This window comes from Nyctibius grandis, chromosome 10 (genome assembly GCF_013368605.1).
Source record: "Nyctibius grandis isolate bNycGra1 chromosome 10, bNycGra1.pri, whole genome shotgun sequence".
Lineage (NCBI taxonomy): Eukaryota > Metazoa > Chordata > Aves > Nyctibiiformes > Nyctibiidae > Nyctibius > Nyctibius grandis.
The window spans coordinates 15,387,288-15,528,328 of NC_090667.1; the positions used below are offsets into that span (position 1 = coordinate 15,387,288).

Genomic DNA, 141,041 nt, shown 5'->3' on the forward strand with positions numbered 1-141,041 from the left:
TCATGTATCTCTTCAATGGCCTGACACCATCTGAAATTCATATGCTCTCCTTTTTATTCTTCTGTCCGCAGATGGCTCTGTGTTCTGTGCTCTCCTGCTACCCGCTTCATTCTCTGCCCATCGCCTTTATACCCCAGGCCTCTCTCGGTTTCGTTTTTCTTCACAGGGACCCAGCTGTTCTCCTCCTCTTTGTTATTCCCAGTCTTTGGTTTTCCCTTGTTCCGCATCATGTCAAACCCATCTGTCAGCTTCTCTTTCGCAGTCACCGGTGTTTCCTCCCTGTCCCTCTTGGGATCTGACCTTTCATGGCCACACCGCTCCCAAAAGGTCCTCTTGTTCAGCAGGTCTGTGCAAACTTCAGCTTGTCTTTCTCATTCACACTCCATCTCTCTCCGGCTGTATGTGAAGATCCCCCATCTGAACTCTTCTCAGCTCTTTCCAGCTCGTTTCGAGAGCTCAGCTCTGCTCCCCGAGTTACCACGGTTGAGGCAAATAGTCACCTGCAGGCACATCCCCTTTGTTCTTGCATTGTCACCTTCATTGTCTTCTCCAGCCTTTGAATCGTATTCACTGGAAACATCCCTTCTGCGCTTCCCTCCCCTTTATGCACACACATCCTGAAAAATAATAATAGAAGATTAAAAATCCTACAGCTTTCCCACCTATAAACTCTCTTTTTCTGCCTCCGTTTGCTTGGCTTCCTGCTTGCCCATTGCTGGCCTTCTCAGCGTGGTGCCCAAGCGAGCCCTGGTCTCTTCTTGAAGGTTGGCCATTGAGCATCTGTCAGAAGTAAGGCAAGGCAGAAGCCTCCCTCACGTACCTGCTTGCAAACTGCAGTCAAACCTCCGACTCCACACCTCTGGATGTGTTTAAGAAAAGACTGGACATGGCACTTGGTGCCATGGTCTAGTTGCCATGGTGGTGTCAGGGCAGTGGTTGGACTCGATGATCCCAGAGGGCTCTTCCAACGTGACTGATTCTGTGATTCTGTGAATTGAAAGAGCCAGAAGTGAGCAGGCAGAGAGGCACGCAACCCACGCGTAACACCGTGCTCCTTCCTCCTCCGGTGGAGATCCCAGCGGTAATAGGATGATGCCTTCTGTAAAATGCTTGGGATCTTCCTTGGTGAGCTCGCTAGTGGTTTATGTCCGCGTTGTTATTTTCTCTCTGGAGTTGTTTTGTGCGCTGGAAGTGACAAATTTACATTATTGGAGAATTATTGTTTCTGCTTTTGTTTTATTCATTGCAGGCCGTTACTTTAATATGGCTGTGATTATGTTACTGGTTGAAAACAGGCCACCTGTGGCATTTTACACCCAATCGCAATAAAAGAGTACACCCAGGCACAAATCAGGTCAGCAAAACCATGCAGAGACAATGCTCGTGCTTCTGAGCTTAAAACTGTGGGTCTCAACTGGTGAAGGGTCTAGAGCACAAGTCTTATGAGGAGCAGCTGAGGGAACTGGGGTTGTTTAGTTTGGAGAAAAGGAGGCTCAGGGGAGACCTTATCACTGTCTACAAGTACCTGAAAGGAGGTTGTAGCAAGGAGGGTGTTAGTCTCTTCTACCAAGTAACAAGCGATAGGATGAGAGGAAACGGCCTCAAGTTGCACCATGGGAGGTTTTGATTGGATATCAGGAGAAATTTCTTCACTGAAAGGGTTGTCAAACATTGGAACAGGCTGCCCAGGGCAGTGTTGGAGTCACCATCCCTGGAGGTATTTAAAAGATGAGTAGATGTGGTGCTTAGGGATATTGTTTATTGGTGGACTTGGTAGTGTAAGGTTAATGGTTGGACTTGATGATCTTAAAGGTCCTTTCCAACCAAAACGATTCTATGATTCTATGAGTACCGATAAAGCAGAGACTTCACTTGCAGGATGAAGCTTTCTGCAGCTTCTCTGGACCAGCTCTTACCCCTCAACCAGGTTTCTGTGGGTTAAACAGTGAACAGTGAGGAAAAGTTGAGTAGTATCCTGATTTAGCTGACGTACTTGATAACTTGAAATGTTGCCGTCATTCTCCTGTGAATATAAAGATTATTAAATATTTAAATGGTGGTCATACTCCAAGTCCTTTCCAGGACTGAGGTTGTATTTCTGTGAGAAAACGTGGCCCATCCTGTGGAGGACAGCAGGTTCAAACTGAACAAAAGCAGGTCCATTTCACGCAGTGTGGAGGCTGCCGTGTGCGTTACTGCAAGGGGCCGTGGAGGCCAGCAGCATTCAACAAGGTTGAAAATAATTAGAGAAATTAATAGAATAAAGTGTGGATGTAGTCTCTGAATGCAGAAGCCCCTTGTCGTAAACGAGGTGCGATGGCAGGGCCTCTCCACTTCTACTTTGCATCTGTTGGTGACTGTCAGCAAGAGCCAAACCTACGGAGGGAACGGGTGTTGGTGTGCCCCAACGCAGCCACGTCCATGCTGTGCCTGGGCCGGCGTGGGGGAGCTGGGGAGGGACTTGGCTGTGGTGCAGAGCTGATTTCTGCTGGGCTTTACGTCCTGCTCCTCCAAGGAAAGAAGGAGGTGCCCCTGCTAGATCCTGCATGGATAAGCCTCTATCAGAGCACTTCAGAAGGATGGTGGAGAGCAGAGTATGCAGGAACGTTGATTATAACCTTCTGTATGTTGAAGGTGATGGTCCCATCAGCCACACGGAGTGCGGTGAAGCGAACAGCACGTTCAGATCTGCAAATGTGAATAGCCAAATGCACCGTCCTCCAAGCCCACCTGCCTGCAGCTAATTAACATGGAGGATCTTTGCACATTTCTCTCCCAGCTGGCAAACCATGAGGGCGTGCAAAACACATCTACCCGGTCACAGTCTGTTGAAGCTCCTCACTCAACTCGGCTTTTCCTTCTCCCAGAGCTTCCTCAGGCAGCAAACAGCCCCCTCCCCAGAAGTCACGCTGGCCCACGTGTGGGGCCAGTGGTGGTTCTCTGGTCTCCTGAGAAGCCTCTGGTTTTCCTGAGGCTTAAGATATTTTATTAATATTTTCATTAATAGATTTTTTTAAAACTTAATTTATTAATATTTATATTAATTAAGATATATTTAATAAGCAGAAGATATTATCAAGGAGGCATGAACTTGTAGACCATTACTGGAAAACGCAGAGCAGATTCCACACTTAGAAGTTAATCTTCTTCAAGTTGCCTGGAAATAACTCCCAGCGACGCCTGATCTGTGCTTTGGCGTTCTGAGTCGCTCCTGTTCCAGCCCATCCTTCGGCTGGAGCTTTTCTCAACCGCCATAGGAGCCCGGGGTGGTGGGGAGGGTGCGGGTGCTGGTGGGAGAGAGGGGTCTTACTGCAGCAAACCGACCTGCATTTTGAGAGCTTTGAAATACGGATTTGCATCAAAGTAAAACTCTCTGGGTTAGTTAAATATTCCTCTAAATATGCAAAGGAATTGAGTTACTGATGCTTGTTATTCTTATCTTACTCTCGGTGTCACAACATCTTTAAGTTCAGTGAAGGTTTCACTTACTAAGCTGGTTGTAAAGATTTCACGTTAATTAAGAGGACTCCACTGCAAATCTGAATATGGATGAAGTTTGGCTGCTGAACCCAGGGCAGTGAATCCTGTGGGAAGATCAGACATTGACAAATGTTGATTTAAAAAAAAAACCTCAAAAAAACACCAAACAAAACCCCACCTAAAACACCTAAGAAAATGCTTCAATCTAGTACCTGTTCTATGGGAGAGAAAAAGTTGAGTTCAAGTTGCCAGAAGGAAAAAAATAGATTCTGAGTTGAATTTGTAGTCAAAGAGGTGAAGTTCTGTCCCTCAGGAGCACAGACAAGGGTTCTCCTGTGCCGCCCGTGCCCAGGGACTCAGACGCATCTCTCCTTAGGCAGGTGATCGTTTTAATGTGGGGGGATCTTCAACAGAGGAAGGGACAAAATCTGGGCCTGGTTCTGGTCTCGGTTTTATTGCTTCAGTCCAGTCAGCCTCGACTTGTGTTCATACAACTGAGATGAACGGGGACCATGAGGGTGGTGGAAGATGGCTGGGGAATGAGGTTTCCAAGGAAGGAGCTCTCGTGATGAAGAAGTGCTTTGAGTGAAGAATCAGACTAGAGATGGTTTTTTTCCCCAAAAACTGCTTGTTTGGGGAGTTTTTCATACCTGCCAGCACTCGGAAGATGAGTGGCTGGTAGCTAGGGCGAGCAGTTGTCACTCAGGATATCTGCATTTCTCTTCCAACTCCAGTGCAGAGTTGCTGTTGTCTGACCTGGGGTGAGTCCCCTCTTTGTGTCCCCTTTGCTTTTGCAAAGCAATTTCGGGCGATGCAGGGTGCTGCAGAGGTGCGGAGCACCACGCCACCTTCTAAAGAAGGACTTTGGGGAAGGAAATGGTGATATATAGCGTTTTAACCTCGCTGAAGTACATTGGACTTGGCTTTTGGAGTGGAAAAGTGAAAATACAATAGCCTAAATAAATAGTATTTGTCGTCTTAAGCAGGGTAAGGGCAGCATGGGAGCGGGGGGGGGCGGGTTTATTGTTGTTATTTTTTATCCACGGTTCCTTGAGCTGATTCTGGGAATTGTACTGACTGTGGTTATGTTTCTGGAAATGTGCAGGTTGGCCAGATGCAGTGGGGCATGGAGTGAACAGAAAGAGGTTAAATTGATGGATGACCAACCAGAGCAGGATTGTGCCTCAGAAGACCAAGAAACTATCCTGATTAATGGGGTGAAAGAAAATGGTAAGGAACTTAATTACGGTACATGAGGGAGCAGCAACAACTTGCAAGCCAACTTATTTCCCTAATTCCTTTCGAGTATTTAATTTTAGCGGTTTGCAGGTATCTCTGCAGCGTGGAGCAGTAGGGTAAATGTGTATTTTTAGTTTGTTTTTTTTTAGGAAGAAAAGTCATACAAGAATATGTAGCCTCTATGTTTTTTGGGAATCTTTCCCTCTCTTTGCCATTACTTCTGACCCCACTAGCCAATCTCAGCAAAATTTGACTGAAGGATACTTAGTCCCTACAAACTGGGGAAAAATTAGCGGTTGGGTAGAAGAAACAGGGCCGGATTAGCATCCATGGAAAGGGAAGGTTGGACTTGTGAGCTCATTATTGCCTTTTCTGCGTGGCCCATCAGCCAACATGTGGGATCCCCTGGCCTGTAACACCGCTCCTGGGAGCCACCAAGTCATTCCAGCTTCCATCGACATCGGGGGGAAGGATCAGCCCCTTCCAGCATCCTGCCCAATGTACCTGACTTTGTATCTATTTAATCGATTCCATACTTGCTTTCAAAATAACGAATTAGGAGTAGCCGCGCTCTGCTGCCTGAAAACCTGATTGAAATAAATACTCCTCTGAGCATTGGCTCAAGTCGTTTGGACTTCAGCTACTAGCTACGGTAAATGCAGTGGCAGTCCAGCATTGAGGCAGAGCTTGACACTTCCATTCTTCGCCACGTTTTTATGTTTCATTTCATGGCTTTTTACATTTTGTATTGGCCTATAAATCTTGATATATATATTTATATAAATTGGACCCTGTTAGATATCAAGGACTTGGTCCTCTGATGTCTTGTATGTTCAAATCACACGGAATCACACAGGATCAATCAGGTTGGAAGAGCCCTCTGGGATCATCGAGTCCAACCATTGCCCTGACACCACCATGGCAACTAGACCAGGGCACTAAGTGCCATGTCCAGGCTTTTCTTAAACCCCTCCAGAGATGGTGACTCCACCACCTCCCTGGGCAGCCCCTTCCAATGGCTCATGACCCTTGCTGAGAAGAAATGCTTCCTAATGTCCAACCTGAACCTCCCCTGGCAAAGCTTGAGGCTGTGTCCTCTTGTCCTATCACTAGTTGCCCGGGAGAAGAGGCCGACTCCCACTGCGCTACAACCTCCCTTCAGGTAGTTGTAGACTGCACTAAGGTCACCTCTGAGCCTCCTCTTCTCCAGGCTAAACACCCCCAGCTCCCTCAGCCGTTCCTCATAAGTCAGACCCTCCAGACCCTTCACCAGCTTGGTTGCCCTCAAAACAAGGTTTACTCCAGCAAGAGAGTGTGGAGTCAAATGTTGTTCTTGTTCAATACCGAAAACCTGGAGTGACTCCAGACGTGCGAGTGCCCGTGAGGTCACTGCAACATGTGCTGGTGGCCTGCGCCTGCGATGTCGTTTAGTGTCACTTAGTGCCATGGTCTAGTTGACATGGTGGTGTCAGGGCAATGGTTGGACTCGGTGATCCCAGAGGGCTCTTCCAACCTGATTGATTGATTGATTTTGGAGGTATCTTTGTCAGCCCATCTCCTTCATGGCTACGCGTGGTAAAGCCGCAGCTGATGACAGCTGCTGGAGCTGCAAGGGGATTTTCCAGCCATGGTCACCTTGTCTCATCCAATAGGCAGTAAAATCAGCACTTGCCTGCTCAGTAAAGGGGTGATTTCTAGAACCTAACACCACTTCCTTGCAATTCAATTAAACAGGGCTTAATTAAACATTGTTGTGTAGGAGTTGCTGCTGAATCCAAAGCAGCGAGCCAGCAAGTAGCTGTGATGCCACCACCTCCCCGTTGATGGCATCAGGGATGGGGCTGGTGCTTTTTGCTGTAGTATTGATTTCTAGTATTGTATTGTTCACTTTAGAGCGTGAATTGAGCGTGTGCCTGATCTTAGGGTGACACAAGCCCTGGCAAACCGAGTTTTGGCATTTGTATTTCACAAATTAAGTTCACTTATACAAGTATAAACCTAAAGAAGCACCCAGAGAGAGTTTATTTTATATAATAGCACCTCTGTGTATTGAATGCAGCATTGGAGATTGAATTTCAGCTTTCTGCCTCCCCCTTTTTTGAGTCTTACAGCATTCACAGACGTTCTTTTATCCTCAAATTTTCCATGCTTCCTGGCAGCTCCCAGCTGATTTTTATTTTATTTTACTTCTGAAGTGGAACTGCACTGGTTAATTTGTTTTGGTGCTTAAGGAAAAAGATACCACCTCTGCGTTTCTGATCTAAAAACTGGTGGGAGGGACTCAAAAATCAGCTTTTTTAATTTAAATTTTTAACTCTTTTTGAGGGAAGGGAAGCAGCACGGATTTCGAGCACGTCCGTCTGGTCTTTTCCAAGCCATGCGCATTGAAGATGTTTACAGGCACGGCATTGCACTGCTGGGTTGATTTGTGTGGCGTTTGGGATGAGATCAGAGGGATTTTCACCTCTTCTGAGTTTTATGGTGGGCACGGGCAGCGCCGGCGTGGTGGCACGGTGGGTATTTCATTGTGCCGGTGGTACGTGTGCCTACGTGAGCCTTCCCTCACCAGCTGGCCTTGGCTGGCAGAGGTGCAGGAGGAGACTTGCTTTTCTATCAGGTTTTGAATAAAAACACGTGTCATGGAGGATCCCAGCAAAGATGTAGGTGCCAAATCCCTTTGGATGCCCCATTTCTTGCGACAGCCTGGTGCTCCAGCTGCATTTTAAAGCGCTTGTGCCTCCTCGGACAGCCTGCACTGCTGCCGCTCTCATTGAATCACAGAATCACAGAAGGGTTTGGGTTGGAAGTGACCTTAAAGGTCATCCAGTTCCAACCCCCCTGCCACGGGCAGGGACACCTTCCACCAGACCAGGTTGCTCCAAGCCCCATCCAACCTGGCCTTGAACACTGCCAGGGAGGGGGCAGCCACAGCTTCTCTGGGCAGCCTGGGCCAGGGTCTCACTACCCTCACAGTATAGACGTTCTTCCTAATATCTCATCTAAATCTCCCGTCTTTCAGTTTAAAACCATTCCCCCTTGTCCTGTCACTACTTGCCCTTGTAAAAAGCCCCTCTCCAGCTTTCCTGTAGCCCCTTCAGGTACTGGAAGGTGCTAGAAGCTCTCCCCGGAGCCTTCTCTTCTCCAGGCTGATCAGCCCCAACTCTCTCAGCCTGTCTCCACAGCAGAGGGGCTCCAGCCCTCTGAGCATCTTCGTGGCCTCCTCTGGACTCGCTCCAACAGCTCTGTGTCCTTCTTCTGTTGGGGCCCCAGAGCTGGACGCAGCACTGCAGGGGGGGGTCTCACGAGAGCGGAGCAGAGGGGCAGAATAAGGTCCCCCAGCCTTGAGCGGAGCCCCCAGACAGGTAAGATGGGAGCCGCTGCAAAGGCACTGGGCTCAGCTCCAAGTCGCAGAGGTCTCCGGTTGGTGTGGCTGCACACGTTGGTACCTGTTTTTTTTTAATACAGAGATATCAGAGTGCATTCGTAGGTGAGAAGACATCGTATTTAAATTTCAAGGGTCATATCATCCGTTGAGCCAGAAGTCAGATAAAAGTATATTCATAACTTTATTCTGCCGTGAAAGGGTGCGACGAGGTAAAAATAAAAAATCCTTAGGTTAAAAAACAATCCTTACGTTATTAAAAAAACATTTTTAAAGATGGGAGAAGAATGGCAAAACTCACAATAATTCTAACAATAATTGCATTAAACTCTGTGTTACCTTCTACTTTCCCTTGGCGTGGACAGTGACAAAAAGATTACTTGGTCTTTAAAAATAGCCAGAACTTTCCGACTCTCGAGCAGTAATGCGGTTCAGGTATGTTTAAGCCACGGACGCCGCAGGGGGGATGCTTTGTTTCTTTAAGAATCTTATTTTTCCATTATTTTTTTCAACGTTAATGGGAACATTTTTATTAGGCTTGTTTTGTTTTTTAATAACCTTGTCAGATTTGAAAGGCAGTATCCAGGTAACAGTATGTATATGAGGAGGAAAGAACGGATGGGTTTGGTTTTTTTAAACATACTCTTGTACCTCTTCCAGCTGGCTGCAGGGGGGGAGAGCAGTTCCCTCTCCCTTCCTCGCGCATCACCACGTTAACTCGATCCAGAGGGGAAGGATCATGCTGCCGCTTCCCGAAGGAGCGGGTGGGAAAAGTCAAAGAATCACAGAGTGTTAGGGATTGGAAGGGACCTCGAAAGATCATCTAGTCCAATCCCCCGCCGCAGCAGGACTACCTAGACCATATCACACAGGAACGCGTCCAGGCGGGCCTTGAACGGCTCCAGAGAAGGAGACTCCACAACCTCTCTGGGCAGCCTGTTCCAGTGTTCGGTCACCCTCACCGTAAAGAAGTTTTTCCTCATATTTATGTGGACCCTCCTGTGTTCCAGCTTGCACCCATTGCCCCTTGTCCTGTCAATGGATGTCACTGAGAAGAGCCTGGCTCCATCCTCATGACACTTGCCCTTTACATATTTATAAACATTAATGAGGTCACCCCTCAGTCTCCTCTTCTCCAAGCTAAAGAGACCCAGCTCCCTCAGCCTCTCCTCATAAGGGAGATGTTCCACCCCCTTAATCATCTTCGTGGCTCTGCGCTGGACTCTCTCTAGCAGTTCCCTGTCCTTCTTGAACTGAGGGGCCCAGAACTGGACACAATACTCCAGATGCGGCCTCACCAGGGCAGAGTAGAGGGGGAGGAGAACCTCTCTTGACCTGCTAACCACACCCCTTCTAATACACCCCAGGATGCCACTGGCCTTCTTGGCCACGAGGGCACACTGCTGGCTCATGGCCATCCTGCTGTCCACTAGGACCCCCAGGTCCCTTTCCCCTACGCTGCTCTCCAACAGCTATGTCCCCAACTTGTACTGGTACATGGGATTGTTCTTGCCCAGATGCAGGACTCTACACTTGCCCTTGTTCTATTTCATTACATTTCTCCCCACCCAGCTCTCCGGCCTCTCCAGGTCTCTCTGAATGGCTGCGCAGCCTGCTGGGGTGTCAGCCAGTCGCCCCCGAACCTGAGGGAGCAGGGCAGCGGGGTGGTGAGCCCGCACAGCACCGCAAGGCTCGTAAACCCACTCTGTTTTTCTTTCTTTTCTCCCTCCCTTTTCCTTACCCCCTCCCCAGAATCGCACGCCCTGGACGGTGACGAGCGGCCTTGCACCGCCGCTGAGGCCACGGTCACGTTCTCAGCCCTGACGACGGCGCAGAAGGAAAACCACACGTGTCCCCGTGCCCTGGCCGCCAAGAAGCTCTGCTTGCTGAGCCCGCCGTCACCCCTGAGGCTCACCGATGCGCCCGAGCACGCCTCGGATGACTCCTCGGCCCACGCCATCTCCCTCACGTCCTGCGTGACGAAGGGCATGAGCTCCTGGTCGCTGCCGGGCGACTGCGAGAAGGCTCCTTTCACCATGATGGAGCCCGGGGGCATGTCGGCGCTGACGGGCGACTGCTTGATGCAGCCGAGCCGGACCTGTCTGGGCTGCTTTATTGAATCGAAGGACGGCATTGACGCGGAGCCGGGAATAAGCTTGAAAGTGGGGGATATAAATAGGGATTATGACACCTGTTCGGTCTCTGATATAGGGATTCACTGCATGAGCACAGGAGAAACCATGAGATATGGGGATCAACTGCTTTCAGACCAGCTTTTAAGCTTCCCTGTGCATAAATCGAGGGCAGCGGACAAAAGAGATGCAGAAAAATCTGACAGTGATTCAGAGGACCCCACTCAGAAAAATTATTACGAGGGATTACTATTAGACAAATGCAATGGTGAGGAACCTTTACTAACAAATCCCAACCAGGAATGGGGCTATTTTGAATCTTTCATTAGTGAAAGTAAAATTGAGCTGCTTGACCTCTGCTCCAAAAATGAGCTTTCTGTAAATCTGTTTTCTGAGGAAGACGTGGATAATTACATGTTCGACGATGACGATTCCACCTTGGGAAGCGATGTCTGCTCCCTAAAGATTAGATATGAATCTTTCCAGGACAACGTGCGGGAGAAGACCACCACCCTACAAGAGGACGCCCAGTTCAACTTCTTCCCCAGCGTGTTCAGCAACTGCACCAAAAGGGACAGCAGGAGTACCCTGAAAAGGGGGCCCGGCGGTGCCACCGACCCTTCTCAATTCAAATCTGAGGAAGGCATCATCTGGGGGGAGGAGGAGGAGGATGGCGAGGAAGAGGACGGCGAGGAGGAGGAGAAAGCTGCCTTAAATAAATCTTGCAACAGCACAGAGATGGTGCAGTACGTGGGCTCCAAGAGGAGCCACTTCTTGGACTCGGTGAATTCCACAGAGGACTCCGGGGAGTTCAGTGATGACAGCACTTGCACAGAGTCCTCCTACGACGTGCTGCGGGATATCAAGGACTGCAGCCGGTACCTGTCCCGGGACCACTCCAGCTCCTTCATTCAGCAGAACTACGGGTTGCGGGCGAAGAGGAAAGTGCGATACAGCGACGACTACCTGTACGATGTGGACTCCATCGAGAACGAGAAGATCCTGGACAAGAAGGAGTGGCTCCCGGACGGGCCCAAGGAAGAGGACGACGATGAGTGGTGCCCCAAGAAACGGCGAAAAGTCTCTCGCAAGGAGCCCCCCGTTATCATCAAGTACATAATCATTAACAGGTTTAAAGGGGAGAAGCATATGCTGGTGAAGCTCAGCAAAGTGGATGCCAACGAGACAACTGTTACCCTAAACGAGGAGCTGCTCAGCAAATATGAAAAGCTGGCCCCGCTGAAGGGCTTCTGGCAAGAGAGGCAGCAGAGCCGGCTGGATTTGCTCAGATCGTCTCTCTACCACAAGCAGAATTTCTATCTTAACGGCTCAGATGCTTCGTTCCTCCCTCACCCACGGAAGCGAAAATGCAAGCTAGCAAACAGGCACCGGATTCAAAGAATTAAAGCCATCGAGCAATCAGTGAACAAGCTGGGCTCTTGCTCCTCTGATCACAAGCAGCCTTGCAGCAGCAAAGAGGACGCGGGCCTGAAGGGGCTGCCGGCGTTGGCCATCGCCACCCCCAGCTGCACCAACGGGCTGCACGTCAGCGACATCGCGGGCATCGCCGCCGTGAAGTGCAAACCGCAGGAGCGGGAGCACAAGGGGACGGAGAGGAAAGTGCTCCGCAGAATCAAATTCAAAAGCGAAGCCAGGTTGAAGTGCAAGAAGATCAAAGCTGCTGCCAGCACGGCGGAGGGCTCCCCGGCGCTGGAAAACCAGGAGGCTGCAGCGCGTCTGAAGGACGAAAACGTTCCTTGTGCTTCAGACAGCTCCCATCTCCCGGAGTGCCATGAGGATAAGCTTGCTAAAAATTCTCCTTTCCTACCATCCACCTCCTCTTCAGACAAGCCTCTGCCATCTGCTAGTATCACCACCAATGTACCCCTGATCCCCGGAGGGTATCTGCAGACGTTGTTAGATGCTTCGGATTTGTCGAGCAACACCGGTATCTCATACTTCGCCCAGCATCCCTCCGAGCAGCAGCAACACCCGCTCCCCAGCGTCGTCCCGACCGAAAAGTCCTTCCCGGCTCTGCAGCCGGCGCAGAGCTGCGTGCTCTCCCCGCCCTCCGAGTCGGAGCTGCAGCAGTCGCCCGGCCACTTGGAGATGGAGCAGAGCAGCTTCGGTAGCATGTGGCCGGCCACGAAGGCTGCCGGCAGCGACCGCCAGGACTTCCCCGGCGACATGCGGGAGGCGGCCGGGCTGCCGAGCGAGTTCGGCGGCAGCGGTGGCGGCAGTGCCGTGGGGGCAGAGGGCCTCCCCGCCTCTGGATACACTCAAGTCAACCTGAATAGCAGCAAATTGCTCTACCAAAAAAATTACATGCCGGATAGCCAACAAGTGCAGTCTGATGATTCTTATCAGTCATGTCATTTTAATAATGGAGAGGGGCGCTTTCATTTCCAGCGAGGTACACTGAGTACGGATGATGGCAGGCTCATTAGTTTTGATTCAGTGGGTTCATTGTCAGTTAGTTCTAGCAATTACAGTTCTTTAAGTTTAAAATCTTGCGAAAAGGACGGCGAGGATGATATTAATGACGATTTCTTGGCCCACTGCAGTCCCAAGCTAGTGATCCAGCAAAGCATAGATGAAATCAGCCCTTTGAAGGAGTCCACGGACCTTTTAGACATTTCCAACTTCACGCCTGATAAGTTCCGCCAGTCGTCGCTTTCGGAGATGTCCCCTCCAGACACTCCCAGCCTGTCCCCGCAGATAGCTGGCTCCGACACCAAGCCTCTGGGCACCTTGAAGGGCTTTCAGGAGAGCCCCCAGGCTGCCCTCAACAGCTCTGAGAAGGTCAAGTGGAACTGCGGGGTCCTGCAGACCGAGGATCAGGCAGATAATGGGTTTGCTTTAAATAATCACCAGTTCCAGTTCCATATGTTCAACGATGAAGATTCTGTCAGCCTTCTCGAAAAGAGTCCATGCTTGTCAACATTTAATGAGCCATCTGGTCAAATTAGCACCAATAGCAAAGTGTCAAAATCAAAGAGGAAAAGTTCATCCAGCAAGAACGCGGGTACAAACCAAAGCTCTTCCCAGAAAGCCACCCGGAAAAAATCGCCCAAAACTAACAAAGGAACCGAGAAGCCGCAAGGGAAAAACTCCAGGCAGGCACCTAAATCCACCAGGAAAGGGAAAAATGCGGCGGGAGTCAACGGCGAGAAGGCTCCGGCGGTTGGCAGCAGGGCGGTCAACCAGCTGAGCAACGTGGCCACCACCACCAAGGGCCTGGCCGAGAGCGCTCAGCATTGCAGCCCGGCCGGGGTGAAGCTGGGCAAGCACAACGGGCTCTCCGGAGAGTGGGCGCTGGGCAAAGACGGGGGCACGGGCTGGTCGGAGGCCAGCCTGGGCAATGCCACCAGTCTCCTGGATGACGATCAGAGGGAGTTTGAGGAACCTTCCAACATCCTGTCCAACATCGCGTCGGGAATGGCGGACGTCCAGAGGTTTATGATGGCCTCCATCGAGCCCTTGTGGGGGCCCGTTGGCCACAACAGCGTTCCAGACATATTCCGATCGCCGGAGTCCAACAGCCTGAAACTGAAAACTCTTAAAATTTTGGCAGGGACGTCCCAAGAGTCGAAGAAGAAGGCGAACGGCAGCTCGCCGGCGGCGGTGAAGAACCACAAGGCGAACAACAAGGGCTCAAGCAAAAACGGCAAAGCCGCAACCTGCGATCCCGGTCGTCCCAACTGCTCGACCGGTTATACCCCGGACATTCACGCTCCCTTTTTTGATAAAAACTATAGTAACCTGAGCACTTTAGGCAATAACGGACCTACCCATAAAAAACTCTACCGTCATAAATCCAGTTCGAAATCGCTGAGGGACGAGAACTGTAAAATAAAGCGGACGGACCGCGAGCAGCCCCACAAGGACCCCCCCGTGACAGCTGCTTTTGAGAAACTGAGGTAATGCTGCACCAAACTGGCTGGAATGCCCCTTAACCTCCCTCCCACCTGCTAAGCCCGCTGTTCCTCAGTTTTTTCCTTCCTGAAAGCAAAAGTTGCATGAAAAAAAAAACAAAAAACAAAAAACCAGACGTTCTCCCCTTTTACAGGTTTGGTTGGTTTTGGTTTTGGGGTTGGTTTTTTGGTTTGGGTTTTGTTTTGGGTTTGTTTTTTTTTTTTAAATGCATGAAAATACTTACTACTTGCAAGCTACCTAAAAGAATGACCAATTTTCTGGCTTGGCTGGGGTTAAAAAAAAACTAACAAGGCTACTCTTTTCTGCTGTTTGGCTTCTTCAGTTTTTAATTACTTATTTATTGAGGGGAAAAAAAACCCCACGATTACACGCTCTTTTTAATGATTTTGACGAGGAAAGACTTTTTTTTGGGGAACATTTTGTAAAAAATAAATGGGGAAAAAAAAAAAAAAAAAGGTTATGCATCCAAAAGCCAAGATCTCGAAACTTAAAGGCTCTTTACTTTGCAAACGAGAACTCGTTCCTAATTGAGCTTCACGTGGCAATTTTGAGTGCTTTCTGGCCCCCTCTGCTGTGTATCTCCTAACCTGCATCATCTAAAGCTGCATCTTCTCTACCCGCCCGCCTTTAGCGCGTACGCTCCGTCGTGGTGACTCCAGACGAGCTAACTGAGATGGCATCAACTGTTTTGATTTTTTTTCCTGCAGGGAATCAGACTCCATTCTTCTTAAAGCAGAAACGACATTTTTGGGTTTTCCTGTATTTGAAGAAGAGACTCCCTTTTCTAGAAAGACGGTTGATGTTGGTTTCTTTTCTTTTTTTTTTTTTTGTTCCAGTTGGGTTTTTGTTTTTCTTTTTCTCCCCATCTCCTTTTCGAAATCTGCCTTGTGCTCTGTTGAAATGTAAGTGCTGAAATGAAGAGTTTGAAATAGTGGGAATTTTAATGATTTGAAAGCAAACCTAATCTGGTATTCTCTGTGAAAGACTGGTTGAAAAGTCATACTGTTGTACAGTAGTTTATGCACTATTACCCACAACAACAAAAAAAAATTGTGCCAAACTATGAACAAGTGACTGTATTGTATATATTTTTACTTCTCTATCAACATTGGGTTGTGAGTGTTTTCTGCAGCTATGCCTTTTGGTTTTACTAGAAACATTCCAGTTGTTAAGTACTAACCACCCCCCTCCTTTGAAAGCACCCGTAACTCACGACGAAAACGATCTTGTTCACTTATACAACTTACCAAAAGTTTTATGGACATGACTAAAAGTGTGCCAAATTTACTTACCTCATTTCATGGATTCACCCTGTGGTTTAAAGCTCATAAGGGGAAAAAAAAAAAAAAAAAAGAAAAAAAGGAAAAAAAAGGGGAAAAAGAAAAAAGGAACTTTGAAAGCAATGCTGGGAAATGGTAACGTCCTCTCTTTGAAACCATGAGGAGAAAAACTTAACGGTGAAATGTTGAGTTTCATTATAGGAGGGAGCTGAAATGGTGGAGGAGTTGAGAACCCCCCGGCCGGTAAGTTTGCCAGGAACTCGAGTGTCTGCACCCAGAGACGACAGAACAGCTGCTTTGCGAGTGTATTGTTTTCTTGAAGCAAAACCTGTAGCTGAAGATCATTGGAAATGCAAAGTCACGTTGGTAATTCTTTGTATCTCAGTTTTATATATTTTATAAGAACCTGGGATAAATTCTAAAATAGTTATAAAAACAGGACTAACACGTTTCATACATTTATTGCTGTTTTACTTTTCCTTTGAGTAGTTTCTTCACCGTTTCTGATGCGGAGCCTGCCAAAAGCGCTCTCCTGTCATAGCTTTGGTGTTTCCTACGTGTCTAACCTTGCGATGCCAATATAGTTTGAACTTTCAAAAGCAAAAAGTCATTAGTTTTAAATACCGCTCGGAAGCTTTTCTTTGATTCAGTTCATAAGATAAGGAAAAAAAAACCCCACAACCCACAAAATGGAGCTATTTGGGATCTCACCGATCAGGGCCGGATCGTACATGACTGGACTTTTATTAAGTATTGAATGCTAAATGTATTCTTAAAAGGCCTTATTTGTAACCCTGCTCACCCCACCCTCCGAGAGAATAACAAACCCAACAAACATCTCTTTTCCTTGGGCAACTGAGAGCGTTTTGCTGCTGATTCCTTACGAAACCTTGATATGCAAGAGCCCGGCTAACTGGGAGCTCCTGGGAGCAGAGGGACGCGAGGCTCGGACATGTTTATGCAATAGAAACCCATAAGGAAGAGGAGCCTTAACAGCAGTCGGACAGATCACGTTCTCGACCCGGTCGTGAGCGTAGAGGCGGTGTTTCGCAGAGCACGGGACTAGACTCGGGTTTCCTTACAAGCAGGTTTTTTTTCAGCCCACGCGCCAGGCAAAACAGCAGAATCGGTTTAAGTTAATTTAGCAAAAAAAAAAGCAGAGTGAACGCTTAAAATTGAAGGGGAGTGGCAGAGTGTCGATTTAGAATCAAAATGTTCTTGGCCTTTGCGGATCTTGAGGTATAGCTTAGGCTCAGCTCTGCGGTCCCACAGAGAACAGCACGGTCATTGCATTTTATTTAACAGATGAAAGGAGGAGGTCTGAAAAAATAGTAATTCTGAAAACCATCCTATAAGTTCATTTATTCCACGAAAAACAAAATGCTGGCATTGCCTGGAGTGAGTTGCTCTGGATGAGACCGGTCCCTGGGTACCCCACGGGTGGGAGCGGGGTGCACATCCCACCCCGGCTCTTGCTCAAGGAGGGAGATCCAGAAGATGCTCAGGATTTATTTAGGAGACGAGAGCTGTGCTAGGGCTCCATCCCTGGGCGCTTGGCCTGCCTGCACCCCCCGTGCTCTCCCCGGCGTCCCCAGCAGCTGTCTCTTCTATTCATAGGGTCATCAGACACGCCGGCCACTGCCGTGGGGTTGGCGTGTCCCGTTTCTCCAGCGTTCCTCCCGCGTGCTGCAGGACGAGGGGCTGCCGGCTCCCTCCTTTCGGACGTTCAGGCTGCTGCTCCTACGGAGACAGGTCAGGTCCAGGGCTGGGATGCGGCACAGCCCTTCTTGTTGACCCAGAACCGTTGTTTGAAAGCACATTTCGACTGGCCTGCACTGTGCTCGTTATGCGTAATATTATGAATATGGGACTCGTAATAAAATACCTTGTACTGAACCAGATAGCAATATTTATTGCATTCGAGAAATGTGCAATAGGGCATGAATATAAGGCATAAAACGTATTGACTATTTTATTATGTGTTGGAAATCCATGAATACCCAGCTAGGTGTTTCAGGACAGTGTTAATCACAAATACCAGCTGCCTTGTTGCTCTCTCCTTCAGTCCTTCTGTGGCTCTGATTTTGCTGCCGTCTTCGGTTGTCATCCCGTGTCCTCCCCACAAATCTTGCCTGGGAGATGTTAAAGAGCCCACGGTGTGGCACTGGCCCTTCTCTGCCTCTGAAAACGTGATCTCTCTGCTGATTGACCCCAAAACTTGGAAATTGCCTTGAGCCAGCCATTTGCCCTCCTCCCTTTTGATCTTCATAGAATCATGGGATCGCAGAATGGTTTGGGTTGGGTTGGAAGGGACCTTTCAAGGTCATCTAGTCCAACCCCCCTGCAGAGTGCAGGGACATCTTCAACTACATCAGGTTGCTCAGAGCCCCGTCCAACCTGACCTGGAATGTTTCCAGGGATTGGGCATCTACAGCCTCCCTGGGCAACCTGTGCCAGTGTTTCACCACCCTCATTGTAAAAATTTCTTCCTCAAGTCCTTCTCTGCAGGGCTGCTCTCCATCCCTTCATCCCTGAGCCTGTATTGATACCAGGGGTTGCCCCAACCCAGGACCTTGCATTTGGCCTTGTTGAACCTCATGCTGTTCACACAGGCCCACTTCTCAAGCTTGTCCAGGTCCCTCTGAGCGGCATCCTGTCCCTCCAGCCTGTCAGCTGCACAATCAGCATGGTGTCATCTGCAAACTTGCTGAGGCTGCACTTGATCCCACTGTCTATGTCACTGATGAAGATATTAAACAGTACTGGTCCCAGTACGGACCCCTGAGGGACACCACTCATCACTGATCTCCATCTAGACATTGAGCCGTTGACCACTACCCTCTGGATGCGACCATCCAACCAATTCCTCATGCACTGAACAGTCCATCCATCAAATCCATATCTTTCCAATTTAGAAAGAAGGATGTTGTAGGGGACCATGTCAAAGGCCTTACAGAAGTCCAGATAGATGACATCCGTAGCTCTTCCCTTGTCCACTGATGTGGTCACTCCATCATAGGCGGCCACTAGGTTGGTCAGGCAGGACTTGCCCTTGGTGAAGCCATGCTGGCTGTCTTGAATCATATCTCTGTCCTCCATGTGCCTTAGCGTAGTTTCTAGAAGGATCTGTTCCACGATCTTCCCAGGCACAGGGGTGAGGCTGACAGGTTGGTAGTTCCCAAGGTCCTCCTTGCTACCCTTTTTAAAAATAGGCGCAATGTTTCCCTTTTTCCAGTCTCTGGGCACTTCACCCAACTGCCATGACTTTTCAAATATCATGGAGAGTGGCTTGGCAACTACATCAGCCAATTCCCGCAGGACTCTGGGATGCATCTCGTCAGGTCCCATAGACTTATGTACGCTCAGGTTCTTCAGGTGGTCTCGAACCTGATCTTCTCTTACAGTGGGAGGGACTTTGCTCCCCCCCAGTCCCTGCCTTGAGGTCCATCCACTTGAGAGTGTGGGAAGAGAGGTTGCCGGTGAAGACTGAGGCAAAAAACTTGTTGAGTACCTCAGCCTTCTCCTCGTCTGTTGTCAGCAGTTTGCCAGTCCTGTTCATCGAGGAGGGGGGGTTACGCTTTCTTTGACCTTCCTTTTCTGTCTGACATACCCATAGAAGCCTTTCTTATTATTCTTTGTGTCCCTTGCCAAGTTCAGCTCCAGTGGCACATTGGCCTTCCTGACCCCATCCCCACACAACTGGGCAGTGTCCCTGTACTCTTCCCAGGCCACCTGTCCCTGCTTCCACTGCCTGTGCATTCCCTTCTTGCCCTTTAGTTTGACCAGCAGGTCTCGACTCAGCCATGCCGCTCTCTTGGCTTCCTTGCCTGATTTCTTACACCTGGGGATCGAGAGCTCTTGTGCTCTATGGAAAGCATCCTTCAAGATGCGCCAGCTCTGTTCTGCTCCCTTGTCCCTGAGGGTGGTTTCCCAGGGGGTCCTATCGACTAACTCCTTGAACAGCTGGAAGTTTGCTTTCCTAAAATTCACCTCCACCTGCCTATCACTACCTCAAGGTTTTCATCCCTTCCCACCTTTGCCTCATAGAATCATAGAATGGTTTGGGTTGGAAGGGACCTTAAAGTTATTTAGTTCCAACCCCCAGTGTGGCCTCATTCCTTGCCACACGAGCTCACCTTTGCCACTTGCCCTTCTGGTCAGTATTGTTGAATTTTTGTTTTTCACGGTGCTGCTCCCAGCTGTGGGAGGACTGGGCCGTCGGTCCCATCCATCCCTGCCCACCGCCCCGGGGCTCCCCACGCCTCCCCACATTGGCTCCCATCTCAGCTCATCCTCTTGCCCAGTCCCAGCGCACCTCCAGCCTCCTCTCGCATCTTCTATTTGGCTCCTGGCTGTCCGGGGTGACTAATCCAAGCCACGCAAAAGACGTTTATTCTGCAGCATCGCTTAAAATGTCTTTTCTACTTCATCTTGTTTCACTCCTCCTCTGGAGAGGACCGGTGTCAGCAATGCTGCCTCCTCAGCCGCGCTGTGCTGGCACACTGCGGTTTGGGTCACTTATAATCAGCAGTGAATTTGAAAGCAGAAACCAGCCTCTTGCAAAGGAAGGTCATAAAAAACCATCCGAGAGGAGAACAACCCGGGGCAGCTCCGCTTGAGCCCCTGGCCCTCGCTCCACCTCCGAGCTGGAGGCAGGAGCTGGTGCAAGCAGGGGACGGTGGCACTCGCCGCGCTCCCGCACGAGCGCGGGTCCCTCCGGTACGGGGGAAGCATCCCATTCCCTGTGGCGACAGAAAGAAACCCTACAGCCAGCCCACCCCCGATGGCCACAGTTGTGCTGGCGGTACTTGCATATAGAGGTTTTGTAAATAGAAAAATATCAGTGATGGGGATTTGAGTAATTGTTTTTTTAAAAATAATCTTGCCAGGTTTACACCTTGCTTTTCTTAAGCATAAGAGGGTGGTTTTTTTTTTTTTAAACAGCTTGAGAATAATGACGTATGGCCCAGATTTAGGCGGGCGTTTCGGGAGGAGGTCGGCGGCGGCACACAGGGCTGTCCTGGGCTGGCTTCAGCCCAGCCGCGGCTGCTCCGCGACACCATCGCTGCACCAGTCGCTTTTGTAAACTGTCAGGATTGTGGTTCTTTTTTTTTTGGCATTACGGCTCAAATGAGCCACGAACCAAAATAAAGCTGTTTGAAGCATTTTTCATCCTTTACCTGCTGGACCATATTCCTCTTTCCCCACGGCCCCGATCCAGCGAAGCGCTGAGGTGGGAGCTCGCTCCCAGCAGCTCCGGCTCGCCGGGTGCTTTCCTGGACGGCCGTTGGCGTTAAGTCACGAGAAAAACTCCCTCGAGGTCAGTGGAAGTGGGAAGAGGATCGGGTGCGTGGACGTGAGTCGGTGCAGGATCAGGCCCTCGGTCTTACTTTCTCAACTCGGTGCGTTGGCCTTTGCCCGTGCAGCTCCCAGGGGGTCCAGTGGAAGTTGCACGGTTCAAGCCGCCGACATCTATTTGAGAATGTGCCTCTTTTAGCTCTTCAGCGTGTGAAATAATGCAAAAAATTAAAAAAAAAAAAGAAAAAATATAAAATAGACAAAGTACAATGTCTGTGGTAGAAGCAAGGCTTTTCAACTCTGTTTCTCAGGTAAACAAGTGACACTAATGACAGTGGAGTAACAGCCATGTAAGGGAACTGGGATGTGAGGCAGGAGGAGGCCCTCGGGCTCGCGGGACGCTTGGGTTGCCAGGTGCTTACTGAGCCTTTGAACACTTGGTGCAAAAGGAACCACCAACTAAAATCGGGATTCACCACCACCCTTCGCTTAGACAGACAAAATCCATTCCAGAAGCACAAAGGGAAGACTTAAACATTAACTAAAACACCCCCCACCACCCCACCCCAAAAGAAAGGTACCGGTTAAACTCCTCCGGGCTCTTCCTCCCCGCGGGAAGCAGGTAGGACGCCGAGGAGCTGCTGTTGCGACCGCTGCCTCCCGAGACGTGAATGTACTGCTCCTCGAGTCCCCCCATAGAACCAGAGCCGCCTCGTAGGAAGGTGCTCCTGGTTTATGGTGCTAAAGAAAACTTTTATTCCCCCCCCACCCCGCCCTTGAGCATTGAACTATGAAATGGCCCCTTTTTATGAATGTAACATCCCCATTTCTGTTCGGCATTTTACACTGCGATTTTAACATGTTTGGAAATGATTTGCCTTTTTTCTTTTAGAATAAGCTTTATAAATATTCTGTAGAGTCAATTGAAGTATAATTCTTAAGGATCACTCTAAGACGCCTACAAAATCTTGTATATTTTTAAGTGTGCCAATTTGTAAAATATTTTGTAAGTGTATATTTTTCTTAGAAAAGTGCTGTGAAGTGTTTGTATGTGTGAGGTTTCCCTTTTTTTGCACCTTCGGGTGTTAATAAAAGGATGTATACTTAAAAGTTTCTGGTTTTAAAAACCAAAATACAAAGAAAAAAATTAAACTTTTGTTGGGAATTTTGTAATAAAAAGAAATGTTGTGAAAGAGTGTAGTGATATTGTGTAAAGGAAACTGGAAAATTTGTGAGCGCTTTGCTGTTTTATAGATCCTCTTGTAAATTATTCTTGTAATATTTTGGGTTTTGTTGTTCTTGTTGCAAAGGTTTTAAATATTTGTGACTGACTCTGTATGGTGAAAACGTCATATTGTTAACTTGCTGAGTTTTGTTATATTGTTTATGGAATAAATAAAAAAATTTAAAATCTCATTTTAAGATCATGTATGAAGAAGAAATTAAAACTGCCATTTATTGAATATTAGGAATCGTTTCTTTAAACAAATCGCTACCATCAGGAATAAACGAGGATCAGCCTGGCTGCCCCCTCCACACGTGCTCCTGATCCCAGCCCGTCGGCTTAATTGGGCTGGTGCTCGTTACTGTGGAGCTCATTAGAGACAGAGGCACGGCTGCGGGTGGGAAGAAGTGGGGGAAAGTGCTTGCATTGCCTCGGCTTTAAAGAGATGTGGCTGGTTTTAATTGAGAAAGGGGAAATTCATCAAATGGACAGAGTTACTGCTCCCCTGTGCTCAGGGCAAGCGAGGTCCTGACAGCGCCTGGAGGACACCCCCGGCCCGGCCTTTCCTGGGGAGGAGCAGGTGGGTGCAGTGCGATGCCCCGTGGTTCTGAGTGCTGCCATCTTCCTCTTCATTTTCTTGTGGAAAAATCCCTTAAAAAATATTTTTTTAACAAATTACCATTCCTTTCCTTAGTGCTTAATGTTGGTAGGAACAACAGGAGGGGAGTTAATTCAGTGCCGTGTTCAGCAGCCACGGTGGTTCCCAGACCCCTTGGTGAGGGAGTGGGGAACAGTCACCTGAAAGCAGAGCTGGTAGCCCCAAAAGCAGAGCTGGTAGCCCCAAAAGCAGAGCTGGTAGCCCCCCACGCTGCCTCCATTCAGGGACTGGCCTTGCCCACGCGCTGCCTCCCCAGAATTGTGCCAGGCATCTTTGTCACCATCTCTGGAGGGGTTTAAGAAAAGCCTGGACATGGCACTTAGTGCCATGGTCTAGTTGCCATGGTGGTGTCAGGGCAATGGTTGGACTCGATGATCCCAGAGGGCTCTTCCAACCTGATTGATTGACCATTGATTGATTGATTGAACTTCAGGAACTGGAGCCGGCAGTCCCCGGCGTGGTGTGGTGGAAGGGAGCGTCCCAGGGATGCACAGGGAAGTGGGGGCTTCCCGGGTCAGTGGGTTAGTGCAGCGCTGAGCATGTAGATGTCCGCGTACCTCCATGAGGTGAGGTGCTCGGCAGCCGGAGGGGAAACCCTTCGCCTTGGTTTTCCAGACAAGCCCCAGCTCGGGGAGCTCGCGCACTGCCGTTCTGTAGGACAGCATCGCGTGAATCCTCCTAATTTCCAATAAACCCCCATTTTTCCGATGTTTATATAAAAACTGGGGCTCTCAAAAAGGCATTGCAAAGAGGGGACTCGCGTCATTTTGATTACAGCTGTACGTTTGTGGGAAAGCCCATCGCTACAGATGTTTAATGATTTGCTCCTCAAATCCCACGGAGCTATTTCTGATGTGCGGATCCCTCTGAAGTTCGAGCAGGGATAAATGCAGCAGCCCCTGCCACGGCGTTTGAGTGGACCAAGCTAACCAGAGCTGGGGGTTCTGCAGCCGAAATGTCCCTGACTGCCTTGGCAAAGCAAAGTGCTCAAAGAAGGCAAAGGGTCCAGCTGGAAGGGTAAATTAGGGTTAAAATTACCTCTGCTTGAATTGCACGATCTTATCTTTGTAGCGTTTTAAAGGCAGAGGTTTCATCATGTATGCTCTGTTAAAGGGATGAATTCCCACATTTAAAAAATGTAAAATAAAGTGAAAACTCCCCTATAAAATAAGGCAGCTGTTAACTGTAGAAAGTCTCCATCTTCCACCCAAATAAACACATCTAATTAGCAGTGGAGCATTCGTATACCTGAGTATGCTACAGAAAGGGCCCTGTTAAAGTGGGTTTGTGTTTATTCTATTATTATATGCACCGATAATTAAAACGCTTGTAACTTCTGGATGAACTGTCACCCATCAGATTTTAATTAGGATGTAATTAATATCACCGGCTCCTCCATCTTGCCGGAGGGAGCTGCTGTCCCTGGATGGCGAAGGCAGGTGGGGCCAGACCTGCCATGGCTTGAACCAGCCCATCTTCATGGTCCTTGGGTTGGTCTGACTGCCTCACCAGGTCCTGAAGCAGCAGGGAGGGAGAGGATGCGGACAGCCCAGCGGTGAATTTGGTGAGGTGTTTTTTTCCCTTTTCATATTGCCAAAGCCTAGAAGCTCTTTTATTTCGAAGGGTAGGGGCTGGATGGTTTAATGTAATATTACCCAGGGCATATGCTGAGAGGGGTCAGAGATTCTCTGGGTGCTGTTTGCATGGGGTTGGGACTAGAAGGGTGCGTTAGATGTGCTTACACACATTTGGGAACCACAGCTGTGCGTTTTCCAGCTGCTGGAGTACCTGCCTTGGCTAAGGGCGTATGAGCCCTTATGCCCGAGGGACTCATTTGGGTCTCCATTCCTGGGTGGCCACAGCAGAAAGGGTGGGATGTCAGCAGTGGGTATGTGTTGATTGTTCCAACCAACTCGGCCCTGATGAGGCCGCACCTTGAACACTGTGTCCGGTTCTGGGCCCTGCACTTAAAGAAAGATGTTGAGGTGTTGGAGCGACTCCAGAGGAGGGCGACCAAGCTGGTGAAGGGTCTGGAGGGTCTGACCTATGAGGAATGGCTGAGGGAGCTGGGGTTGTTTAACCTGGAGAAGAGGAGGCTCAGAGGTGACCTTAGTGCAGTCTACAACTACTGAAGGGAGGGTGTAGTGGAGTGGGAGTCGGCCTCTTCTCCCAGGCAAGTAGTGACAGGACAAGAGGACACAGCCTCAAGCTTTCGCCAGGGGAGGTTGAGGTTGGAACATTAGGAAGCATTTCTTCTCAGCAAGGGTCATTAGCCATTGGAAGGGGCTGCCCCAGGGAGTGGTGGAGGTGACTCCACCCTGGAGGTCTTTAAGAAAGACTGGACATGGCCCTTAATGCCATGGTCTAGTTGCCATGGTGGTGTCAGGGCAATGGCTGGACTCGATGATCCCAGAGGGCTCTTCCAACCTGATTGACTGATTGACTAACTCGGGGTGAACCCTGATGGAGTCAGGCTCAGGGTGGACCCTGTGAGCTGCAGTTCAGTACAGGCTGAGCCCTCCAAGGGATTCATTTGGGGAAACACCCAACCTGGGAACCTCCGCGATAATGAGATCTGAGATACTGCTGAACTGGTCAGCACCAGATCGCCTCGGGCAGGTCTAGAAATGTGGTGCCCCCAGGATTAGGCATGAATTTCCTGACAATGACACATTGGGATGGAGGCAGGTAAATTCTACTGTGGCTCAGCCAAAGTCCTTGGACGCTTCAGGACATCTTTGTCTTACCTTGAATTGGATGGTAAACATGTGATGGGAGGGAGATTCACTCCTCCATCTCCTCCATCCCTGACCAGTAACTAACTACTGGGTTATCTCTCTATAAACATGCAAACTGCGTTGAAGCCTGTCGATACCATTTGAGGCATCTCTCATGAAGAGCAACGAGTAACGGTGAAGCTGAGACCGCTGTCACCCCATCCTGTGAAGCCGCACGACAGGGAATGTGCTGGATCGTTACGTGTGGATTTTCACGCACTGGGGAACGGCGTGGATTGAATTACATGTGGAAGCTGAGCTTTCGCTCTGCGTTTTCTTCCTTGGTTTTTGCTTTAATGTAATCCATCCTTTGCTGGAGAGCACACCAGGGGAAGGTTTGAAATATGCTAAAACCGAAGGAGCTGGAGTGCAAGAAAAATAATCCAACAGCACCTAAACGTTGTGTAAATGCCTGGTGAGCTTAGCAAAACCCACTCAAAAAGGGGCAGAAGTGGCAGCCAGGGGCTCACTTTACATAGCGTTTAGGGATGTAGATCCAGTCTGAAGGGTCTTGTGCGGAGGGACGGGCACACAAACATCAGCAAGAGGTGCTGCAGCCCGAGCTTTGCAACGCGTGTGCTGTGCCGGCACCTTGGCTGGATTTCTTACCTGCCGTTTCCAGAAGCAAAAAGGCCGGGGGGGCCGTGGCACCGTTTGTTCTCTCTGCTGAGCCTTCCCCCGACTTGGTAACGTCGCATCTCAAGGACTCGAAACTTGTTTATGGGCTGGTGTCTGTCTCGCTAATGAAACCTTCCCTGCTGTGCCGCCAGCCCCGGCACAGCCCGGCCACCAGCCCGGGGCACGCGTGCCGCTGGCCCTCCTGGGCTCATTAGCTGAAACGAGCTGGGAATATTAGCATGAGGTGGGAATATTCTCATAAAATCAGCTCGCGCTGAAGCCTTTGCGGGCTGGAGGCCTCTAGAGGGTGTCAGGTAATGAGTGTAAATAGCGAGTGTATTTTTCTCTCTTGGTGCAATAAAAAAAAAAGTCAATACCAAAAAAAAAACTGCGGATCACTTTGTGTCGGCTGTTGCTAAGTGCTTCTCTTAAAGAAATTTCTAACTTAGCAATGACTGTGTTTCTGGGAACAACAAATTCGGGGGCCTGCAGCAGTGCTGCGAGTGCCTGCGGGCTTTGCAGCGCTCCGCTCAGCAGAGCTGTAAACCAAAATTTCACAGATTTATTCTGTGTTAAATGTTAAAAAGCTCTGCCCACTGGAGTGGTCGTTTCTCGTAAGGATTTGGGGTGCTAACACCCATATGCTACAGTCAGGCTTTTCTCATTCCACCGTGGTTTGCTGTTCTATAGTATCGTATGTTTGCTGCAAATGAAATAAAAGCAAAGTCTTGGCCATGGCAAATCAGGGATCCAAAATCACAGAATCACTGAATCAGTCAGGTTGGAAGAGCCCTCTGGGATCATCGAGTCCAACCATTGCCCTGACACCACCATGTCAACTAGACCAGGGCACTGAGTGCCATGTCCAGTCTTTTCTTAAACCCCTCCAGAGATGGTGACTCCACCACCTCCCTGGGCAGCCCCTTCCAATGGCTAATGACCCTTGCTGAGAAGAAATGCTTCCTAATGTCCAACCTGACCCTCCCCTGGCGAAGCTTGAGGCTGTGTCCTCTTGTCCTATCGCTAGTTGCCCGGGAGAAGAGGCCGAATCCCACCCCGCTACAACCTCCCTTCAGGTAGTTGTAGACTGCACTAAGGTCACCTCTGAGCCTCCTCTTCTCCAGGCTAAACACCCCCAGCTCCCTCAGCCGCTCCTTGTAGGTCAGACCCTCCAGACCCTTCACCAGCTTGGTCACCCTCCTCTGGACTCGCTCCAACACCTCAACATCTTTCTTCAAGTGCGGGGCCCAGAACTGGACACAGGATTCAAGGTGCGGCCTCACCAGTGCCGAGTACAGAGGGACGATCACTCCCCCAGACCGGCTGGCTATGCTATTCCTAATAGAGGCCAGGATGCCATTGGCCTTCTTGGCCACCTGGGCACACTGCTGGCTCATTTCAAATGACCACAGCTAAGCTCCAACTTTGAAACATGGAAATAATCCTTCCCACACCCTCCCACAACACTAAATTCGTTAATACGTGTGTGGCTCCTGGGAAAATGAATAACCTTGTCTCTGGAGTGGGGTTTGGACAGCAGGCAGTAAATAAAGCCCGAAGTCACACACCTTTGTTAAAATTAAAACAAAATACCAAATAGCTGCTCGTAAGTGGGCAGCATCTATTCTGGGTGCTAAATGATGCTGGGACCTGAAGAAGGAATAGTGCATGCTGTGGGAACTGCAACTCGGAATATTCTTATAGTACAATTTCTGGCAGGAATGAGGGATGTTCGCAGAGTCTCGCTGGCGTGTTTGACCGCGGGCCAGGTCTAGCGAAGCCCCATCTGCAGGGAAAGGACTCGACTGTGCCCTGACGATGTGTCTGTCTCTGTTTTGGCCCAGGACTGAGCTTACCCGGGCTGCTCCTGTCCCACTGGATGCTGCCAACCTGACGCTGGGTAAGTGCCAGACCTGTCTATGGACTGAAGACAGTCAGGGTGAGGAGATCTGAGGGATCCAGCCCATTTTTCCTTATTCTCTGAAAAACAAAACTGCTTTTCCTCTTTTGCTTTCCCTTTCTGCTTTTAGCCGCTGCGGTGCCAGGAGAAGGGCCAGACCTCCCCGGCAAACGTCCTGCCGTAGCTCTGACCGTCCCCCCGGCCACGTGTCGGATCTCCTCGGACTCCTCTTGGAGCAGGTCCAAGGTACTAGCGCTGGGCATGGGCAGTGGGGAAGAGGAGGCTCAGGTGTGCTCAGGGCATCAGCTCTCATCCTGGTCCCAGACACCAACCCAAGATACTCAACCCTGAGCTTATTAAAGCTCAGCTTTAAACCCAACCTAACTTAGCTTTAATAGCAGCCAGCTGGCAGATCCCTGCCCTGAAACAAGAGCCACTTCATACAAAATCAGCCATCACCTTCACTCCGTGAGCCTTTGCAGATGAAGAGTTAAACTCTTCACCTCATCCCATTCCGAAACCCTGGCAGAAAGCCCAACCCTCCCTCTTGGACCCAGCCCTAGCCCTGAAGCCATCTCCAAAGCCCGACTCTTCTCCTGCCCCATAAACAGGCCTTTCCACGGCAGTGTGTCAGCTCCGGTGCTTGGCAGAGCGGAGGAGGTCTTCTGTCTGTCTGCCACCCTCACGCTCCCCAAAAGTCATCTCAGATGTAAGTGCCACCTCCCCAGCCCAGCAAGCCATGCAAAACCCAGCCCAGCGTCCATGCTGGGACTGTCCTTTCTCCAACCCGCAGCCAAGCCGTGAACGCTGCTGCTCACGCTGCCACGGTCCCGGCACAGCTCATTGTGTTCCACTGGCCTCACAACATCACATCCAAATATTTTTTACACCTCATAAAATTCCAGGTATGAACTGTCAGAATGGGCGATGGGAGAAGCCTGGGTGCATTTATCAACATAAACCACCCATCAAATTGCTGGTTTTTTGTGGGATTACACCCATAGCAGCTTTCGCTTCGCAAATACACTTTGTGTTGCAGCGAAAGCGCTGGTTCAATAAAGCACTTAAACACACACTTTATCTTAAGCATGTTGGAGATTATATCCCTCTTTAGCGAAGCATTTAAGTATGTGCTTAATTTACGGCTTTAATTAAGGATTTTAATTGTAGACTTCAGTATGTGCTTACCTGCCTGGCTGAATATGGGTGAGATTACTACGTGCCGAAGATTCCTACATGAAGTAAATGACTAATTCTGTCTGAATGAAGATGCTACATCATTCTCGTACGACGCAGTTAAAATATAAGTAGGAAAAAGGCAAGAGGCAGTTAACTCAATTCCTCTAGCTGAAAGTAGCATCCATGACTAGATCTGAGTTGATTAAAATCTAATATTATTAGTTATAACCTCTAAAGTGGCATTACAGATCAATAGAAAGGGGCACCTTAAAAATGAGTCTCCAGCTCATAAGCTTTAATTATGAGAACGGAAGGATTCAGACATCCTCTCTCTCATTGGAGACAGGGACCTTGAAATGTAAACGGCCACCAAACAATGGGCTGTGGGGCCATTTCTCCAGTCGTTAGGGTTTTTAAGCTGATTTCCTAAGGAAAGTGAGCTGCTGTGGTTGTGTCACCAGCCTGGCTTTTGGGCCATTCCCATAACTTTTGAACTCTGAGATAAATTTCATCTAATTGAGGGGAAAAAAAAAAGATTCCAAAGATACCAAGCTCCAACAAGTTTAATGCAAACAAGTGACTGGTTTTCTGTTTCTCCAGTAGCATTTGCTGTCACTGGAGAGCTTTCTCCATCCCAGTACTGGGACAGAGGTAGGAGTGCTGCTGCCGTTTGAAGATGGACGGTGCCCACCTTGCTGCGGGACTGACACTTTGCTTCTGCTCCTCCTGCTCCGCTGATGTCTCACGATGCTCTGAAGCTCACACACACTCAGAAGACATACGGGTCTGCAACTTTATCTGAATTATTTGTTAGGATGTTTATTTTATTGCATGCCTGGAAAGTGTGTATGATTTAAATAGGCAATAGTGATACCGCTGAGAAGTACAGGACTCACCGTGCTTTACTGCTAAAGGCAGCAAAACGCCCTTGGCATTTCTTTGCCTTTTTGTTTGCTCATGGTTTTTTGTCATTTTACTGCCCCTAGTTAAAGTTACATCGTCAGCGATGCGAGGGAAGACGTGGTAGCTGTCTACAACTGTTTGGAAGAGATAAACACATGCAAATGCCAGAAGAGGAGCCTGAGACTCAGAAGGGTTGGGGGAAATGAAGAAAAAGGAATGAGCCTAAATCCTGGCAATGTGAGAAAGGTCATTTATCAATTATGGAAACCTTTATTTGGAGTGCAGGGCTGTGATCAACACATGCCTGTTTTAATGCACTTGGTAACAGATAGAAGCAAATCTCTGTCAGTTCTGAGCAGTGTAAGGTACATCACCTACAGATGAGTCACAGAATCACAGAATCAATCGGGTTGGAAGAGCCCTCTGGGATCATCGAGTCCAACCATTGCCCTGACACCACCATGTCAACTGGACCACGGCACTAAGTGCCATGTTCCAGGCTTTTCTTAAACCCCTCCAGAGATGGTGACTCCACCACCTCCCTGGGCAGCCCCTTCCAATGGCTAATGACCCCTTGCTGAGAAGAAATTGCTTCCTAATGTCCAACCTGACCCTCCCCCTGGCGAAGCTTGAGGCTGTGTCCTCTTGTCCTATCGCTGGTTTGCCTGGGAGAAGAGGCCGACTCCCACTCCGCTACAACCTCCCATCAGGCAGTTGTATTAGTCTTCGTAGCCTTTCGTACATCATGTTAGTTATTCTTTCATCTAATGTATTTGAAGCAACTTGCTAGCAAGATGCAGCCCTATTTACCCTTCTAAGGTGACAACAAATAGCAGGAATAAATGTTAAACTACAGAAAGGAATAAAAAAAAAAAATAGCAGCTCTATTTGTGCTATGCCGAGATGCTTTTCTTGGCAGCCCCAGAGATTCAACAGTCTGGTGGTTTATCACGACAAAACGCAGAAATGTCTGATGATTACATGAAGGAAAATAAAGAGACTGAGCACAAACTGCAGACTGAGAGATAAGGGCACTGTTTTTATAGGGCAGGCAGCTGCTAAAGTGGTGGTATGTCAAGTCTGCCCCACGCTGCAGCAGAGGAGGGTGCACGGGGCAGGGAGAGGGCAGAGCTGAAACCAGTGATGAACAGGACAGTTTAATACCAAGGAGGAGAATTAGGCAGCCTGCTTAATCACATTATTTAACACCACGAGGATTATTTTTAAGGAATTTATCCCTCCTTCATCTCCCATCAGACAATGCTGCAAAATGCTGGCGTTGGCTATGGAGACTATTTAAGATCTTTCTTGTTGAAAAGAGCCCCTGGCATGGTGTTCAGCGAGAGGAGTCTGTCCGGCAGCGCCTGGAGCTGCGTCAGGGATGTAGCATCGGCCCGAGTCCCTCGAGGACGTCATCTGCCCCTGGCTACAAGGTGGGTCCTGCCCTCGAGGCACACGCTGGATTTGGCCCTGGTCTGTTTGCCGGTGGGTGCTTGGCACGTGTCCTGATGCAAGGGGGATGGGTTGCACTATTACAGAACCTCTCTATGAACAGGCCTAACACCCTCGGGGGTTTTGGGGGGAAGAGTGGAGGAGAGTTTCTCTCTTGGAGGATGGGAAGCTTCCAGTCTCTGATGGGGTTATGATACCATGATTATTGAAACCAAGAGCTGAAGAATAAGTTTTATTATCGAATTTGAGAGGCCCAAGGAGCTCAGGGAGCTCCTGGTGAAAGTGAGACAGTCACTGTATGGCTTTTGTCAAGGTTACTTGAAGTTAGGGTTAGGATTTGAGAACAGGAAGGTACAAATCATCTCTCAATTATTGCCAGTCTGCAAAGTCTGCAAACCTACAGGAAACGTGCTTGAGAGGGAGGCTCATGCTGGTACAGAGAACAACTGCTGTGCTGTCGAGCAAGGAGTGATCACCAGTTAACTTCAGGGCTATGGTTACAAACTGGGTTAAGACTTCAGTTTAAACTAAGGAAATGTGCCATGCCTGGACTGTTCCAGACATCACACTGGCCAGATTCACTGCTTGAAGGATAAAGGATGGGCAATGAAATTCATTACTATGCACAGAGAGAGGAAGCTCCTCGTTTTCAGCAGTTGCATCCTAGTAGCAGAAGCCCTCCATTTCCCTGACACAAGCACAGAGCTGAAGTAACACGTGTTCCTTCTGGTTTGGCTCCATTTCACCCTTTTACATTACGGCATATTTGATGCAAGATTCAAGGGAATGATGAATTGCACTCTAGAGCTGGCATCTCCTAAGGGCAATTCAATAAAAACACATAGACATGCTGCATATGATACAGATCTTACATTCTTGGTAGGGTTAACATAGGTATCAGCATGAGTCTGTGCCTGGCAAATTCTTCTGACAGATGCTTTCCTCAACCTGTCTGCCCCAAAGAAAACCACCAGCCTTTTAGGATCGATAATCTCCTCTCATGCAGGTGAGGACATTGCTGAGTTACCCCGGTAGCCTCCTCAGCTGGAGTGCAGACCCTGTCACTCCACAGTGCCAAGGGCATCAGAAGCAATTAAAGAAAAATGAGAATTGATTTGAAGAATGTAATAATCATTCATCTAGCTGGGGGGGAAAAAGGGTTTTATCATCAATATATTAGAAAGAGTAACATTTACTCTCTGATAAGCATTATGGCACACACAGAAGTAAGACTGAAACCTCGAGGACTTGCACTGTAAATGATTTAATTCTGAAGAACAAGAAAACAATAATGTTGCAAATCAATCCAAGAGGCTATGAAGTCTAGAAGTGGGCAGGGCAAGGGTTTCTGACTCCAGTCTTGGCCCAAAGAAGCCAAGTATCTCCCTGGACCCCATGCCTGCCATTCCACAGCAGTTTTGCTTCCCAGCATAGCATGCCCAGCTTGTTTTTTGCAATCACCCTCACAGCTACTCTTGGAAATACACGGATGTTCACCCGTCGCAGCTCTCACGTGTCCTGTCCTAGTGAGGCAGATGTGCTCATTAGAGGGTGAACTTAAATGTGAATGGTGATCATCTACAGAGGACAGAAAACCAAAGATGAGTAACAAAGCAAGGTGGTGTTGAGGGAGAAACCGAAAACTGCCACAGCCTGTAAGTATCTCTGCTTGTGCTTTGGTGGCTGCCCTTGGACAGGCAGTTTTGTCACTCGGTGCTCAGCTTCTCATTGCTCTAACAAGGGACAAGGAGCTTCATTGATCTTTGTAAAGCAGCCAGTAAGCGCCACATTTTTCTTTCATGTTCTGGATGTCCCTGCTATAGAACACATACATCAAACCCTGCCCGTAATGGAGTAATTAAATGGCACTGCTAAAGGGATGTCATAGGATGGGACTGATTACAGCTCACCCAGAAATGTCTTCCCAAGTCCCAGGCCCTTTGACGTGATTCTCCCCCTTTTCTCTGAATTTCTTCCCGCATTAATTTCAGCCAGTCCTGGGATTATTTGAAAAAAGGGCCTTGGGGGACTTGTTCAAAGGCACTGCCACCACGGATGACTCTTTGCTTTCTGAACTGAAGCATTTCACTCCTATCTGTCTGGACACATGAGCTGCTCAGCACTGCTTCATTAGGCAAGTTATTTTTAAATTCCCAGAAAGAGCAAAACATTGAGAGAGGAATTAGCATTTGCTGTTGAAACAGCTGCAAAACAGAAGAGGCAGAAACCAGCTCCGGGTCCCCGCTGCTAGCCCTGTGATTCACCAGACGGCAGTACCCAAAGTCACTGACACACGCTCAAGCTGCACGGGAGATGTTAGAAATGATGCCCAAAGACAAGGATTGGTGAGTAACCATCAAAACTGTGGTTTGGATGTAAATAGGAGGGTGACCATCAACACTGAATAAGAAAATGTCTTTGAAAGATCTCGCTTCCCTCCAACCCCCTCCTGCGTTTCCCACTGTCTCTTTCCCCCATTTTTCTCTTAAGGACTTTGACACTTAGAAAACCTCCATTCTGGTTTCTCAACAGGAATTAATGAAAAAATAAAGCCTGCCCAGGGTCTTTGCTACCCCTAAACGATAACTAAAACCCAGCGGGTGCCCAACACCTTTAAAATGCCAAGGGGCATTATTTGGTAGTACTCTCACCTGGTAACATGTTTAAGTTTCCCGGTGGCTAATACTGCTCTTACAGCACAGAATTAAAGCAAAAGGCCTGGCGATAAAACCGTTAGAGGCACGCTTTGGTAGCTGCCTTTTTGCAAATGCTGATTGCCCTGTGGCTTGTGCTGCTCAGGGCAGCTACAGCTCACGCTGATAATGTTACGTGGGAGAAAAAAGGCATTGGAAAGCTGTAGCCCATTCTGGACATGGCCTAAACCTGAAAAGGGAGGAGAAATGACTCAAAATGGCCTTTTCCCCTAACTGGGAGCACACATGTATTGCAGCCAAGGCTGCCTGCGCCTGCCTGCTGCACCTCTTCCCTTTGCCCCTGCCTGCAGTCATAGCGTTCCTGTATTTATTCGGAAGAAATCTAGCAGGAGCTGTTCTAATAACCTGCTCCCAATTCCAGCCTAATGAGGGCTGCCAGATTCCTCTGGGTTAATTCTTGTTCAAACTAGAGTGTTTCCTTTCGGGAAAAAAAAAAAAATCTCTTTAAGTATTTCCAGCGATTCTTCAGTGATGGGCACTCTGCCACAGTCAGCAAATCGTGGGTGGACTGTTTCGGTGGACAACTTTCCCCACTGCTAAAGGTACAGAGCAACCTATTTTGATGTCCAGCTACCAAACACCACTTTGCCAGATAAAGACCCCTTTAGTGTTATATCTGCCATGTGCCTCCCTAGATACTGCGTTTAAAATGTCTCTTAACTTAATAAACCGTGTTCCTTGGGTGGTTTCTCATGAAGGTGTGTTTTCCAGCCCTCGGCAAAGTCTTCCTGGAGCCCACAACAGAGGTAATAAAACCTCCCTTGTCCTCCTCGGTGTCTCCCTTTTTGGCTCCACGGAAGCATTAGCTCCTCTTGGCAGAGCATCTCATTAGGAGCTCACGTTCAGCTGATTACTCCTCTTCTGAACCACTGTTTTCTATGACTTTGTCACCCTCCCTGTAGTCCAGCTGCCGCTCTATTCTTAGGCTAATGACTTTACATCTGGTGGCACTGAAAAACATGTTGTTTACTTAAGCTCAGCTCATTAAGTGATCCAGATTAGGTTTGGTATCAGTGACCTGCTCCTAACTTCTGTGCACCTGCAGATCACCAGTAATGATTTTATATCTTCTGGTAGGTCACTGATCACACATTAAGCGGTGTGGGGTCAAGAACTGCCAGGACGGGAGCTGTGCCGTGTTCAGGGATGCTTCTGCTTATAATTACACTTGGAGACCTATCGGTTAGATTTTTAGTCCAACTAACGTTTGTCATATTGACTTACATCGTTCCTCTTTCTCAATCAAAACATTGTGAAAGACAAGATCGGGTGTGTTACTAACTGAAGGTTTATTCTATCAGCACTCGTACTTTAAAGCGTGACATTAAGGAAAGTGTCTGATTAACTTGACAAAGCCTTCTTGAAATCATTTATTAGCGAGGCCTCTTACCTACATTACTCTGCATTATTTTGCTTGGCATTGCTGTCAGCATGACAGAGAGGCACCACGTTTGCTCCAGCAAAGGCCACACTTTCCCCCGTCCCCAGATGGGCTCAGCCTTTAACGGAGTCTTTTGCAGGGCTCTGCTTTATGGCACAACACGATATCCCTACAACCTCTTTTGCGGGCAGGCTTGTGCTTGTTCACAACCACTCCAACAGGACACAAGCATGAAGGAGTGAGATTTGAAAAGGGAAACAGCGGAGTCAGCATAATGAGGAGCGGTAGGCAGTTCCTGGGTGTTAAATGAGCACAAATTAAACGTTTTGGAAACCTCTAAGCAACTTCCTTTCAAAAATGTGCAACAACAGTTCTCTACAGCGAAGTTTTACCCAAACCTGCCAGTTGTTATTCTTTCTTAGGTATCCTTGGTCACAGAATGTCAAATAATATATTTTATTAACTTTTTAGGAGACAAATAGCTGCAACGGATTTCCTCTGGCCTCCTCTCTAGCAGCTGTTAACTGTGAAGGCCAGGCCAACTCTCCTTCCTTGTTTGCCACTAACTACTCCTGCCCAGAGCCAGGTCTCCAAACACACCGTGCTCCATGGTGGTGGAGTCTCTGTTGTTCTGCCCAATGCTGAGGAAACCTTTGCCTCTGTGATGTACAGTTCAGTGGCTCCACAGCTGCCTGCAAGACACGTTGCACCGTGGTGTCTCTGGGCAGAGCTCAAAGATGGTCTCCAAACCCCCTGCGTTTGGTTTGACGTTTGCAGCTCTCGCCTTTGAGGGCTTAGCACTGGGGTGTGGGAACGCTAATACCCAGCAGCTAAGTAACACCAAGGAGATGTGTTGCTCTGTCTAAGCAGAGAAAAAAGGAAAAATAGCCTCAAGTGGTTTTAACACTTGGAACCGAGAAAAAAAAAAAATCTCCTTTTTAGAGCTCTTCACCAGGACAGTACCGGGACTGTCTGTTGAATTGTAGCATCTTGCAATTGTGCCGTTTCTTAGTGTGTAACAATTTGCTGTTGTTTTTTTCCTGCACATTTTGAGGAGAGGCCATGGAACAAGGTCTACGAGACTGCTGCAGATCCATCCGCATAGGAAAAATCCTGATCCAGAGCGACGAGGAGACTCAGCGAGCCAAGGTGTACTATGCTAAGTTTCCGCCAGACATTTACAGGAGAAAAGTTCTTCTCATGTACCCAATACTAAGTAAGTCTCTTTCATCACTATGTACAGTTAGACTCAGCTGAACAGTGAGTGCGCTGAATCTAAAGGGAAATTTCTGAATTTCAGGGGCTTTGATTAGGTTTTTTGCTTGATTTAGGTGACACAGTAGGGGATTTCTCAGGCTGTGCCAGAATACACATTAGTCAGCCTGCACGAGCCTGAATGCAGAGCAAATCATTTGGGCATGTCTGTGTTTGTGAGAAAGGTGGAAACATTAACACTTGATATAAATTTAATTGTTTAAATTTTGCCATGAGAAAATACTCAAACAGTATTTTTCTTATGCTATTAAAAGACATTTTTTATTAGTATTATAATCCTAGAAGTAAACGACTTTAAAATTAAATACAGTTAATATTACCAATAAAAGATAATCTGTTAAGGTTGGTAAGGAGTTTGTCAGGATGAAGTAACTTTTCCAGTCTAAGATTTAATTCTGGTTGCACACATGGAGCTCTTAATTGCCATTTTACTATTTCAGATGAGCTTTCTTGCCTCAGGGCTTTAATAAAATCCACAGACTTCAGTGCTTAAAACCCGGCAGAGTCGGCTGTTTCAGGGTAGAGATGAAGTTTCTTCATCAGGAGACCAAAGATTTCTGCAATTAATACATGCAGAGGTGACAGTTTTCCAGTGGGAAAATACACACCAATGTTAACACGGATATTTTCGGATGGCCCAGGACAAGTTCTTCAACTGGGGGAGGGGGGAAAATCTCACTTTTTCCCCTTTTAGGTACTGGTAATACTGTCATTGAGGCTGTCAAAGTTCTTGTAGAACATGGAGTACAACCAAGTGTCATTATCCTGCTAAGCCTGTTCTCCACACCTCATGGTAAGTTGAGGCCTTTGCCCTCTCTTTGCCAAATTGATCATCCAGGAATTCCCAGAGATCATCATTTTACCTACAGAAGTTCATCCTGTTGCACCAACACACTTTGGACAGAAGTATTTTGGAACGGACTGACACCTGGAACAGAAAGACATGCCTATATGATGGTACAAGAAGGTTTTTTTCTACATTTTATTACTGTCAAGTTGGTTGAGGGCATGTTCAAAAATCTTTTTGGCCAACGGGGGAATTTAAAAGCATGGCGCGATGGTACCCAAGTATGTAAGTTCTCTCTGGCACAGCACTGCCAGACAAACAAGACCTAGATCAGAATTTACCAAATTACTGAACATTATTAAAAATGCCTCTTGAAGGTGCAAAATTCTTCTCCAGATCTTTAAAACTCCAGCATGCCAGACCTGCTGATTTAAAAATAATCATCTGGAATAACCTCCTGAGATATTGTTTGAATGGAAAATACTCTGTTGTAGAAGACAGAAATATGGGCTTCTCCTCCCACCAGGACAGAAGGGACCCTCCACCCACCTGCCTACCGAAGGAGGGCCTGTTGCCAGCACGGTACAGCAATGTAGGCAGAGTACTGAGAGAGAAAGAGAGCAAAGTTAGACTGTTATGGATCGTTATATCCTTAGGTTTCCTCTCAAGTTTGTTCTGGGCTGGTACATTAGTGTAAATTGACTTCATTTGCCTGCTCAGTACCTGGCTCTGCTCATGCTTTATAAGCATTTGAGCTTGTTGGGGGTTTTTTATTATTTTTTTGCTTCAGGTTTAGAAGCTCCCAAGAGATTCAGATTTTTCTCACTTCACTGCCTTTGGATTATTACTTATCTATATTGTGAATAAAGTATTTTAATATCTTTTTAGGAAAAAAAACACCAACATTTTTCTCATCTATCACTGACTACCAAATAACCAGGTTTTTAGACCCTGGAGGATTTAAAGCAAATTTATTTACCCTCATTGAAGGGAACGACATTAAACTTACCATGGAGAAGTGTTGTAATTCTCCTTCACTATACATACATTAGCAAATTGGAAACACCTAAGTATGAATTACACCGTGCTTTTGCTATAGATTTTGGATTTTTTCCCTATGCTGCAAAGTTCTCTATGCAAATATATTTTCCCCTACAAGCTTTTTGAAATGCACTGCTACACTGATCCTAATTTTGTCAAAGCTGTTAGAGAGTATGTGTGCACAAGCCATTAATTGTTATTAATGTCAACTGGATAGTGAAATCCACTAAGTGGTTTTGAAAAATCAGAGCTTATTCTGCACCTGATCAACCCTGTGAGGGCATTTGCAAATAAACTCCACCAAATCACACCCAGGGAGGTACTTTTCCTTAGCCGTCTGCCCCGGACCTCAACTACAAGTTTTTACCACTGAAGTAAGGCATAAATCAGCAGAACCCAGCTGCCATCTCGGCGCATCGTTGGGCGCTCATCTCCCAGCAAACTGGCAAATATCCACCTGAAGGGTCTGAACTCACCCACAGAGGTAAAGAATAACATGTTTTACTCCTCTGTTGCTTGACATTTGATGATCTTCAAGACTTTTGGTAAAATGAATCAATTAAAAGTATTTTATTGAGGGGAAAGGAAAGAGACAAACAAACAACATTACTTGTCAGATGTCATAAAATACCGAGAGGCTGTTCCAGGAGCATAAACCATCATCTTATCCCTCTGTTAAAATAGTAGAATATGCTCCACCTCCCGTTTGCTCAATAATCCCTAACATTTTGCTGCTTAGGTTACTGGTGTGTAACAAAGCCACTTTTATCCTGCTCTGACCTTGCCTGGTATTCAGAAATGGTAGGGAGAAAAGATAGGATTCACTTTGATGCATAAATGACTGTCGCAGTCACATCACCTCCTATTTCTTCAGTTTTTGAGGTCTGCCATTGGACCACTCTGATGGACGTCCTACTCATTGACTAATTGCCAATACTCACACTCGGTGGCTGCCTTATCAATTGTCAGCACAAGGCTTTCCACGATAATGTGGATCAATTGTGCGCCGATCATCTCCCTCTGAATTATCGATGCTTGACAGCGGAATTCGGTTTTTGCTTGCTTCAAAGATGTCTGCCAAAAATTAAAGTGCACATACATGCTCAGCCACAGGGTCTCTCTCTTTGCGGGTTACAGTTTCTCCAACCACTGGAATCTGTCAGAGGTAGGAGCACTGCCTACATAAAAAGATCTGTTTGTCATGGGTCAGGAGCAAGGTAAATTTTCCCAACAACAAATATTTTGGTTCATTAAAACTGCAAAAGTGCTTTGTGACATTACATTTACCCTTCCCAATTTTTCTTTTTTTTAAATTTTACTCACATTGAGCAGTCAAACCAGAGCTGTTAGGTCATGGTTTGACCCTACAGTAAATCCAACTGTAATGCAGGATCTGTATCACAACAACTATGCAAAGGACTGATCTAATTTAAACTCACTCTCCCAACTCCAGTTTGCTTTTAAAAATGTAACAGGTTAACCTTCTGCAAGCCAGTTTTATGCTGGATTAGGTATCAGCTCTCCATCGCTCCAACTATACGCTGTATCATCTGTCCTTCCGCAGCTGGAATAAACTTCTGTGCTTTATGTTCTGGCTAATTTAACAAAAATATAGTTGGGAACCTACATCTGCTCCAGATGAAACTGAGACTGCTTCAGCTCTCCATTACTAATGATTTTGATATCACGGCCTTCCTGGTCCCATGCTGTAGCAAGTAAAACTGATGAGAACTATGCCCTCTACCCGACCCCTCCATTCTCTCTAGCAGAACACTGCAGCTGCCTTTAAGTCCTCAAGTCTGAAGAGGGAAATTTAAACTGTGAATATTTAAAAACACTTCATTTACATTAAAAGTTGGGCTTGTATTTCTCTACCCATTCAACAAACTTTAAATGCAACCCATCCCTGAACTCGACAGTAATCTCACTACTATCACAATAAACTGCCAAAAGGAGAAACAAAGGTGTCTTGTGTGCTTCCTGAAACCACAGAGATCCTCAGAAATATGTTTTTTCTCTAGGTACGAGATCTTGCTTGAAAATGAATGTAACTTCCTTGGAAGTCATCTCTGTTTTCCTTTTCCTTAAAGTCCTTTTCAAGAGAGACTGTTCAGGCAGTACAGAGGGATCTTTCCAAACTCTGAGGGAATCCCTCCTCTACGGGAGACAAGTCCACAGAGCCTTAACCTTTCCCTCTCCTTAAACTAGCACTGAGAGTACGGCACGAGCTCCCTTGGGTTCAAAACTGAGACAAGTTTTTTCTCTCCTGTTTCTCTCCTAACTATTTCTTTTCAGCCACAGTTTTCTTCCCACTCTGTCTTATCGATTCCTGATTTCGCTTCTTTGCCAGAATGCCACGAGGGAGATGGGCTGACCCTGGAGGTAACGCAGCTGCAATTTATAATTTGAATGTGTGGGGGGGAAACTGCAGAAAAATTTAACCTAAGAACAGGACTTAGAGAACATGGGAAGCCTGGTGTTCAATTAATTAAGGCTCAAATTGGAAAATAAAGAGTATCTTAGATTTTATACAGTGTGACAGTTGTCTTTAATACGGAACGCCAGGTTAGGCAGCAGAGAAAAACAGCGTGAGGAGAGGGGAAATGCTGCCACAGTTAAAAGGCTGAGGAGAGTGAATAGCCGCTCTGACAGACACCACTCCTCGCTGACAATTCTTCCTCGGCCTTTGGAACTGTTGGCCACCGCCAGCCTCCAGCGCTGGCACCTCTGCCCGGCGCGCACCGTGAGGTGACACGAAATGGCCCCCGCACTGACAGGCCTGGCGCCTGTGGGGACACGGGCCCTACGGCTGCTGCGCCCTAACGGCTGCGCAGGCAGGCACCGCTGCGCCCCGGGACCCCCCCGCACCCCCGCGGGGCAGCAGGACGCTGCGGGCTGAGGGGCGGCCGCGCAGGCACCCCGCACCCCCCCGCCACCATGCCGCCCCCCCACGGCCTTCGCCCTTTGCCCCTCTTCAAAATGGCGGCGCCCCCGCGCCAGGGCCGCTCTAGCCGCGCGGTCCTCCGCGCTCCTCTCGTCGGGCCGCGCTCCCCCTCCCACCGCCCCGCGGGGGCGGCGGCGCCTGCGCAGAGGCGCGTGCGCCTTCACTTCCGCTTGTCGGCGGCCGCTTCCGGGCCCCCCGTTCCTTGGTAACAATGGAGCAGAAAATGGCCGCCTGAGAGGGGAGGGAGGGCGACGCTGCGGCTGTGCGGGGACGGGCGGAGCGGGGCGAGCCAGCACCGAGCCCGCTGAGGACCGGGGAGAGCAGCGGACCGAGAGCTGGGGAGGCGGCGGCGGGCGGCAACGGCGGGCGGTGAGTATCGAGGCCGGAGGCGGGCTCTCAAAATGGCCCGGAGAAGGGAGAGGCCCAGGCCCAGGGGAGGCGGCGGCGGCGGCTGCGGCCCCAGCCCGGAGCCAGGGGCGGCTGGGGGGCTGCGGGGCCCCTCAGCCCCTGCTCTGGGCCCCCGTCGTGCGGACTGCGGGGTCCCGGGCAGGGCAGGGCGGCTCCTGGCTTCGCGGCGCTCGGGAGGCCGAAACCGCCCCGCGGCAGAGGCGGAGCGGGGTGCCGTGATGGAGCTGGGGGCGGTGATGGCGGTCTGCGCGCGGGTGTGCCCGGGGCACTGCGGGGATCCTCGGCCCCCGTCTCCCCCGGATGGGCCGGGCTCTGTCACCCTGGGGACTTTTCCCCTTTCTCCCGGGGCTTGCGGCAGGGCCTCTCGCCGGAGCGGGGCGAACCTGTTCCTCCATTTGGAGCTGGAGGAAGGTTTGCGCTCCCCCCTCGGGAGGGCCGCTCGGCCCCTCACGCTCTAGGCATCCAGTTGGGCTGGAGAAAGAATTGAAACTAGCCCCTTTTTGGAGGGATGGAGTGTGGGGGAGAATTATAGCCACTATCTGGGGCCTTGCCATACTGTTCAGGGCCTCCTTAAGGAATTGCAGCTCTTCAGGACCGTGTTTTTGTCTGTTCTTCCCGTGAGTTGACACAAGAAGCCCTGTTGTGGGACACAGGCGAGAGGAACTCCTAATATCTCGCTGTGTCTGTTGTAAGGGTCTTGATCGGCTTGTGACTTCTTTGCTCTTCCTGTCCTATTAGTTTCCTTCCAGTTAATCACATCATCTTTGCTCTGTCATCTTAGTTTCCTGTGCAAGTTTTTCCCTCCCGTTTTAATATTGTTTGCTGACATTTAAGGTTTCTGTTTACTGTGTTTCAAAACCATTGTCAGGTCCAGCTAGATGTACATATTATTTTATCTTCAGCCATCTGCTTTAATAAAGGAGCAATATCAGGTTGTATAAAATAGTATATATATAATGTAGTTAATAAGGTTTGTTATGTGCCTTGATTTTAGTGTGTAGTAGCAGGAGCCTGATAAAAGGTTTCATAGCCAAAAATATAGATTTATTTGTTTTTAATAATAGTTGTTTGTTTCACCTTTTTTCAGGAAGATAGAGTCTTTATACAAGAGAAGCTTGTAAACAAGAATTCAAACTTGACTGGACCCAGTAGTACCGTCACACATCTGATTTATTTTCCCTGTCCATATCAGCAGTACTGGATAATTTCAAGTTGAAAATAGTCAAAATGCTAAAGAAGCTCTGGCACCAGTTTGTGCCTGAATTTTAATTGCAGTGACTTGTCAAGTCTTTTTAAAAAAGTAAACAGTCGAGTGCTTCTTGTGCAGTTAATTATGTTAATTGAGAGTCAGATGCTTAGTTTTGTTGCAGTGGTCAACTCGCAGTTAAACTGACTGTATTTCCTCTACAGGTTTACCATTTTGGAATTAAAAGAATTACAACTTGGAATTATGTCTTGCCTGCTCCTGACAAGGGAAAACGCACCATAATTAAAATTATAAAATTAAGGGCTTCTTGTTATGTTAGAACACTAAAGCACAACAACTCCAGTGTTCTCTTCATCAGCAATTCTGACTACGTAAATATTTGTCACTGAAATAACCACAGCAGCATTTTTCAAGCACCTAATGGTTGTCATCTGTATCATATTTATTTTCCATAGTACTGAATTCATAGACATGCCAAGATGTACTGGAAAACAGTGTTACAAGTGTCTGGTTTCCATTCCATGTCTTTTTTTTTTTTCCCCCATACTGGTATTTTAAGGGAATGGATAGTGTGATCCCTAAATGGAAATGTTTTTAAAACACCTATATATTAATATACCTGCCTGCCTTGTTCCTTTATTCCTCTTCCTTACAGGAACGATCGAAATAAATCCCTTGATCTTGGTAGAATGCTTCTAGTTGCAGTGGAAGTGGTGTACTGTTGTTTTTTTTTACAGCCATAACATAATGTTATGACTTCATATACTCGAGTCTAGAGATTGCATTTAAGTCCAGTTTAATATAGCTTAACACGTTCCTAGGCTGTTCTAAATTTATTTTGTAGAGAACTCAATTTCTACATATTAAAATATTTGGATCCAAACAAGATTATTGGGTATTTATCCCAAGTTTTTGTGACTTAATCTCAGTCTTGATGAAAGCTTATCAACTCTTGAGCTTGCAAAAATTAATCTTGAAGTGATAAAACCAAACGTGAACAGCTCTGTCCTCAAGATATTTTTATGACGCATCTCAAAAACAATATTTCTAAACAGTGTAGCAGTGTAATAACTTAGAGTCAGGGTCTGTGTATGGTGAGTAGGAACAGCCAGAAGCATCACAGAGACTCCGTTCTGCTTTTGCACAGGTTCCTGGCTGCAGTTAAGATCTCAAGAAACACACAAGCTTGTGTGTTCTTCAAACTGTTCAGGTTTATATTAACGAGGTACTTGTTAGTAACTTTTTGCTGATGTGCAGTATTGAAGCTCAGCTTTTTACTCAAGGAGGTCTGCAGAGTTGTATGGTCTTATAAAAACCATCTAATGATAATTGAATATGTAGGAAAAGTCAGTGAACATTTTCTCTTAATTTAGTAAGTTTAAAACATTTTGCTTAGAGCACTCTTAATTTCAATATGCAAGATGTATATGCACGTAGTCTTGTTAAAATGGTTGAGCTTGCCTGCCTTGGTGTATCATCAGAAATAGAATTCTACTCTTACAGATATCTATTTAAATTCAAATAAATTTTACTTAATTTTATTTTCCACTTCTGTATTTGTTAGGCACTAGACATCAACAACAATCCACGTATGGGAATTCCTGTGTGGTTTGCGATTGTCATTGTTCATCCGCCTTTTCTTTTCAGTGGTAGCTGTATTAGCAGTGGTTTTGTGGAGACAGTGAGATTCAGTAGTAGATTTAAAGATGAGTTTTTCTTTTTTTAAATCCAGTGAGTTATGATTGGCTTAGTGCTTTCACTAACCAGAAGTTCTGTACCTTCAGAAATCAAAACACTACACGATGGTCATCATGTAGTTTTGTGGGTACAGCTTCCTTGGGTGTCAGTCCTGTTTATACTGCTGTCTTTCAGCGTCAACACTGGTTATTTGCGTGCAACATTACTTCTTTGAGCTTCAGAGTGGGGCTTCTGCTTGCTGACCTAGTGGGAAGCTCACTTCTCGGGGGGAAAAGAGCATCATTTCATCAGACTCCAGTGCTGGAAACTTCTCACACCTTGTATACGCTAAGCTTTCTCTTCTGTGATATCATCTGAATTGGAGGGCAAAAGGCAGGCAGTACTGTCTTGGTTTTATTTTCAAGTTGTATGTGAAAAGTGTTGTTTTACTAAGTGCAGATGATAAAATGTGAAGCCCTGGATTTTGGCAGTTCTTACAGTATTTTATTTTCAGAACTTCGTCTTCATTCCACGTGCTTTCAGTACTCTGGAATCGCTAAGCTCTACCCTTTTGTACAAAAGATAACACTGGAAAATGGTAATGAGTTTTGTTTTTTAACTAGAGCTCTTTGAGTGGGGAATTTACAGAGTAAGAAGGCTACTCTGCCTTAGATACTGTAGGACTGTTGGAGACTGCTGGGATTCTGCACCCTGATTTCTTCCCTTCTTTATGACTCTCAGGAGTTGATAATACATCTAAGAGTGTTTCTTTTCTTCATCTCGTTGGTTCTGTTGAAATGTTTTCCTCTTTTTTTGTTCTGTGGAATTTCTGCAACTGTTCTGCAAAAGTATTCATCTGCTTTCTCTTGTTCAAACTGTATGTTCAGAATGACATCTTGGTTTAGGACCTTTGCTTTGAAACATACTGGGGTAATGAAATAGCTGAATTGATGCTTATCACTCCTTGTTAAGCTGGCATTTAAATTTTACAGCAGTTTACATGGACCACTTCATAGAAGACAAAATTTTCTTCCAGCTTTCCAAGAGTGGTACATGTTCTGTGATATTTTTTGAGGTAAAGAGGACATCGGGAGTTCTTGAGTGTTTAAAATTCGTGCTAAGTTTAGTAGAACTCTAGTAAGAGCGTAGATCTGTTGTTCATCAGTGTCAACAGAAAGCAAGAATAGCAGGGGAAAAAAAGAGAGTATATCCAAAATTCATGGTGGAACTTTGAAAACTAGAAAAGTTTGTTACTTGTTGCTATTTCTAAGATGTAGATGAGTGAATTGTACCTACGCTACCAAAGCCTTCAGAGAGATCACAAAAGGAAACTTGTGCACCTGCACAAAAAGAAACAAACCACACAAACTTGACATAATGAAGCTTCATGTATAATGCAAATAGATAGCTGTTTCATTTCACTGTCTTATGGTATCTTTTTCCTGTAATGATAGGATTCACTGACAGTTTTTGCTTCTGCTTTTGAGCTTGCAGACTTGAATGATGAAATATTTAAGATGAAAACATAGTTTCTGTTATGTCTTACCTTCTGCTGGTTTTGAATATTGAGAAATTGGATACTGACTGGCATGGAAACTATTTTTCAACTTTTAATGCTTCTAGGAAAATCTGGGAGGTGGGGTGGGTCAGATGAATACTGCACATGAAGTTGGTTCTGTTTGTGCTTGAAGAACCCGGGGTAACAGAACTGTCTGTTCTAGCTGCTGTTCCTGTGTCATTTGAGAAATGGAGTTGGAGAGACTGCTGGCTGGGGCTGGTCCTGCCGCACGGGACGGTATGTTAGAGCTGCTGAAGTCAGAGTTCGTGGAAAGCGCTTTGAACAGACAGCTGTGTTGTACTTCTGTAGAGCTAAAATGTCTTTGAGGTATGTTCAGTGAAAGAGAGGAGGAAAAAATAGTTAATCTGCAACAACCCAAAACAGAAAATGGGTATTTCTGGCTTCCACTACTGAGTCACTCTTTTAGACAAAGGGTTCGATAATTTCTGCAGACTGGAAGTAAGCAAGGTGCTCTACTGGTTGAAGTGCCTAATTAAGATGAGGTTATGAATCATAAATGAGAAATTAGCCTTCTGCTGAGCACATCTATGAAACACTTATTCATATTGCCATCATCTTTTTGTTTATACAAAGGTATTAATTATGTTGCTGGGACATGAGGTAATTCAGGAAACGCTCCTAACATACAGGGCACTACAGATTGAAACTGCACCTTGAAATACCAGTTACACCTAGGTGGGGGGAATTTTAGAGGGAATTGTTGTTGTACAGCTAGCTTGTGAGCATCTGAGTTGTTTCTGCAGTTTAGTTCAGTGCTGTTCTCCTGTTAAATTTGAGACTTGCCCCATAAATCTAACAAAGATTATAACTTTAAGGTATTGCTTTTTCTTTTAACCCTGCAAATGAGTGATTTCTGAGTTTGTCAGATCTTCTAAGTTTTACCTAGTTTAATGAGAGTTCTAATGTTTTATGTATTTTTTTTTTTAATTTAAAAAATTAGGAATGCAGGCTAAGGTAATGTCTTGGTATTCAATACAGATAACAAATGTCAGGAGATACTACACATTGTTGAAGGAGGAAGAGCTAGTGATTTATCACTGTGCCTTCCATTAGTACTTTTTCTGGGAAGAATTCTGTAGTCCCTAAGTGCTGAGCAGCATGGAGATACACAGTGTTATTGTTGAAGGTAAATGCACAATGCCAGTATTTTATCGCTGCTTGCTGTCGCACTAGGTTGTTTTTAAGCAGTAATAAATTCCTGACGGATTGGATTTAGTTTACGCACCATTTGACATAAGGGAGAACGTAAAGTATTTCTTGTACTGTAAGAATGATAACTTTGCATTATGGAAGGAATATCTAGTACTCTTAAATTGTTCCTATCCGAAAGAGCGTAATATTACTTCCTCTTGAATAAAAGAATGTAACAAACGGTACCTTTTGTGGGCTTACTGGTTTTGCTCCTGCAGTCTCTAGCAGCAGTGGAGAAGAAACAGCTAGTCATTTGTGCTCTGATATCTCTGAGATTGCTGAAGCATAACTGCAGGGAAGATACTTTGCTGGCTTGTGGAAGGATGGGAACACCAATTAAGAATTCTCTGTAGTTAGTGTGTCTGGATATTGAGCTGCTGAAGAATATTTCCCTTCATTTCCTTTTTTTTTTTTTTTGAAAGGAGAAAATTGTTTATTCTAGCTGTGATTCTGTTATTTCATGCAACCTTTAGGTGATTCCCCCCCTGTTTTCCCATAAAGAGGTTTTTATTGCTGGACATCTCAGCTGAAGTTGGCAATAATGAACAGATCTGAACTTCCTGCTCGTAGATGTGACCTTCCCCACCCTTTGTCAACTCAGTGCTGACAAGGGAGGACACTAAAGAAGGAAATTCTGAATCTTTTAACTTGGATAAGAACAAAGTCTTACTTTGAATTGAACTAAACCACTGGAAGAAAGAGAAACAGAGTTGAAGCATACCTGCTTATTAGATAATCAAGTGTTGGTTATTTTGTTGTAACTTAATAGTATACCTGTTGGTTTTCCCTCATCAGGTTTCCCTGTGTTACTGTAGTCAGCTTCCTTAAGCCAGTCTTAATTTTCTGCAGTGTATGAGCTGAGAGCAGAATCCTGAATGAGGGACGGATTCTCAAGTTATTTCTGCAACACTACCATGCTGAAATAGGAGCAAGGTGACGTAGTAACTGCCACTGTGGAAATCCTGTTGTACAGCCAGTTGGGACCTATGGCGTCATGCTGAGGCAGTAGTAGTCTACATATTCTAGTAAGTTCAGTCCGGTAATGTAGCGCTCTGCAGTGGTGTGGGAGGGGAAGCTTAAAATGGATAATGTGGACAATGAGCTGAGTGGACAGTGAACAGACAGAAAATAGCAGAGGCCTTGGGGTAGAAATCCTATTTTCCATTTACTGGCTACAATATTAGAGCTCTAGTTTGAAGAGTATCATCCTGTTTGCTGTCAACAGTAAGGTGGGGAGAATGTGTTGGTGTACATTTACGTGCTTCTGTGCCATCTGTATTTCTGTCAACGTAAACATCCCTTTCGGATTCATTTCTAGGACATTGAAGCTAAACAGCATGAAATCGGGGGACAGTGGGCTAGTGTAATCTGTTACAGTAGCTCACAGTAGGAAAACACAGTGAGTTTGTCAGTAGTAGAAATAGTCCTAACGTAAATTAAATTCTTAATTCAAGATCCCACCTCTGAGGCTTTTTTCTTAGCAATAGCATCTCTTCAGTCTTGCCCAATAGCTGATTTTATGGTTTAGGAGGGAAGATATGGGATGATGGAGGAGAAAAGAGGAGCAAACCTGGAAATAAGTAAGAAAAAGTCGCTTTGACTTACTCTGAGCGTTTCCTAAAGGATCACCTATTGAAGTGTACATCAGTCTGTTGGTAAAGAAGAGGTGATTTATTTTTTTCCCCCCACTTCACTTGTTTTGACTCTCCCTTTTTCCCTGACCAAGAACAGGGAAAAACAGAACAGAATTCCGAAATGGAATGGGCAAATGTCTTTGAATCAAATAGGCACTATGTAGCTAAGGTGCCTGCAAGCACTGGAATTTACAGTTAAAAGGAAAATTTCAAAGCATAAGCAGTAAACAAATGCTGTGCTTTGTATGCATAGTGCGGTTTTCTTTTTTAAAAGCTGTTGTAGAATTAGTCTAATGCTTACAAATATGTTAATGTTACCATCTTTATGAAGACATTCTGTGTGTTTTAAAGTCAGTAAATACCAAGGTGGCAGTCATTTTGGGGAAAATATTTTACACCACTTTATGCTGCTCCTGTCCCTTAGCATCTTGTTACATTCCCTTCTTTTCTTAATCTTATTGTCAACTTTGTTTCATTGTTGTAATAAAAAAGGGAGTGCCAGTTAGAGTTTTGATGAGTATCCCCAGAGAACTGATGCATCTCTCAAGGTTTTATTTTGGATGCAAGTGTCTTGTTCTACTTGAGGCTTTATTCAAATGTTTCTTTTAAAAGCAGCTGTCTCTGTATTTCTGGAATCTTCTCTAGAATGAATATGTCTTTAAGTGAAGTTATGACTTGGGAGTCATAATTCTGCTACAGAAAGCTTGTAAAAAGTTGTTTTGAGTTTCAAGCAAGCTATGTTCTCATTAGAAATATGTCTGAGAGTTGAAGGGCATACAGATTTCATAACTGAGCCCAGTCCGAGTTGAACATACCTGCTGGAACCATTGCGCAACTTGCACCGTGAATGGGTTCATTTATCGGTGTATTTGGCAGCATGTCACGTGCAAGTCCTCAGACAGGCCCTGCAGTCCTTGGATTGCACCAGAGATGGAGCAATGCACAGAGAGCTGATAGGCTTCCATTTGAAACAGCAGTAACCCCAGTGATTGCTGCTGCTTACTGATAAAAAGGTGAAAATTAAGCCTAATTTCTTTGTTAAATGGCAGAAATTCACAGAACCAAATAATACCAGTAGCCTTGCATACTGTGTTACTGAGCGGCAACAAGTCGTTTGTGCCTTAATATGACTAACTTGAAAACAAGTTCTACTGCGTCAGAATCCAAGACAAAGAGGGTTGGTGTAGCTATTTTAAATCTGCAAGTTTGCAATCATGGGGTGTCCTATCCTGTGGAATTTTCTACTGTTAAACACTGAGGTTGTCGGTGCACTTTAATTTTCACAATAGCAGCTGAAATAAACTACCCTTGGAGATGGTGCAGTGCTGCTCTTCTGTGGAGGAGCACTAATGTAAACTGTGGGCAGTCTTGACTTGACAGCTGTGCTGACAAACCAAAAAAAGATGCTTTTTGCACTAGACAGATGTCTAAGTGTTGGAAATTTTCCAGTGAGAAGCAGAAAAGCTTTATTCTTCCAGTGTTTTCATGTCACATGAAGTATGGTTTAGATGAAAGGAATGTTTTCTGATGGGGAATGTTATTGCAGAGCTTTTTAGCATGCAGAGGATTAGCTTGCTAATCACCTCTCTGAGTAACTAGATTCTACCAGTTGTACAGGAAAATTCTTGATGTTGTGAACAGTGAGGCATAGTGATTAAGGAAACTAGTTGTTATTTTAACTTCATTTGATATATTTGCATGGCGCAACTAGTGCCAAAATGTCTCCTGCATTTGCATGTATTTTGTTATAGTATTTATCAAATATAGACGTGACATTCATTGATGGTTTTTTTTTGAGAGAGAGGCATTGTCAAGGATCTCATCCAAATGAAAAACAATGAGGAGAAGATTATATTAAAAAATACGCAATATAGAAGACAGCTCTTTATAGCAGAAGTTATACCTGCTATACACTGTGAAGTTTTGTCCTGGAAATTTTAGTCATCAGCATCAGTAATTCAGTAAATGCTGAAACTTGCAAGCAGATTCTTCTCTTGACATAAAACTATAAAGTTGATTTACAAACCCTTTTCTTTTTTTGAGGAAATGAATAGCCTTTTTTTTTTTTTTTTGCACACATAGTGTTCCTTAGCATCTTCCCTCTTCTGTATTTGAATTCTTCATAACCCCTTCGTTCTGTTAAAAGTCACTTGGATGTTGAAGAGGGTGTTTCTTGTAGCAGGCAGGAAGAAGCGATGGACATATAATCCCATGCTCTTTTAGTGTTAGAGAGCGTGATCAAGGATGGCTTATCCCTTGTACTGCACTGTTGTGTGGCACTGTAAGGCTTTGTGAGGCAGTTGCAGTATTAGAAATATTTTATGCTAAAAAGCAGATAATTGTAGACACCTAATCAACTACGTGGATGTAAAGGTGGACTAAGGGTTATGGCTGGTGATATTCCACGTGTTCATACTTGCTGCTTTGTTGAGTATTTGGTAATGATTGGCGTAGCTTTTATTTGTACTTCTTGAAGAGGTTCATGCTTTAGAATTATTTCATTTGTCGTCCCTGTGGTTATGCAGCTTATCCCAACTGAAGCTGCATTAGCAAACTACTCCCTCCCTCGCCAAATTTAAGGATAGCAACGAAGAATGTAGTACAGGTTAAACATACCTAAATTTCATGCTATATTTCACTATGCTGGATGAAGGATTTATTTTCTCCTTTTTAGGTACTCTTCCACTCATCAAGATGGAAAGCTCAGATTCTAGTGATAAAGGAAATATTGATCAGTCAGAAGCACAACGTCAGAGTCAGCTAGATCGGTTAGATCGAGAAGAAGCTTTCTATCAGTTTGTAAACAACCTGAGTGAAGAGGACTACAGGCTTATGAGAGATAACAATTTGCTAGGAACACCAGGTAGGTAATGCTTGTGTATCTACACCTTACTAGAATTGCTTCTAGGCGATTTGTGCCATTTTCTGTTCTCCTGAAATTGTTTCACTCATTTAGTTTGTGTGCTGCAGTTGTGTTCCACGGTAGAAAGTAGCTGCTTGCTAACTTGTGCATACTCAAATTTGAGCGGTCCCCTGACTAGTGGAGAGGTAGTTAGGATGATGTGGATTAATCAGATACAAAAATCCAGTGTTTACACAACTTGGCGGGAACACCCAGAGTTGACCCAGTTCCACTTATGGACCCTTAGACATTTTTGATCAAAAAGTAATCTCCCTTAAGCATCTGTGTGAAAATTTTGTGCTGGTGAGGTTAAGAGCTTGTAACTAGGAACTAGGATAAGTAGTCTGGTGTGAGATTCTGCATGGGCATTTTTATGTCAGTTTTCAATTGACTTATTACTTTAAATTCACTCTTTGTAGGTTGATACCTAAGTTCTAATTTAAAACATGACTTCAACTAATTTAAACCTTTTTTCATGCCTGTGAAGATGTTATCTTAAAAATAATGTTAAATATTAATTATGTTAAATATTTTACTCTGGACAGGCATTTAATTGGTATAGGATAACAAAAGTTGCTGATAAGTTGTAGAGGTTAGAGAACCAGAAAGCACAACTGTCTTGAACAGGTTGAAACTGTTAGATCTTCCAGCTTCAGCAAAACTTACTTGGGACAATAGTGCTGAAGCATCTGAGCTTCCCCTTAGCTATCCATTTGGCAGTCTCATTATGGTAGGATTTAACTAGAAAAAAAGACAAGCAATGGCTTGTACCTTCTTTAGAAGCTTTTGATAATGCTTGCCGTACATGTGATTTGGAAATATTTTTGGAAAATTTTGTTTGTTTTCTAAGGTGAAATTACTGAAGAAGAGTTGCTGAGAAGGCTACACCAAGTTAAAGAAGGTCCACCACAGCAAAACAGTGATGAGAATAGAGGTATATACAGTATTTGTGAAAACTCTTAACTTTAGCGACCCGTACGGACCTTAACTTGAGTGCAGGAGTGGAACAAGTTAAGCCTAGGCAGGTACAAGGTGAGCTTTGTTTCAAAACTAAGTGAACGTTATGTCTGATATCTGCTGCAGAGGTCAGTTTGGGACAGATTTCACTCATAACGCATCTGTTATTTGCATCAAGATAAAGTTTCATTTAGTTTTCTTTCTTTTTTTTTTTTTAATTTAAGATTGCCTTCCTGTCTGCTCCCTTCTGGGATGCTTTTTGGCAATCCCTCTTTTTTAACGCACCATTCTTCCCTTCCAAAGGTGCTGTTTTGCTTTTTTTATCACCCTTCTGTAGAGATTGGTGGAGGATGCTTGGAGCTTACCACTGGGCTTCATTCTTTAGTGAGATAGATTTCTATAAAGCCATTCTTCAAGTGAAGGGTCAGGACAAACTTAGTTCTCTAATTAGCAGTCAATAGACACTTAATTGTTTGGAAGGGAAGACACAATATTGATGTGTTAAGACACCCGAAATGTGACTTTCCGTTTACTTATGATTAACAATATGTGTTAATTTGATGACTTGTTTGCTATGTGATGGCTGCAGCCTATCTGAACATATTAGAAAAACGTCCACTCCTGCTCCCTTAAAAGAGCTCTGGTAGATGAGAATTGTGATGCTACGTGTGAAACCACAATAGCACTTGGTAGGATTAAGCACTTCTAAATTGTCACTTGTTAAACTAAGCAATTAAGTTCTTGGAAAAGATCACGCCAAAATTAGCTCAGTACTCTAATGTTGGTAGTTCCCTGTCTTTTTCGCAGGTGCAGAGTCCGCAGAAGATGTTTCAAATGGAGATTCTATAATAGACTGGCTTAATTCAGTCCGACAGACTGGAAATACGACACGAAGTGGGCAACGAGGAAACCAGTCTTGGAGAGCGGTGAGCCGGACTAACCCAAATAGTGGTGACTTCAGATTCAGTTTGGAAATAAATGTCAATCGTAATAATGGGAACACAAATCCAGAAACTGAGAATGAGCCATCTGTAGAGCCTTCCAGTGGGGAGGATTTGGAAAACAGCCAAAGTGACTCTGAAATTCCAAGTTCTGAATCACCAGCTGTAAGGCAGCCTGGATCAGAAAGGAGCACTTCGGAGGAGCTAACAACTGAGGAAGCTTCCCCTCCTAGAGGGCAGAGGAGAGCGAGAAGTAGGAGTCCAGAACAGCGGAGAACGCGGGCTAGGACTGATAGAAGTAGGTCACCTATTAATCCAGTGAGTGAGCCTCCTCGCAGGTCTCATCACAATACATCATCTCAAACACTTGACCACTCCTCAGCCAATGAAGCTGAGGGAAGCTCTAGAACTAGGCAGCACGTGACATTAAGGCAGCATACAGTGGGGACTGAGATGCCAAATGAAAATGCGGTTCTGTTTTCAACCCCTGAAGCAAGACCTGTTCCTCAAGCAGCAGGTTCTTCAGAAACTAACGGCACCAGTGAGTCCGCAACTCCTGGGCAGAGGCCTCCTACCATAGTACTTGATCTTCAGGTGAGAAGAGTTCGTCCAGGAGAATATCGGCAAAGAGACAGCATAGCCAACAGAACGCGGTCCAGGTCCCAGACACCTAACAACACAGTCACTTACGAAAGCGAGCGGGGAGGGTTTAGGCGCACATTTTCACGTTCAGAACGGGCTGGAGTGAGAACTTACGTCAGTACCATTAGGATTCCTATCCGTAGGATCTTAAACACAGGCTTGAGTGAGACTACATCAGTTGCTATTCAGACTATGCTGAGGCAGATAATGACAGGCTTCGGAGAGCTCAGTTACTTCATGTATAGTGATAGCGATGCAGATCCTAGTGGCCCAACTCCAAATCAGAACGTGGATGCTTCTGAGCCACAGAACGGAGGTGGTGGTACTTCAAGCAATGAAAACACAGATGTTAGCTCAGGGGAGGTGTATGAAGGTGGTAACGAAGGTGGTTCAACATCTGGTGCCAGACGGGAAGGTCGGAACACGAGGGGCTCGGTCACGTTTGAAGAAAGTGGCTCTCTACCATTCCTTAGCCTAGCACAATTTTTCCTACTAAACGAAGACGACGACGACCAACCAAGAGGACTCACCAAAGAACAAATTGACAACCTAGCGATGAGGAATTTTGGTGAGAGCGATGCTCTGAAAACCTGTAGTGTGTGTATTACAGAGTACACGGAAGGCAACAAGCTCCGTAAATTGCCTTGTTCGCATGAGTATCACGTCCACTGCATCGATCGCTGGTTATCAGAAAATTCCACTTGTCCCATTTGCCGCCGAGCAGTCTTAGCTTCTGGTAACAGAGAGAGTGTCGTCTAAATGAGAGCTGAATTTATGGCCAAGCAGCTAGTGTGATAGTGATGGGCAAAGAAGTCACTTCCTTTATGGCCACTTTTTGAGTGGTACCTCAGTGTACAGTAATGACTTGGAATGAATCTTCCCTCATAAAAGCTTTTTCTCTGAATTCAAGCTTTTACAATTGGAAAATCCTTTAATTAGTGTTTTCAAGATCTAGTCAGGTTGGGTGTTAAATTTCACTTGTCCAAAGACATCTACCCACTTAAAAATTTTTTTTTTTTTCTTTGTGAAGAGTATTAAGTTCTTTCCCCCACCCAGCCCCTGCCATCCCAGTCCAATAAACGTTTTGTCCTCAGGACTGTGCTTATGAGGAGCTCTTTGAGAAGTCATCCCAGCGAAACGTACGTGAGTCATAGAGGAATTTTTGCAAGAAATCCAACTATCTGAAAAAATAATATGAACTTAATTGTACACTTGAACATACTTTTAATTTTCATACCGGGTTAATATTGGACATGTCTGTGTAAATAACACTAATGTTAGCCCTTTCCCCATCACTATGGCACGCTGTGGGATGAGCTGTTAGCTTAATTGGGATATTTATCTTGTTGTGGAAATATAAGAATTGCCTATGCTTGTTTAAATAAAAAAAACAAAATCTGTTTTAAAATTGTAAAGCTTTTTTGTAGAAGCTCAGTACTTTTCCAATGCACTGTTGTACTAACGCATTAAGAATTAAAATTGTACCATGCTTAGAAATCAAGAACGCTTTTCATACAAAACCCACCACACAGAGAGCAAACTAAATCCGAGAGCTGCTTTTGTAACTGTGTACCTGTCAAGAGCAGTGCATATCTGTACTATTTATGTGAACAGCTACTGTAATATAAAAACAGTCGAATTAGACATCTTAATTGCATTAAAAAATGAAATTAAATGTTATAATTGCAGTGTTTTGGCTCAGAAATGCCACCAAAAAAGATGATAAAAATTAGAAACTGTTCTAATGGCTGGTTATTTCTTGGTATGGTTGCTAATACGTAGTAATACAAACGGTGTGTACAGTTCATTCAGGGAGGTTGATGCCCAATTTTTGTATCAACTTTTACTTTCGATTTGTGAGGCAGCTGTGTGTAACTACTCAGCAGATAAGTACTGACAGGTTATTTTTTTTCCCCACCAGCTGCAACTATATTCGTAACCTCTGGATCTGTTGAGCGAACGCGCTGCTATATCCAGTGTTGGGAGCCTGTGACTCAGGTGCCACAGAAATATAATTTAAGTATTAACTGGAAGACAGATTATTAGTGTTAGGTTAAATTTGAAAATTATAATTGATTATGGGAGTACACTTATGTGTAGCAAATTCTAAGAATAACAAAAAACCCCCCAACAAACTCTTTATGCTCCTATTTGACAGATTAAAATGAGTTGAATTTACTTTTAAAATTATGTGCGTGGTGTATTGAAAATTGGGGAATGTACCTCACCTCTCATCAGTGTCAGGGGAAAACATCCTTCACCCTCAATGACCCGTTCTTTTTTTTTTATGCTCTAATGATTTTTTTTTTTTTTGACGTGCAACAGGGAATCCAGGGCCATAGTGATGAAGGGATGTGAACTGCTCTTGCTGACCATAGGGTAAACGTTGCTTGTTCCTCAGATGACAAAACCAAAGCTGGCCTATCTCTTTTTCCTAAGGAAAACACATTTTTGGTGTTTTATAGTGGTGGTTGCATAAACTATAGTCGCTCCTCTAAGCCGTTTTAACGTCTCATCGGCTAATTAAGGATTCCAGTGTCTCACAATTCCAAATTTCTCTACGTGTGCGTTTTGTGGTGTTTGGCTCAGCAGGAAACCCTGACTGGGTGTTGAGCTCCCTTTCCTCTTGGTGGGACACACGGTCTAGCTGTTAATTTCAGGTGCTGGACTCTCTATGCCAAAATTTCCTCAACAAAAATAACACTTCTGAATTTCTTCCAGCGGCATTCACGTAGCAAAGCCAGGCTCTCAGTTGTGGTTTCCAGTAGCTTTACTGACTGATGGGGGTGTAGAATTAGAAGGAAAAGAAAACCCCTCTCTGCGTGAATCCCATGTTAGATTGTGAAAGTCTGATGGACTCTGAGGACTAACGCTGGTGAGCAGAAAGGAGCCCACTAGTGTGAAGCACGGCTGTGACAGGTGGCATTCACCACAGCTTGCTTTTGACCGCTCCGAGTTCCCAGTAACTGTTCACGTTGGTAGAATCAACTTTATGGTTTTGTTACAGCTTAATAGTGGCATGCCTTAACATTTTATCTTTCTGTAACAATAGCAACTAATAAAATGTTGGAGGTTTTCCAAATGGTACCAAGAACAAATAGTTTAGCCTCGGTTCAGGAGACCTTGGATGTTCTCAGTGTTTTATATGCCTTTATCAGTGCTGAGCGTGCTGCGGGCGCTGGGGGTCCGTTGCCTGATGTCTGGAGGAGTTGGCAGAAATTAAATTGCTGATACAGCAAAGAGCTCTTTATGTGACTGAGTCATTTGTCAGCCTCTGTGGTAATTCAATTTCTATTCTTTTAAAGCTAGACCGGAGTTAGGAAAAGCCGATGTTAACACTTCAGTTGCTAACAAAGTACGAATGACACACTAACAAGGTTCACAATTAGCCTCATTTACAGTTTATGAATCATTTTGGTATTGAGCATTTCATCGGCTTCCCTCAGTTTACGCTTCCTTGGTATTACAGGAGGGGTACAGCCACCTAACTCGTGCTGGTAGCCACGTGAAGGGTTAAAAGGGCTACTTTTGTCATTGTCCGAGGCGGGATCCTACAGAAATGAGTCCGAAGCGGTGGGCTGCCTGGTTCGCAGTGCCACCGTGTGGGAGCCGCTCTGGGCCTGCCACAGAGGCTGGGAGCAGCAGGGTTGCTTTGGCGTTGAAGACTGTTGCTTTATTTTATTTTGGAAGGAGGTTCCCCGTCAATGCCTGCCTCAGTGGTTACTGGGGTGGTTTTTTCAAACTGCAAACCACCCAAGCTCCTGCTGTGAGTATCTGTCTGGTGTGTGAGCTTAACTCCTGACAGGACAGACCTCTGTCCCCAGGACCTCCATACACAGTCACAAGGCCAAAACTAGAAGACACGCAGTATTTTTTATTTAAGAGTGCGTTTGATTGATAGTTTCACTCAGATTGTGAACCGGTACAGGGTTGTGGGTGCTTTTTTTTTTTTTTTAATTGGGGCTTTATCCGTTAAAAGACTGTGAAGTTATTCCTGGGGGTTGTTAGATTTCCCTTTCACGTGCACTTTTTTATTTCTTCAAACAAGTTGGGTTTTTTGCAAAGGACTCGTAGGCAGTTAATTGTTTTAAAAATGATTTGATTAGCGTAAGTACTGCATGCGTAGACATTACTCATTAAAAGTTTGTAGGAAGTACTGATGTGCAGGCGCAGCCGTTGCACTGACATGATACGTACCAGTTTTGAAGGAGCCATAATTGTCCATTGTGTCAACTGGCAAACGAAGGGATTTCCCACCAGCGTTGGCACAAAGGACAATGGTGACTGTCATTCCAGTTTCCCGACACTTGTCTGGGTTGTGCAGATACAGAGAGGCCAAAGAACTGTTCCCTGGTACGGCTGCGGTCGATGTTTATCTTGAAATGTTGCCTACACCAAGAGGAGGTTCCCAGTGGTCTCATAATCATGAGGGTCTGATGTGAAGATGAGGAAGGAAGCACGGTTCAGGCTGACCGTCGGGCTCTGACCTTTCGCAGTGCGATGAGGGGTTTTCTGACTCCCAGCGTGATCTTCACCGTCACGCTGCAATACAAAGCTTCATCCTGTCGGCTTCGCCGCAGCCTTATCTTTGGTTTGGGATCCCTTTCATTAACGAGTACGTTCGTGTCACTGGCATCGGTCTTCTCACCGGTCATCCTTGCTCCTACCGCTTGAGCAAGGGTCCGTCAGCGAGCGTGGCTGAGGTACGCAGCCCTTACGGAGACGGCTGCCTGCTCCTCTGCCTTCCCCGGGGAGGAGGCGCTTTGGGTGAGGGTTGACTTGGAGCCATGCTGAGGGAATTCAGAACACATGCAGAAATGTTTCCAACCCTTACGTACCCTGGGCTTTTTGTTTATTTGTCCTTGACTAGGGAGGGAAGGAGGAGGGTGAAGAGAGAATCAGTGATAACTTATCCAAAGTACATATAAGTTGTGTTAAAACAGAAAAGGAGTTTGCAGCTGTTATACCAGGGCTTCCCAACCCTTTTTGATATGAGCTATCTCTTTTTTTTTTCCTTCTTACAGGGAAAAATACCATTGAATTTGTTTTGTTTTATCTGGTTTTGTTCCCTTAAGCTAAAATACCCGAGACCCCTTCCTGAGTTTCACTATCTGCTGGTAAGGCTGTTGGTTGGGAAGCCCTGAATTCAACTGAGAATGTAACAACAGGTTGGGTTTTTTTTTGGTACAGTGCTTTACATGTGTTTATACTGGACTTGTTTAATACAAAATGGTACCCTGAGGTCATCGGACAACAGCTCGACCAGATTTGCTAGCTAACATTTAGGAGGAGTTTGTTCCCTATGTAAGATGTCATAATGCAAATTGAAATAGACTCAATAAAATGCATGAAGTGTTCATTTTGTGCTTGATCATCACTCCTTGGGTTTATTCTCCTTAGGGTGGGACTGCGCTGGAGTAAACGCTGGTGGATGTGATAGGAATTTATTTCCTCCGTAGGCCTTTTCCCTTGAGGCTGGGCAGAAAGGAAAGAGCCGGAACGGTACAGAGTTAACTTCTCGGAAGAATTTATTGCTCCTTAGTACATAAAACTGAAGCAATAAACCTCGCTGCGTCCCAGACTTCTGTAAATCTGTCAGCGGATAACGTGTCGGACCAAAGCAGCGTCTGCGGGTTGTCTTTCGAGTAGGAGCTGTGCCTTCTATGGGTGCCCGGTGGTCGGGGCTCTTAGGGCTGAGTCTCCCTAGAAATACACTTTGCAGTGGCTTTCATGAGCAGCTCTCACATATGGCTAAAAGCTCTGGCCTAAAATTAGTAGCTGATGTACGTGCAAACGCTGACTTGCGTGGGAAGGAAATTTTTTAGGGCGTGGGAAGCTATTATCAGCGCTTCCCTCACCTCAACTCCGTTCCTTGAGTAGGAAGCGGGAGCCGCTCCCCGAGAGGGCTGTGCTGACGTGGGAACAAAAGGCGGGGTGGGAAGGTGGTGTACGGCTTGAAAACACGCGGCGGCCGGTGTCTGGGGTGCGTGGCAGTGCTGGGAGTGACGGCGAGGAGGAAAGTCGTGGGCTTCTCCAGGGATGTGCCGAGTCGGGGTTCTGCTCCGTGGGGAGAGCTCTTGGAGAAGGGCGGGGTTTTTCCCCGTTCCCACACCTTTGTCTTGAGCTCCATGGTCTATCGTGCTCTGCGATGTGCAGTTCAGTCTGAATCGAGTCTTTAACGCAGGCATCAAGTTTTTTTTCAGTGACTTCATTCATGAAGCGGTTCCCACACTGTACCAGATCTTCACCAGGTCTCCTAACTCCAGCCTCGCATCTCCCTGGAGGGTGCCCTTCAGTTTGGGTAGCCCTGTATCTATTTCTTAAAAACTATCATTCAACCCCCAAATTGCTTAAAGAATCCACGCCAACCTTGGAGCACGTGTGTGGCTGACTTCATCCCTGTGGTTGTTTTCTTTAATATATTCGAGGTCTTTGTTCTGGCCTGTAAAACTTTATATAACCTTGTTCATCCCCCTCGGTGCTTAAACCCTGTAACCTTTTGCATTGTCCTGCTCTTCCCTTCAGGGTATGTTGCTGTGGCGGATCCAGACCTTCACAGGGTTGTGTTTGGTGAGCCTGTCCATCCCAGAGTGGTGGGGGTGCAGGAATAACCGTGCATTTGGGGGCTTCTCTCCTCCAAAAGGGCTCTTCTGACCGCTTCTCGGTGGGATCGAGTGTTTGGGACTGGAGAGGCAGGGAGGCAGGCAAAGGCCGGCTGCTGCTTGCTTGCCCGTTCCAGCTGCTTCAAGTGGGATTGAACCCATTTCAGGGCTCTTAATATAACAAATCTAAACTCAGCTCTGTTGTGGCTCTCTAAACCCTGACAATAAAGTTATACAGGGAAAACTAAACCCACTTTTTAGTCTTAAACTGGAGGGGCATTGTGTCTGACGCTAATGAGATGCTGGTGCTGCATGCTCCAGCTGTTCCCCTGAATAAATCCCCTGTTAAGCCGAGCATGTGAAAATCCAGGCGTCAGGTCCCTTCAACAACGATTACTTCAGAAAACAGGAGTCAGCCCATATTTGCTGAGGGTTTCTTGAGTTTTGGCACCCTAAGCCAGCAGGTTTTCGAGGAAAAAGCTCCCGAGGTGATGGCGTTGTGGGGTTTGGGCTGTGGGAGCGGTGGGTTCCCGAGGGCTCCGGCAGCCGCTGAGCGATGCCTTGTGCGACACCAGGAGCGGAGCTGGCCGGGCTCCTGGTCGCCAGCAGAGATGATGATTGCTTTGTACTGGTTTGATTTCTCAGGATGGATTTGCAGGATGGGATTTCTCTCCAGGCTGAAAGTTTGAGGCCGGTGGGTTTTTTTGCTCTGGAGTGGAGGCTTCGCCATTGTGATGGGTCCTGTACGAAATGCCATGAAGCAAGAAGTGCCTGGCTTGGTTCCTTGGCTTTAATACCCGCTCTAGGCTTTCCTTGCCCGGCAGTGAAACGGCTCTGGCGACACTGCCCCAGACCCAAACCCCATGTTTCACCCTGCGTCTGCAAAGCCAGACCTTGCCCGCAGGCTGGCTGGTGGTTTTGCCAGTACTGGAGGGCATTTTGTGTGTGAAAGCTCTTGAAATGAAGCTATTTCAGCCTGGAGAAGAGAGGGCTCTGGGGAGACCTTCTAGCACCTTCCAGTCCCTGAAGGGGCTACAGGAAAGCGGGAGAGGGGCTTTTTACAAGGGCATGGAGTGACAGGATGAGGGGGGACGGTTTTAAACTGAAAGAGGGGAGATTGAGATGAGATATTAGGAAGAAATTCTTTGCTGTGAGGGTGGTGAGACCCTGGCCCAGGTTGCCCAGAGAAGCTGTGGCTGCCCCCTCCCTGGCAGTGTTCAAGGCCACGTTGGATGGGGCTTGGAGCAACCTGGTCTGGTGGAAGGTGGCCCTGCCTGTGGCAGGGGGGTTGGGACTAGATGGTCTTTAAGGTCCCTTCCAATCCAAACCAGTCTGTGATTCTATGATTCTATTTCAGGAGCCCACAGAGTTCATCTGACCCCAGAGCAGGGATCTATGCCAAGGTATGAACGGAGGTGGGACCACTGCGTGGCTGCCGTGAGCATTGCTTGCTGCCAGCCGAGGGGAAGGCAGCGCCAGGCAGGTGAAAGGCAGGAAAATATGCAGTGGAGGAACTAGTTTAATCTCTGTAGGTACTACTGACTTCCTAAATAAATCCTAAATAAACTTGGAAATGACCCGGCCTTTGCTGCTGGCACCTTTGGGATGATCTTGCTTTAATTGGTAAAGATGGATCTAAATAAACTTAAATACTTGTTGGCAGAGGGAGGCTGGGAAATGCCCTGAAAGCTGATGGCTGTCGGTGGTGTCCGGGCAGTGCTGCTCAGCTGTCCTCCCTGCACGCGTGGGGTGGCCAGGAGGGAAAGGGAGAGGGTGGGAAATGATGGAGAAGGACGAAGGACAGAGGAGAGGAAGGGAGAGAGGAGGGGAATTAAACTGAAGGAAAACTCCCAGAATCACAGAATGTTAGGGATTGGAAGGGACCTCGAAAGATCATCTAGTCCAATCCCCCTGCCCTGCTTCCACCCCACCCCGCAGCCACGGGAGAGGCTGTTTACACAACCCTGCTGAAAAGCCCCCGAACGCTGCTTGTGTTTCCAGTGTGGGATCGAGCGGGGCTGCAGGTGATTGGGAGAAACTTGTTTAGTGCAGCTCCTGTGCCAAACAATTAAAACAAAAGGATAAAGCAAGCACACCCCGCAGCCCCAGCCAGGGGAAAGCACACGCAATCCGCGCTTCTTGCAGCCCAGCGTGTTTGTTCCCACGCTCGGGGTGACCTCCTGCACGGTCAGCATCAGCCTCAGTGTCCGTGGACCACGGGGAGACCGCTCCCTCCCCTCCCTCCCAGCCACACGCCCCTTCTTGATCTCTTTTCCCCCTCTCCTCCTTCTTTTCCCCCTCCCCTCTGCTGTGTTTGCCTTACATCTAAGCATACAGATGTATTTTTTTCCTCCCTTGCTTTGCCCTGCTGCCAGGATTAAGCGGTTTCCCACATTGCATTTAAAAAAGCCCCTAAAACCCAACCTGAAGGCAAGCGAGCGCATCCCCAGCTCACCCCACGTGTTCTCCGTACCCCTTCGGTGCCGCATCCCGGTACCCAGGCACAGGGTCCCACCATATCCCGGCTCGACGCCCTCCCGCAGCGGGGATCCATCCGACGCCCCGCAGAGCGTGGGTGCGGCTGAAAGGGAGCTTGTCCAAAGTATTGCTTTGAATAACGGCAGCAAAGCCACAGCTTTAGGAAAGATTTGCATTTAGAGACAGAGATTTAACGAAAAAAAAGCTCCTGCCACTCGTCAGAGCATCCTTCAAGTCCTTCAAAGGCACTTGCAGATGGGGTATTTTTTTTTTTTCCTTTCCTTTGGTGCTTTTTTTTTTTTTTTGAAGGATTATATTATTGAAATCCTACAAAAAGAAAACAGATGGAGAAGAAAACAATGAAAGAAAACAAGCCCAGCCCAGAGCCTGCGGGGAGAGGAGCGGCTGGGCACAGTGTGTGCCTGCAGCCTCAGCCACTTGCAGGCAATCAGCCTCAATGGCAGCATGTACACACCCCACATTTTTTATATATATATATATATATATATATATAAAAAATATATATACATATATGTACATATATATGTATACATTAAAAAAACAACTAAATGTAACTATAGATATTATACATGCCATTTGCCTATATATAAAAACCCCATATATATAATTTATAACTACTAAACTAATATAAACTGTTGACATGTGCTTCATATTTAATATATAAAACATACATGTAAATTTTGCATATTATAAGTACAAATGTAAACTATTACGTATAATCAGCTTGTTTTAATCCATGATATTTCAATTTCAATGTGTGAATAGATATATAAATACTTAACTATTGTGTTATAGTAATGAAAAATGTTCCTTTTTTTGTTGTTTGGTGCCTTTACCTTGAAAAAAAGAAAAAACCAGGGTTTTGCTCTGAGCCAAAATACTTTTTTTTTCCCCACTTTTTTTCAACTTTCAGTGTATTGGGGCCAGATCCAGAAGCCAGATCCAGAGGCTGCTGCTGCCCCGTGCCCTGGGCTCAGCTGTCAGCGGGGCTGAGCAGGGATTGCCTATGGGCATGTGCACAAACACACCTATGAGATATAGATTATATATAGATATATATGTATGTGTGTATATATTTATTTATATGGAGCCTGTGGAGATGAGCTGATGCTCCCAGGGGAGCCGGGAGCAGCCAGGCAGGGGGGGCCCCCCCCATTGCCTCTCTGGGTGTCCCCGTGCAGCCTCCTTTCATCACGCACCCCAGCACCCTCCCAAACCTGCAGCATCCCAAGCAGAGCGGTGTGATATTAGGCTGGCATCACTTTTTTTGCCAGCTGTACACGACACACCGTGCAGCTCCACGTGTTCGCACGTGTCCTCCGGAGGAGCTCGCTGTCTCATTCCCCTTGACTATTTACCATCTTTTACCTCCTGGTAGGTTTGGGTTTTTTTTAAATACTATTTGCAGTAAATATCCTCAACTTGAAAAAGGGTTGAGATGTACATTAAGAAAAAGCCTGCGCTCTATAAAACTAATTCATATGTCAGCTTTCATCTAATGTCAATTAAAGCACCTAGCATAAACAAATCGTTAATATAAAGCCCTTGGTAAGAGCCTTGTTTGCAGTGTCTCACAGCCACGGTAACCTCACTTATGAATAATCATCCTTGGTCTTTCCCACCTTCAGCCCTCCCATAATTGCTCTTATTGACACAAAAGATTAGCCATCCCATGACCAGTGCTAACACCCTCACCATGCCCCCAAAAAGTAAGAAATAATACTACTACTAATAATAAATTAAAAAAAAAAAAGCCCTGGGCATCAACACCGGTTTGGGCACAGAGATGCTCTCAGGGATTTATTTTATTATTTGTAGTTTTCGATGCCTCGGGTGGGACAAGGACCATCCTCCACCCACCGATGCCACCTCCAGCTCTCCCCCCTCTGCGGCGCATCAGGAACCTCTTCTCCCCCATTAGGCCTCGGCACAGCCTTGCCTCAAAGTATGTGAAAGATAAAAATAAGCCCCGTGTTAAGCTGCCACCTCTCCAGCCCCTTTTCTTTTGGCATCCTGGGCCAGCAGCTGGGAAAGGTGCTGGGTGACCAGCCCCCTTGATGGGCCATGGGGAGAGGAAACTTGTCAAGACACAGGCACAAACCCCCTTTTCTTTTTAAACTGGTTTTATTCTACACAATTTTTTTTAAACAACATTCATAAAACATTAATTACAAAAAAATGTGCTAACATGGGGTAGGGTTGTTTGTTTGTTTGTTTTTTTTTAATACACCAACAATCAGGAATTCACATTTTGAAAGGACAGTCATACTTTTAAGACACACATTCAAATACTTTACTTGGAGATACAAAATTTTAAGGGAATATAAATCACTTACAAGGAGCAAATGTCAAAAAAAAAGAAAAAAAAATAAGGAATAATTTTTAGACTTCAGGGGCTTTCTAGTGGGTACGGCCATGGTGAGGGTGGGCATCCCCGGCACATCAGCCGGGCAAAGCAAGGCATCCCGGGGCAGGATTCCCATGGGGATGGAGCGACCGCCGAACACCCCAGCCCCGGCGAGCAGGAGGGCTGGAGCAAGGCACAGCAGCCGCTAACGGGGGGGTGGCAGCAGGCTCGGAGGTCCCACTTCAAAAACGAGCCATCTCGTGAATTACCCGAAACAGCCAAAATTCAAGCCTCGCCCCGGTGCTTGTATGTGGAGTCGGCTCCAAAACCCACCCATCCCAAAGCAAGTATTTGGCTTCATCCTGCTGGGCAGGGGAGGGAAAGAGAGGCAATTTCCTAATTGCCCTCAGCCTCCTCAAAAAAATCCTGTTGGGGATGTCCCAGTTGAGGCCTGAAGAAGTCGTGTCCTTTCCCGAAATGATGTGACTGAACGCCCTCGGCAGCCAAACCCCAGATCCAGGCCATCCTGGTCACCGACCAGAAGCGGACCATCAACGCTACGCAGAAACCTGCTCCAGTAAACAGCTCGTCCTACATGCCACGATTAAAAATGTACAAAAAAAAAAAAGAACAAGAAGCACTTCATTCCTTAGTAAAACAGACAGTGAATCTTGCCTCTAAGGCTGCGGTTAAGAGCTACGCTGGCCGTGCCGGTCAGAGGTGATGGAGGTGAGTGCTGGGGAGTATGTTACAAAAAAGAGGAGAAACTTCAGAGGTACGAAACCTCCTTCCAAAGCCACGTTTGGCAGAAAACAGGAGGGATTGTGTGTCTTTCCTCTCCTCCGCCAGGAGCAGGGACCCAAGCCCCGTGCTGGCGTTTTGCCACCACGGTGGTGGGGACACGCGGGGGCACTCGCAGCGCCCGTCCTTGGTGGGAGCACTAAGGGCATCGCAAGGTTTGCACAAATCAAACAACAAACCACCCCCCCGGAAAGGGGCTGTGCAGGGTGAGCCTGCCAAAGCCCGGCCCTAACCTCGCTGTTGCCAGGACTAAAGTCCGCGGAGCCGCTGTGCCAAGCTGGCAGCCGTGCTCACCCCCTGGCCACGGGGACAGTCACCCCTGTAGCCACCCCCGGGGCTCAGCTGCACGGGGACGGCAGCTCCATCCATCCCCACAGCCACTTCCCTTCCTCGGGCTCCCAAAAAGAAGAGAAACAGCTTTATTTCGGTTCGTCGCTTGCTGGTGCAGCCCCTCTACGGTGCCAGCTCCATCCCCGCTCGGCCTTACGCAGAGGACACTGGAGGGGTGTTTAGGGAGCACTCGTTAATCACATCATTCTCCCCAAAGGTTACAAGGGGGATTTAACCAAAAGTGCCCAAAATTGCTGCTCGAGTGTGGGTTTTTGTGGCAGAAAAGTAGCTCTGGCAGTGGGAAGGGGCTGCCCCGCTTGCCTTGGCAAAGGAGCTGGGGCTCTCCAAGTCATGCCAGCTTTCTGCTTCCAGCTGGATAAGGAGAGGGAAACTCGGCCAGGAGGATGATTACTGAAGCTGAAATAACCAAGGTAACCCCCAAACGAAACTTGGTTGGGCACAGAGGGATGTGAAAGCCGGGCAGTGGTTTGCAGTGAAGGATGGAGGGGTGGCAAGGGCTGGATCTGCATCCAGAGGGTTTGGTCCAAGTTCACCTTTATGCAGGGTGTTACTCTAAGGGCTGTATGGCCACGTATAGACACAGCTGTCAGCCAGGGTTAAAATCCACCCCAAGCCTCCTGAGATGCTGAACCGGAGTGATGTGAGCACGCGTAGATGAGATCCTCAGCACCAAACCAGACAGCCCAGAGCAAATCGCCCTTAGCACTGACGTACCAATGCCAAAAGAGGTCCTCCATCGCCGTGCAAAACGCTCCTGTGCCACCATCATGCACGGAAGGGCAGGAATGTCCCTGCCCAGCTGCAGGCCCAGCAGGCCCGCAGGCCCAGCGCAGCTCCCTCTCCCAGCTCCTCCAGACCAGGGTGCTCGCCTGGAGGGTTACGATGCTCCTCGCCTGCCAAACTGGCCGCCCCAAACCACCACGAGGGTGGGAGGCAGAGCCAAAATGTCTTGAAACTGGGGGTCCCCAAACCCCACGGTACCGCAGCAGCCCTGCAAAAGCCCTCAAGCTCTGGTGGCAATTAGGACGTGGCCTCCCCACAGCTCCCACAGCAGGGCAACGTTAGGAAACCTCAACCCCAGCCAACGAGCAGCCAGAATTTGTTAAATTGAAGCTATGTGACTTAGAAACGTGTTTTTCCCTGGCCGCAGGACCGCAGGACAGGGCATGCTGCAATGAAGCAGCTCCCGCAGATGGCTCCAGCTTTGTTTCACAACTCGAAAAAGCCCAAAGCCGTGAATCACGGCAGCTCCTGGGCAGCTCCTGCAGCCGCTGACCTGCCAGCCTCCCCATCGCTGGGGCAGCCCCGAAAGCCTGAAAACACAACGACCCCCTGAGCCCTTCCAGGCCGGCTGGCCCACAGCCCAAAGCAGAGGAGTTAAACCCGGCGCCTTGCTCCACAGCAGCAAAGGGGAGCGGGGGGGGGAAGAAGAAAAAAAAAGAAAAAAAAGACACAAGAAAAAAAAAGAAGAAAAGCCAACAACTCTGTTTTGAACACCCTCAAGCTAAAGATTTAGCAAGGCGGCCGCAGCCAAGCCCCAAGCCGGGCGCTGCCGGGACACGTCCCGCACTCATTGTGCGCTTCCATCAGGCTCCGCGCGCCTGCGGCTCCCCAGACACCCCAGGCATGGAGTGAAGCTGCTCCCTCCCTGCTCCCTTCCACCCCCTTCCCATCCCTGGGGACTTGACCCGCTCCCGTGCCCTCGCTGGCTCCCGAGAACAGCCGAGCCTGGAGCGCTGGGCACTACCTTCACCCCCTGGAGCGGGGCAGGAATCACAGCCCGGCACTCGCAAGGGAGGGAAAAGTTTGAGGTTTTTAATTAAAAGACTTGAGTCAAAGGTAGTTTTTGCAGCGAATGTTCAGCCCTCGCCCACCCAGAGGAGGACACGGGTGTGCTGGGCCAGGACGAGCGGTTCCCCATGGGAAGAAACAGGAGGGGTTTTAGGATGAAGCTTTTTGCAACGGTTAGGGACCTATTTGGTGTCACAGCACCAAACTACAACAGGCTGAAAGGATGTTTCGGAGACCAGTGCAATTTCTCCCTGTTTATAGATGCTCAGATCGCTACAAACCCACCTCTCACGTGCCCCGAGTCTGCAAAAATCCTTGCATGCTGCATGATACTCAGGGGACAAACTAGACGCACAACAGCAGCATTTTGCTGACAAACCAACCCAAAAATACTGCCCTGTTGACAGACGACAACCTTTGCCCTTCCCGGTCCCATCTGTGTTTGCAGATGAGGCAAACCTTCCACTGCTGTTGCTCAAACATGCCTTCCCCAGCTGCAGAATTCATTCTCGTCTCAACCAAGGGCAGGATATCGATCAGGCAAAGATGCCAAGAGTGGGTTTGGAAGGCTGGTACCAGACATTGGTCTAGGGTAGGATGAGGGGTGGATTCCTTCACCCAAACTCGGGTGGCCCATGAATGCACCTTGTCATTCAAAAATCTCCTAGAGGGTCGAAAATAAGAGCCATGGGCAAAGACCAAGGTTTAGAGGGGACAAACGTGGGTACCACCACCCCTCCTGGGAAGAGCGCTGGCTCCCAGTTCACACAGAGCTGCTCTGATGCTGTCACAGAATCACAGAATCAATCAGGTTGGAAGAGCCCTCTGGCATCATCGAGTCCAACCACTGCCCTCACACCACCATGTCAACTAGACCATGGCACTAAGTGCCATGTCACAGAATGTCAGGGATTGGAAGGGACCTCGAAAGATCATCTAGTCCAATCCCCCTGCCGGGGCAGGATTGCCTAGACCATATCACACAGGAACGCGTCCAGGCGGGTTTTGAATGTCTCCAGAGAAGGAGACTCCACAACCTCTCTGGGCAGCCTGTTCCAGTGTTCAGTCACCCTTACAGTAAAGAAGTTTTTCCTCAAATTTAAGTGGAACCTCCTGTGCTCCAGCTTGCACCCATTGCCCCTTGTCCTGTCAAGGGATGTCACTGAGAAGAGCCTGGCTCCGTCCTCTTGACACTTGCCCTTTACATATTTATAAACATTAATGAGGTCACCCCTCAGTCTCCTCTTCTCTAAGCTAAAGAGACCCAGCTCCCTCAGCCTCTCCTCATAAGGGAGAGTCCAGTCTTTTCTTAAACCCCTCCAGAGATGGGGACTCCACCACCTCCCTGGGCAGCCCGTTCCCATGGCTAATGACCCTTGCTGAGAAGAAATGCTTCCTAATGTCCAACCTGAACCTCCCCTGTCACAGCATTAAGCATCCACTGCACCAACTGCAGGCTCCTCCTGGGGCAAAGACCTTTGCGGGCAGGCGGAGCATTGGAGGCGAGTGGAAATCTGTAGGAATTTGGGGTTTGAACCATAAATTGCCTTATGAGCCAGCGAGGTGTTGCTGCCCCGAAGCCTCGTGCAGAGCTGGGTGCAGTCATCAGCGTGCTCTGCCCTGCAGCCGCTTGTTCGGGCTGCACGTGGGTTTGAGGCAACTCTGCTTGTCCTCTTCTTGGTCTGAAGAAGCTACTTCTTGAATTTAAATCCCTCACAAGCTCTCCTTCGGGGGGCATTAGGGTCAAAAATATGATTTAAAGAACTTCATCAAACTCTGTTGTGAATGAAAGCTCCAAGACTCACCAAAGGAGCTAAGATGTGACGCTTTTCTTTCCTTCAGATGGCTTCGGAGATGCCCCACTGCCAACACTCCTGCCTGAAAAGCGTCACTTTAATGCCCTGCCCGGGGCTAAGCCTGGCAGATCCCACCAGAGCTGGAGCATGGGCACCGTGGTTGGGCTCCCACCAATGCACCACCTTCCAATCCCGCCCTTGCTGCCTCCTGCGGCTTCCTAAACCAAGTGACGGCTCAGCAGAGCCGTAACAGATGATGCAATATGGGCAACGAAGGGTAATAACAGCCAGGGAAAAGCTTATCGAAGAAAGAGACAAACCAACATCTCGTTTTACAGCCATGAACAGACACGTCACAACACACCAGTTAATTTTCCAGCTCGGACGGGGACAGAAGGGCCACAAGACCACAAGACCTTACAATGCATTAGCCAACGAGGATTAAAAACAGGGCCAGAGGGGCATGCAGGACCCTGAGCCTGTACACAAAGCTCCTCCACTGACACCATATTTCCACAGCAAAGATTTGTCTCAGTGTTACAAACCCCCGCACTCGCCTGGGGACCAAGGGGTGATTCCCACGGCACACGTCCCTCTTGAGGCTTCTCATTTTTTAATGGCATGTGAATAAAATGCAAATCCAACAAAGGATGGTTTTGCAGCCAGGATAAATGCGAGCTTTGTTGCTCTCTCCTGGGTTATTTTTCCCAGGAAAAGGTACCCCGGTCCTAGCTGGCACCTCGTTCGCATGGGGACCCACCGGGGCAGGAGGACATCCCTTGCTCTGTGCCACACTCGTTAGTGACGCCTGGAGATGACAAATTTCAATGCAAGGCTGAGCTCTGCCCTCGCCCCGTGTGGTGGGGACCCACAGGCTGGGCTATTTTCTTGAGCTCTCTCCCTCTCGGGACGGCACCCACCCTGCGCAGCAAGTTAAACACTGCCGGGGCTTTGAAACCCTTTGGAAACGCTGGGCTTCCCCTGCCAATACTGACTTGTGGTTATTGCTACATAATACACAACTGGCCACAAAAAAGAGTGGAGGCACCTGAGGTGGCTGCATCCCCCATCCGCGGGTACCCCTGCGCCCCGAGCCAGCTGCATCCCCCATCCGTGGGTACCCCTGCGCCCCGAGCCGGCATCCCTGGGTGCAGGGAATCCGCCTCCTGGCACGGAGCACACCCAGGACACGTGGGGCTCTGTCCCGACCCTGCACACCCTGACACCTCCCAAGTGCCCGTCTCGGCGGCTGGCCCATGGTTTTCACCTTGCAGAGCCAGCGGCCACAGGCTGTGCCAGAAGCTGCTCCTCTCTTTTGCATCTCGAAAGCCCAGTCATTAGTTGCTGGGTGAGAAAATGAAGATGGAAAGTGGCCGAGGGACCTGCTGGTCTTGTCCACACATTTTTAAGGCATATTTTGCAGGAAGGGGGTGCTCCTGTGTGGCTCCGTTCGATGAGGGCAGAAGGACCGGAGGCGGCCGTCCTCCCTGTCGTCCCAGCTGCAGCTCCCTGGTGTGTGGGAGAGCAGCGGAAAAGGAGAAGAAGATCAAAGCGTGACACGCCGAGCAGTTATTTGGTTTGTGCGTTGGACTAAAGCAGCGTTTCTGCCTTCAGAACTGCTGGCTCCGAGACAGCCTCGGGCGCTGGACGGGGAGGGGGCTGTCGTGCTCGGACGTGGCACCCAAGGGACAACGGAGGAGGAGGATGGACAGCTGCAAGGTTCAACAAGCTCCATCGGTGGCCTGCTTTAAAAAGGCGTTTATTAGCTGTAAACCTCTGTCGTGACATATAGAAAACTGGGGAGAGGAGCGGGAGATCGATCGAGTTTGAATTCTGGTGAGAGTTCTCCTTAGAAAAATGGTTAGAGGAAAAAAAAAAATAAAGGCGGCTTTGAAATCAAAACTGTCCCGAAAAAAGAGCGTTTCTGCTAGTTAAAAGCCTTTAACTAGAAGAACTTCTTGTGTTTTGTTTCCTTTACAAACATAGTGCACCTGCGATCACGGAGAATTACGGTCCGTCTGTGCTTGGGCTGTGGAGAGGCTGGTGGTGGCGACGGCGCGTGGGCGAGCGGAGGTCAGATGTGTGCTTCGGAGGCAGGGCAGCCTGGCAGCAGCTCCCCGTTCACCGCCGCCTCCGACACCAGCATCTTGTCTTGCCTGAATCCAGGCGCTGCTTCTTCAGCATCTTCTGATGGACCAGCGGGACGACGGAGAGCACCAAGGCGCGATGATGGGGGGGACTCCGGCAAAATAAAAGGCCCGCGTCGTAATTCCCGAAAATAATCATTGAGGTATCCTGCAAGAGGAGAGCAACGGCCGTTATAACCAACGGTCGGTCTAATGACCAACTGTCTCAGAAACACAGAATCACAGAATCAATCAGGTTGGAAGAGCCCTCTGGGATCATCGAGTCCAACCGTTGCCCTGACACCACCATGGCAACTAGACCAGGGCACTAAGTGCCATGTCTTGGCTTTTCTTAAACACCTCCAGAGATGGGGACTCCACCACCTCCCTGGGCAGCCCCTTCCAATGGCTAATGACCCTTGCTGAGAAGAAATGCTTCCTAATGTCCAACCTGAACCTCCTCTGGCGAAGCTTGAGGCTGTGTCCTCTTGTCCTATCACTAGTTGCCTGGGAGAAGAGGCCGACTCCCACTGCGCTCCAACATCCCTTCAGGTAGCTGTAGACTGCACTAAGGACATCTCTGAGCCTCCTCCTCTCCAGGCTAAACAACCCCAGCTCCCTCAGCCATTCCTCGTAGGTCTCCTCCCCTGAGGGAGAGCTGCAGCTTGCTCCAGTCACCAGATTTGAGGAGATTTGGGTTTTTAAAACAACCTTTTCTTCCACTGCATTCCTTGGAGTTTGTACACCCTGGATTAAAGGGTTTGTGCAGCCAACACTGTGGAGCAAGGAAGCCAAGAAGGAAAGCCTCAGCCATCCTTCCTATTTAACCAGAGCAGGGCACAATCAGACACATCCCAAATGATCCCAAATGCAAGCTGAGACAGTGTCAAACAAGCAAACACTTCAGGTGGCCCTTCCTAGCGCCTTGTCGGCCAGGAGGTAATAGGAGAAGCGGGCAGGGGCTGCTCCTCTACAGACTGCCTCCATCCAGAAGCCCTGCTTTGCTCACTGATATTTTATCTCCATGGGGATGTCAGCTGAAAAACACATGCTGCCAGTCACAAACAATAACCGATCCCTTAAAAACCAAGGAGGTTCTGCACTTGTTAGTTCAGCAAGCCCTGACACAGCCAGGCACCCCTGGAGAATAACACGTTGCCATTTATCAGCACTGGAAAATCCCTCCGAGTTTTCTCCTGCATAGACATTTGCCTGGGGATTACGTCCATGAAGTGAGCCCCTTCACCCACCCCAGCATGGAGTGATGCTACACCCATACTTCAACCCCCATGCAACACGATAAGCCAGAAAATTCAAAACCATATGTCTGCTCTCATGCCAAAATATCACCATGGGTGAAAGCCACCACAAGCATCTGCTGCCTCCCAACAGCTGGGCCCAGGTCCGGCACCGCGGCGCTACCAACCTGCTATCGGTGTGCCCGCGGTCATGGGCACGGCCATCAGCCCCATGAGGTACCCTATGGCCTGGGATGCCTGCATGGGCCCCACCAGCTCGAAGGCGATGGGGGCCATGATGGTGGTGAAGAAGCCATCGCAAAGGCCGAGGAAGAGGCAGATGACAATGACGCCCTCAAACCCTTGGCACTGGGGGATCATCATGCACAGGATGCCCAACAGCATGAAGGATGCAACCTGGGGAGACAAAAGTGGGCATGTCATTGGGGTGCAGGATGAGTGGGGATGAGCAGCAGGAAGCATCATGGAGATGACAGTGAACGGGTCAACAACATCGCCCCCTCCTCTGGACCCAGCAATGCCATCCACCTGCTGCTCTTGTCTCGGAGAGGCCCTTAAGAATAACCTTTTAAGAAGCTTTAGGAAGGATTATCTGCTGGATTAGCTGCTAGATTTCAGCAGTTTGTTTTTCAAAAACCACAAGAATGTGAGAGGGTGTCCAGCAGTTGGGAAGAGTTAGGACCACAGACTTGATTGCTGAACAGACACCAAGACATCAGGTCAAGTGTGTAATTTCTCTGTACAACGGCCTACAATAAATTTTCTTCCCTAAAGAGCAGACAAGAGTGGTAGGTAATGGTCAAAACAGACTTTGTGGGTGACAGTTATGGAGCAGAGTGTCAATACTGATGTGGAGATGCTCTCCCCTGACCCGCAGTGGTCAGCCAGCAGCTACACGGAGGGTCAGACACAACGTACCTGCAGGTAATCTTCTTCAGCCCGGGAATGCAGTCACCAATGCGGCCTGAAACCAAGCGCCCCAGCCCTGACATGGCTCCGAGGCAAACCAGGAGGATCCAGTCCTTTTGGTTTCTTGAAATCGCTTCTCCACGTATTTAACCTAGGATGGAGGGAAGGACGCAAGGACATGAATCCTCAGTAGTTAATCCCTCTCATATCCCAAAAAGGGACAAGACTCACCGCAGAGGGCTCATGGCTCTGGGGGTGGTTGTGTGACCCCCATGTCTGCACCACGCTGACCTGCACACACACCACCTCTGCCCACCCCAAACCCAATAGCCCCCTCCTGTCCTGCTACCAGTGCTTGTCCTCAGGAGCTGCGGGAAGCAACCGCCCTGCCCACCCTGGCGCAGAGGAGACACAGGAGCATTAAAAAGCTGTCTTCTCCCATCATTATTCCTGTTTACAGGACGTGCCTGCAGCAGTTTCTTATCTTCGAGGCTTTTGGTGGCTCTGTCCTACTGCCCACCTCCACCTTCCCACCTCCTTCTCACTTGCATGGAGGAGCCCTTTCACTCCGGGCAAAGGGACCTCCCTCCCCTTCCAGTCCCAGCCAAGGCTCTCACCAGGTTCATGTAAGGTACGAGATATCCCAGGACAGCCGTAGCGATCCCAAAGGCCCAAATCCGATAGGTCTTTCTCCGGAAAACCCTCAAGTTGAAATACTTGCGCGTCTGGGACCAGCACTGCTGCCGCTTGCTCCGGCTGCCCAGCTTGTCCTGCCCATCGTGCTGAGAGTCACAAGAAGGCGGCAAGATGGGCCGATAGGTCAGGGACAAGAATATCTGGATGAGCATGAAGGCACTGAGTACTTGGAAAGTATGCGCCAGCCCAATGGCCTTCCCAACCATCTTCAGGAAGAAGGGGAGCGGCACGGAGATGAGGCAGCTGCCGCCGGCCACGAGGCCGTTGGCCAAGCCAAGGCGACGCTTGAAGTAGTGACCGAGGATGACCAGGGAGGGCTGGAAGGCGAAGGAGCTGCCACAGCCAAAGAGGATCCCATACGTGAAATAACGAACTTCCAGAGACCTAGTGGGGAAAAAAAAAACATGTCGAGGTGGTTACATTACGCAAAGATAAGGAAGTCACCTCCCCTGTGGTCCTGTAAAACCTAGAGTCAAGACCCAGCTCTCACATACCACAGTGTGCTACACAGATGGTCTGCCTGGAGGAGGCTTATTCCCCAGCCAAAGCAAGGGATTATCCTCGTTTCACAGCTGGCATGTTAAATCTTCAGGAAAACGAAGTCTAGCTGGGAGTGCTTTCTGCAAAGAGGAGCAGGCAGCAGCCAACCTGCCCGCCTTGGGAAGTTGACCTAACTTGAATGGCTTTTAAATTACAGAAAGCAAGATTTTCTAAGGTAGGCAGGGTGGGTTATTTTTAGCTAGAAATCCATTTTTTTCCACTGAAGGACTAATTGAAAACATTCTGCACCCAGTGTTTGAAAGCAGAAGGCACCAACTCTGCTGGTGATTAGGCACTTAGGAAGGGAACATTGCAGTTTCTGCCCAGACTCCAGGCTGGTTAATTAAGTTCTTCTTCTTTAAGCTCCTCTGGGAGTTTCAATTAGACAGTTAATAGATCTCATTTGTACCTTACATTGGTGGCTGCACTTGAGGAGTGAAGTGGCTGCTCTACAGAACAGATCGAAAGTCCTGAGAGCCCTTGGAAGGAGCCGTTTCCCAATTGCCAGCCCAGTTTTCCCAACAGAAGCAGCTCAGAAAGGAGCCTAAATTTAGGCGGTGCAAATAAACCCATTGTGCTTCTCGCCAGATGAAGGATTTTTTTTCTTCATCCCCGTGCAATACATTCACCACCAAAAGTCTGCATGAAATACTGCATGGGAGGAGAGTGCGATGGAACGTTTGGGGCACTTGCAATGGAAACCATTTGCAGCTCACTGAGCAAGCAACGCTGCACCAACGGGGTCTTTACTCCAACGCTCAGAATGACCCGTGAAATCCTGAGTGCTGCTCATGAAGCAAGCGAGGAGACAGCAGCCCAGATCTAAGGGAGCAGTTTGAAGTTGAGAGAACATTTACAAGCACATCACTTCTTCCATTACGTGCCTCGCCTCTTTAGCTAGCCAAGCAGAAAGCAGACTGTGCTTTGCTGTACCCAACGGCTCAAAGACAAATGACTCTCATGAAAGGCAATTTCCAGCTACTCCAGAACGAAGCCACATCAGAAATCCCCTCCACAGGAGGCCACGCAAGCAGCTGGGCTATGCAGGCTGTCTCCGACCTCCCACGCGCCAGCCCTGGCCATCCCAGCTGGGTCACACCAGCTTTGGTCGCAGCTAAGCTGCGGTGCTGCATAAGTGGAGACAAATGCCGCAGTTCCCATCTGCTCCCCGTTGACGCTAAGGACACCCCTGCATGAACAGGGCCTCCTTTTCAGCCGTGCTTCTTAGCCAGGGATTTCCCACCCCGCTCGCTGGGAATCAGCCAGCTGCTCTCCGGTGGGAAGGGTGGCATTGTCTCCCTCGGATAACGAGGTCTCCCATGGATTAAAGACATCTCCTGGGACAAGGACGTTAGGAAGCATTTCTTCTCAGAAAGGGTCATTAGCCATTGGAAGGGGCTGCCCAGGGAGGTGGTGGAGTCACCATCTCTGGAGGTATTTAAGAAAAGACTGGACATGGCACTTAGTGCCATGGTCTAGTTGACAGGGTGGTGTCAGGGCAATGGTTGGACTCGATGATCCCAGAGGGCTCTTCCAACCTGATTGATTCTGTGATTCTGTGACTTCTCCCTCCAAAGGCTGCCTCTCACCTACACAATGGGAACAGCCCTGGTTCAGCCCCGCTGGTGGAGATTTGGGGGAGTTCTCTCTGCAGGAGAAAACCGCGCAGAAATTGCGGAGGGGAAGGAGAGACAGATGAAAAGGGACTCAAACCCACCACGAAATGCTTTAACGGTGCAGAAAGAGGAGGGCCGGGAGGGCATCAAGGGGCATAGGAAGACAGCCCTGCTGAACTGGCCACCGTCTCCTATTCCTCACGCTAAAACATCCCCCTTAAACTGGAGGGAGGGTGAAGTCTTAACACAACTATTTCTCTCTTCTTGAGGGTGCATAAGATCTGCAGCAGCTTTAGCTGATTACGAGCGCAGGAGACGCCCCGGTGCAAGGCAAACCTCGCTTCAACCCAATCCAGAAAACTTCAGCCTTCCCCAGAGCTCTGCTTTCAGAATACTTTGTTTATTTAGTAGTTTTCATACAAACACTCCCGATATTTTGAGGGTAGGAGCACTGAGCATGAGCTGGGTGCTGAGGACCTGCCGAGCAGGCTCAGTGGCTCGGTGGGTTTTTGGATCAGCTCGGTGCAGTGCTGGGAACCGCTGCTCCTCTCTTTGGACAAAGCAAACCCATTTGAGAGAAACCAGGAGATACACCCTTGATTAGCCTTGATCCAGCCCTGCCTGAGCCCACCAAACACAGGCTGCATCTCACAGAATCACAGAATCGATCAGGTTGGAAGAGCCCTCTGGGATAATCAAGTCCAACCACTGCCCTGACACCACCATGTCAACTAGACCATGGCACTAAAAAGCCATGTCCAGGCTTTTCTTAAACACCTCCAGAGATGGGGACTCCACCACCTCCCTGGGCAGCCCCTTCCAATGGCTAATGACCCTTTCTGAGAAGAAATGCTTCCTAATGTCCAACCTGAACCTCCCCTGGCAAAGCTTGTCTCCCTTTAGAGCAGCAGCTCCCTTCACACCGGTGCCTGTAGCCCAGCCAGCGCTGGGTGGGACATCTCCAGCTGCGGGAGCTGGCAAGGGGGACCAAAAAAAAAAAAACCAAACCCTTCTCCATTGTTCTGGGTGAGCACGACTGAATTTCGGGACCAGCCTTCGTCATCCAGATGGAGCAGTGCCAAATCCCGCAGCCCCGCTGCTCTTCCTCCGGCTCGGTGGTGCCGAAGGTCCAGCTGCCAAGGGGCTCCTTGCTCCCGTAAAAGGCAGCCAGAGGAATGCGAACCACGAGTGAGAAGGCAGGAAATGGAGATTTCAGCTCTGGAGCTCTCCTGGAAACAATATTCTGCTCTGCCTGTACTGTTGGATTATTTTTTTTTAAGCCCAACACAACAGCTGGTCCCAAGAGCTCTTTTTCTTTGCACGAACATTTTACAATGGAGGGGGAGTGGAAAGTCCAAGCTTCGTTGATTAGAAGGAAAGCGAGAGTACGTGGGAACGCCTGCGATCCGCACTGCCAGGAGCCCGGGCACACCTCCCCTCGGGACCCACAGCGCTCTCCCCCATCACTGTTACCTTCTGAAATACAAATGGGTGGCATCTGTGGAGGAGGTCACAGAGGGTGGTTCCTTCCACGCCGCTGACCAACATGGCTTTAGCATCCCAAGTGCCCTGGCTGCAGTCAACTCCAGTCCCCAGGGCTTTGCCAGGAGGCTCAGAACCTGCCTCCCCGCTTCCAGGGTAACGGGGACTCAGGGACCCACCACATATCCACAGGGAACCAGGGTTGGGGCGAGCACAAGGGTCTCACTGACCAGGGGAAAAGGGAGCTGGCGTCCCACTGCCCCGCGCAGCGCAGGCACGTCGCCCTCCGGGAAACTTTTGCTTTGAAAAAACCCACTTCTTGAAGCATTTTAATTAAAACAACATTGATTTGAACTGAAATCCAACACAAAGCAATGTTTTTATAAAGAAAAACTGGGGCAAATGATTCTTTGGAGGGTGCCTCCATGGTGTCTTTGAGACTCCATTTAACAAGTGCCACATAAAGGACCCCAGAGGTGACCCCTTGTTGCTCCCACAAAGATGCAAATGTCTTGGGTTGGAAAGACTCTCACATCACATCAGGTTTTAAAGATCAAATGCAGGACCTGAGGGCTGAAATCCGATAAAATAAAGAGCTTCACTCAGGTAAAATTCACTCTCTTGTTATATAAGGACAAAAGAGCAACTTGGTTCAACTTGGAGAGGATGAACCGTGCGCACGTGGGCTGCAGGGATGCCAGGAGACCTCTCATCTAGGTGGGAACCGCCTGCTTTTGCCCAAAAGGCAGCAGCAACATGTAGGCAGGGGGGTTGCAGGGAACAGTGAGGAAGAGGAGCTCACTGAGGAGCTGTACGGCCCCTCTGCAGCCCTTACTTGGTGAAGGAGCTGGAGAGGAGTCCAACGAAGGCAATGCAGCTCCTGAGGCTGCTGTGGTCCTGCAGCCGATCCGATCGGTGAAGATACTGACGATGGGAGAGCAGAAAAAAATCATGCCCATGGCCAAGGAGCCGACCCATGCTAGGGAGGAGAGAAAAAGGTGATTGGTCAGGGTGGGACAGCAAATGGGGGCCAGGAGGGGACAACCAGGGACTGACTCCAGCCCTGAAGGTCGGTCTCGGCAGGGAGGCAGCCCATCACACCGATAATTACCGTGCAGGTCATAAATAACCAACCCACCTCTGGAGAAAACCACCGTTCTGGCTGGCTGGCTTTTTCCAGAAACTTGTATTATTCACAGATTATTTCAGCCCATCATCTTCTCCCTGCCCTCCACCTTTTCTCTTTAATGGTTCCTGTGACTATTTGAGGAGGAAAGGCAGGCTTTCAAGAAAAGCAATGTGGTAAGGAAAAAAAAACTCTCAGTCTACCAGCTCTGAGGAGAAGCACGAGGTCCCCTTGGTGGGGCGTGGGGCAGGGCAGGACGGACGGACAGACAAGGGTCCCCAGCCCTCCCAAGCACCCAAGCCGGGGGACCTCCTGGAGCATCCCCAGCTTCATGGCACCGGCTCTCGGCTGCCAAACACGATCTGCCCCGCACAGACCCCACGACGTGTTTGGTTTTTATTCCTTTTTTAGGGTTAGTTGTTTTTTTGCACCCAAACCGAGCGCCCTGCAAACCCTTTTAGGCGCAGCCCCGCACAACAACAACCCATCCTTCAAGAGATTGGCAGAAGATAGCCAGGTCCCTATTAAAAGCAAATCCCGGCTATAAAACAGCCTCTCCAACCTCTGCCTTCCCAAAAAGGACCACACAAAGAAGCCCTTGCTGGCCTGAGAAGGACTGACCCTTCCAAATGAACGATGAAAAAGGGTGAGGGAGAGGACCTCCCCCCTCCTCTGCCTGATTTCCTTGGTTATAAACACAAGGCACAGTGTAATGAAAGTCCTGCTAATAGGATTAGGTGGCACGGCTCCAACGAGCCGTCCAAAACAACTCGTCGAGGGGGTGAGGGGTGGGAGCGAAGCCAAGGTGGGAAAGGCTCGTTAAATTGGATAATATACTTCCAGAAATGTTCCCTTCTACTCCAGCCAAGGCAGTAAAACGTTAGATGGCCCCATCATGTTTGAAGTTTGTTATTTTTGGAAATTACTTTAAGAAACGCGGAAATAAAAGCATAAAGCAAAGTATTAAATTTTAAAGGGCCAGATTCTGATCTTAATAACTCGGAGATTTACATGCAAATAAGCAGTATCAATCTCTGGCCCCAAAAAATGCACACTCACCTGCGGAGATCAAAGCAAACCCGGGGCGAGAGGCTCAGCAAGGGGCGTTTAAAAGCTCCTCCAGCTTTGGGTTTGTGAAGAGGAAGATAGCACTCAATTAAAATCGTAAACACACACACACAAAAAAAGAGTCCCGTGGCAAATTGCTCTACCTTAGAGAAAGGGCTTACCACAAGCAATGAATAAAAATAGGCTTGGGAAGAACATCAAGTTAAAATTAGTAAGAACAATAGCTTCACTTCCAGAGCGGGGTTTTGTCTTCCCAGAGCTTCCCAGCGAAGCCCCGGGAAGCCTGGGCGAGCTCCAAACCTCGGCACAATCTGGGGGCAGGAGAAAGCCGCCCCGGCCCCGGCTCCGCTCCCGGCGTGATTCACACCAAAACAGCCCCCGGAGAGGGGGTTGCACAATGTACCCCCCTGTTTTATCCCTGGTCTCCTTTCGGGGCAGGGCTGGAGGGAAGCCATGGCAGAAAACCACAGGCTGGGAAAGAAAATGGGGTTCAGGTGAAGTGTAGCCCAGATCTGCCCCTGTGGACACGGAGCTGGAGCCCCTGGACCCACTTCAGGGGATGAAAGGTTATTTTTGGCAATCTGTGTAATTGAAGTTTCTCCTGGACTTTGTTGGACGTGAAGGGCAGAGGCAGCCATTGCTCTGGTGGAAACCAGACGGGGCTCCACCAGCCTGAGTCAGGGCTTCCCTTCGGCAGCTCTTCAGACGCTGGAGAAGTTACAACTTGATTTAAAGCCACAGGAAAAAAAAAAAAAAAAAAAAAGGGAATCTTTGCTTCTGATTTCCACAGGGTTTGGATGAGATGGTTAATTCCTAGCCCAGCCACACCTTGCAACCCTCTGTGGCTGACAACCTGGGTGAGAGATTGAAACACACACAGACAAGCCCCCACAAGAGGTGCGAAACCTTATCAGTGGCGCAGTGCGATCAAGCAGATCCTAAAAGAAACGATGGACCAAATCCAGCTGAGGACGAGGTTGGAAGGAGCTCAAGAGCTGCTCAGAAGTTGGATGGGAGTCAGGTTAAGACTTGATCAAGTCTTGAGGTGCCCTAAGTCCAACCACCTCCTGGAAGCACCAGCTGAAGGAGCTAGTTTTGGAGCTGCCCAGCTGGGTGCTGCAGAGGGACCCGGCTAGCAATGGCCAAGAAACCCCTTCTCCAGGGGATGCCTTTACAGAGACACCAAAGGCTTCAAAAACCGCTTTTTTAGTTTAAAAAAAGGCATTTAAAGCACTCTCCTTTGCGAGGGGGAGTGAAGATGACTTACAATTTGGGAGCTGATGGGACCTTCCTGGTGGTCCTGGGGATGCTGTGGGGTATGGGAAGAGCCCAGCATGGGGCTGGTGCCCCTTTGCTGGAGCAGAGGGTTGACCAAGGAGAGCATCCCACCAGCAGCGTGATCGCACAGGGGGTAAAGCTCCAGCTAAAGCTCCCCAAATTGCTCCCTCCCACCTTGACTTAACAAAGACAGCCAAACTGTTGGCCCGTGGCAGCTCCAAAGCAGCGTGGCCTTCAACACAGACAGGGGAATACACCGGTTGAAGATCTCCAAGAGGAACAGTGATGCAATGGTGAAGAAGATGGGGGTAACATGGCCAAGCCAAGCTGTCCTCCCCAGCACTGCACACTGTGGGCTCGAGATGGAGTAAAAACCAGGGAGGTGACCCATTTGCTCACCAGCCCTACGCCATCAAGCTGTGCCCACGATGAAGGAGCTCTGGGACCAGGCGTGCTTTGGTCACCACGTCCTCCTGGCAGTGGGTGACACCACTGCTGGGGACCCTGCAGCAGAGAAAGGCTGGCACATGGGGGTCAGGACCTGCAATGGGGCTGGAGATGCTGAGGGGCCAGGGAGGGTTGCGAGCACCACGTCTGAGTGTTCATGGCAGCAAGAGGTGGACAGGGCCCCTGGGGTCAGTCCAGGTGGGTCCCACATGCCGGACACCAGATCAGCTTTCTTTCCAGCAAGGCCACCCCAAAAGGATGAAAAGCTCCTTCCTTGGCAGTATTTTCCTGAGCAGAAAAAGGTTTCTGGGCACTGCGGAGCAGAGCAAGGTGGGCGCAGGAAGGTGAGACACAACAGGGGAAAACGTCACCACTTCCGAGACACAGACCCAAACCCCCTCGGTACTGAGCTCATTGTTCCAAAAAACACCATTACAGAATCGTGCTGCACAGGACTTTGCGACCGAGCCTATTGTTCCTTTCAAAATTAATCTCCAGGGAGAGAGAAGGAAGGGACGTCGCGCTCAGCCGTGCTCCCCGCTGACCCAAATACCCTGGGCTGGAGGGATCAAGGACCAGGAGGTGACCTCAGATCCGCCGCTCGAGGAAGTGTCTTCCCTCGCTTCCCGCAGCTTCTCCGGACGCCGGCGGGGACAGGGACGTGCTGCGGAGGGTCACCTCCCCCAGGCACCTGGCATTTCTCGGAGGAAAGGTGGGGCAGACAAAGGTAATCCACCTCCATCTCCCCATCTGCACTGCTCCTCCAAGAAATAAGTGACTTCTTGACTCGTGTTTTCCGGGGACAGGGACGCTCTGTTGGCACGACAAACCTCATCACACATCTGCAAAGCCCTTCCCAGCCCTACCTGGCTCCCTTTTCAGGTGGCCTGGGAGCCCAAGCAACCTGGTGGCCCTGCCCACACCAACACTGCTGGGAAGCAGAGGGCTGTAAGCCCCCTCCGCAGAGCTAACGCGCACCACCCGCAGCACATCTGCGGTGAAAATGAAGCAGCTGTTTTCTCTTACGCCCTTAAAAAGCAATTTGCGTCATCCTCTCGCTCGCTCAAAGCCTGAAAACACTCCCAATGGCTCAGCCCCATGTGCTCAGCACCCCCCGTGGACATCCTGGGGAGGGCTGGTCAAGGCTTAAATAAAGGCAAAGTCACATCTGAAGAGGCCACCACGATGCATGGCAGGAAGGGAAACTAAGCTAAAGAGCAGCAAACCCAAGCTGAGGAGCAGCAAACCCAAGCTGAGAAGCAGAAAACCCAAGCTGAGGAGCAGCAAACCAAAGCTGAGGAGCAACTGGGCTCCTCTGGCCGGGAGGTGGTGGTGCGGTGCGGTGGCAGCCACTGTGCATCACGTGCAGCTAAAAGCCAGCTAAACTCATTAACTGTATAGCAAGCCCTGCTTGGTACCATACCCTAAAGCTTCAGAACAAAGTCCTCCTTTATCAGGTTTGGCTGACTTCTCCCCCCGCCTCCATTCATTCAAAAACAATTCCACAACAGCCTGAAAAAATTGGAATAAATGGAATTATTCAGAGGAATTATTCAAGGCCAGGTCTGACTAAAGGACCCTTTCAGTGTCCCGTTCGTGGCAGTATTAGATTAGATTAGTATTAGATTAGAGATTTAGGTTAGATATTAGGAAGAACGGCTATACTGTGAGGGTGGTGAGACCCTGGCCCGGGTTGCCCAGAGAAGCTGTGGCTGCCCCCTCCCTGGCAGTGTTCAAGGACAGGTTGGATGGGACTTGGGGCAACCTGGTCTAGTGGAAGGTGTCCCTGCCTGTGGCAGTGGGGTTGGAACTGGATGATCTTTAAGGTCCCTTCCAACCCAAACCATTCTGTGAGTCTAAGTCTATGATTAGGACAGAGTAAGGAAAAACATGAATGTTGTAGAAGTGGCAACTACCGTCATCGCAGCATGGTCCCACGGCCATGGATAACATAACAGCTTCTCAGACACCAGACCCAGCAAGCATCCACCCAGGCTTTGCCACAGGGAGACTTTTAAAAACATCCATTTTTAACTGGTTCAGGAGCACAGGGCACCGGAGCAGACCAAGCTGGGAATGTACTTTGCTTTAAAAAAAACCACCACATCTCTCCTGATCAGGCCTCTGCCTTCCCTGGCTCTCAAGGATGCAGGGGACATTTAAGAGACGATGCCCAGGCCACCTCCTGTAACCACTAAGTGACAGATATCAGCTTATGTGAGAGAAAAGTCCCCATATGAGCTGCCCTGCGGCCGTGTTAAGTGGAGATGGAGACAAATCTGTGGTTTCTCTGGGCAAGCAGCAGGCGCAGAGCGTTTGCTTGAGGTTCGTGGGCTGAACGTCTCAGAGAAGCTCAGCCCCAGACACATTTTGCATCGTTTCATTCCAAAACCATAAAATTCAACCCCAGTTAGAGCAAAATGGCGTTCGAGTTTGTGTCTGAGCTGCATCACGTCTTCCCCGTCCGCAGCCCGGCTCCCGCTTGGCCTCGGAGGCTCCAGAAATGCAAATTCTTGTGAAATCCATCCAAAAGCAACAAGGCAGCATGTGCTCTGCAGCTGAAACCCCCCATGTGCCCAGGCTGGATTTTTCTCCCCAGTGCTCCTCTCCGCAGGCCAGGAAGGTTTTTTCTTCTCTGCATCGCCTTCTGGCTTACGATTTTTGAGAGATGATTCACCTACCACACGCTAAAATTACCCAACAAATAGGAGCTACAGTCGCAACAACTTCACCTCAGCACGGGCTCCCATCCACCACGTCCCACCCAGGTGGCTTCCCATGACCTACACCCTCGAGGAGGCTGGAGATGTTGTTACTCCCATCTCTGTTATTGTTGGGTGACACCAAGTTGGACCAGGTTTGCCCATTTCCCCCGGTGAGTTGCAACAACTTCATCTCAGCACGGGCTTCCATCCACCATGTCCCACCCAGGTGGCTTCCCATGACCTACATACACCCTCGAGGAGGTTGGAGATGTTATTACTCCCATCTCTCTTGACGCTGGGTGACACCAAGTTGGACCAAGTTTGCCCATGTCCCCTGGTGAGTCGCAACAACTTCATCTCAGCACGTGCTCCCATCCACCACGTCCCACCCAGGTGGCTTCCCATGACCTACACCCTTGAGAAGGCTGGAGATGTTGTTCACAGAACCACAGAATCAGTCAGGTTGGAAGAGACCTCTGGGATCATCGAGTCCAACCATTGCCCTGACAACACCATGTCAACTAGACCATGGCACTAAGTGCCATGTCCAGTCTTTTTTACTCCCATCTCTCTTGACGTTGGGTGACACCAAGTTGGACCAAGTTTGCCCATGTCCCATGTCCCCCGGCTGCATGCCTGGCGGGCAGCTCTTGGGGTTCAACCACTCTTGGGCAAAACCAATGCTGTAGTGCAGCTCCTGCCCAAAGGAACTGGCAGAGCCTCGTTAGTACTGGGGGGAAAAAAAAGCTCGTCCCGGGGGCAAGCATCCCCTCACCAGCCCCTGGCTGTGTTTTAATCCAGCAATTGTGTGAAAAACCAGAAAAGTTCCATTTTAATTGGTGAAAATTCCCTCCTCCCGCCCGCGGAGCGTCAATCTGTAATTAGCCTTTCATGTACGACGCTGTTTATTCCTGACGGAGTTTATCTTGGCACAAACAGGCGCTCTGAAATGCGCACACATTTGAAGACTCAAACCCTGCATTTAATTCTCTATCTGCTTGTTAATCCTCATTGTTCCCAAGCCCCTTTTCAAAACACACCCACGGGGAGAAGAAAGTATTTTTATATATATATTTTTTTTTATATATATATAAAAAACCCTTCCAGCATCAGGAACACCAGCAGCGAGCAGGAGGAAAAAAATCCTCCTGATTTTTTCCATCTTTCCTTTTTTTTTAATATAAAGTTTCTCCCCAGCTGTGACACCCCTCGAACATCTGCCCTGCCATGGGGGGGGACGCTCGCCCGAAGGACAGAAGCCCCCGTGTTTATTTGGCAGCTCTGCAGTGGGATGGTGAGGAAAACACAGTGGGGAAACCACCAGCAGCCCCCAGCCCCAGTTTGAAGAGCTAACTCTCAGCGAGGCAAGCAGATGGGGGCCAGACCCCAAATTTCGTAATTCCTGGGTTTAATTTGGAGCAATTTGGGATTTACACACTCCTGGCACGCAGCGGCCACATCTCCTAGCACAGCAGCTCGGGGCTGGACCAGCAGCCCCCAGGGACCTCCCAGCTGGGACTGGGTGACCGAAGCAGACCAGATCCTTCCCCCCCATCCAGCCCCCAGCGCAGATGGCAGCACAGGGCCCATCAGGGCAACTGGGGAGAGCGGGGGGCTCCCGAGCGGCTGCCAGCGCCTGCTCCAGGTTGCCCCGCTCTGGGTGACCACATTGCTTCTGAGAGGGCAATAAACACAGTATCTACCTTATAAAAGGAAAAGGAGAGTAAAGGGTCAAGGTTAGGGTTTGGGTTAGAGTCAGGGTCAAGGTCAGGGTCAGGATTAGGGTCAGGATTGAGTTAGGGTCAGTGTTAGGGTTTAGGTAGGGTCAAGATTAGGGACAGGGTCAGGACCAGGGTTTGGGTTAGGGGCAGGGTTATGGGCACAGTTAGGGCTAGGATGTGGGTTAGGGTCAGGGTCAGGGTTAGGGTCAAGGTCAGAGGGCCCAGCTCTCCCCAGCCCAACGCACCCCAGCAGGTTGGGGTTTCCTCCAGGCCCCACATGCTGGCTCCTCACCCTGTGTTTTTGGGGACACGGTTCCCACTGCTGGAGCCAGGCAGGTCCTGGAGCTGATGGCAATGATTAACTCCGGCGGGACGGCGGGGGTCAGCGCAGCCCCGGACGCTGGCCGCTGCACGTCCGCAGTGTTAAGCCTTTGGAAAAGCCGTGACCTGACCAAACTTCACTGGGCTTTGCCTATGATTAACCTCCTCCAGTCGCTTGTACAAGCTTGGGACCAGCTCAGCACTCACGCCCTGCCACAGCCATCCTCCCGTCCCCAACAGGGTGGTGGTGGCACCCTTCCTCTGCCCCCAGCCCAAAAACGTGTCATCTCCTCCAAATCCCCACCGTAACCACTTCTTGTAACGGGTAGACTCATACTGGTAACCAGTTCCTGCAGCACACAGACAACTGGGAGGACAGTGCAGCACGGGGGTGAAGGAGCTTCTGGAATCCGCCCCACCGCTTTATCTCCCTTTGGAGATTACCAGCACCAAGAGACCGCTCTGCAAGACACAGTTGTCCATCCAAGGCAACACCACCATGTCTGCAAAGAGGGTGGGGAGGGTGCAAGGGGGTGGGTGCCTGCGAGGACACGAGCCCTCTGAGCCAAGGTCTTGTTCATCTCCCGGCCAGGCACAGCAACCACGTGCATCCCTGCAGGTGCCTACACCCAGTGCGCACCCACCACCGCAGCTGGCATCGCACATCCATCTACACGGCGATGTTATACCCAAGGCATGGCTGCAGGACCCCAAAAATCCCCCGTGTTACTCTGGGGTGAAAGCACCGGGGGCATCCCAACCCCTTGATGCCTTGAGGAGAAGACGGGAGGGCTCCCGGCCCCCAACAGAGGCAGGTTGGGTCCCCCTCCCCAACCGCGGCTGGTGGCCCAAGGCTGCTCCATCCCTTATGAAATCACCGGGCTCTTTCTGTCTCCTCTCAGCCTTGGCTGCGTTTGGGAACCCTCCGCCTTCTGCGGGGAGGCTGGGGTGAGAAAGCCTTTTTTTCCAAGCTGGAAGAGACAGAAAAGTTTCTCTCTTTGCCAAATTTCTCCTGAGCCATCTTCTGTTTCCCATTAACAGCAAGAAGAAACCCTCCGGCCCGGGTCCACACTCCTCCCACTGCAACTCCCACGGCTGCTTGCCAACATCCCAGACAAAAAAAGAGAATTAAAGCCACCCAACCTGGCTGGCCGTGCTGCAGGGGCCCGCAGAGCGAGGGCTGGAAAACAACCCCCCTGCTCTGCTCTTACATCTTCCCCACGGAAACTTTTCAACTCCAGTTGCTGGCAGGAGCCAGGCTGATCCCAGCTGAATTCCTTCCACTTACCAGCAAATAAATAGCAGTTAAATGGAGGGAAAGAGAAAAAAAAAAACACCCTTTTTTTTTTCCAAAGGGATAATAAAGAGGCCGGGGAGAATAAATGGAGGTGAAATGTTGGGCTGGTCACAAGCTCATGAAGATCTTTTTCCCCTCCCGGTCAGTATTTGACAGCCTTCCCTTTCAGTCAGTTAAGGGATACTCAGAAAGAAAAATACTTCCAGCCCTCTGCCAGCCCTGACCATCAAGGAGAGAGTCACAGCGTGCTCGAGACCAACCCCAGGAGCCCTGGCCACAGCTCCTCCACCCGGCCCACACACTTCAAACACCATTTTTTCAGACAAATAGCTGCTGTTGCAGGACATCTTTGGTCTCCTCCCAGCCCTGGCAGGCTTCTGCCCAGCCTGTTCTCCAAACTCTCCGGTTGTGGACATCTCCAGAGGAGATCAAGAGGAGGGCGACCAAGCTGGTGAAGGGTCTGGAGGGTCTGACCACTGAGGAACGGCTGAGGGAGCTGGGGGTGTTTAGCCTGGAGAAGAGGAGGCTCAGAGGTGACCTTAGTGCAGTCTACAACTACCTGAAGGGAGGTTGTAGAGGAGTGGGAGTCGGCCTCTTCTCCCAGGCAACTAGTGATAGGACAAGAGGACACAGCCTGAAGCTTCGCCAGGGGAGGTTCAGGTCGGACATTAGGAAGCATTTCTTCTCAGCAAGGGTCATTAGCCATTGGAAGGGGCTGCCCAGGGAGGTGGTGGAGTCACCATCTCTGGAGGGGTTTAAGAAAAGACTGGACATGGCACTTAGTGCCCTGGTCTAGTTTGACATGGTGGTGTCAGGGCAATGGTTGGACTCAGTGATCCCAGAGGGCTCTTCCAACCTGACTGATTCTGTGATTCTGTGATCTCCAACCTGCCCTACACAAGGGCTGCTCTTCCTGCACTCCAAGTATTTCTCCCAACCAACACCTTCCTTGCTGCTAAATTTCAAAGCATCACTTTGCAACCTGTCCCTCACTGGACAGAGAGACCAGCTCGTTACCTTTTCAGCAAGTTTTAGAGAGCTGAAGGCAGTGATGCACCTTCCCTGCTCTAGCAGAAACAACCCAAGTCTGGGCTTCGCCACTGCACATCATTCCCCTTCCTCTGCTCCACGTCTCCCAGTTGACCCAACCCTTTCCCTGTGTGTGGTGCTCAGCGCAGACACCTTCCCACGTCCCTCCTGGGGACTCATTAATAATTAATTATCCCTTGCCCCTTCCCACCAGCGCAATTCGGTGCCTGGCTCTTGTCACACTACACCCCACCAGTCTCTAAAGGCACCTTCCCCAAAAAAAACAAGGGAGCAGAGCAGGGTTCACCCCCCAGCCCGTAACCACCCCACGGAACCCCCCAAGCTCAGGGGGGAAAAAAACACTGTGGCAACCTGAGCCCCCCCGGGGCAAGCACCCCGACACAGAGAGCGCTGGGGTGGCAGCGACGCCTCGCCCACGGCCCCCGAGCAGAGCCACCCGCCTGAATATTACCAAAATATTCCAGTTATGTTAGTTATTTGCTTACACCCAACAAGGCCCCGATTTCCCCGAAGACAAAGTCCGCCCAATACCAGACTGCACACGGGACTAGAAATATGAAAGGGAAAAATCTCCGTGGCGGCTGCGGGTGCTTCCCGAAGGGAGGCCCCTCTCCGCGCCGCGCCAGGCGGCTTTTAGAGTTGCTTTGCCCCCAAGCTTCGTTCAGAAGGGAGAGAAGGTCTCCCTGCAATGGCCTCTTCCATCTGGGCCGGTCCCGGTGCTCAGCCCGAGCCCAAACCCTCCTGCAGCAGGAGGGACGGCGCAAGGTGACGACTGACCACGGCAGGGGATCCATCGGGGAGTCTCCGCCGTTTAGCAAATATCTTTAGGAATCAAAATAAATGAAGAAAAGCTGTTTGTGAGCAGGTTGAGCAGAGCCCTCGCACGGGGCACGCAGCCAGGGCAGCATCCCGAGCGGCCCCAGCCGCATCCATGCGGCAAAACGGCCCTGTGGTGGAAGGTCTGGGCTTTATTCCTGATGGCCATGGTCTAGTGACAGGGTGGTGTCAGGGCAATGGTTGGACTCGATGATCCCAGAGAGCTCTTCCAACCTGATTTTTTCTGTGATATATGTATGTGTGTGTAGACAGACCCTCCAGACCCTTCCTGATGGCCAATTATTTCCTCCTCTGGTGCTAGAGAGCTTCCCCTGGGTCTCCAGCACAGAGACACTAACCTTTCTGGATGGTGCTCCTGAAGCCTACTGATGGGGAAAAAAGTCCTCGAACAACGCAAGACTTGTGTATCATCATTTAATCCAAACACCCCGAGGCTGAAAGAGGGATAAAATATCCATGTGATTTAAATCTCTTGGAGCTTCCTTATATTAAAGCACACATTTGAGAACACCTGGATATCTCGGAAAAATACACCATGCTGTAATTAAGCAAATCTGATAGCTAAAGGAAACTGCAGAACAGCAGTAGTTCATTTTTTTCCCCCAACAACAAACAGGTTCTATCCCTTTGCCAACGGGCTGTTATTTCTGGTTGACCTGCTCTCATTTGAAAGTTTTTCAGACGCCGGGTGGCTTCGGCAGCCGCCCCGCAGTGCGGGGAAGGGCCAGCCCCGCCCTTCAGTGCTTGGGGCGGGGGGGAGAAAAGCCACGGACAAGGCGCAGGATGGTACCCGGCATCTCGGGAACCCAGCCGCGAGCCCTCCGGCTCTTGCCGATGCACCTTGAATGGGGATCCATAATACACACACACATACATATATCACAGAATCAATGAGGTTGGAAGAGCCCTCTGGGATCATCGAGTCCAACCGTTGCCCGGACACCACCATGGCAACTAGACCATGGCACTAAGTGCCATGTCCAGTCTTTTCTTAAACACATCCAGAGATGGGGACTCCACCACCTCCCTGGGCAGCCCCTTCCAATGGCTAATGACCCTTGCTGAGAAGAAATGCTTCCTAATGTCCAACCTGAACCTCCCCTGGCGCAGCTTGAGGCTGTGTCCTCTTGTCCTATCGCTGGTTGCCTGGGAGAAGAGGCCAACTCCCACTGCACTACAACCTCCCTTCAGGTAGTTGTAGACTGCACTAAGGTCACCTCTGAGCCTCCTCTTCTCCAGGCTAAACACCCCCAGCTCCCTCAGCCGTTCCTCGGAGGTCAGACCCTCCAGACCCTTCACCAGCTTGGTCGCCCTCCTCTGGACTCGCTCCAACACCTCAACATCTTTCTTGAAGTGCGGGGCCCAGAACTGGACACAGTAATCGAGGTGTGGCCTCACCAGTGCCGAGTACACAGATACGTGCACAGATACGCCTGTGTGCATCTATGTATACACACACATATACATATATATTAAAAAAGCACCCGCCGAGGGCTTTAGCCCACACGACGCCCTGTGGCTTCCCCGGAGCCGCACAATGTTTAACGAGACCAAGGGGAACTGGGGACAGCCCATGGCATTTAAAGTGCCTCGGCAGCAAAGCGCTTCGAAGCCCGGTGAAATATTAATGGGCTTCTGCAGAGAAATGCCTTCGGTTTTTGCTGCATCAAGGGCTTTGAAATCGGAATAAGTAACAGGGCAGGTTAATGAAGGTTTCTAGCAGGCACTGGGTAAGTTTTGGTCCTCCTGCGGTTCAGGTTTCAAAGACACGCGTCCCACCTCCGTAGCCAGGAAAGCCTCCTCTTGCTATCCTGCATTTTGGGGCAGGAATCACAATTACCCTGTTTCCACAGGCGCCAGCCGTGGGATAGCTGTAGGTAACACACGCCGCAGTCCTCACGCTCATTTTGAAGCGCCTGAGCTCCCATTTCTCCCGTGAAGCCTCTCCATGCCCAGGGGCAAAGAGAAGAGCAGGGGCCGAGCGGCTTAGTGCCATGGTCTAGTTGACATGGTGGTGTCAGGGCAATGGTTGGGACTCGATGAGCCCAGAGGGCTCTTCCAACCTGACTGATTCTGATTCTGGCTTCAGCAGCAGAGCTGAGGCGCCCTGGAATTTTGGGGTAAGGAGGGATGCGAGAGGCCACGGGCAGCCCTGGGATGCAACACCCCAAGTGTGGGGTGGGTCTAACCCTGCTGCTCGCCCCAGCACCAGACCGTGGGGGATCTGCTGGAGGACACCAGGCCACGGCGAGCTGCTGCACGTGATGGGCAGAGCAGGGCCGGGGTGCCGAATGCCGGTGCGGGGCCAAGGGTCTGTGCCATGTGCCAGCGAGGAAGGAAAGAGCGGTGAGACCAGGGAAATCTGCACCATGGGCTCTGCAGCCACGGGGCCGAGCGGAGGCAGCTGCCCCAGGTAGGAAGGGCTCCCAAACCCCAATGGCTACAGCTGGAGTCACGGCAAAATTGTCAAGCCCTTTCTTCTGGCCAAGGAGCAACTCTGAACTGGGGCCACCTCAGGACCGGAGCGACAAATGCAGCCAAGCTGTGCGCCCTGGCCACAGCTGAAGCAGCAACCACAGGCGACCTGAAGCTCAAATTCACCCACCCCAAAAAAATCCGTGCTGAGGCACTGACCGAGGAGAGATGCAGGAGGACAGCAGAGAGCAGGGATGCAGATCCTTGTTTGCGTCCACCCAGCCACGAAGTTTCAGTGCGTCGAGGAGCTGGGAAGAGCACGGAGGTGTAAGGGAATGGGGTGATGGACAAGCTGAACCCCACCAAGCCAGGGCTTGTGGCGCTCCTGTACTGCTGCCAGTCCCACTGGGCATCGAGACGCTGGCTGGGGATCACACAGGCGTTCGCAGAGCCGGGGAGAGGCTCGCTTGTGTCTCGATTGCTGATGGAGACTAATCCCAGCTGCTTCTCGCTTAACCAGTCTGACCATCAGGCTGAGCCAAAACTGATTCATTCATAGGAAAATGGAGGAGATCATCTCGTCACCAGCCCTGACGGATGGGGAAACCAGCCAGCAAACCTGCCGCTCGCAGCACACCGGCCCTGGCACCCCGCTCTTTCGGCTCTTCATCTTTTTCCCTGACTCAAATGCTCAGACAAAGCCTGAGCTTTGCCCCAGGTGACAAAAGAAAGGGCTACCTGCTGCAAAACGTGCCAGCGTGCGGCCAGTGGCCCAACATCACCCTGTCTGACACTTCGCTAGAGCTAATTCCTGCTTCGGAAGCAGAGGAAACATTAAAAACCCCCAAAGACGTTGCTTTTTCGTGCCGCTCTGCCTGGCATCATCTTCCCAACAGCTTTTTCAGGGTTTTATTTTCCTCCTTCCCTCTTCATCCCGCAATAAAAATCTAAGTAACCGCCTGCATTGAGCAAAAAACTCTTCACCACCCTGCTGTAAAAACTGCTTTCTGTTTTTTGCTGCGGCGTGTTTTGTTTTACGAAGACAGTGGGGCACAAACCATGGCGGGGTGAGGCTGAGGACAGGGTGGGTGGGAAACCTTGGATTAGGGGGGGTGTTGTCCCAGGGAGGGAAACAAGGTCTGAAACCCAGATTGGGGCTAATCTTATCTGCGGGTGTAGTTTAGGATGGGCCAGCGAGGGTTAACAGCCAGGCACAGAGGTCAAATCAGGACCTGAAGTACCTCCACTCTGTTTGGTTCAGCTTTGGTTGGTGAACTGAAGCAGGGCAGAGTTTAACAGCTCAAAAAAAAACAAACCCAAACCTGCTGTGATTTCTTAGCTTTAGGCAACACATTTGATTTTATATGTATCTCCCTTAATAAAGGCCCTCTCCCAAAATGCAGATCCAAAGGTCAGGCTCTCCCAGCTAAAAGCCTGCAACACCACCCCTTGTCCCCAGACGTCCCAAATTTTTATCACCCTACCCTGCAGATGTCACGACAAACACGGCAAAACTTCAATTCTTGGTGAGAAACCCCCCCTGCACCAATACGGGTCTCAAAAATCCCCATTTTCAAGGCAGAAACTCCCCAGCCAAGCCAGTCTGGGCAGGAAAATGCCCCAAATCCCGACACAGGGAGCACACAGACACCTCGATGGCCGCAGGGTTCTGTGGGGACAGTGGAAAACGGGGACCCCGCGGGTCAGAGACAAGCAGAGCTCTGGTACCGGGGCCGATGCCCCGCTCACCTCTCCCACACCAGCCCCAGCAGGCTGGGAAAGAGTTGCAAGGATGAAATTTGCTTTTGCCCATCCTGAGGGCATCCGGATACCCCGCATCAGTCCGATGCCCATGTGCAGCAGCAAGCACCCCGCGACCTACCAACAGGACAGGGGAACCTGCACGGGATGGAAACCGCATCCCCAAGGCGCAAGGGAAAAGCCGTCCAGAAAGTGGGCGACAACATCCCCGTCGCTCCTCACCTAGGCTGGTTTCTCACCGACTGCGGGCGAGCTTCCCTGGCACCAGGGCTGAATTTCCCCACGGGCGGGGGGGTGCGGTGGGGTACGGGCAGGAGGAGCCCCACAAAGACCTCACACCTCCAGCAGAGCTGAGGCCCCGCCGAGTTTATTCTGAATAAAGACCAAAACCCCCACAGCACCAATATTCACCCCTTGGCAACGTCCTAGTCCCAATGACAGTGTGCTATTATTATACTCCGCAATTAAGCGATAAGCTGTAATTGCCTTATCTGATGGAGCCGGGCACGGCAGGAGCTGGCCTCTGCACCCCCGTCCCGCTGGCAGGCAGTGGCAGGTTGGGTTTATGGGGTGGACAGCATCACACCGGGTGTTTTAAAGCCACCCTGTCCAAAAGCATCCTCACACTCGGCAGACAGACAGACAGGACCCCACGGCAGCGCTGGGCTCCCTCACCCCAAACCTGGGTCAGCAGCATCGCCCCCCGCTTCCATCCCCGCTGGTACCCAGGGAAGGCACCGGTGGCCTCCACCAGCTTCAGACCAGGACATGGTCAGCTCTGGCCAGGATGGAAGCACACAGGAAAAAAAAGGGGCAGCTTTTAATCCTTTCCAACAAGATCAGCCCTGGTGTAATTTAGGTTTTTAAGTTTGATGTCCCTGAATCCTGATTCTTGCCATTTTTTCGAGTCTTTTAGCATTTGACCTCAGCGCCGCTCCCGACCCCGCCAGCTCTCGGCAGGGAGGTATTACAGGCTTCGGGAAAGAAAAATAAAGCTCTCCAAAATCCCCCACGCGGTGGACCGTTTCCCAACACACCCCAATCCTCCTGGCCAGCGAGCTGCCTGTGCCCCGCACCCCGGCCCAGAGGCCACGGTGAGGGGTGCCGGGGCCGTCACCCCCCTCTCCCAGGGCGAGCGGGCTCCTGCCCGGGACTCAGCCACAAGAAAGGCCGATGCAAATCGCATCGTTAGCATTCTTTCCGTTTTTAATAACCCAAGGTGTTACCAGCAACACTGTTACTGATGTTTATCTCCGCAGCGCCTTTTAAGAGCTCCAATTTGTTTTTCTTGGAGATCTCATTTTGCTTTATTAAAGCTGACACCGAAGAGGGAAAGGAGATGTTCTGGGCCCAGAATGAAAATATCCCGTTTAAATACCCGGTGTTATTTTCTTGGAAACGCTTCTCCTTTGACTTTAATTAAGCCCTCCCCAGGCTCGCGAGCTTGGCGTGCTTGGCTTTCGGGCGAGTTTAATCCCAGACAAGCTCCCCCCACCCCCAGTGCTCCCCGCTTCCATAAACCTTAAGAAATAAACGGGTTTTTACTAAAATACATGGATTAATAGCTGGCCAGCCATCAAGAACATCTTGATGTTGCCTCTTCATCACCGGAGAGAGCAGGGCTGCCCTGCTCGCTTCACTGACAGACCCAAAAAGCAGCTTTTCTCTCCTATTTTTTGGTTTCTTTCTGCCATTGCAATGCTGGGTATGGAGCGGGGAGATCCATCCCCAGCGCCTGCCCATGCCCCGGAGCTGCCCCGGCTCTCAGAGGAGGCAGCTCGCCCCGAGCCCGGCTCCAGCGGCTCCCGAGCCCTGCGCAAATCGCGCCGGGTGCTGCCGTAGGATCAATAATTACCCCCCCACAGTAAAGCGCTTTAGGATGATTGCAAAGCTAAACCCTCCAAAAGTTGGGAAATCCCAGGAGGGAGCTTGTCTGGGCACCATCTGGCGCGTACTCATTATGTAATTACCGTCAATCCTTAATCACAGGTGATTTTTTCTTCCAGCGGACCCGATTCAGACAGCACGCAGGAGGCACAATCCCCACGTAAGGAGCTGCCATCACATTTGGTTTCCACCTCGGCAGGCTCCAGCTTTATTAAGCTTCACGCGGGGTTTGTATAAACCCTCCGGCCGAAACGCCTGACTCCTCGGCGAGCGCCAACACACCCGCTCACGCAACATCCCCCCGAGAGGGAAGGATTTCACCTCCCTTTTACGCACGGGATCCGCGGGAGGACGGATTAAGGCCAAGAGCTTGAAACAGCAGCGTTGTTTTGGTGCCAAGAAAGGGGCTTTTGGGGATGCCGCTGGGCAGGGCGGGGGGGCTGAGTGCCCCGGGGGTCCCCGTCCCAGCTGGTCCCCAGGGATGGAGTGATGGGTGGGTGCTCAAAGCAGGTTCCTTCACTGTGGGAGGGTTGTTTCTCCTCCCCGAGGAGGGCCCCGGCGCTCGCCCGGGGCGAACCCCAGCAAGTCAGCCCATGCAGCGAGCGCCCGCATCGCGCCGGCAGCACACGGGGCTTCCCCGCGCTGGGAAGGCGCCTGCGCCCCCGCTCGCTGCTCTGCGTCAGGGAAGGGGAGCTAAAAACCATCGCTGAGCGGCTAAATCCAAACCCAGAGCCAAAAAGATCCCAAAGACGGGGAGGAAAACTGGGTCCGGTGAGCTTGCCTCCTCCACGGCAGGGTTGTGGCAACCAGCCACTCCCAAAGCCATGCTGCCAGCAGCACCGACCCCAAAATCCCGTCTCCATCTCGCACTGAGGTGCCCGCACCTGGGTCACAGCGCCAGGAGCTTGTATCACTGCGGGGTGGTGCAACACTTCTGTGGGGTGCGTGGATGCAGGTACGGGATGTCTCCAGGCTGGAGCTCCTCAGGGGTGTGCAAAGCAAAGGCGCAAAGGGGTGACGGGACCGAGGTGCCAGCACATCACCGCTGTCCTCTCACCGGTCCCACGTGAGCCCAGGAGGTTGCTCAGAGCACCCTGAGCTGCTCCTCGTGCAGAAAGTGGCACGGTACGGTACGGCATGGTATGGCACAGCACAGTACAGCACGGCACGGCTGCTAGGCATGCCCAAGACGAGTCCCGGCGCAGTAAAGCGCCACGGGCACAGGACTGCAACCTGGCAGCTGCTCCCAAGGGCTTTCCCCGTGCTTCACCCCACTCCAGCTCTCGAGGGATGTGCTGGCGGCAGCGGGGAGCTCTTGCATTGGGTATTTTTGGGGGGACTACAAATAAAAGGGCAGAGGGGGGAAAAAAAAGCCTGAAAATGCACTAATCAAACCCAGGGCTGTGCCACACTCCAAGGCTGCACCCCTGGGTCACCCCGGCATCCCGCCTGCCCCGGCAGCTGGCAGGACCTGTTGTACGAGGTGCCTGGGAGAGCCTGGAACGGGCTCGCGCCTGCGAGCGTGTTGCAGCAATTCCCAGCACACGTCACACGTGGGTTTTGCAACTGCCCCAACTGTCTCGGGGTGGATGAACGGGAAGAGCCCGGAGCGAACCGAGCTCCCCGGTGCCCGCGGTGGGCACGGGAATAGTCCCGGCACAAGAGCCCAACGCAACGCCCAGCCCGGCACACGCTCCTCCACCGGCCTTTCTCCGCAGGGCTGAATGCCAAAAGGCTGCATCTCCTTCCCTTGCAACAGGGAATAATCAATCCTTCGAGGAAGAGGAAGGGAAAACCCAACAAATCCCTGCTGCAATGGGCGCAGCAGCATTTTTGCAGGCGTGTTATATTGGTGTACGAGGAGTTCCCAGTCTTCTTGCCCCCACTGCCAGAGCAGGTGTGGTTACACCACGGACACACAGGATTGTGGTTGCAGAAAGCAAAAGCGATTCCCCAGGGAAACTGCTGGCTGCAAGAGGTGGGTGCTCAGCCACTGTCCCAGTCAGGAAACGCTGGCATCCTTCTCCATGCCCTGCCCAGCTCGTAGGAACCCCCTGGGGGCTCATCACCCCCAAAAAAGTGAGTGTGACAGACCGAGGTATTTGGTGACGAGCCAGAAGTTCCCTATAGCACGTGGACACCAGCCAAAAGTGGGCAAAACCCCAACCACTGAGCCGGGGCGAAGCCTCAGCTGTCTCCAGGCGGGGGGACTGCTTGGGGAGCCCACGTGGCACCGACCCAAACGCCACCGAGGTCCCCGTGAGCCCACGCAGCTCTTTGCCCTGCAGCACTGTCACTCCAGTGCGGCTTTGGCGCAGGTCCCGAGTTGTCACCGGGATAAAAAAGCAAAAGGCTCCCTGGGCCCTATATCAAGACGGTGCTGACTGATCCCAATCCTTTCCAGTGCCACCGTCCCATTGGGATGAGCTCCCCTGTTAGCGTGGCAGGAGCAGGGCTTGGTCACTGCCACCCACACCCCTAGCAGGAATGTCCCCCTTGCACTGCAGGGTACAAAACCAGCCCTGGGATAGTGAAAACCCAGGTTATTCCTCCTTCCCCAAACAGCCCTACAAACCCCACGAGGAATCCGGCAGCTCCACATCCACCCAGCCCGGTGGTCTCCATCACGCCACCGGCTTGTTGGGAAGACAGCTTCTCCCACCGCCCGCCTGGTACATGGTGGGATGAGCCCCGTGAGCGGACACGTCCGTAACACACGGGATAAGGAGGGAAGGAGCCAGAGGAGCTGCCCTGGGGACACACACGAGGCGGGAGGTTGGTGACAACGCCCGCGCAAGCTATGCGCAGCCGGCCCGGCGGGCACGGCCAGCGCGGTCAGCGGCTCCTCCCGGCTACGGGGTTTCGCCCAACCTGATGGGTCAGGTCTATTTTAAGGTGCTGGACGTCAGCCGTCCCAGCTGATGGTCGGCTTTCAGCCGCTGAGGGTTTTTAAGGGGATTAAAGGGTGACTAGTCAAACTCCTGGATTTTCCCCCAAAATGCGAAATGAAACTGCTGCTTTGCTGCCGACCCCCCCCCAACCCCACGGCGTTGCATCGCATCGCACCCCATCTCACCCCGCACCTTTGCATCCATCCCGCACCTGGCAGCATCCACCCCCTTCACCCCCCCAACCCCTCCTCCTCCTCCCAGCCCACTCTCAGCGATGGAGCTGAAACCTGGAGCCTTCAAAGTTTAAACTTTTCAAATTTTAAAGTTTAAACTCGGATCAAATCCCAGCAAGGTGGGGTGGGTTGGTTTGTTTTGTTGTAACTGACAGGACCCCAAACCACTTGCACAACCCCGTGCGCTGCTTCTTCATACCCCACAGCAAGGTCACAGGAGCTGCTACCACTCACGCGTGATGTCCACTGGAAAATACAACCAAGACTGGAGCATCTCCTTGGCTGGCTGGTGGAGGACACCTAAAAATTAATTAAAACCCACTAAAATGGCAAGTGTGCTGGAGGACAGGGCCCCTGCAGTCTTTAGAAACAAGAACCTCCCTTAGAAACAGCGCTCCGGCCTCCTAATAACCTTAATCGCTGCCAACGGCCCCAAGAACCAGGTTTAATGCCGTGATTGCTTCTCAGGCTGCTTTATCTCACCTTGCACTCAGCTCAAGCAACAAATACCCAGTTCCTCTGCAATTCACCCGTTCCCTTGCAATCACAAGCTCCAGCCCCCAAAACGGTAGGAGCTGAGCCGAGGAAGAGCCCGGCACTGGCACACTGTGGGAAACCACCAGTAAAGCTGGGAAAGCTCCACGGTGCCACTTGCACTCCCCAGCTAGTAGGGCTGGGTGATAAAAGGGGTTTTTGGCTCTTTTTGCCAGATTTACATCCCCGTGCGGGCTATGTAAACATTGCTCATGACAGCGCATCCCTCCGTGGGGTTTGGATACATGGAGGAGGGCTGAAAAGCCGGATGGACGTGGGGAAGCCCCCAGGAACGCCGAGGTCCACAGCACACTCAGCCTAAGCATCTGTGAAACGGGGCCAGCGCAGCTCCCTGGCAATTAATAAAAGCACCAAATCCTGCAGATTTGGGTAAGAACCACAGTGTCACCTTCAAGAGACGGGAGGGAGAGGAACCTCCCAGGTGCCAGCACGGGGCAATGACACCCATCACAGGTCGCAGGTACTACTGGTTGGTAATTTGTATTTAAGGGTGTTGGTAAGAGTGCCCTCACCTTTCCCCAAGTCCAAACCTAACACCTGGGGTATGTGTCGACGTTGCAGCAGGCTAAATAAAGTGCAGTTTTGTGGCAGCCGTCCCTATTCAGTCTCACCTGGCCTGTGGAGTATTGCTGAAATGTAGTTCGGACCATTTCCAAGAATCACCTCCTGCGAGTTACGCTCTCCTTGGGGTTTCCCTTCTCAGCTCCTGGTGCTCTAGCAACACTCACCCGCCACAGGACTCTTCTTCAGCCCAAAGAGTCATACATGGCTTCTCCTCCTGAACTTTCACTATGACTATTAGCACTGAAATGCTTTATTTTTTTCCCAGAAACAAACTCACTCTTTCTTACCAAGCCTCCATTACGATGACGGAGTAAAAACAGCCTTTTCCAGCTAAGCTCACCTGCCTAAGGCTGCAAAATCAGTGCTCACGAAGAAATTCCCCACCGAAACAGATGGGAATTCAGGTATAAAGAGGACATCAGCTCTGCCTTGGCCTTGAGGGCACAAGGAGATAGGACAAGCCCAGGGCTATGGGCCATGCACCAGCCTCAGCTCCCCCAGCTGGGGCTGGGCTAAAGGGGAGAAGCTGCTCCCCAGGTTCCTGCACACAGACCGGAGGATGCTGCCAGACACCCAGACATGCTTGGAGGAGCTGTGGCCAAACCAGAGCAGCTCCTCAGGCCACCCCTCTGAGTGCTTGCAGTTCCCATTTTCAGCAACCAAAACATTAAATATTAAGCAAAGAGAGTTAATCTATACCCAGGATATTGACACAGAGGGGAGGAAGGGAGAGGAAAAAGATAAATAATCATTTTTTTAAAAAATCAGTGTGCCTCTCCAGGGTGTCCTGCCAGCCCTTACCAGACCTCCAAGCACAGCACCAAGGATATGTTTGGAGGAAAAAGATGCACCGAAGGCTCCGGAACAGCAAACGCTTTCAAGCATCACTAGACACCTCTCCAGCAGAGACAGAATCACAGAATCGCAGAATCAATCAGGTTGGAAGAGCCTTCTGGGATCATCGAGTCCAACCATTGCCCTGACACCACCATGGCAACTAGACCAGGGCACTAAGTGCCATGTCTTGGCTTTTCTTAAACACCTCCAGAGATGGTGACTCCACCACCTCCCTGGGCAGCCCCTTCCAATGGCTAATGACCCTTGCTGAGAAGAAATGCTTCCTAATGTCCAACCTGAACCTCCCCTGGCCAAGCTTGAGGCTGTGTCCTCTTGTCCTATCGCTGGTTGCCTGGGAGAAGAGGCCGACTCCCACTGCGCTACAACCTCCCTTCAGGTAGTTGTAGACTGCACTAAGGTCACCTCTGAGCCTCCTCTTCTCCAGCTAAACATCCCCAGCTCCCTCAGCCGTTCCTCATAGGTCAGACCCTCCAGACCCTTCCCCAGCTTGGTCGCCCTCCTCTGAACTCGCTCCAACACCTCAACATCCTCCTTCAAGTGCAGGGCCCAGAACTGGTATTTTTTTTCCTGGCTGAGCGCTCATATGTATATTATTTTTTTTAATTCCAGTCTCAGCAATTCCCCTCCCCAAAGTCCTCCGCTCCCCCCCGAAAGAAAACAAACCCGAAAGCACAGAGTGTGCCTTGCAAATGTCCCGGCGGTGGCTCCCCGCGGCGTGGGGGCATGCGGTGGTCCCGGCCCCCAGCCCGCCTCAGCCCAGCGCTGCTTGTTGACATACGCGGCGAAATATATTTCTCTAAAGAAGGGAGCCTATGCATTCAATGCATTGTTGCGAGAGGGCTTGTTTTCAAAGCCTGACCCCAAACCTGAACTCCGCGGATCCTGCGTCTCTCAAGATCAAACGCGAGAAAACGTGACCAATGCAAACAAGAAATAAACCTTGATAATTATAGCCGTGCGCTGGGGCGGCTATTGTTTAGTGCAGACTAGTACCTGCTTTAGCATAAACATAACCCTATTTTTAAAGGGATGCCTGACCGCCTTACGACGTTACTCCCCACTTTGCCTCCAAACCCCCTCTTTGATGCAAACCCACCCCCTGGGAACGGGGGGGAGATTTCAGAGCAGAGCCGAAGGGCAAAGCGACGCACCCACGGCCATGCCGAGCGCCGGGTCCTCGTCCCCCCGCCCCGCTCCCGGTTGGCGGGGGATGAGGGGGACCCTGGGGTCTGGCTGTTGCTTGGAGCCGGCAGGAGCAGACAGACGTCAGAGGACAAACAGACAGCGGCAGCCTTTTCAGGAAGGCCGTATCACTTAGCGCTTGGAAAGGAGCTACGATATTTTCCTGATTATGTTTGCACGCAAACGAGCGCCGCGGGGAAATTATGCAACCCTGAGCGGGGAGGGGTGGGAGCGAGGGAGGAAGGGCTGGAGGGGGGGCCCCATGCTGCACCCCGCTGCCCTCGGCCCCAGCCAGCGCAGCTGCAGCACCCGAGGTACCGCGCTCCCCGGCACCAGCACCTCTCCCCTCGGGCGCCCACCGGAGCCCCTGAACCACAAAGGCAGCACTCAGCCGATGCATCGCGGCGCAGGGGCTATTAACGGCCTCCTCGTTAAGCGCCCAGACCAAAATGCATATATTCGTCACCCAGGCAATTTAATTACCGAGCCCAGGTTCACCTCGCACGCCCACACGCTCTTCTTTTCCGAGGCCTCTGTGTGGTCATAGCCATAAATAAAGAGATCGCAGGAGCAAGAGGCAGATGCTGACTCCTACACCCTCCGTCTCGGGCACGGAGCCTTTAAACCATCAGAACTTGCAGTATTTAATTCCTTTTGTTACTGCTTCTACCTTTAGAGCTCTGCCTTAGGCTTTGCAGATACGATCACAGGGAGCAGGAAACAGAGAGCTCCGCGATGAGTTTCCTGGGGATCACACGCACACTCGCACAGCCCATCAATCACCCTAATTACAACTGGCCACACAGCCACAGCTCCCTGCAGCACTCCGTTACTGCCCGTAATTACACGATCGCATCGTTTCTCCAGTAACAGCAGCGCAGAGTTAATTCCTGACCTGTAGATGTGGCATGTCTCGTAACGCATTTCATCCTGGCGCGCTCATCGCCGCGACCACCAGTCACGCATCAGCTGAGCAGACGGAAAACACTGGTCCCAAAATAAGACTTTAAGGTCCTCACGCACCCCCCAGCACTGCCTCTCTCCACAGCACACTCCCACCTTGGTTCCTGACTGCTGCCCATGTCCCATCCAGAGTCAGGACAACACCACAAGCAGGTTCCCTCAACGCCAAGTGCTTGTCTCCACCCGCCAGATAAAAGCAAGGTGGGCCATGGGTCTCCATCGCAGGGATGGATATGGTCTTCTCGGGGAGGATACCAAGCCCTGGGACAAGGCTGGGCCTCTCGATACCGGTGTCCGTCACGGACTCGCTGGGGCTGGTGTCCCTCTGCCAAGTCTACAAGGAAACAGCGGGGTCTTTGCAGCGAGAAACATCCCTTTTCTCTGCGTTAACTCTACACAGTCTTAATCCTGGCTGAGCCTGTAGGTCCTACCAAAACACACAACTGGGCGCAGTTTGTGGGTCTTGCTATTAATGGCTCTTAACTACTCGAGACCCCACACCGCCCTCACTGTGACCGCGCAGGCAGCGCTGCCAGACCTGCCCTGCGTTGGCTTTCCCACTGAATGGGCACGGCTTGGAGGAAGCGTGTTGCCAAGGCAGATGCCACCCCTGAGCACGACCCGTCAGATAAGGTGCAGACAGACACACAGCTTGAAAAACCTGTAACAAAATACCAGTAAGAATCAAAAAACCAAGGGGGTGGCTCACACCCACCAGCTGATTCACCAGCACTACTCTCCTTACTCCAAAACACGCGAGGCAGGACAAGCTAAGGGCATGCTTTTCAAATGAATTACTTTTAATTGAGTACACAGGAGCTTAGAAACACATGATGCTGTCGGTGATAAATATAGCCACGACTACAACGATGGAGGGGCTGGGAGCAATCGCGGTTCACCGCGTCCCAGAAGGAGCTTCCAGCCCCGCCGCCTCCCCGGGGTGCTCCGGGAGGCAGAGCCGGCCGAGCCGCCGCACCTTCCCCCGCCGCGCCCCGCTCCGCTCCCCCGGCCCCGGGGGCTGACAGCTCCCCTTCGGCAACCCCCGAGGGGCGGCCCGGGCCCCCCTCCCCGCCCTGCTCCCCCTGCCCGGGCCGGGAAGGGGCCGGGGAGCCCGTACCTGTTTTGAACTCCAGCGCGGGGTCCTTCTCGCCCTCGCCCAGGTCGCTCTGCAGCATCATGTAGAGGATCCCGAAGGAGTTGTGGATGCCGAAGATGGAGCCGTTGCACCAGGCGGCAGCGAAGACCACCACCCAGCCGAAGCCGCCCTCGGGGGGCTGGAAGGGCGCGGCGGCCCCGCTCGGCCCCCGCTCGCCCCCGGCCCCGGCCCGCGGCTCGCCCTCCTCGCCCGCCGCCGCCGACCCCTTCTCGCCGCGCTGCGCCATCGCGGCCGCGCTCCGCCCGCCGCCCGCCGCCCGACTGCCCCGCAGCCGGTCCCACATGCCCGCCGCCCCCCGCGGCCGGCCCCCCCGCCCCGCCCCCTCCTGCCGCAGCCTCACTCCCCGCCTCCCCTCCGCCGCCTCCATCCTCCTCCTCCTCCTCCTCCATCGCGCCGCTCGGCCCCCGGCTCCCTACCTGCGGCGGGGGCCGCCCGCACACACACACACCCACCCCCCCTCCCCCCGCCCGCCCCGGGCCCGGCCAGCTGCGGGCGGCGCTTCCCCTACGTCGACCGCGCCCGCCGCCCGCCCGCGGGGCTTAGAGGCGGCCCCGGGCCCGGCCGCGGCCCCGCATCGCCCGTCGGGCCGCCGCACCGCCCCCGCCCCCCGCCGCAGCGGCCGCATCCTGCGGCGGGCGCAGCCCCGGGGCGGGCCCCCGCCAGCACCGCCCCCGCGGGGCCTGGCCGCGCCGCCGCCTGCCGCCGCTGCCCCCCGAGAGCCCCGGCCCCGCGCTCCAGCCCCCCTCCCCGCCCCGGCTGCGGGAGCGTCCCGCGGGGAGGGGAACGAGGGGGGGCCCTCGATGGCCGCGGCGGGCTGATGCTGCTGCTCCCCCCCGCCTCGGCCCGGGGAACGGGAGCAGCGGGCGCAGCCCCGGCGAGGGGATCGGTTTCATTTCATGCCGGGCTTGCCAGGGGGATGTTTGGCTCGCCGGCTTCCCCCACCCCAAAAAGTTCTGAGAGCGTTTTGGTGACACCGACCCCGAGCCTCGCCAGTTGCTCGCTGCGGGGAGCCCGCACCTCAGTCCCAGCAGCGGGGTGTTCCCCAGGGCCGTGGGTCACCCCACTGGGGTTCGCTGAGCAGCACGGGTGGGCTAGTGGTGGCCATACAAACCCAGCAGGGAGCTGCTCTTGTTTTGTGATCAGCTCTCTTTTTTTTTTCCTCCTCTTTCAATAAATAATTACAAACCCACCAATATATTAAAGCCTGTCTTTTCACACGCTGAAGGTATTTACGCTTTAATATATGCCAAGTCGAAGTTATTATTCTTTCTTTACCCTAATGGCTGTGTCAGTGTCAGATTCCTATCAGAGTAAAATAATACATCCCAACCTCACGCTCCTCTTTCTTTCCCTCCAGGGCCATTAATTCCCAACGCTTGGCACGGCAGGCGGGCAGGGAGGCTGCAGGCAGGCCCGTGTCACCAGCACCGTCTCCCCGCTTCTCCCGGTGCCGGGGAGCAGCACCCGGCTGCAGGCGGGCAGGCTGCGGGGTGGGACCGCGGTTGCCTACGTGCTGCGGCTCACCGGGCTTGGCGAAGACCCTCTGGGACATTGCTACAGCCAGAAAAACCTCTCGTGGCCTGCCCGCCTGCTCCCGGCTGTGAATTGCTGCCGGCTCCAGGACTGCTCCATCGCCATCGGCTTCCTCCCACCCAGGGGATAAGCAGTGGTTCTCCGGGTCTCTGCGTCTGCGTTGGCGAGACCCAGGTCGGAGGGACGCGATGGTGGGAGACGCGGCCTCCTCCCCTCGCCTTCGCCGCACCGATCGATGAGCCCGAATCCCCCCTACCCAGTGGGGTGCCCGGCGGTGATGCCATGCTCGGGTCAGCCTCCCTGCTGGAGGAACTGCATTTTTATTCCCCTTCCTCTCTGGTGGAGTCTCCTCCCCGGATCCCCATCTCCGCAGCGCGGCTGGAGAAGGCTTGGGAGGGTTGGGAGCATCTTCCACTGCCCTCTGCCGACATGACGCCGGGAGCCGCAGCGCTGGTTTTTAATAACCATTCCGCCATAGGGCCAGCCGAGGTTGCTGTCCTGCTGAGTTTATTTTATTAAGCCCTGGCAATCTGAGAAGGAAAGGGTTTGGGCTACCCCGGGCTGTGTGCAGGGGAGCTGCCCCCCCCGCTAAAATGTGAATTCCCCACAGCAGCAGAGCTGGAGATGGATTAAAAACAGCAGAGAGAGAGGTGGGAGAGCCCTTTGCCGTGGCACACACCATCTCACGGAGACTTCTCCCCTCTGGAGAAGGCTCTTGTGGAGTGGGAAGCGGGGGGGTTAACATTAATGTGGACCCCGAGCCAGACACTGAGCCCACTGGGCAGAATCTCCCCTGGACGTTGCCCGCACCGTGTCTTGGTGGAGCATTTTCTCAGACAGCTCTGCCCGCTGGTGCAAGACCAGCTTTTATTTAGGTTGAAGCATCACACCCAGAGGGTTTGCAGCTCTGTAACCACAAGCTGAACAAAAATGCCACCTCTAATATTTTGATCCCCAACATCGGGAAGGTTGGGCAGAGAAAGGATCGTAGGCAGCGCCCGGTGCTGCGGCCGACGGGCCCCCAGTTGCCTGGGCAAAGTGTGGCTGTCAGCAGCTTGTTGCTTGTCTCCGAAACGTGGTGCCAGAACCTCTGCCAAAGGGACTGGCAGCTACAAAACGTGTGTGTTTGGTTTTGCAGAAGGGGAGGAGTGACCGAACGGAAATATCTTGTGCAAGCACCTTGGGAAGCGTCGCAGCGGGACATGGCCTCGGAGGAGAATATGAATTCCTAGTGGGTTTGCAACCTGGCTTTGCTTCAGTGGGTGTTGTGCAGCGGTGCGGGGACACGTTGGGCTGTCCTGAGGACAAAACAGCACTGACAACGTCTGCTGCTTGGCCGAAAGCGCTGGGAAAACAGCTCTGGTAGCGAGCAGCTCGGGCAGAGACATTCACATGCTGGGCACAACCCATCTCTTTAGATTTCAGCCGTAGTTAAGACAGCTGTTACATCTGGCCTGACAAAGCCAACAAATACATTATCCCGGAGAAATAAACAACCCACGGGCAGCCTGAAGGGACACGGCAGCGGTCACCCACTGGCAGGGATGCTGGGACACAGGGTCCGGAGCCCAAGGCTTGTCACGGTGAGAAGGCAGCGAGAGTACCAGCTGCTGGCACTGCCTTCAAAGGAGAGCAACCCCGAGGGCGGGCGGCCAGGCTGCGGGCAGCACCGTGGGGCTGCTGCCCGTTATACCCGGCCAAGGCAAAATGCACACTGGGGCACCCTTCCTCTGCCCGACCTTCCCAATGTTGGGGTTCAAAATATTAGAGGTGGCATTTTCCGCCTCGTTAACAAGATTAAAGTCGATTCTACTTAGTTTGGCTGAAAAATGTATTAAAGGGCTTTCGGAGCAGTTTAGCCGCCTGCTCGCCTTCACATCCCGGTGGAAGAGGTGTGAAGGGCACTTTTCGGAGAGTGCTTCACTGGTTTGGAGTCTTTCCTTTAAAACAGGAGCTACAAGGGCACGTTCCTGCAGGGAAGTGGAAGCTCCTGTCGGAGCGACCAACCCCAACCACCGTCCAGCCGCAGCGGCCGCCCCGGCTCTGCCGTGTAACCTCGCAGGACCTCGGCGAGAGGTGCCAGAGATGCTCTGCTGACGGGAAGAGCTCGAGCCGGCGCACAAAGGAGGCAAGGATCCAGCTGTAAATTAATATTTTATAGAACACCAAGAAAAATCAGAGAGGCTAATTACAGCGATAATCATCGCGGCCTGAAGGCATTTCCATGGAAGTCAGGAATTACCCAGGATTACCTCAGCCCTCGCAGCAGCCTGCGCGGGAGGCGAGCGCGTGCGGCCGTGGCACAGCACCCAGCACCTCCTCCTGTGCCCCTTGGGGGTTTGCGACCAAAACCGAAGAGCAGCCGGGTTTTGGCAGCCTCGCGGCATCCGACTCCAGATGCACGACGCTGGGTTTGCTGAGTTGAGCGTGGTGGAGGGTTGGAGTCGCGGGGTTGTTGGCTGGGTCCTTACCCCGGCACCGCTGTGCCAGCGCGTGCCTGTTTGTCCCCAGTGTCACTGATGTGGGAGCCATCATTGCCTCCAAGTAGGTTAAAACCCCGAGGTGCTCAGGGCATCGCTAGCAGAGAAGTTTGTGGTGTGCCCCCAGGATAAGTTGTTCCCGTGGTTCATTAATTAGCTGTAGTAACTGATAATTGTGTAGTTATTCCGGGCACAGATGTGACTTCCCCATCAGCTCCTGGGTTGGGAGGCTGGGGGGCACATCCCAGCGCCAGCACGGCATGAGGGTTGCCCCCACGCTGTTCGTGGCATGCCCGGAGCATCTCCGCGAGCTGCGTGGCCAGGAGGTTTGCCTGCTCCTGCCCCAAGGCCCAGAGCAAAGCCAGCGCAACATCTCCAGGGAGAGTGGCTCTGGGGGCAGAGGAGCATCTGTGCAGCTGGTTCGTGCAGCTGAGCTCGAGCAGGAGGGCACCGCCGCTCTCAGACCCAACCTGCAAGTGGGGAAGGAAGAAAGCTGGGTAAAAACCCACGCCTGCTGCACACAGAGCCGGGAAGAGCCCGGGCAGAAGCCAGCCCTGGGCTGAGGGTGCTGCTGCCTGCCTGCACCCTGCCCGGAAAGCATGGCAGCACCCCTGGCACCGGCAAAGACACCAGGCACAAAGCATCCCCTCCCACAGCTCCGGGCACGGAAAGAGAAGTTCCTGATCTGCAGAACTGGTAAAGAGGCAGAGACGATCTGCAAGGACCTCCCATTGACAGGCCATCTGCTGAAATGTCCCCTAGCACGTAGCCTGGCCACCGCGTGAGGCTGCGGTGGGACAGCAAAGGTTCCCCGTGCACAGGAGCGGAGCCGGTGCTCCCTGGCTCCCCATCTATCTGCGCCAGGAGCCGTGCCCTGCCTTTCTCTGCCCGTCCCCGCAGCGTGGGCAGATGGCCAAGCTGCATGGGCACCCCGGCACTCTGCAGGGGCCACCCCGACACGCTGCACGGGGCACCCCAGCACGCTGCCTGCTCGCTGCCTGCGCCCTCCGAGCTCAGGCATTGTGCAGGGGCTGCGCGCGTGCTTGCCCAGGCGGTGCAGAAGGTGGCCCAGGGGCTCCTGAGGCTGAGGCCCGAGGTGGTTGTGACACCCATTGGACTTACTCCTGGCAGTTTGTGGGTTCACGACGTGCTGAGCTGCTCCTGCCAGCCCTGGCAGCACAGAGAGCCCCGGAGCTGCTCCGGGGAGGGTCGGGCAGCTCTCGGCTCCGACACAACGGGCCGTGGCAGAGGGGCTGCTCTCACCTCACACTGAAGGTGGGTCCTCTGAATCCCTGTCCCTTCGATGAGGTGGTGCCAACGCAGGCTGTGCTGGTCCTGGGAGGGAGCATCAGCCTGTCTCAACCCCGACTGGCTGCACTTCTGGCTCTGTTAGGGTCAGGGAGAACATTTACATCATTTTTTGAGGTGAAAACACCTCCAGTAGCACCAGCTCGTGCAGCAGCACAGGGACAGCACAGCAGGCCAAGGAAGTCCAGGCTGAATCCAAAGCAGCCGGCCTGAGCAGGGCTGCTCGAGGAGGGACCCTGGGGACAGGGACTCTGGGGACAGCCTCAGGTGGGGTTGGTGCAGACCTGCCCCAGCAGCTCCCGAAGCACCAGAGCTGCCCTTGGGCTGCTGCCTGCAAACCCCGAGGTCCAGCCCAGTGAGTCAGCAGGGACAGCAGCTGACCCCTTTGGGATGCCCTCGCCATGCTTCTGTTCTTCTTGACGAGGACCGGGGGCGGTGGCAGCAGCGCTCGGGGCTGGGGGTGCAGCAGCCTGATGTGCTGGGGAACGGGGAGCTCAGCCCCGCTGCCCCCACGGTGCTCGCTGCGGTGCCTTCCGCACAAACACGGCTTCATCCAGCCCTGGAGCGCTCCGGAAAAAAAAAATCAAAGCGTGAGCCACAGAATCACAGAATCGTTTGGGTTGGAAAGGACCTTTAAGATCATCGAGTCCAACTGTTAACCTGGCACTGCCAAGTCCACCACTAACCCATGTCCCTCAGCACCACATCTACTCGGCTTTTAAATCCCTCCAGGGATGGGGACTCCACCTCTGCCCTGGGCAGCCTGTTCCAACACTTGACAACGTTTTCAGTGAAGACATTTTCCCTGATCTCCAATCTAAACCTCCCCTGGTGCAACTTGAGGCCGTTTCCTCTCATCCTATCACTTGTTACTTAGAATCACAGAGTCACAGACTGATTTGGGTTGGAAGGGACCTTGAAGGTCATCCAGTTCCAACCCCCCTGCCACAGGCAGGGACACCTTCCACTAGACCAGGTTGCTCCAAGCCCCATCCAACGTGGCCTTGAACACTGCCAGGGAGGGGGCAGCCACAGCTTCTCTGGGCAACCTGGGTCAGGGTCTCACCACCCTCACACCAAAGAATTTCTTCCTAATATCTCATCTCAGTCTCCCCTCTTTCAGTTTAACACTGTTCCCCCTCGTCCTGTCACTACTTGCCCTTGTAAAAAGCCCCTCTCCAGCTTTCCTGTAGCCCCTTCAGGTACTGGAAGGTGCTAGAAGGTCTCCCCAGAGCCTTCTCATCTCCAGGCTGAACAGCCCCAGCTCTCTCAGCCTGTCTCCATAGCAGAGGTGCTCCGGCCCTCTGAGCATCTCCGTGGCCTCCTCTGGACTCACTCCAACAGCTCCATGTCCTTCTTATGCTGGGGGCCCCAGAGCTGGACGCAGCACTGCAGGGGGGGTCTCAGGAGAGCGGAGCAGAGGGGCGGAATCCCCTCCCTCGCCCTGCTGGCCACGCTGCTGGGGATGCAGCCCAGGACACGGGTGGCTTTCTGGGCTGCCAGCGCACGTTGCTGGCTCATGGTGAGCTTCTCGTCACCCATCACCCCCAAGCCCTTCTCCTCAGGGCTGCTCTCACTCCATTCTCCGACCAACACCTACATCCCTACTCCCTCCTTCCAGGTAGTTGTAGACAGCGAGAAGGTCTCCCTCGAGCCTCCTTTTCTCCAGCCTAAACACCCCCAGCCGCCCCTCATCACCCTTGTGCTCCAGACCCTTCACCACCTCCCCCGGGTGATGCAACCGGGGTCCGCACGATCGGCCCCGGTGCGCGGGGCCGGAACGGCACCGCGCACCGGGGCCGACCGTGCGGACCCCGCGCACCGGGGCCAACCGTGCGGAGCGGGGCGGAGGCGGTAGCGGAGGGCGGGGGTGGTTGATGGAGAGGGGGGGGTGGGACATGCGCCCTGCGCGCACTGCGGAGCGGCGCGGAGCGGCCGCCGCAGCCCTGCACAGCCCCGCGGGGCGAGATACCCCCCCCCCGGCTTAAAACCAGCGGAGGTGAGCGGAGGAGGGGTGGGGGGGGATGAGGAGGCACGGGGTCTTGTATGGGGGGGGGACAGCATCGCGGAGGCGCTTTTTATTGGGGTCCCCCTTGGCTTTGCATCCTTTGGGGGGGGTATCTTGCATGGAGGGGATCCCCCGACCCTCGGAGGAGGGGGGGTCCGGACCACTTTGCATCCCTGCATGGGGAGGGGGGTGTCCCCACTGCTTTGCATCCCTGCGTGGGGGGTCCGGGGTGCTTTGCAGCCCTGTATTGCAGGGGTGTCCCCCATAGCTTTGCATCTGTGTATTGGGGGGGGGTCCAGGCCACTTTGCATCCCTGCATGGGGAGGTGGGTGTCCCCACTGCTTTGCCTCCTTGCGTGGGGGGGTCCCTTGTCACTTTGCACCTATTCATCAGTGTGTGTGTGGGGGTCCTTCACCGTTTTACACCTTTGCATGGAGGGAGTCAGGCTGCTTTGCACCATTTGGGGTGGGGGGGGGATCCCCAAACCATTTAGCACATTGGCATCATGGTGCTCTGGGCCTCTCTGCACCCTTGCATGGAGGAAGGGGGGGTGCTGTCACTTTGCATTCCTGCATGGAGAGGGGGGTACCTGGCTGCTTTGCACCCTTGTGTTGGGCGGGGGGGGCAGCATCACTTTACATCCTTGCACCTTGGGGAGGGAGGATCCACCACCGCTTTTTATTTTTACATCGTTGTGGAGGATAAGCTGGGCCCGTGGTCGCCTGTGCAGGGAGAGGCACCTATAGCCAGCGTAGGGCAGGGCTCATCACCCCCCCCGGCTGGGAACGTGGGGGGCATGGGGGGCTACAGCATGGAGCGAGGCTGGGGAAGCAGAGGGGACAGGGGTGAGCAGGGCAGAAGCCTGGAGGCACCTGCCCTGTGTGATGTCCCCCCAATCCCAGGGCCCTCCCTGGCTTGGGAGTCCCCCCCGGTGTCCCCCCAGCCCGGGGCACCCCCGTAGGCAGGCTGCAGGCAGGCACACACCCCCCCAAGGTGCGGAGCCTGGGCCTCCACGCTCCATGATTCAGCTACTTGCAGGGAGCTTCAATTTTATCGCTTAAAACTCGCGTTCTCGCTGCCTCGCGGTGCTGTCAGCGCGATGAAATACCTACAGATTGAGATGCCTTTTGATGTAGTTTGTGGCTGCTTTGTCTGCGGCTGCCTGGCGCACAGTGGCCGGACACGGGCCGGCGGAAGGGAGCGCAGGACCTGGATGGATGGGCAGATCAGCAATGGCAGAATTAATAATTCATCTTCAAAACTTCAACACCCCTCAGCTGCTGCAGCTCGTTGCCTGGATTTTAGAGAGGTTGCTAGTTTTGTTTAAAAAAAAAAAAACCCACCCCCCACGCATTTTGATGGCATTTCTGTGTGTCAGTAGCATCCCCTGTGACAGGTTGAACAGCTCGGTGGTTAGGGGAGGCTGAAGACAGCATCAGTCTGGCAAAACTTCCTCTGGCAGCTAGAAGGTTAACGTGCACCGTGCTCTTCTGTCGCAAACGAAGAGCACGCCAAGGGCTCTTACACATAATGCCTGTGATGCAACTCAGACCCCAAATGTCCGCTCCTTTCCCAGGGAGCTGAAGCCCACAGAGAAAACTCGAGATGAAGCATATTTTGCTTTGAGCTGTCATCTCCCTTGGCCCAGTTCTGAACCGAAGATGCTCATCCTCCATTTTAGGGTGGATGACAAATCAGCTGCCGACGCCAAGATGTTGACAAGTTACGAACAACAGCCCTCAAGCCAAAAGTGTTAAAATTAAAGGCAAAAAAAAGAAAGCAAGAATGTTTTTTTGCAGAGCTGCTCATCCAAGAAGCCACCCTCAGAGCTGGGCAAGAGCTGCAGCGTTTCGCAGGTCTCTGAGTGGAGGGGATGTGATGGGTCCCCATGCAGGAGCTGCCCCAGGTCCCCTCGGGATTTTTCCAGGGCTGCACATCCAGCACCGTCCGCCTGGGAAGGGACCTCCCGGGCACACGGCACGGCCCCAGTAGAGATTCGAGGTGGAGATGCCAGTCCTGCGGCCGTTCCCATGGGTTTCCAGAAGGACCCTTGCTGCTTGCCGGGGGTTTCCTGGGTTTATCAAAGCGCCTTCTATACTGGGGAGAATAAGGCTGGTTTGTTCAGCAGCGTCCTGCTCGCACAGACTGCCAGCAAGCGGGAGAGCTCCTTCTGCTAATGAGCTGAGCACAAAAGGGGGGGAAAAAAAAGTCATTGAAGATTTTCCTTTGGTGATAAAGAGTCATTAAAATCAACACATGATTCCTGGGCCAGCAGGGATCTTTTCCAGCCACAACAGAGCCAGGGTCTGTGCTGCTGCTCCCACCACCCATCCCCTGACTCCTCTGAAGATCAAGGCAGGCATCTCTGCTCCCAGGCTGTCCTGGCACGGCAGCCAAAGGATGACGGAGGAGGGTCACACGTAGTTTCATCCACACCTTTTTTCCACCCCTTTCCCCCTTCAGCGTCCACGTGTTCGCATGGATTTAGTTTGTATCCGAAGCAGAGATGAAGCCAAAAGGTTGTGGTGGTCGTGCCCGGCCTGTCCAGGGGCTGGCAGCAGCTTCTGTGGGGTGGGAAGGACCCTACGACGTGACCCTCAGCTCCCTGACCAGTGCCGGGGGGCCTTGAGGGCTCCCCATTCCTGAGAAATCAAACGACAGAACCAAACCCCACATCAACTAAAACCTAAAACCCAAGGAAAACAACTGCCTGAAAACCCACTTGCTGATTTACAGTGTCTGCTAGTTGTGCACCTGTGGAGAAACACCATTTAGATAAAAACCACTAAGGGGCCTGTTTGTTTGGAACCAGACGCGTATCGGGACAAGGTTTTTATACTAACCCAAGGCAGCGAGGCCATTGTGTTTGTCATCCTCCTAAGCAGGGCTTTTGGCGCAGGTTGGTGTTGCAGAGCCCAGCCTTCAGAGGGTCGGTGATTTAGAGGCAATTTAGTCAAGTGCTGTTCCTAGAGCTGAAATGTTCTGCAGTAGAAGGGGGAAAAAAAATACCATGGCATTTACTAATAAAACTCTCCAGGAATATTTTTAGCTGTGATTTAACGTTCTGTTGCACTTCGCTGTGAAGCGTTGGTTCACTGAAGCCTCCTGGCAGCCGCTCCCGGTGGTGGAGCTGCCTTTGGCTGCGGGAGCGGAGGAGGAGAGGTGCAGATGGACCGGAGGAGAGGTGTGGGCAACGTGCCTTCCCAGGGGGGGCACAGGGCACCCGTTAGGCCCCGACCCAGGGCATGAGGCAGCTCTGCCCCAGGGCCAGCCAGACAGCCAGCTCCCTGCTCCCTTTGGCCAGAGGGCCTGACCCTTCCCCTGCGGTTGCAGCTCAGCCGCAATCCATTCTTGGCCGACAGCAAATATTCCTCCGTGCCACCCAGGGTCAGGGCTAAGACCTTTTGACTCATTTCACACGTGCTGCGGGAGCAGTGAGTCCACAGCCCTGGCTTCCAGCCTCCCCCGAGCCAACAGTGTAGCCAGCTGGTCTGGGGAAGTGATCGTCCCTCTGTACTCAGCACTGGTGAGGCCGCACCTTGAATCCTGTGTCCAGTTCTGGGCCCTGCACTTCAAGAGAGATGTTGAGGTGTTGGAGCGAGTCCAGAGGAGGGCGACCAAGCTGGTGAAGGGTCTGACCTATGAGGAACGGCTGAGGGAGCTGGGGGTGTTTAGCCTGGAGAAGAGGAGGCTCAGAGGTGACCTTAGTGCAGTCTACAACTACCTGAAGGGAGGTTGTAGTGCAGTGGGAGTCGGCCTCTTCTCCCAGGCAACCAGCGATAGGACAAGAGGACACAGCCTCAAGCTTCGCCAGGGGAGGTTCAGGTTGGACATTAGGAAGCATTTCTTCTCAGCAAGGGTCATTAGCCATTGGAAGGGGCTGCCCAGGGAGGTGGTGGAGTCACCATCTCTGGATGTGTTTAAGAAAAGACTGGACATGGCACTTAGTGCCTTGGTCTAGTTGCCGTGGTGGTGTCAGGGCAACGGTTGGACTTCATGATCCCAGAGGGCTCTTCCAACCTGACTGATTCTGTGATAGCCTGCAGCTGGGGGACCAGAAACAGCATCCCACATCCTGGGGCTTTTCAGTCCTCAGGGCATTTTGCCACCCGATGCTTTGCTGTGAGATGCGCTACCCCTCCTCGCTCAGGATGGGGCTGGGGTGCTTGCCATGGCCCCAGACCATCTGTAAAGCCCGACTCCTGGGTTGAGAGATCTGAAGGAAGGGGCAGGCATTGCTTCTCCCCTGGCCATCAGCCTGAGGGCAATCCTGAGAATTTCTTCTCACTGAAGATCTGCCCTCTGGTTTGTTTTAAGCAAGGGGAATGCTCAAGATCCAGCCAGTTTTAATATATTTAATTAACCTTTGGACAATAGCTCTGGAGTATTATCAGCTTCACACAAGCAATGGCATTTGCCATGCTGGTAGCGTTCACAGTCATTGGGCCTAGCAAGAAATTAAGAAGTGGTCGCAGATGCATTTCGTAAACTAGAGCAGCGAGTCCTTGTGGTGCAGATCACGCTCCATTTTGTGTGAGGTAGATCAGCAGATCTGATCCAGCCCTAGCAAGCAGGTTTCTCCGCATTGCAAAGAGCCGCCTGCACAGTTTTTGCTGGTTGATTTTTTTCCCCGAGACACCAAAGCTTCAGCCCCTGTAGGCTATAGGCTCTGCTCTCCCTCCCAAGGCTGTGCATGGCCCACATCAAAATGAATATCCAAAGCATCACCTCCGACTCTTGTCCTGTTCCTGACTCCAGAGTTGGCTTTTTATTTGCTCCTTTTGGTGTTTCAGGCCTGCCTGGTGTCTCCTTCTCCCTCCTGCCCCCGCAGCCCTTTCCCACCTCACCGTTCCCAGGGTGCCTGCACCGAAACACAGCTCGCCATCCTGAACAGGCACATCTTCTTCTTTGGATATTCATTTGTAAACTTTCTTGTCTTTTGTTCGGAGATGATAGATTTTCGATATCCCACTTCAGTTTTTCACTCTACTCCGGCTCCTGGCATCCCACCAAAGCTTTTGCTCTGGTTCCTGGCAGCATCTGGTCCTCGGGGCTCCACGGTGCCCTGGGGAGCCCAGTTCGGGTAAGAGCTTTGATTGAAAGGGCCGAGCAGATGACTCCCCCCAAAGGTTGGCCCAGAACGAGCTTCCCCACGGCGGCTGCCCCAAACTCCCAGTCCTTGGGGTTTGGCGTGGCTGGGCTCACTGCACACTTACCCATGTTCTCCCCAGATCCAAGCTTGGGTTTGTCTTGGCCATCTGACACACGGTGAATTAGGTTTCCCTTGGCCGCCTCATACAAGCTGAGCTGCTGCTTCCCACGCCGTCCCGCCGGTTGGGTGCCATGCTTCAGTGCCTTCACGCAAAGTACTGGAGATACCTCGGTGGGCGATTGGTTTTTGTAAGCCAACGGTGTGCAGCCTGGACATCCTTCCCAGCCCAGCTCTGCTCATCTCTGCCATGGCTCCGTTCCCAACACAGATTTCTCCTGCAGGGAGCACCCAGCCACAGAAAGCAAACCCCAAAGCTGCCTTCTGCCCCACCTTGGCCCACTGAAGGAGGGTGGCAGCGGGAGGACTTCTCTCTCCTCCCTCATGCAATATGGAGCAGGGCACTGGGGCTGAGACTGCAGGTATCAGGCCCTTACCAAACCCCATCTCTCATGGGGATGAGCCAGCACCTGAGAAACATGGTGTCACCCAGCCTGTCCCTCCTTGCAGGGTCATCCGGAGCATGCAAGATCCTTCAGGCCACTTTGGACCCTGCCACAGGAATCCAGCTTGGCTTTGCAAGTCACAGCTCAATCCCCTGCCCAGTGGGAGATGAGGAGTGGGTTTGGGGGCGCAGTAGAGGCGAGAAGAGAGTTATGTACGTGAAAATATATTTCAAAGAATGTAAGGAGCAATGGCTGGGCACAAACCTCCATTTTTTGGACCCTCCTACAAAACGAGAGCTGCTTTTCTGCCCCTGAGGGACCCCAATGACTTCAGCTGCGAGATGTGATGACCACTGAGATGAAGGATGACATCTGGAAGGAGGTAGCTGTAGGGGTGACATCTGAAAATCACCCTGCCAGTCTGGTCTGCAAGGACCAGGGGCTGGCAGTCGTGGGCTGGGGCAGCGCTTGTTCTCCAGCCCTCCTCTCCTGCATGGTCTCAGAAAGCAGGGGCTGCTCTTCAGCAGTACCAGCAGCTCTGGGGTTGGGGATGCTGCGGTCGGTTCACTGATTGTTCCTGTTCCTTGGGAGAAATCAGCGTCTTGGGGCAGAAAATAAAGCTCATTTCTGGTCTCATCACATCCCCTGCCTGGGCACCTCAGCTGATCTTTGCTTGGGCAGCAGTGAGCTGGACACTGTTCCCTTCATAGAATCATAGAGTTACAGGATGGTTTGGGTTGGAAGGGACCTTACAGACCATCTAGTTCCAACCCCCCTGCTACAGGCAGGGACACCTTCCAACAGACCAGGTTGCTCCAAGCCCCATCCAACCTGGCCTTGAACACTGCCAGGGAGGGGGCAGCCACAGCTTCTCTGGGCAACCTGGGCCAGTGTCTCACCACCCTCACAGCAAAGAATTTCTTCCTGATATCGAATCTAAACCTCCCCTCTTTCATCTTAAAACCATCCCCCCCTCATCCTGTCACTCCATGCCCTTGTAAAAAAGTAGAAGTCCTTCCAAGCTCCTTCGCTTGGTTTGGAAAGCAGGTTCACCTGTGACGCTTCCCAGTACACCAGGATTTAGAGTTATCAACTCTTTCAGCAGTCGGGGAGAGAAGATGGGTGATGGCAGAGCCCCCGCAGCATGCCTGTACCATGGCAGCAGCTCCCAGGAAGCCCCCGACCGGTCCCACTCCTCCTGCCTTCCACCTCCAGGCAATTCCTGCTGGGTTTGTGGCTCCCGTTTGCCTCCTCCTGCAGCCTGACACCGGCGTTATCCCACTGAGGGCTCCTCGCTTCCCCTCAGGACACAACAAAACCGTGTGGATTTTAGCCCACGTAAGCGATAGCAGAGTCTGGCTGATGTTCTCGGACCCAGCAGAAGAGCTGCTCACCCTACAGCAACACCCCATAGATGTGCAGAGAAACAGGAGGGCTCAGGTCATCCCAAGGTCTGGCTGTGCCTTTGAGTCCTGCACCCATGGAGCGACCAGTGCCTAAAGAAACTGGGACCATCGCATGGGAAATGATTAAGAGGCACAACCCTTGCTGAGGGTGGTGGGAAAAGCCCATCTGACCACCCAGCCCTGAGCAGGGCTTTGAAGGCGAAGCATTGCCAGGGCTTGCACCCTTACCCCAGAGCAGCTACAAGATGGGCTTGGAGGGGCCGTGGCTGGGGTCTCCCTGCAGTGTTGGAGCCATCAGCTGCATCTCCTACTACACTCCCAGCTGGAGAGGAAAGACAGACCCAGACCCTCCCGGGCTGGCACGTTTCCTGAGCTGCAGTCGAAGAGAAGGGCAGGAGCAGGGCAGAGGGGAAGAGCTCACCCCCCCCTACAAGCACCCATCACCATCCAGGATAGGCACCTCTAGCCCAAGGGGGGGCTTTAGGAACTCCTGTTCGCACCCTCCATGCCAGAGCGGGCACTTGGCAGCAGAGGCCAGCCCGGGGCTGCCCACGCAGGGTCAGACACCTACCAAACCTGGAGCAGCCCAGCAAGGTGGCAAACCCTTCCTGATGTCCAACCCAAGCACAGACACCAAGGCCAGACATCCCACCTGCCCTGGATCAAGTCTCCGCCCACCCCAGCAGCACTGATGTAACCCCCCAGCTGCTCCCACCCCAGCTGTGGTCCTGCAGCACAAGGACAAGGTCACCCCAGCACACGTTAAGGGGACAAAGGGAACAGGGACAAAGACAAGGCTGTGACACAGATCAAATGCCCACCCTGAAAATCGTGCCCAACCCAGGACTTGCCCTGGGTACCAGCACCCACCTGAGGCAGGAGCTGCTTGCAGGGGTGATGTCCAGCAGGACATGGCCAGGAGCAGGGCAGGAGGCCAGGACTAGCACCCCCAGCTGAGCTTAAATACCCTCCTGGGCCCGTGTGTGGAGGTGTGGGTCCCAGGTGAGGCTGCTCAGGGCCATCAAGGGCTAGTAGTGCCCATGGAAGATGGCAATTTGGCCTTGCAGCTGCACAGATGTGGCTTTACTGGTTGCATGACGATGCCCAGCTGGGCTGTACTGGGGATGCTGCAGCAGCCGCTGCCGAGCCTGGTGCACGCTGTGCATTGGCGATGGCCCGTGGTGCTGAGCACTGAGGTGGGGTCTGGTATGACCCTGTGTATGGAAGCAATAATCACAGAATCACAGAATCAGTCAGGTTGGAAGAGCCCTCTGGGCTCATCGAGTCCAACCATTGCCCTGACACCACCATGTCAACTAGACCATGGCACTAAGTGCCCTGTCCAGTCTTTTCTTAAACCCCTCCAGAGATGGTGACTCCACCACCTCCCTGGGCAGCCCATTGCCGGCGAGGACAGAAACGACGCTGGGGTCTGCAGGGTCCTGTGTAGCCCATCCCCACCCAAAGCGTTTTGGTCCCCTGAGTCAGGACAGGTCTTGAGATCGCCGGTTTGAGGTCAGAAGTTGGGTTTTCAGCGCTGGAGTTGGAGGTTTGGTGCTGCTGGTGCACGAGGGATGCTGTGACAGCAGGTTGAGCTGGCCCGTGTCGCAGGAGGGGGGTGGCAGGAGTTGTAATCCCTGTGCTCCTGTTAGCAGGGGAGGTTAAAAAAGCAGCTTCTCCCATGGCCAAAGCTGCCTGTCCTGGCTGCCCTAGCCCAAATGTGTGTGCCCAGTTCCTCCTTGGTTTCTTCTGCTGCAAGCTCGGAGTCTTATTAGGGCTTTTGAGGGCAATTAACAGCATCTTTCATCTCCAGGGGTGCTCTCCCATGGCGTGGTCTCGAGTGCTCTTATCAGACCAGACACCCACCCTCTGCCTGTCTTCAGGTCTGTCCCAGCTGGGAAGCGTTTCAGACCTCAAATCCTTCCTTTCTTCATTGCCCTCTGGGGTCCCTGTGGGGGACAGATGGGCAGGTGACCCCAATTCCTCCCGGGCCCCCTGCGCGGGGACAGAAGCCCCGGGTGCCAGTGGCCGTGTCCCAGGCGGATGCTGAGAATGGCTCTTTGTTCCCTGTGTCTAATTGCTGGGCCCAAGCAGCTCGTTAACCCCCTGCCCCACGCCTGCCATCTCCTCTCGGGGAGACGTGCTGGGGCTCAGCCTCTGGGTGTGGATTTTGGGGTGACACACAAAAACCGGCTCAGAGCGAGCTTGGGGTGAAGCTGCCGGCATTGCTCATCTCTTTATGCAGCCTGGAGGGGTTCCAGGGGGGTCGGACGTGGCCAGAGCAGACGTCCATCAGCAGGTAGCCAGAGCCTCCGTCACAGTTTTCTCAGCCAAAAACTAACCAGCTGGCAGAAGCCTCTTGGGTTTTTTTGGGAGCCAGGGGCAGTACCAACCCCAGACGTGTGGTTTGCTCTGAGCCCAAAGCGTCGCACGACCCTACGGAGGGTTCAGGGCTGGGGTCCTTCCCACGGCGCCCCGAGTGCCCTGGGGCAGAGCAAAGCCCGGCCATTCACCCCCCGTACGTACAGATCCGGGAGCACAATCAGCCCTTTGGGAAGCTGAATGATTTAGAAATGAATGATTTTTTTTAAATGAATGATTTAGAAACAATTTTTGGGCTCTTTCACGGAGGGGGGGTTGCATTTGCATTTGAAAACTCCAGCGGAGCTGGCGGTGGTGGTGGGGGGGGACGGGAGCGCTGGCTGGGTGCTCTCAATGGGAAACTGTTCTGTCTAACGCTGCCGGGGCCAAAAAATGTGAACTCTGCAGATTTCTGGCTCCGTCCGTGGTCAGAACTGCTGGCTCCGTTGTCGGTGCCCGGCTGCTCTGCTCCCAGCTATTAATGGCTCTGCTCAGCAGCTGATTTTCCTTCACTGCCAAAGCAGAGCGGGACTTTGTGAGAGATGGGGTGGAGCGAGGGGTGCCTGGGCTGTGAAACGGGGGGTTCAGGATCTGGGAAGGCTCTTGGTGCTCTCCAGTCCTTATCAGCCCGGGATGCAATTCGCAGCGATTTCAATGCTAAAGCCATCAGTTTGCCTTGGCACTGGGAGCAGAGCTGAGGCCCGATGCACTTGTGTCACGTCAGACCCCCTTGTGCAAGCCTGCGGGGTCACCACCTGCTTTGTGCCTGTCCATGTCCCAGTCGCAGGCTGCAGCACCCCAGGAGCCACCACCATGATTAATAAATGCTCTTTTTTTCCCTATTTTCTCAGCCTATTTTACACCACTCGCCCTTCACGCCAGCAGGGTAACCTGCCCCCAGCAACCCCCCCACCCCACTGCACCCATCCTTCGTCCTTCCTCACCAGCTCCCGTGGGTGCTCTCGCTGGAGAGCTGTTGGATGCGGGCATCTCCCTACATCTCCTTGAGCCCCGTAGAAAATGAACCATCCCTGGTTCAGGCGGGGATGCTGCGGGGATGCTGCGGGGCGCAGGGGGAGGCTGGCCGTGGCAGCGTGCCCTGGTGTGGTGCGTGCACAAATAAAACCCCGCAGAGCTTTGCACTGAGCTGGAAATAATGGCATTACAAGCGCTCGCTCGCCTCTCGCCGCTGTTTGGGTCGGGTGAGGCTTTTCGGGGCTGGCTGAAGGGCTGCGGCACGTGGGGGTTTGCTCCCGGGTTGAGTGCGGCTCCGGGAAGGTACATGGGAAAGGTGGGGACCGGGCCCCAGCGTGGTCCTCGTCTCCATCCTGGCAGCTGGGTGCTCACCCGCATCTGAGGTTTGCACCCACGGAGCATCCCCCGCGTGGGCACGGGCTGTGCCCGCCGTGTCCAGGGCTGGCAGGATGAGTGCAGAGGGAACGGGAGCTAAAAAAACAGGCAAATTCCAAAAGCTCTGTGTTTTCTCCTTTTTTTTTCCCTTTCTTTCCCCTTTGCCCAGAAGAGGCGTGAGGGCTCGCCGGCAGCATGCCGCTGGTGAAGAGGAATATCGAGCCGCGGCACCTGTGCCGGGGGGCTCTTCCCGAGGGGGTGACGAGTGAGCTGGAGTGTGTCACCAACAGCACGCTGGCTGCCATCATCAAGCAGCTGGGCAGCCTCAGTAAGTCACGGCACGGCGACCCCGGCATGGGACGGGGACTGGGTGGTGGGATGCTGGTGGGTCAGGGATGCTGGTGGGAAAGGGATGCTGGTGGGATGCTGGTGGGACAGGGATGCTGGTGAGACAGGGATGCTGGTGGGACGGGGGTGCTGGTGGGACGGGGATGCTGGTGGGACAGGGATGCTGGTGGGATGCTGGTGGGACAGGGATGCTGGTGGGTCAAGGATGCTGGTGGGACAGGGATGCTGGTGGGACGGGGGTGCTGGTGGGACGGGGATGCTGGTGGGATGCTGGTGGGACAGGGATGCTGGTGGGATGCTGGTGGGTCAGGGATGCTGGTGGGATAGGGATGCTGGTGGGATGCTGGTGGGACAGGGATGCTGGTGAGACAGGGATGCTGGTGGGACGGGGGTGCTGGTGGGACACCACGGTCACTTGCTTCCGTTCCAATCACAGAGAAACAGGGGTTCAGTGAGAGCTGGGCAGGCTGCAGCCACCCCTAATTCAGTGGGAATTATCCAGCTAATAAAAAAAAGGAGGATGCTCAGGGCTAAGACCAAAGTGGGGACTTGGTGACATTTCTAAGACCTGTTTTCCTCCCGTAGCCAGTCTGGGTGGTGGGGGGACGGAAAGCCTTCGTGAGCCCCTTGCTTCTCAGCTTGGCCAGAAATAGGAAGCTCAGGCAAAGATTAAAAAAAACCCAACAGATTCTTTTTAATCATAGAGCTTTATGTGAAAGAGTGGTCTATAGACAAGGTCTAAATCCTCACTGTGGGCCTGCCCTGGGCCTGATGTCAGCAGAAAAGGGGAGGATGAGAGCATCGCGCACGCTGATGTGAGGGTTTCGTAGGGGCAGCCTGTTTCACTGCTGAATATCGACTTAAAATAGAGAAGCACAGGCTCTGCAGGGCTCCCCCCTTCCCTCCCCCCCGCCCCTAGAACTAGATTCTTCTTTAAAATACTCCCAGAATAATAAACAGGGACAGGATGGGTGCTGGGCTGGGTGCTGTAGCCTGCAGGTGTCAGCAGTGCTCTGCCAGGCACCCGCTCAGCCCTGCGGTAACACCAGCCCTAACAAAGCGCCGTTGCAGCGATGCTCTGCGGGGAATAACTGCTGAAGTGACGCGCGTCGTGGCTGCTCGGTGCTGTAACCTCTCCCCGCTGCCCTGCGTGTGGTTTGCCACCTTCAGGGCCGGGTTTCCACAGGTTGTGTTCTGTGATGGTAGTTTTTTGGCCGCATCTGCCCAGCTACAGGGTGGGGGAAGAGTGGTTAGAAAGAGCCCTGGGGGTGCTGATCGACAGCCGGCTGAACATGAGCCAGCAGTGTGCCCAGGTGGCCAAGAAGGCCAATGGCATCCTGGCCTCTATTGGGAATAGCATAGCCAGCCGGTCTAGGGAAGTGATCGCCCCTCTGTACTCGGCACTGGTGAGGCCGCACCTTGAATCCTGTGTCCAGTTCTGGGCCCCGCACTTGAAGAAAGATGTTGAGGTGGTGGAGCGAGTGCAGAGGAGGGCGACCAAGGTGGTGAAGGGACTGGAGGGTCTGACCTACGAGGAACGGCTGAGGGAGCTGGGGGTATTTAGCCTGGAGAAGAGGAGGCTCAGAGATGACTTTAGTGCAGTCTACAACTACCTGAAGGGAGGTTGTAGTGAAGTGGGAGTCGGCCTCTTCTCCCAGGCAACTAGCGATAGGACAAGAGGACACAGCCTCAAGCTTCGCCAGGGGAGGTTCAGGTTGGACATTAGGAAGCATTTCTTCTCAGCAAGGGTCATTAACCATTGGAAGGGGCTGCCCAGGGAGGTGGTGGAGTCACCATCTCTGGAGGAGTTTAAGAAAAGCCTGGACATGGCACTTAGTGCCATGGTCTAGTTGACATGGTGGTGTCAGGGCAATGGTTGGACTCGATGATTCCAGAGGACTCTTCCAACCTGATTGATTCTGTGATAGATCCAAAGGCTTTTCGGGGCAGACAGCCATGGGTCAGTGCCTCCCCTGGGTACCACTCTCACTGAAAATGATGCTCATGCGCAGAGGAGGAGGCAGGAGATGGATGGGTGGGTTGTGCTCCCTCGCTCCGTGCAGCACTTTGCCATGTCTGGGAGAGGATGAGGCTCAGCTCCCAAAAACTCAAGGCTGGGGAGAGAGCCCCACGGGGCTGGCAGGGAGGCGTGCGGTCCAGGGGACGGGCTGGGAGGTGGCTGCCTGCCTGCTGTGACGGGCGGCTGTTGCCCTCTGCCAGGCAGGCACGCCGAGGACATCTTCGGCGAGCTGTTCAACGAAGCCAACAGTTTCTACATGCGGATGAACTCGCTGCAGGAGAGGGTGGACCTGCTGGTCATCAAGGTGACGCAGCTGGACTCCACCGTGGAGGAAGGTGAGGGGCTGGGGCTATTTTGGGGCGATGGCTGGGTACAAGCGGGTGGGAGATGCATGCTCGGGGCCAGACCACCCACCATGCCCGGTTTGGGGGGGCTGAGGTCACCCCTACATCCCATCTTCTTCCCACGCCCTCAGTCTCGCTGCAGGACATCAACATGCGGAAAGCCTTCAAGAGCTCCACAGTGCAGAACCAGCAGGTCGTGTCTCGCAACTCCATCCCCAACCCGGTGATGGAGATGTACCAGCGCTGCGACAAGCCCCCGCCGCTCAACATCCTCACGCCCTACAGGTAGGGCGGCTGGTGCATTGCTCCTTGGGGGGACCAAGGAGACCCCGGGGGGTCCTGGGAGGGCCTTGGAGAGGTATCAGGGATTGCACCCCATTTGCTGCTTGGCGAGGGCTGAGAGGCTGTTTTCTCCAGTTGCTGTGCCACCATCCTTGTTGTGTAGGGTGCTTGGGATGAGTGACCCCACGCAGTGGTACTGCAGGTAGTGACCGCTGTGTTGGATGTGTTCATGGTGGGGCAACAGCTTATCACAGAATCACACAGAATCAATGAGGTTGGAAGAGCCCTCTGGGATCATCAAGTCCAACCATTGCCCTGACACCACCATGGCAACTAGACCAGGGCACTAAGTGCCATGTCCAGTCTTGTCTTATGGCTGTGATCGTACCAAACCCCGCTGTGCAGGGGAAGGAGGGTGTTCTCCTGTGGCTGATAAACCCCTCTCCTCCCTTCCCAACCCTACAGGGATGACAAAAAGGATGGCCTCAAATTCTACACCGACCCCTCCTACTTCTTCAACTTATGGAAGGAGAAAATGTTGCAGGCGACAGAAGATAAGAGAAAGGAAAAGCGCAGGCAGAAGGTAACGGGCAGGTGGGGGACGCTGCGGGGGCTGGAGCAGGGGCTGCCTGGGACTTGGGGGATGGTCACCTTTCTGGTGCATCCTGTGCTCTCCCCACATTGCGGTGGGCGCATCTCACAGGGCTGGGTGATGCTCCCCGGGTACCCGTCGTGGTCTGGAGGGGCCAGGCTGGAGCTGGAGCCACAGCTTGTGTGTCCTCCCAGGAGCAGCGGCTGGTGGAGGACTCCACCCGGGAGGTGAAGAAAGTGAGGAAAGCCCGTAACCGGCGCCTGGAGTGGAACATGATGGCGTATGATAAAGAGTTCCGACCCGATAACAGGTTCTCACCATCCCCCTATCACATGGCGTCATCAGAAGGATCACTGTCCCCAGACAATAGGCAGGTTTTACCTACTACACATTTAGCTCACACCAGCTCTCCTTCGCTTTGCTCTTCTGCTCCGTCTTTGGGGGGGACGTGCTGCCCGCAGCAGGGTTGGGGTGATAAGCTGTAAACCCATGGTAGCTTCATGGACAGCTGGTGCCCCCGGGGTCGCATCCGGGACCTTGGGAGCAGCCTTGGTGGTGGGATGCAGTCGGGATGCAGTTGGGTTGCAGTCTGAGCACTTTCCATTCAGCAGCTAAGGGCAGGGACTGGTTCAGCCGTGTTGGTGTCCTCGTCCCCTCCGCTCTCTCTCTGCTTTCCTCTCCATCTGTATTTTTGGGGCCATTTTTTTGTTTTGTTGTCTCAACCCCAAAATACTCCCAAACCCACATCCCCCCGCCCCGCCCAGCCAACCCCCCTCCCAGGAGTACGACCGTTGGGTTTTCTCGTGCCGTAGATCTTACGCGTCGGACGTGGCCGACCACTCGTACCCGGCGAGCCCCAACCACCCCGCACAGCTCCTGGCCCCGGCGTCCCACCTGGCCCCGGCGGAGCACAAGGAGGGGGTGCTGGCAGCCGCACCCCCCCAGGAGCACGTGTACCGCCCGGCACCGGGCAGCCGGCAGAACAGCCTCAACCGCCTCCAGCAGCCCCATGTGCCACAACCCCCCGAGGCCATCCTCAACGGGCCGAGACCTCACCTAGTCAAGGATTACGGGTAGGGCTTCAGCCTGCCTCTTCTCTCCTGGATATGGGGTGCCCAGGGGAAGGGGGGCTTGGTGGGGGTCTGACCCCCCATTTCTGGGCTGAGGTAGTGGGGAGAGCCCTCCTCTGCAGCCACTGTGGTCTGAAACTGCTGGTGAGACCTGAGGCCGAATCAATCAGGAGCACTTTTGGGGTAACCTCATCCCAGATAAGGGGACAAGGTGGATGGAGGGCGCTGTTTTCCCCCTGGGGTGTTGGGTGCCTTCCCTCCATGTGCCCCATAGCCCATCCCACGTCCCTGACCCCGGGACAGAGCTTACGTGGGGGTCCAGAGCAAACCAAGCCATAGCAGAGCCAGTTGGGTGCATGGGATGGGTGATGGGTGCCTGGGATGGGCACGTGGGATGGGTGATGGGTGCCTGGGATGGGTGATGGGTGCCGGGTGCCATCATTCCTCACATCACTGGCATGGCGTTGCCCTCCCGTTGCAGCCCGCAGCCGGTGCCACTGGCAGAGTACTTCGTGCCGCCCGCCCCGCCACCCCCACCGCCCGTCATCCCCTCGGCACAGACCGCCTTCGACAGCCCCATCTCTGCTCCCCCGGCGCTGGCTCCCGGCTCGGCCGCCCCCCGCTCCTACACGCCCTCGCCACCCCCCGCACCTCCCGGCCCCTACTCCGCTTCCCCGCCGCAGGCCGGCCCCATGGGCCCCCCGGTGGCACCCCCACCGCCACCACCAGGGCCCCCCGCTGTCACCGCCTCACCGGCACACTCGGCATCGCCGCCGGCCCCCGCCGTGGAGCCCCGGAAGCCGCAGATCCCGCTGATGCCCATGAGCGACGCCCGGAGCGACCTGCTGGCAGCCATCCGCAGGGGTGAGCGGCGGGGTGGCGGCAGCAGGAAGAGGGGGGACGGGTCCCCGACACTGCCACCGCAGTGGCAAAGTACCTCTTGGTGTAGAATTGTGTGGCGTTGGCTTTGTTGAGTGCAGGACGAGCCCTGGGTGATGCGTGAAGACGGTGGCACCCAGGTGGGACCAGGTTGGAGGGAGGTTGGGGAAACCCATCGCCGGAGGTGGGACGGAGCCCCACAGGGATGACGGCAGCTCTCATGCGCGTGGCCTCCTTCCAGGCTGTAGCAGATGATGTGCTCCAGGACTTCTCCCATTTCTGCTTCCTGCAAACCTTCAGGGCAAATGGTAGATGTAACCTTCAAGAAGGTTCAACCTCTTCAGATGGAGCGGAAGCAGAGGAGGAGCTGTAATCTGTTTTATAGCTTTATAATCACATGCGTCCTCCTGCAAGGGGGCTGCAGCCATTTCATTTCAGCCAATACTTCCAACTGGGGGGATGCTGTACATTGGGTGCACCCATGGGTGCTGAGCACATTGCCCCTGAAGCCTTCCTCCCTTCCCAGAAAGGGTCGTTAGCCATTGGAAGGGGCTGCCCAGGGAGGTGGTGGAGTCACCATCCCTGGGGGTGTTTAAGAAAAGACTGGACATGGCACTTAGTGCCCTGGTCTAGTGGACAGGGTGGTGTCAGGGCAATGGTTGGACTCGATGATCCCAGAGGGCTCTTCCAACCTCATTGATTCTGTGATTCCCTACCGCAGGAATCCAACTCCGGAAAGTCCAGGAGCAATGGGAACAAGAGGCCAAAAAGGAACCGGTGGGCAACGACGTGGCGACGATCCTGTCCCGCCGGATCGCGGTGGAGTACAGCGAGTCCGACGACGACTCCGAGCTGGACGATAACGAGTGGTCGGACTGAGGGGCCCCGGGGCTGGGCTGGCGCGGAGCTCCCCGGCTCCGTACCAGGTGTGTATAGGCGCCTTCCCCAACGCCGATGCCAACAAACGCGGGCGGCCCCGCTCGTTCAGGAGCTTTGCTTTTACACCACGTTGTAAACCCTTTGGGCAGCAGCAGCACTGGTAGGATACACCTCGGAGGCAGTGAGACCAGAAATTAGCAGCACCTTCACATTTAATGTCTTCAAAACTTCTCAGAAGGCAGGTTAGTAGGGTTACTCCAGATTTACACCTGGAGCAAGACCAGAGGCTGGCCCTGAGTGTGCTTTGCTAGAGAAGGGGAAGCCAGAGGCAGTAGTGCTTTTTTCAGCTGGATGTTAAACGTGTTAATGAGAAGCTCCTGGAGAAGCAGCCCGATTGCACGGCTGGTGTCACCACGGGACAGCCGTGCACTGGGTTTGGGGACGCTCTGCTGCCTGCGTGTGTAGGATCGGGCAGCTCCAGAGGCCACGCGTGGGCAGGAGCCTCCTTCCCTATAGAGCGACGCAGCTGCATAGAGATGGTCACCATCATGCTGTCGCTCCTTGGAGATGACCAAGGCGTTGGTGACCTGAGCCCGTTCCCATCCTTAGGACCAGTTTTCTGGGAGCAAAGCATGAAGGCAAGGCTTGTGCAGATGGCAGAGAGACAGCGCTGGTCTGGGCTTTGAAAGGTGCAACGTGTGCTGTCCTCGGCAGGGAAGGGAGCAGAGGTGTCCAGGGAGCTTCCCCAAGCCCAGCTCTCCTTGGCCTTAGCACTACACCATTTCAGTGTTATTTAAAAAAGAAATTAATTAGACAAAATGCTGCTTTTAGGTAAACTCTCAATTGCACTTTGTAGCCCCACAAACTGCACCCATACAACTGAGATCAGCTCGGACCCAGGCACTAATCCCCCCCCCCCGGGCTGATCCTGCCCCATCCCTTAACCCCACACTGATGGGGAAGCCAGGAGAGCTGGGCCCCCACCACGGCACTGAAAATACCAGTTTGCTCATCAAAATAGTGTGGTTTATCGAAGGCTTTTCACACAGCTACGAAGGGAGGAGGCATGGGAAGGCAGAGCGAAGGGGTGGGGAATACTGAAAATACCCCAGTCAGGACCCTGCAGAGAGCTGGGAGAGGTTCCCCACCAGCAGAAATTGGGCCAGGACCAGCCATGGACTTGCCCAACACAGCATCCAGAGGTCCTCTCTTGCGTTCTCATGTGCCACAAGTCCCTGAACACGGGAAAACTGAGTCCCCACGTTGCATCTCTTCTGGGGAGAAGCTGGGCTCTGAGCCCACCTCCCCAGCTCTCCCAGTAGCCACGTACGCGATGGCTACAAAAGCAGTATTTTGACTATCTAGGAGTGAGCAGACCTGTAAAGGAGGTGGGAGGATATAGCTGGGACCCAAAAAGGCTCCAAGGCTGATGCTTAAATTCACCCTGAGAAATGCCCCAAGTATCTGCTTGTTTTCCCCCTGGTGAGAAACCCTTCATGGCAAGATGCAATGAACCCCCGCCCAGGTGCAGAGAAACATCCCCAGGAGCCCTCCCTTCTCTTGACTGACACAAAACTGTCTCTGTCCCTTGGATGTGTCACCTCCCGCATCTCGGCTGCAAGCTGTGGTGCTGAGTGAGGGGCTCAAATGGAGGAGCAGCGTGGATGTGGGAGAGGGCAAGGGTGGTTGGGGTGCCCTGTATGGGATTAGCTGTACGGATCAATCCCAGTTCCCACGTTGGCCTCCTGGGAAATTGAGTTTATGTGGCTAAGAGTAACCACCCTTTGTGAGAGGGAGAATAGCAGAGGGCTGTCGGAGCTGCTGTTACCTGTTGTGGTGGTCAAAGGGCTGCAGAGTCAGCTGCAGGGACCCAGGTGGGGCTTGAGCAGAGCCAGAGGGTCCCATCAGCATGTGAAGGGGCTCTGGGACATGCAGGGCTGGCTTGTCCCTCAGATCTGTGACTGCCCCAATTCTGGGAAGCTGAGCTGATCCTGGTGGGAACCGGAGAGGAGCCCAGTGCCCCTGAAAGACTGGGTCCCTTTTCATGCACTACTTGCGTTGTGTGTCACATGAAACACTGATAATTCTGGTAGGACTCCATTGGCATGTGGTGGGTCAGGATTGTCCCTGTAGCCTCCACTTCCCTGTCACCTCACAGCAGCTTTGCTGTGCTTGGGATTGGCAGCAGTCGGTCAACCTGTGCTACTATCAGGGTCAATGCCGTTGCATGGCAAAGCGCTCGACAATCACATAATTCAAGCCTTGCCTGCCCTGTGCACAGGACACATCTGCAGAGCAGACGCACAGCTGGGAGCCTCAGGGGTGCAGGGAGCAAGGCCCACCCTCGTTTCCTCGTGCTTTTACATTCTTACACCATCCTCTCCTCTTTGGACATCCCAGCGCATCCTCATCCTTTGTGTTCTGCTCTAAGAAATTCCCAGCCCCAATGTCACAAGCCTATTTCACATGCTTAACTCCAAAGCACGTCAGCAGGACCATAACCTCCTGGCATTGCCCATTGCTCAAAGACACCACGATCCAGCTCTTCCAGGGATCTGAACTGCCTCAGCCCCACTGAAGCTGTCTTGATACCAATGATGGGGCCGATCCACAGGTAGCCTCTCCCCAGTGAGATGTCTACATCAGAGCTCATTGCTCAGGTTTCTTGTGTAGCTGGTGGATAGCTAACCTGTATAATCAGCATGGGCTGTAGACATCCATTTCTGGTCTCATCATGGTGCACCTTGCTCTTCCCAGCTCTCTTCTGGCAGCACCACAGGCAGGCAAGCACATGGTGGCACTGAGAGCCCCAATCTCATGATACAGCCATTCCTGCAAGGCCGGCATCCTCAGTGCCTTTGCTTGAGGGACTCGACCACGTTTGAGGATGACCATCTTTATTTTAGGTGCGCTCATCTGTTTTTTCGCCCAGGTGACCTATGAAATCCAACACAAGTGACACCATTTCCTTGGTTGGTCTGGGCTGGGTTAGCTCTGCTGGAATTGGTTGTGCCACACTAATTAACACTGGCTGGCTGACCCATATGCTGCGTACTCAATATTTTGTACGTATGCGCCTATTTCCATATACTCTTCCAAAAGTAGGCCATGCTGCGTTACACAACCTGAAATGCTCAAAGCCCCATGTGGGCTGATATAAAAGTGAATATTTAAATATTTTATCTAGCTTGGCAGCCATTAAAAATACAATCCAGGTCACAGATGATTGAATTCCTCCTCTCTCAAGTGTACCAAAAGTGGGCTGAGGAGATTCTCCTCTACATTAAGGTACCACATTCCGTGTTAAAATATAGCAGTGGCATTTCCTTGCCAACAGATAATCACAGAGTGCCAAACGCTTAATGAGCCCAACTGATCTCCTGAGAGTTCTTCTTGTCCATTTTATCTTTCTCTTACTTGCCAATTTATGGGCATAAATTAAAAATAATAAATATGACTGCTAACAGGGGGAGGTGTATTCTGTGTGCACACAAATGAATTGGGCCAGAGTCAGCAGAAGAGTAAACAAGCCAGTTTGGTTCTGCTTAGAGATATTAATGGATGGCTGTAATCCTTGAGGTCCATCAGGAACCTCTTGGACATTTCTGATTTACCTGAAAAGGGACGTTATGGGGACCACCATGCCCATGGTACACCAGTTGTTGCCTGTGAAGGCTACATCAGGTGTGAAGTCTGGTCTTGCTCAAGTTTCACGAAGGTTGGTGGAAGTCCAGCAGTGTTCACGTCCTGGCATTGCACCCTCAGCATCTCCTTGGTTTTGAGTGAACATTGGAGCTGGCTGTTGGTGCTAGTAGCTCTTAGAGGATTAGTGTCCTGAAGGAAAGAGGGATTGGGTAGCTTCTAACTTCTCACTCTGGTCAGAGACCTAGGGAGGAGCAAGCATCAAGTCCTACGAGAGCTCCTGCTTTTGCAGCTGTTTTATCCTGGGAAGGTTTTATTGTGGTGACAAACGTAAGGCTGAACTCAGCTTCTCCAGAGAGCTTCACTTCACATAAGAGCCTTCAATTTTCCTCCCTGCAATTTTTCCATCTCTATCTCCCCTTCAAGACACCCAACAGCCTGAGCAGAAGCTTTGCAGACTCCCCTGGGAACAGATCCTGAATTAACACCTCAGCTTTAATGATAAATGGAAGTTTTGCTTGAATGGAGGCAGGTTGTAGCACCAGAGGTGGTATTTTGGAGGGTGCTTTCCAGAGGCACACAGCCAGCAGAACCATGCTGTTTCCTTGTGGATGGACCACAGAGGGCCGTGGGAAGCACTCCGCATCGTGGGATGCCAGCAAGGGGAGCATGGGCTGTTCCTTTCACCATGATTCCTGTTTTCCTGTAGTAGTAGTTGTTATTTAGGGATGAGGTTTTCTCACCTGGCATGTCACTTTACAGATAAAAAAAATAAAGTAAGGGCCAGGACTCTGTCCTGAGGAGTTTACAGTTTACAGCAAAGACCATATAACCTGCACTGCACTTTAGAAGCCTCAAATACTCCCTCACCCATGAATTTACCCTCAAGTGGGCAGCAGCACCTTGAGGACTGTTGTCCCTTCCTTAGGTGATCCCATGACCAGCACCAAGACCACATCCCCCTGCTGATGGCAGCAGTGGGGCTCTCCTGCCCCTCCACTATCCCCACGCAAAAGTGCCTGAGCAACGTACAGGAGCACCCAGACATGCTGCTTTTGTCTCTGAATGGGTCACCATGGCCTCAGGATGGTCCTCAGGTGTCACGCAGGGCTATGCTCCTCTGGGATGACCATGCATGTGATAGGAAGCTTGCCCGGGCGCACCGTTGCGGCTACCTGCTGACACTTAGACCTGCCCATGCAATTCATGTGATGCCCTCCTAGCTCACAGAAAGTGTCCTGCTTCATGCACTTATACCCAAGCCTGGGCTTTGAAGTATTTCAATCTTTTGGAGAGTCAAAGGGTTGGGGTTTTTTTTTTTTTGTGAGTCTGATCTTCCTTTAACAAACCCCAGGTGAGAATTGCACCTGCATTTTGCAGGAGGAGGGAAGGAAAAAAAACCCACACAGTCAAGAACTTTAGTGGGGGATTTGCCCTAAAGCCTTCAGTACCATGCCCACAGGCAGGGTGGGAGGAGGACACCATCCTGGTGTTGTCACTAGGCTGAGGCAGAGCCTGCAACGAGGGACAGACTCACTGCAGGAAATCCCCAGGCAAGACCTGGATGGGACATGCTTGGCCACGGTGTCCCCTGAAGGCAATGCTGATGCAAAATTAGCAATATTGATGTCTGTCTTACATTGCTACAGGGCCCTGAGGCCACAGACATCTCCATAGCGCTACGGGATGGTAGATCACTGATGCTTCACCCTCCCATGGTTCTCTCTCCCAATAGGCATCTTCCCACAGGTGCCACCTTCAGAGCAGCACCCAGAGGTCCCTCTGTAGTCTTTTGCTCTGAGCAGTAACAGGCTTAAATCTACTCTTGGTCACAGCAGTTGGGAGCCCAAGTGTGTGTGAAATGAGCCTTTCCCTGCACACCTCTCCCATGGTGGCAGTGCCATGGGAGTGTGTTGGCCTGGGGGACTTCCAGCCCAATGGTTGTTCTAGCACTTAGCTGTGGAGAAAGTATTTAGAGTGCAGAGAGGAAGAAACAAAATAGAAAGAAAATAACCTGACATTTTAGGTTGGTTGTGCTCCCACCACTCTACAAGAATATCCTCGGGTAGGTAAAACCTGCTGCAGAGCAACGAAGGGCAACGGGGAGAATAAATGTGTCCTCCGTGTGTGCGTTGGACTAAAGTGCAAGGCATGGGACTCAGTTGTGGTAGGAAGGAGTTGAATCAGATCTCAGGGAAAGCTTTCTCAAGGTGAGGATGGAGAAACTCTGAGACAGGTTGCAGAGGCTCTGCCATGGGAGATCTTTGAGAAACATATAGGCAAACACCAAAGAGGAGCATTATTTGTGACCCTGTGTTGGGCCAGGGGATGTGGAGGTGCCCACAGGGCATCTCTTCAAACCTGGGCAGGTTTGTAGTTCTGCCTCATCCCCTCCTTCAGGCTTGGCAGCACCATGACCTGGGATCTGTCCCAGCAGGTTACAGCCCCAAGCATTGCCCATCAAACAGGGCAGCCTGCTTGCTTTCTTGCTTAGCTTTGTTGCCGCGTTTTCTGGTGGTTGACCCTCAAACACAATAAAGATAAGATGTACTGCAGACTAAGCACCTGAGAGGGAAGGATGTGAACTTACTGCAGAAAAAACAGGATGCGCAGCTGTTACTGCTGTACTTCAGTAGTCAGAAGGCAGCAACTCCAGCAACCTGCTCCTCCAGACCGTTCATGGTCCACAAGCTGCAGCGTGTACACCACGCTGGTACATTAAGGTGAGCAATTTAAAAGTTACCCTTTGGTTTGGGCTAGCTCAGCTGAGGAATTTAAAAACAAAGAAAAAACCCCACAAAACTAAAAACCAAACAAACAACTTACCTGTGATTTCCAGAAGAAAAAAATCTGTTCCATCTCCTTCCTCTGGACCTTGAGGGAAGGTCAGACCCAGCATTGCTTCCCAGCTAGCCACCAAAAAATGGAGCAGTTATCACCATAACTGCTTTCAAAAATGAGTTCCTAAGAAACCAGCATTTAAGAACAGAGCAAGCAGCACATCAGCCCACAATGCAATGAGGAGATAGACCTCCTACTACCGTAGGAAATGATTTTGTCCCTGAAAGCCCCACCCCAGCTCAAGTGTTTCAGATCCCATTGATTTTCACCTGTTACTGGTGCTTGTGTACACCTGATGCCTCAGCTGGGAATACTTACTCCATAGAAAGTCACTTCTTGCCATGAGAAAAACAACCATAAAAATCTTGCATTAGAAACAAAGCAGACTTGGAGGCTGATGAAGTTGCTGTGATGCACTCTGAGGAGCTGTTGGTTTCCCGCAGGCAGCAGGTGCATCTTTGGCAAGGTCCTGCCAGGTCTCCAAAAATCATACTGTTACGAGCATCGACACACCCCCTCACCACCACCCCCACCAAAGTTATTTTTATACTGAGATGTTTCAGGTCTACGTTTAGTTCTGGCCAGTTTTCCACAAATGAAGCCTCTCTTTGTGGTGCCTTTCATCTCAGATCAGAGCAGAGTAGGAAAAAGACAGAAAATCCCCACCAAAAAAGAAACTTTTTTTCTCCAAAATGCGTTTTTAGGAGTGTTTTGGGGCTGATGGCTCCTCATCTTAATAGACTTCCTTCATTTTGGGGCTGCTCGACTTGCCCAGGGGAAGCCCAGACAGGACATCCCCGGCGTGAATTTGGGTTGATGCTGAAGCGTTGCTGGCACTTCCCTCCGCGTTCGGCTGTGCCGTGTCACGCGCGGGGCTTGGCGACATGGTGTCCCCATTGGCGAGGCAGCTCCTTACTGACACAAGTGCCTTTTCTGGAGGTCCCCATCGCGTGGCCAAGGAGCACGGGGCTTCACAGGGCAGGTGGGCTCGTCGAGCTGTAAGGGCACAGCATTTCCAAGCCTTTATGATGCTCAGCCTGTCCTCACCTGGGTGGAAACATGGACCTGCCCAGACCCCGAGGTGTCCGCTGGGATTCCTCCTTCCCTGCGCATGGGGTTTTACACCCGTGGCTGTGCAGGCGTAGTTCTGGGAGCAGCTTTTACTCTGATCTTGGCCAGGCCCAGGAGAACTTGCGTAGGGACAGTCCTCAAGAGGACACAGTGGGGCTGTGGGGAGGGGACAAACCCTGTCACCATGTGGCTGTGGGACATGCATGTGCTGGTGGGCTTGCCCCAGACTGTGTGCATTGCTGCCACTGTGGGACGAGCAGTCAGTCTGGAGAGCCTTCCCCCTCCTCCTCCTCCTCCTGCCCAGCCCAGGGCCATTAGGGTCATGCCAGCTGCTGCGGCAGGACAGGAGCCATCTCACTGCCAGGTTTCCGTCACCTTCAGAACGAGAAGGAGCACGAGCACCTCTGGGTGAGGCCGGACACTGCAGGAGCATTATTTTGGGGGGCTTTGAAGGCAGGTGAGGATCATCTCCTGTGCCCTGCACCCAGCAGCCCAGAGATCAAAGCTAGACCAGGCTGTGCTGGCAGCACCTCAGACACCCCAAAAAACCTTCTGTGCTACCCAAACTCAGCAGCTCTGAGCTAGGCAGAACCCCCGGGGCACTGGGACAACTGATCCTCCTAAAATAGAGCATCTATGAGCAGCCAGCTCGAGCCGAGCATTTCAAAAGCAGTTTTCTCCCCTTTTGGCACCGGCCGTTCCTAGATACAGCCTGGAGCTAAGGCTGGGGCCAGTCGTTACAGAGGTTGGCTCCAGCTCTGCAGCGGTGGCACGGTGGGGACATGGAGGTGCCAGCCCGGTGGCACCTTGTGGTTAGCTTCCAGGGGTGCTCAGCATCGGTGGGGCTGCCCCGATGCTCCTGCAAAAGGCTTATTTTTGAATACTGGCAGAAGTATTACCCATATTTCCTTCAATTTGCCGTTTGATAGAAGGAGCTGACAGGGGACAGGCATCTCTCCCATGGGAGGGTCACCCGTTGCAGGCCATAACTTGATTTCCATTATTCTATGGTTGACATTAAAACCAGAAGGAGATGTTCGCTGTCTAATGGGGTCTTTTAACCATGTGCACTTAGTCAATAGGTGAGTAGACGTTGCTGCTTGTACCTATCTGCCGTACCCAGTTGCTACGTGTGAACAAGTGTGTTTCTCCCCAGTGTTGTGGGTTCTGCCTGTCGTGACACGGTGACGGAAAGGTAGGGACTACGTCGGTCGCAACACGAGCTTTCTTCTGTACAGTGTAGAGAGGAAACCTGGAACGATCCGAAGCACCGCTTGTAACTACATTTGTTCAAAAAAATGTCATCTTAATCCCAAACTGTTGACACTTTATGCATGTGGTAATCAAAAAAAATGATAATAATAATAATAATAAAGATTTTAAGAGGTTAAAGTAGATTTGGCTTTGGCTTTTTGTCAGTTTGCCCTCGCTGGGTCCCTTTGCTGTGGGTTATCAGCCCTGGGATACTCCCTGCTCTGTTAGAGGCACAGAAGCGGCAGAAGAAAGCTCTGGTATCTCTTCATTTGGAGAAACCAGCTCTCAAAGATCGATTAATTCCCACGGGGGTGTAATCCCTGGGTGCCTGGGTAATTGGAGGGCAGAGGATGGCTCGCTGGTGAAGTCTCCATCCTTCTGCATGGAGGTGTTGAAGCGAGTCCAGAGGAGGGCGACCAGCTGGTGAAGGGTCTGGAGGGTCTGACCTACAAGGAACGGCTGAGGGAGCTGGGGGTGTTTAGCCTGGAGAAGAGGAGGCTCAGAGGTGACCTTAGTGCAGTCTACAACTACCTGAAGGGAGGTTGGAGCGCAGTGGGAGTCAGCCTCTTCTCCCAGGCAACTAGCGATAGGACAAGAGGACACAGCCTCAAGCTTGGCCAGGGGAGGTTCAGGTTGGACATCAGGAAGAATTTCTTTACAGAAAGGGTTATTAGCCATTGGAAGGGGCTGCCCAGGGAGGTGGTGGAGTCCCCATCTCTGGATGTGTTTAAGGAAAGCCCTGGACATGGCACTTAGTGCCCTGGTCTAGTTGCCGTGGTGGTGTCAGGGCAATGGTTGGACTCGATGATCCCAGAGGGCTCTTCCAACCTGATTGGTTCTGTGATTCTGTGATTCTGAGGCTCCGAGTGGCACGAGCCATCCCTTCCCAACCCGTACAGTCCACGTCTCGAGCTGTTCTCATCCTCATGGCAATCCAAGGGGAAACACAGACCCCGGGTGAGGGAAAGCAGAAACCTGCACTAGAGTCACATCAGCTGAAATAAAAACACAGACACGCACAGTATGGCACATACCTGGGACAGGAGCCCAGATCTTCAAATGTTTTTATTTCACCCCCCCCCTATTTTTGGATATCCTCTTGACAAATCACTTTAACAGTTTTATTTACAGTAATAAAAATAAATTACTCTTACAGATGAATGTATAATATTATACACAATAGAGATACAGTGCAATAACAGCATTGATTTGTTTTCACTCGGTCATAAAGTGCATTGAAGGGGCTTGATTTAACCGTAATTGAATGACAACTGTACATTTTCTTTGAGATCAACCTTCCCGGTCAAGTTAAAAGGCTAATGAAACACTTACATCAAAATAAGCTGCTGTGAGATGGGCCTCGTTCCCGGGGAAGCAGATAGGGCGGGAGGCAGGGCTTGGGGCTGGGGACGACTGACTCCCACTCTGTCCTAACTCCGACAGACCTGCCCAAAGCCTGGCTGGGCTGCTCTGGGTGCCAGAGCCTCAGGAGGGTGACCGCAGGGCCACGCTGGTGACTGCAGAGCAGGATCTGGCCCTGGGCCACCCCGTCTGGCTGAGGATCTTGCTGAGCTTTGCCACCAGAAACTCAGCCCTCCCTCTAAGCTAGAGGATTCACTCCCCTAGGGGAGGATGCTCTTTATCCCACCCAGGGCCTGATTCTCACAGGGGTTCTACTCGCAGGGGACGTCAGAAACGAGCCCAGTCCTCGTCACTCTCCGCATGGTGCGGAGGAAAGGCGTGACGTCAAGCAGCATTTGTGAAGGCAACTATTACCCTTGGAGTTGGAGACAATTTACTCACAGTCAGGGACAAAAGAGCTTTGGACCACCCGTTCTGATTTGGGTCT

At 51.4% G+C, this 141,041-nt stretch overlaps 5 protein-coding genes across 6 annotated transcripts; 4 read left to right on the top strand and 1 right to left on the bottom strand.

Annotated features, from left to right (window-relative positions):
* Positions 1–4,634: 4,634 nt before the first annotated feature.
* On the top strand, positions 4,635–15,082 carry NEXMIF (neurite extension and migration factor). Of its 2 annotated transcripts, XM_068409643.1 has the most exons (4): positions 4,635–4,710; positions 9,854–14,153; positions 14,877–15,005; positions 15,040–15,082. In XM_068409643.1, the coding sequence occupies exons 1-4, from the start codon at positions 4,635–4,637 to the stop codon at positions 15,080–15,082; spliced, it is 4,548 nt and encodes a 1,515-aa protein (XP_068265744.1). The 2 variants fall into 2 exon arrangements, with proteins under 2 accessions (XP_068265744.1, XP_068265742.1); XM_068409641.1 differs by having other exon boundaries at positions 14,877–15,075.
* An 8,109-nt stretch (positions 15,083–23,191) lies between these two features.
* On the top strand, positions 23,192–37,754 carry LOC137668078 (uracil phosphoribosyltransferase homolog). Its single transcript, XM_068409373.1, is given in 7 exon segments — positions 23,192–23,196; positions 27,870–27,925; positions 28,056–28,193; positions 35,746–35,838; positions 36,609–36,770; positions 37,524–37,624; positions 37,626–37,754. Coding segments are annotated over 7 exon segments (684 nt in total).
* Positions 37,755–41,817: 4,063 nt separating this feature from the next.
* Positions 41,818–60,098, top strand: RLIM (ring finger protein, LIM domain interacting). The gene is made up of 4 exons (XM_068409279.1): positions 41,818–41,970; positions 51,972–52,160; positions 53,050–53,133; positions 53,964–60,098. The coding sequence occupies exons 2-4, from the start codon at positions 51,992–51,994 to the stop codon at positions 55,496–55,498; spliced, it is 1,788 nt and encodes a 595-aa protein (XP_068265380.1). The 5' UTR covers positions 41,818–41,970; positions 51,972–51,991; the 3' UTR covers positions 55,499–60,098.
* A 5,847-nt stretch (positions 60,099–65,945) lies between these two features.
* Positions 65,946–106,152, bottom strand: SLC16A2 (solute carrier family 16 member 2). Its single transcript, XM_068409206.1, is given in 10 exon segments — positions 65,946–73,080; positions 73,083–73,197; positions 73,199–73,221; positions 74,479–74,707; positions 75,226–75,335; positions 75,338–75,371; positions 75,838–76,300; positions 80,390–80,429; positions 80,432–80,533; positions 105,831–106,152. Coding segments are annotated over 10 exon segments (1,518 nt in total). The 3' UTR covers positions 65,946–73,000.
* Positions 106,153–124,165: 18,013 nt separating this feature from the next.
* LOC137668134 (actin-binding protein WASF3-like) lies at positions 124,166–130,384 on the top strand. The gene is made up of 8 exons (XM_068409434.1): positions 124,166–124,298; positions 126,539–126,673; positions 126,814–126,967; positions 127,430–127,547; positions 127,751–127,926; positions 128,369–128,629; positions 129,108–129,490; positions 130,227–130,384. Exons 1-8 carry the CDS (start codon positions 124,166–124,168, stop codon positions 130,382–130,384), a joined length of 1,518 nt encoding a protein of 505 aa, XP_068265535.1.
* Positions 130,385–141,041: the final 10,657 nt, after the last annotated feature.

Bases quoted from the DNA above. Each gene is read 5' to 3' on its own strand.
- NEXMIF (XM_068409641.1), top strand. From the start codon at position 4,635: ATGGATGACCAACCAGAGCAGGATTGTGCCTCAGAAGACCAAGAAACT. The intron at 4,711-9,853 runs GTAAGGAACTTA...CCCCCTCCCCAG, and splicing joins TAATGGGGTGAAAGAAAATG to AATCGCACGCCCTGGACGGT. The intron at 14,154-14,876 runs GTAATGCTGCAC...TTTTTCCTGCAG, and splicing joins GCTGCTTTTGAGAAACTGAG to GGAATCAGACTCCATTCTTC.
- RLIM (XM_068409279.1), top strand. From the start codon at position 51,992: ATGGAAAGCTCAGATTCTAGTGATAAAGGAAATATTGATCAGTCAGAA. The intron at 52,161-53,049 runs GTAGGTAATGCT...TTGTTTTCTAAG, and splicing joins CAATTTGCTAGGAACACCAG to GTGAAATTACTGAAGAAGAG. The intron at 53,134-53,963 runs GTATATACAGTA...TCTTTTTCGCAG, and splicing joins AAACAGTGATGAGAATAGAG to GTGCAGAGTCCGCAGAAGAT.
- LOC137668134 (XM_068409434.1), top strand. From the start codon at position 124,166: ATGCCGCTGGTGAAGAGGAATATCGAGCCGCGGCACCTGTGCCGGGGG. The intron at 127,548-127,750 runs GTAACGGGCAGG...GTGTCCTCCCAG, and splicing joins AGGAAAAGCGCAGGCAGAAG to GAGCAGCGGCTGGTGGAGGA. The intron at 128,630-129,107 runs GTAGGGCTTCAG...CTCCCGTTGCAG, and splicing joins CACCTAGTCAAGGATTACGG to CCCGCAGCCGGTGCCACTGG.